We start from the raw sequence: 144,179 nt of genomic DNA, 5'->3' as shown, positions 1-144,179 counted from the left end.
CCGGCTCCTCCACGCGCTATGAAATTCGGCACTGGGCCGGGTTCACAACCGTGGCGCCCTTCGGCAGCCGCCGCTCCGCCGTCGGCCGCGGTCGGCGCAGCCAAAGAGGTAAGAGAGGTAAATAGTCCGGGCCGGCTCCGCTCGGATTTCGTTCCTCGTCCCCATTAACTTAACCATTGTTGTGGTACTGTTTCGATCTTCGGCCGGTGCCGTTCGCGGATTTTTTTTTCGCCCTGCAAAAACGCGTATGTTTTCGACATTATCATTTATTAAATTATTATTATCATTATTATTATTATTATTTTTATTTTTATTACCAATATTATTGTTATTCGTTTTTTATTTTTCGCCGTTCGCTATACGCTGTTCAATAGACCTTATATCCTCCAAGCTTTCACCGTTGTTTTCGTCTCGTACACTGTTGGTTTTTATTTTATTTTATTTTATTTTTTTTTTTGTTCGCCAACGCATCGGCATTTTTGGGAACACTCGCGTTCATGGATTTACGCCGGAACCTTCGCGCGAAAATGTGTCCAACTCGAAGTTATAATACGTCAATCGCTGTCGTCGCCCCAACACTTTGACTCTATCCGACGACACACTCGTGCCTTTGCTGCTCGACGAACTTCGACGTCCCTGTGCCATTCAAACGAGTTGATAATCGGTCTGAAGTAAAATTCGCCACATGAATCATCAGCAAACAACTAAGGTGTGTACATTAGTTATTTCTTAAATTTCCATGGTCATGTGATGTGGAAATGACACGTCTTGGTCGGTATTAGGTAGGTGCTATAGTACAATGCGTATGTTTCATTCGGCGTTAAGACACCAAAAATATTGTTTTCAGTAGGTATTTAAAAAAAATTTGCATTGAACAATAGATTTTTTAACGGACTTTTTACGATTGTGAAACAATTAAATCTTTAAATAAATCAAATTGATCTCAAACCTAAGTGTCACCAGATGACTTGTTTTTAAAAAAAAAAATACATACTATTGTAGGCACTTCTTTTAGTAGAGATAAAAAAATAAAAATAAAAAATTTGGCAAAATAAATATTTTTGGGCTTACATAGTTATTTAAAATAACGTCGTTTCAAATTTGAGTTCAATTTTAGAGGGTGTAAACGAATAAAAGTCTAAAACTTAATTATTCACTTATTGTGTACATATGGGTACTTTCTTTTTTAAAATTATAATTTTACCAACGTATCAATTAAATTTAATTTTGTATCATCGCCGCGTCTATATGGATCGAAAAATAATTTGAAAGTTTTAATACCGATAATATTGTATATTATTAAATTGGTAGTCAATGCCAAAACCGGAGTCAAAATAAACTGGTAATCGTGTTGATGAAATCGGTTGCGCAGAACGGCAGTAATACTCTCCAGTAAAGTCATTGATCCTATATTTGTCTGATTTTGTTCCGAACTATGTAAATAAATCTTTATTTTATCATTACTCAAATACTATTTAAATACATGAAATTTATCTTGACCTAAGTCAACAATAATTTTTTTTAGTAACGATATTGACGCTATGACCCTTCAACTCGATATTTTTACCAATATCTTTTCCGACGACTAATTGACGTGAAACAAATTGTAAAATGCTGTAAAAATATACAACGATAAAAACATTAAATAAGTATTATGCTATTTTATTCAATAGTAAATAATACGATTTGTTGCGGCAATACTTAAATTAATAGTTTTATTTTTAATTTAGTGTCGACAGTGTTGTATTATTTATCCTGGTAGTTTTTAGCAAACGAATTTCATACGTCATAAATGTATAAATTTTAGAACGGAAAAACAGAACGAGTGCAACGATGCATATAGTTATGTGACGTGGCGAAATAGTTATAGTAGTTTGGTGTAGAGTTGTAAAACAGTTATTTAATGAAATTAATTTAATATTATAAATTATTAGTAACTCATAAGTAGGGCTGGGAATTGTCTTGAATTTTGTTACGATATCGATTTTTTCTGATTTTTTTAAAACAGCTTCATAAGTGGAAATTGTGATTTAAGTAATAAATTATAACAATGATAATAAATAATTATTTTTGTAATACTAAATACTGATAATAAAAATATAATACAATTTTCGACAAATTTAACTTTTTAGACAGTCTAGACATGCATTTTGCACTTTATACGATATTTTAGGGCATTAAAATCTTAGCTCAACTTAAAAGTTACAATTACTTTTAAATATTAATTTTAAACAGCTATTTTGATACGTAATCTTATTTTGGACCAATATTTTTAATTGAGTTTGTGTATTTTTAAATCCAAGTATAAAATGTTGATTATTTATTGTTAAAAATTTAAATCATTTTAAAAATTGCAATCAATATAAATATGGTAAAAAATAAAATAATTTAAATACTAGTGTACCAAGTTGTGTGTGCTTATTAAATGTATACATCAGTAAATCATGACAATATCGGGACAGCGTTAGATTTAATTAGTTATTAAATTTACGAACATAATCTTATATTGCGTAGCAGTATTAGTTTCGTAGAAAATAATATATCAACAGTAATTTATTTAAGTCATGTCTGGACAGTGTATTGGTGCGACATTTCCTGATTTTATTTCTGAACTATTGGTAGGTTTAAAGGTTATCAAAAAACATTAAATTATTTTAATTTTAAATGATTTTATTTGTATAATAATTTATTGCCACACCGATAAATGACAAGAACACATTAAAAATTAGTCATTTCGAAATAATAATCATTTGATGTTAATTATATGAATTATACATTAGTGTAGATATACATATTATATACATAAAATATTAACAATATCAGAGATCAATAAAAATAATTATTGTTGATGATTTATGAGTTGTAAATAATTATATTAAATCATACTATTGAAGTAGTTCATGACTTTAGGCTTAAGACTGTCCATCCTGTCGTGATATATTTATTAACTTAAAACAGTTAAAACATAATTAATGTAAGTACTTAGAGAGTAGATTTTTTACTATTGTATATTAGTTTGTGAAAGTTGATTTCGATAATTCAATCGAAAATATTTTTATGATAAAAATAAACATACATATTATAGACATTAGGTATCACATATTAGCATACGTTACAAAATTACCATAAAACCAATATTTCGTGTACACCGCGCGCGCGTGCAGTCGTCCAAACGCAGAAGTCAATGGGAAACGATGAAAAATATAGCCCCTTGACTCGCGAATAAATTTGACATGATTTGCAATTTTGACATAGGTAACAAATATTGTATAAGTTCGCTACTACGAGATCTAACTTAAGCAAAACGTTTAAAATTATTAATACGCAAAATGGTCTGTATTACTAAATATGGAATCGTTTAAAATAGAAAAAAGGTTGGACATCCATAATATATATTATGTAGAGTATTAGGTTATTTTCTAATTAATAATATTGTTTTGTTACATCTACAGTAGCTCTACCGTAGTACGGCGACAGGTAGCCGGTCTGACGACGATAACGTTGAGCGCGTAATACGCGCGGTACCGATACCGATCGTAAACGGTTACAAATTACAATGAGCATTATTATTTATGGTCCGTGTTTGTTTATATAATAATATATTACACATTTACACACACACACACACACATATATATATATATATTTATAACGTTCTTCCGCTCAATATTATCTATATGCGTTTTCCCCGTTTACCGCTGAACTAGTATTGTCGTATTTACGTATCACGTCATACATTACAACCGTCCGTATTGTTATCACCTCGGTCCTTAAACTATATTATATGCGCGATTTTCTTAATTTTTTTTTTTTCTTTTCATTGTCGAAACCTATCGGTTGCAAATCGGGTTTTTCGGGCGGACATCTCGCGGATAATATCCATCAATCGCCGGCCGACTCGTGTACCGCACAATAATAACAATATAAACACGCACACACCCATATACCACCCTCTTCCCAATCCCTACACGTATTGCCTACCGGCCAGTCGACCCGACGCGCATTTGGGGTTGTTTTCGAGTGCAATGAACTCTCTTTCACCCAAACGGGGCGTCGTCGTCGAACCTACCGGGTTTTACGGTATATGTATTATTGTGAGCACACACACACACACGTACGTACGTACGTAAAATCAGGTACGTCGTATCGGGTAAGCGCGTATTACGACGCGACCGATTTCGCCATCGCCGCAGCATATACGACCGACTATATGGCACACACACACACACACATATTATGAGCAGGAGATAAAATTATTATAAAACGTCTACGAGCAAAAAAATATATAATACAAAACCGTGTACAAAATAATATATTATGCGTGTATAGGTGCTGGTTGGATTTTTTTTTTTCGAAACCTTCGATGCCGTCTGTGTTTGGCGTATAGAGAGACAAAAGCAGCGGCGGCGACTGACTGCACGACCATTATTGGCGGCGGGGGCAGCGTCTAAAAAAATATAAATGTATTATATATATATAAGAGAAGCGAATTTCCAGTGCGAATAATAAATGTATTATTGTGTAGTGCGTGTCGGCTTCGTAGACGGGTGGGTGGGAAGGGCGGCGGGTTGGACTTGCGAGCGGGGTTTACATTATAATATTATATGTACGCGTTCCACACTCTCCGCCGCGTTGTCGAGGTCGGTGTTCGGGCGGCGGCGGCGGCCTCGCGTGGCCGGGGCGCCGGTCGCGGGGGCCCACGTGTAGGCGTCGGACCGGCGTTTCGACCGACGGCGGAGGACCGGCGAAACGACCGTCCGGCTCCTCCACAACCGCCGGCCCGCGCCGCCGCCACGCCGATGCGTTGGGAAAGGTTACACTTAGTCGCCGCCGCCGCCGCCGCACGCATGTTCTGCGCCGCGACGCCCGCACTCTCGGCCGCCCGTAGCGCGCCTAATGAAAATATTTCGTGTTACGATTTGCGCGTTGCATAACTATACACACTCCAACTCTGTCCCCACCACTGCCTCTGCACAACTGAATCTCGCTGCCGTCGCCGTACGCACAAAACGATATTATTGTTATCTCGTTTTTAAGCCGATTTTCTCATAACGAACGACATTGTATGCGCGCGATACGACCGACTGCAGCAGATAATGGTTTAAGCGTCCGCGTGTGACGTGTGTGCAATGTGCACACTACTTGAAGCCACGCGACGATTGTAATAATTGGCGATAATAATAATTATTACGAGCTTTTTTTTTTTTTTTTTTTATTATTATCCCGTGACCCATTTATTATTATTATTATTATTATTATTACTATTATTACTATTATTATTATTATTAGTAGTAATAATAGTTATAGTACTGTGACAATCACACGACAATATTATCAGCGAACGAACACTATGCGTTACGCCGTGACTCCCACGTACGTCCGTCGACGATGTGGCCTATTCCTTATTGTTTTTATATTAATATTATGTACAATTATGATTTTATACCAAATGTGATATTATTATAATACTATTACAATCGCTATTGTTGTTATACTAGGCAAGCGTGCGATCATGTGTAATTTGTTGTGTTCGTTTTTTATCACTGTTCGCTCACTCTCTCATTCTCGTCCCATCCCGGTCTTTCACTCTTTCTCTCCGTCGGCAATGAAACGTGCGTTGCCTTCCTGCGTGCATGCGTACTGCGTTTTCGACAAGAACAACAATAAAATAAAAATTCGGCAGATGCACACGCGCTCACTCCCGAACGGCCGTGTCAACGAACCCCGGGCCTACCAAATGCAGGCGCGCCCCTTTTTTCGGAGAATAAACGCCGCCGCGATCGTTTTCGTCGTCGTCGTCGTCGTCGTCGGTATCCCGACCCCAATGCCCGACTTATTGGCTCGCGTGTGCGTGCGCGGTGCGTGTGATTCACCGGGGTCAACGCACCGGTGTCCCGCGGTCGTTACCGCAGAATGCGTTGTAACGAAAAAATCAAAACCGTGTTTTTCCTTTCTTGAAAGAAAAAAAAAATCGTTCTATTAATACCGGTGACGATCATCGTCATTCGCCAAGCCAAGGTTGTATAATGTTATAATATATATATATATATATATATGCGTCCGGACTAAGACGAGACACCCGTGACGCCGGCGGCATGTGTCCTGTGTTCTTTCGCGGACGGCGGCCAGGGCTCTCGTTTCCCACACGAAAAACAACCCCATGCTCCACGTGTGCCCGGCAGGTGGGCCGATGCAGCAGCAGCTGAGGTCGGCGGCGATAAGTTTTTATTCTTACCGCTGCAATGTTCTCTTGTTATTATTATCGCTGCCGTTTTTCGCCCCAACAGCACCCACCAAAACCCTCTTTGCCCATTCTTCAGCAGCATAATGTGTGCATATAATCGCATGCAGGGGAACAAGGACGAACCGACGGCGCTGTCGCCCGTTCGATGACCTCCGTATTTTTGGGCTTGTTACGTTATTATTTTTCCCCTACGGTTCGCGAGCGCATATACGCGCGCGGTGCTCTATTCCTCTGGCTCCCCGCGCCAATCCCCTCGCGCTTCGGAGTTCGGCCGCGTTCGGTTCCAGTCGGCAGTACGCGGTTCTTCTTATCGCGGGTGCGTGAACACACACACACACTCACACATACACACACACATATTTATTTACGTACATATTGTACAGTACTATATACGCAGCGCACGCACAAACGCACTCGGGAACAGTCTAAATACGCACGCACGCAATGCTATCGCCGCCGCCAAAGCACGAATCGCTGCGCGCGTGGGGAGGCACCACAACACCACAATAATAATAATAATATTCGACGACATATAGACAGTGTAAACGCGCGCGCCGTTGACGCCGCCGCCGCCGCCGCCGCTGTTTGCTCGCTCGCTCGCTCGCTCGCTCACGCGCGCACACGCACACACACGCACACTTGCGAACGTCCGCGTATACACGTGCCGCCGGGAAACCGAGAGAGGAGACCGTTTCGGACGGAACGCTCGCGCCGCCTTCAGGGCTTCAGTAGGCTGTTGACTGTTGGCCGCGGTCCCGCGACCGCGCGATAATATCGTATATTATAAACTGCACGTCCGCATCATCGCGCAACACTCGTACCGCAAGCGTCCACCTGCATAGTTGCGTACTGCTTATCTCGAGTTTTCACGATTTCCTATTTTTTTTTTTATTTTTTTTTTCTCTATTAAATTTTTTTATCATCCGTCTATCTCTGCCGCGTTTGCCATCTCTGCTCTCTTTTCGTTTTCGTTCCCTCTCCTAGGACGGCCGTAGGCAGCTGCGCCGCTCTCATATCATATACATAAATATAGTGTGTATGAATGCGAGAGAGAGAGAAAGAGAGAGTGAGAGAGAGTAACTGCATAGTTGCAGTATAGTCGCTACATTATACTATTAGTCTCGTCTAGTCTCCGGTACCGCGCGCTCGTCTCCCTGCTGACAGTATCCGCGGAGGAATGCCCAAGTGAAAAATGGCTCAGCTTTGGGACAAGTCGCAAAAACAGTGGATAAAAAATTTCTGGCTCAACCTCAAAAACAACAATAAAAACGCCGGTGGTAAGAACTATAAAAAAAAAAAAAAACGCACGTTTTAATTTCAGTTTCGTTTTTTATTTCGTATATTATTGCTGTCGTCGTCCGGTGTCATCGACACACACTGCAGACTATTTACGGTTCTAATACCGAAAACGGACGACAGACAATTTTTTTATTATTATTTTATTTTTCAAATTTTAACGCACACCTCGCCAATATGTCGGTGTGTGAATGCAGTTGCTTTGTCTGAAGGCGTAGGATTTTGTTTACGTTTTCGGTTTTTGTTGAGAATAATAATAATTTTTTTTATTCATTTGAATTCTGATGTAGTGACATGTAAAACTGTCTACGTTTGATATATATAATACTATTATAGATCCATAGCCCGTATATAGTTGACGTAGCAAAATGTGACAATATTATTATTCGCGCGTTGTACACGTGTGATATTCGGTTTTGAATAATTATTGTTTTATGAATATTATCTAGCTGATTAATTAACTAGAATAAAATAACTATTATATATTCCTTATTCATTTTTAGATCATAGGTGCCAGAGATATTGAATTTATATTCCATAAATAATTAATAAAAATTATAATACCAAAAATATATAAGTAAATTTGCTTTAATATAATTTAGTACTGCTATTAGTTATTTAAGTTTTTTATTAATTCCGATAGGTATTGAAAAATACGTGGTATATTGTCAACGTTGAAGTAGGGTTATTTTTGCTATTTTCAAATTTGTGCTGGAAAGTTTTAATTAAGTAGCTATAATTTTTTTTTATGTTTATTGTAATAATATATCAATTTCATAGTTCTTTTTTTTTTTTTTTGATAAGATAAAAGAGTAAAGACAATCTAAGGTATATTATATAGTTATCAAATTATTAATAATACCCAGTTAAAAACAATATTTTATTTGAGTTATACGTACTTGTATCGTAATTATAATATTATTTGTATATTGTAATATATTATTACGTATGTCATGCAATTATAATAATTTTTCTGCTGTGTATTTATAAGTTGATTAATTATGTACATTACATGCATTTACTTTAAAAAAAAAATTAAATTATATACTTTTTATGTTAATTTTGTTTATTTATTATCTAAATGTTTATTTTTCAAAAATCTAATGTATTTTATTATTATTGTTTTTTAAACTTACATTTTATACCAATTGTGGTAAGTAATTTCATCCATGAAATGTATCGAATTAATCAAATTTACAAAATTATTAGATTAAATCACGGAAAATATATTTAAAAGTTAAAGCCAATTCATTTTTTTCTTATGTTACATTTTATTTGGTGTTTAATGTTTCTTTAATGTAAGACCTTTGCCTTGTTTTTACCTTTTAAATTATTTAATTAGATATATAGTCTGAAATAGTATTCGGTAATAGTATAATACCTGTTATAATAACAATAAACACTCGTAAGACACGATTAAGTTATTCTTATTGCCCGTGTTAAAGTGTTTTGATTGTAATTAATTTACACGCATGAACCTATAATAGTTGATACTTTTTAAACACTTGTATTAATAAAAAATATTTATTTTCGTAACACGTTTGGTATTATATTATGTTTAAGTACATAATCTTAAAATATATTTACTTTATAATACTATTATTGTGGGGTGGTCCGTAATAAAATTTATATTATTATAGGTATATAATGAGACGTATAAGATTTATTACACAGACCTGCGATGCCTGTGTGTATTTAATAATTTTATTGGTGCACCTATATTTATTTCATACAACGTGTAATTATAAATTAGAAAAATAACATACCCTTTATCTTTAACAAACATTTTGATTTCCTTTGAAATATTCTCGTTTTTTACTCTTTACAAAAATTAGTGTAGAATTTATAACTAATAACTTATAAACAATTCTGCAAGTAGATATTTCCTCGTAATAATGTACATATAGAGATATAGGATTTATTCATATTTTTTCTGCTGATATTTTATTCTTGTCAATTAGTTTTGAAAATCTATCAATGCTCATTTTAGAATACCACTGAACTTTCGTAACTTTGTTGTAACAAACATTTGGAAATTTGCGGGTTTCGCGTGTCGCGGCGTTACGAATAGGCAATTCACGGGCGTCTGCGTCTTGTTTGCAAAAAAAAGTATTTCGCTAATCTCCTCCTACACTTGTGATTCTCTTTTATGGTGCCGAACGTCGATGTCTATTATGTTGTTACGCGTGCACATTACAATCATCATCACATTATGGCAGGAATAAAAGAAATAAATCGATATTAAACAAATCATTTTTGTTTTATTTGAATACACAACTATCATATTACGGGAAATAATTTTAAAATTTTCTCTGATAATACGACGTCGGCCCTTAGTATAAAGTAGAAAAATAGAATTTTTTTGTTAATAATACAACATAATATACACATTTTATAATATCGTTTGTTTCTTATAGTGAATATTAATATAATATAATACTTTATTATTGAATTGATTGAATGATTCAATGAATCATTGAAACAATGATCATTGTTTATTTTTAGCTATTTATTTTTATTTTTTACGAAACAATTTTTTTGTAACATATGCAAGATAATCCATTGAATTAGCTGTATTTATTTCCCGTTAATTTGTATGTTTTTATTTATTTTGAATAACATTCATTAGTTTCTAACACTATATTTTTATATAAAAAAAAAACAAATTTTTATCATGATATGTATTATCTACTTATTATAAGATTTCTAAAAATGAACGAACAATTAAAACAATTAAGTAATATATTGTGACAATTTAATGATTTAATAAACATTTTTCAAAAAATAATTTATTTAAAAAAATTGAGTACTCAATGTATGGGTACTTAGTTTTAATGGCTATATAATATATATTCAATATGGAATGATATAATTATAATATTATCGTGTGATATTCGAACTGTTTTCGCTATTTACACCCAACTCATCGTCTGTACGAACGATTCGCTCATATATCATAATAATCTCCCTCACTGTTTTTAAAAACCAATACGAATTATTAAATCATTAATTTCATCAATGACAAGAGAGTTTACCGTGTGAAAAAAATATCGTACGTAAATGTGTCGAACAATTAACGCGCATTATAGTATATTGCCATGGAATCATTAATATCGCACGTATCACCACACTATGAGCTCGTGTACTTAACGACCCGTGCATAAAAACGACACAATAATGCGACGACGATTATATAAAGAGTGTATGACAACAATAATATTTTAAACATTATTTCATCGACAATAAAACGACGGTGCGTTGCTTTGTGTACTGATATAAGTCTGTCCGTTTATATATGACATACGTATTTTACGCATAAAGGCGCGAGCTTTTAAAATATAATATGCACACTCACAAATATTAAATTATGACTGGGAGTATAAATATGATATCTTTTATAATATATTACATAATGACACACTCGGGCAAAAAATATTGTACGGTTGTATGACATGTCGATATTAATACATTATTATATACAGTTTTATATAATTAACCTTGTCGTGTTACCATGTTTCTTTTATGTGTCGTACTCCGTGATGTTTTGAGTTTGGTTAGGTTAGGTATTCACAATCGATAATATCTATTAGTGAAATCTATATAATTGTTCAAAATTAAATGAGCATATTCTATACTACATTTTTTCCGCAAATATTATTCTATAAACTCTTGAACACACAAAATACGATACAAACTACAGAAGAGATGTTTTATACTTCGGAAACTTCTCGAACACACGGCGTGTACGTGGTGTATATTTTTAATTTCCCTAGTAAAAATTTATATTAATGACCACTGACCAGCTACTATATAATTAATGTAAGCATTATTACGTCTTCCGATCAATACAATACTTAAATATGATGCATAGTAGGCACAAAGATAATAAAACTAGCGTGATAAATACAATTTTTTATAATCTTTTATAAGTTATACAATGCAATAAATCACTATTATTGAAACAACGTAAAATAAAATTTACTTACGAATAAAAATATACAATTTTTTACATTTATTCTATTTTATAAATACGAGTTCCAGTTTTTAATTGTATGTTTACCTTGAACAAACTATATACCGCAGTATATTTATATATTAGTAAATAGTGATACTTAATTATACTTATTTTAAGTTTGGCGTAAATCTAACAATATAGGAATAGCATACCAATTTATTTCCATGACATTTATTTCATTTTATATCACATTTTGTTTTTTTTATATGTTTGCAGAAAATGTCTTGGGCCATGTATCCGACATGGTAGAACTAATTAATGGGGAGATGCCGATATTGAGCTCGTCTGGCGGAGGAGGATCGACAGATTTCGTTCGCGTCGGCATCGACTGCACTCTAAGTCCGTTGAAACCGGCAACTGCTACAACCGGCTCCCTACACAATCAACAACAACAACAACAACAACAGGTACACCAAAAAACGGCTATCGACGTCGCAGAAAACGCTTCCGAGGGATCGGCGGCGACGATCAAGCGCGTGGTGTGCAGCCCAGATCTTCCAGTATTCACCATAACGCCGGTGGTCGAAGAGGCCGCCGTGATCATCGACTCGGCTAAGACGGCGGCCGCGGCGGTTGCGGCCGTGCCTTCTGTACTACCGTCACCGCACACAACCACTGCGGTGTCTGACAAGTCTCTGCAGTGTAACGTGTGCCACAAGGTATTCATGCAGAAAAACGCTTTTCAAAATCACTTGCGATCTCACGTGAAGGACACGACGACAGACGGCCCGTTCCAGTGCAACTACTGCAGTAAGTCGTTTACGGTACCGGCCCGATTGACACGGCACTACCGAACGCACACTGGTGAAAAACCGTACAAATGCGAGTATTGCGATAAACCGTTCTCGGTCAAGGAGAACTTGAGCGTCCATCGGCGTATCCATACCAAAGAGCGGCCGTACAAATGTGACGTGTGCGAACGAGCATTCGAGCACAGCGGCAAGCTACACCGACACATGCGCATACACACTGGTGAACGTCCGCACAAGTGTTCGTTCTGCGACAAAACGTTCATCCAGAGCGGCCAACTGGTCATTCACATACGCACACACACGGGCGAAAAACCGTACGTGTGCAAAACGTGCGACAAAGGATTCACGTGCTCAAAGCAACTCAAGGTGCACACGCGCACTCATACAGGCGAGAAGCCGTACTCGTGCGACATTTGCGGCAAGTCGTTCGGCTACAATCACGTGCTCAAGCTCCACCAGGTGTCGCATTACGGTGAGAAAGTGTACAAGTGCACGATTTGTAACGGGACATTCACATCCAAGAAGACTATGGAGAGCCACATCAAGAGTCATTCGGACAACGGTGGTAGCGGAACTGCGTCGGCAGCCGCGGCTACCGCTAACGGCGTCCAGGTGACCGGCACTTCTACGGCGACTTCGACCGCGGGGGCACTAGTCATCACCGTGCAGTCGTCGTCTAACAAAAAAGACGCTGCTTCCGAGGGCGAGACTTCGTCGGGCTGCGGTAGTGACAAGGAAAACAGCAAGTCGACAGTGGCCGCGTCCGCCGCGGTATTGCTTCAGCTGTCTGACGAACCGAAGCGCACCAATCTTCTCCTGCAGCAGCCCACAGCAGCGACGGCTACTGTAATGGTTCAGGAAGACGACGGTGACGGCATTGGAAAATCCGACGATGACGAAGACGAAGAGGACGAAGAGGACGACGACGACGTGATGGTGATGGGTGCCGCTGACGTAGACACCGAACTTAACAAGCTGTGTCAGTACTTGTATCCCAGGTTACCCGGTAACAACCGCAAGCGTAGTGACTATGACGATGACGAGGATGATGACGAGTACAATTGCGACCAACCACCTAGTCCGGCCAGCAGCTCTTCGGGTTCATTAACTCTGACCATGGATGTGTCGCCACCACCAATGACTCGTCGACACCAATATCAACAACAACAACAGCAGCAGCAGCAACAACAACAGCAGCAGCAGCAGCAGCAGCAGCAGCAACAACAACAACAACAACAGCAGCAACAACAACAACAGCAGCAGCAACAACAGCAGCAGCAGCAGCAGCAGCAACAACAACACCTGCAGCAACAGCAGCAGCAACTCCACCAACAGCATCAAGAACAGCAGCAGCGACAACAACAGCAGCAACAGCAACACCAACAGCAGCAACAACAGTCGTTCCACACGATGCAGACGGCTGCACAACAACAGCGACAGCAGCACGTGGATTATGTCATGATGATGGCTGCTGAAGATCGTCCAGTTGTGTCTCCCGTCCGGTACGCTGCCCCTGCCGCCGACGAGACCACGGAGATGCCGCCCGTCGTGTCGTTGACCGCAGTGCCGTCACCGCCCCCGCAGTCACAACCTTCGCCGCCGCTGCCCACGCAACCCAACGACCGAGATCACTTGAGTTTGCCGCCGCGGAAACGATCGAAAATGATACTCAAGTCGATGGAGAGCACAGCCAAGAAAGAGGCACAGTGCAGCCGATATAGCTCGGTAATACAGTACGCCAATAAAGCCTCAATTTAAACGTAAACGATCGTAGTATTTATATTTAATAATATTATCATCACAATTTATTATTATTATTATTATACTTATTTATGATATAACTATTATTATTATTATTATTATTTCGTATTATAATGTGACTATCCCAAATCTTCTTTTCTTTTCTTTATTTTCGCAACGTACACATTATACTATAACGTGGAACTTTATTTGCCCAAATGATAAATAGTCAAGTTTAATATAATTATTTTACGTCATTAGTGTTATAGAAAAGAAACATTTATTATTTTAGTATCTGTGATATGATAATACATTATTTACCAAAATATTATTAGGTGAACCGTGCCACTGGGCGGGGGAACGACGTAAGGAGGGTTCCGATAGTTGTTATCAAAAAACAGGAGTATATATACATATGTATATATATATATAATTATTATTATTTTATACGTTTTAGAACTAATTGTATTATTATTATTATTATTTATTTTTTAACAAATATTTTGATTCTTCGTACGCGTTTCCTTCGGACGTTCCTTTCGTATATAGTTACGGTTTTTTTTTTTAGTCTGGGAAAAAATATGCTGTGTACGCATTATTTCTATTATTATTATTATTATTATTTTTTTTAATGCAATTTTAGTCTATATATTACTAATAATATAATATAATATAATATAATATAGAATAATGAAATCATACGGGTAGTAGTTAATTACATTCTCTCGCTAGAGAAACAAAAAGTCTGTCGAGCAGTTTTTGCTATAATAAAATAATTATTATTAATATTAAATTGCATATTTAAACACTATTAAAATGCAACAAGTTGTGTAGTTTCATTGTTTTTTTTTTTTTTTGTTTCTTTTACTAGGTGCATAGGACTAAGTATAGTAATTATTAACGTAATTGAAATAATACAAAACGGAAAATCATCTACCTCATTTGTATGCCTTATATATTAATTGCCTATAATTAGAAAAAACAGTACAAATCATATTATCCTAAAGTGACGAAACTCACTGAGGACCAATTTATATTTAATTAATTATTATATTTATTGTGTGTGAAAATATTATATACGCGCGCGCGTGTGTGTATGTGTGTGTATTTTGTGAGTATTTGTGCACATACACACACATACACACACACATACTTACAGTAGATGTTCGATATTAATTGAACTTCAACATCAAGAATTTTTCGACTCGTCGAACTAAATCGTATGTTTATTTCTTTTGTTGACTTTCGATATTCTATCGACTCTCCTGTACTTTAAAAATCTAATTTAATTGTAAACAATTATTTTAATGTATATCAGCGTCAATCAACAATATGCATATTGCTAGAAATTAATTTTTAATATGTAAATACATTGACTGTCTTCGTATTTATGTATAATATACAATATTATAATAAGTAAAATGTGTTATATAATAATATAGATACGAAGTGTATGTAAATGTACTGATTTTTGGATCTCTTAATATCTCTGTAAAATCTGTAGGAACGCGTTAATATTGTTCTACAAAGAAATATGTTGCATTTAATGTTCCTACGACAAAATCATTGTTAATTAGTCCATACCTTTACAATGTTGATTATTACACATAAATATAGATCAATTATTATGTTTACCGTTACGAGAATATTAAGTTCGACCTAGAAACATCTATGTTTTACGTATAAAAAGAGAGAGAAAAAAACGCTGTAATTTTGAACAACTATACATTATATATATATTATATTATGTATGTTGTAAACGTTATTATTAGAATATAATAAACATTTATAAATATATAGCTTATATTTGAAAGACACTAATAATATAATTGTCGTTTAAGTAGTTTTTTAAAATATCTATATGTTATAAATATTTATTTGTTTATGATTATTTTATTTTTTGCATTAATATAACTAATTATATTATAATACGGGTAAAACTTGTTCAACTGATGGTGCAAATACATATTATACTTATAGTGAACATTAATGTGACCTCGTAAGGAGTTTCAAGTGCTTTTTTCATTCTTATTAATTTAGTTTATGTTTGTTTGAAAAAACAAAAACAATTATTATTATTATTATATTATATTATTATTTTTTTTTATTATTATTGAATAGGTACATTATTATTATGAATATTATTATTTTTTAATTTTTAATGTAGTTAATATGAAATCGTTTATCATTGTTAACAACATCTAAGATCATATATTTGGGTGTGTCCAAAAGTCTGGAAACTTTTGTTTATGTTATTATTTCAATTGTCGGTGTTTCCTTAGTTTTTGACACACCTTTTATAAGGTTTTTAGTGTACAATGACAATGAAAATTTGTTTGTATCCCTACAAATGTACAATATTATGTAGCCATTACATTTATATATACTACCTATAGTTTAATGTTTAGTCTTTAGAAATACTCAATTTTAGTGTTGATAGAATAGTATAATATTCATTATTATCATTTTTTAATTTTTTTCCTTTTGTTTTTGAATGTTTGAAGTGAATTGTATTTTACATTGTGCAGACTTTATTCGAAAATAAATATCAAATACCTACCTCATTAATATAACAAAAAACTGTGTGTATTTATTGAATTGACTATGTTGATGCCTGGCATTGAAGTCGTCAATCTGAGTACTATTATGGGAGACTTGCATGCACAAATCGGCGCTTTTTAATAAGACTGAGAGTTTCTATAACTGAAAGTGTATTATTAGTTTTTCCCAAAATTTTTGTTTTTTTTTTTTTCAAAAAATTCTCGATTCTTGCTCAAATGTTAGGTATTATTATAACAAATATTAATTTTAACGTTCACAATGATTGCCACTACATTGTGTTTTTTATACAAAAGTTGTTGTCGTCCGAATATGAACAATTGTGGCTTGGACAACTATTATCTTTGCACTGACATCAATATCGGTCACGACAATAACCAGTATGGCCACTTCCTTTTCGTTTACTTTGAATAAAACCAGCAAAGTTACCATGTTATTGAAATTTTAATCTATGATGTCATGGTATGGAGTATGGATAGTATTTACGTAATAGTTTTTTAGTATTATGAATACTTTGAGCTAAGTTGGTAAGTTTAACTATAGTAGCTAATGTCAATAGTAATTTGACAGCTGGTATAATTTATACTACATTACATATAACTGTATAAGTAACATAATCACATTATAATAGTAATCATAAAATTAAAAACCATTCACGAATTGGCAGTTCAGTTATTTAAATATTTTTTCTTCTATTAAATGCTCTTTTATAATAATTCAATAAACAAAATTTCTGTTTTTCAAATGATGAACCGTAAAATTTGTATCTGTTATACACTTATACAGTAGCATACATTAGATTTCAAGTGCACATCGTTATTGAGATCACTAAAATAATGTATAATTTTTTTGAACAGGTATTCAATAATGATACACGTCATTGTATATAACAAACGATTAGCAGCGAAAGAGACAGAATGATTTATGTTATATTGTATATTCAATTTGCTATAATTACGTGCAGTATTATATTAATACTGGTATAAGACGATATACCTGCGTGTGTAGTCTTGTGTCTTACTAACGTACATCATAACCAATTTTCGTTTAGTAGAACACATTTTGTGATGTTAGCTTTAATATTAGAGTAAATTTACCTATAGTCAAATTTAAATATAAGTATATCATCTAGAAATTGGCATATGCTTTTATTAATAATATCATTTTAAAGTCGTAGTATTTTACATAACTTACTATAACTCACTTTAAAATGATAATATCAATAAAATCATGTCATTTTCTAGATAATATTCTTACGTTTAAATTTGATAATAGGTAAATTTACTCTTATATTAAAGCTAACATCACAAAATATGTTTTATTGAACGCAGATTTGTTATCATGTACCATGTACGTTAGTAAGACAGAGACAACACATACGGGTATGGCGTCTTCTTAATTCAGTTAGTTGAGCTATTGTTTTAAAATACATCACTATAACTTTTGAGCCAATACTATACTGTTAAATAATGTTAATAGGTTAATGATATAAAAATCTTGTTGTAAAATATTTAAAAAATAAGTTGTATTTAAATAAAAATATATAATAGATATAGGTAGTGAACATTTCGAAAAGTTTCACAAAATTATGATCAATATTTTTTGAATAAAAATAACTAAACAATTATTAAAACCGTTTGAAAAATTATTTTCAATTTCGCAAAAAATTGAATCGACAACATTTATAAAAATAAATTTTTACTATTTATTTTTTGATATATTTTGACTGCTAATGAAGAACTCTGTATTCTATTTTCAATAAGCTCTAATACTGATGGTTAAAAATTCACATATTAACTGAAAAAAACTAAACAACATTACAAAGAACCTTGACACATTGTATTGAATTGACAAGCTTTTTAACGGAGAATGTTGTTGATTACAACAACCAATACAAAATCGATGTGTTGAAAATTTGTGTTGCGTAAACATCATTGTTTTCCCATTTATTTAGAAAATTACCGAATAGATAAAACTGTCTACAAAAAACTTCCCTCGAAGGTTAAAAATGAAGCTTATTATCTTGGTCTGAAAGTGTTGACAGACACAATAATAAAAACCATACATATAATATATGTATCGTTATTAAATCAATAATTTATTCTTATTAAAAATTGTAACGTTTGAATGGTTAAAAAATCCTTTTAAAAAATCATAATAAGAATGCAGGGTATAAAAAAATATGTACTGTGGATAATGTTCATGGACAAATTAGAGTAATTTGAAAAATATTTTACTTAATCTAGCTGTATACTATAAATGTATATATTGTGTACAGAATTATATTGCTATTATGTGGTTAACTTGTAACTTCTAAGCCTTGGCTTATATATGTAAATTAACGTACCACTAGAAAATATATCCACGAAAAGTTCTAAATTAGTATAACAATCTTCCATATTGATATGTTTATATTTATTGACTTGTATTTTTACCTGAAAAAGAAAATGCGGAGAAAAGTGAGTGTTTTAACCACCCCTACTTAAAAGTTGGACCCCTGACTTTGTACTGTTTACGCATGCGCAAACGTTTGCCTTTCATTAATATTTTCCTTTCCTTTATATTATTTCTGAAGGGAGGAAGGTTTTCACGGCACTTGTACACCGTATTAAGCAGCACACGTTCTCTCACAAACTCCACTATAACTTTATTGTAAGCGAAGCCAAAGAAGGAAATTATGTAATATAAGTACAGTATACACAATATTTAGAATCCTTTAATTGGTTTTATGAGACTATTTCCTTTTCTTCCTTTTTTCGTAGTTTATTAAAAAGGCAAACGATGGTCAAAAAGTCTCATACTTGGCATATTTTAATCCTCTACAGGTACTTCAATTTCAAATTGGACACGCTGGTGTTGGTTTTGGATATGTTGGGATTTTCTAGTAATTTAAATAATAAATTATTAATAGTAACTATTAATTTATATTTTGTAAAATATATTACATATAAATATAACTTCCAAAGCGTGGTAATTATTTATTGGAATTTATTCAAGCATTTTATTTTGTATTAGTACAATTTCGTTTCATCATTGATCTAGTTTTTGTTTTTCGGTCGTCTATATATTATGTGAAGACTCTAGGTAAGTCAGGTAAAAAATATCAATCTACAAATTTATCGTTTATAAAATATTATGTACAATTGTATTATAACCGTATTAGAAAATACATTTTATTTTATTTTAGTTTTTCATTCAAATCTATGTATAATATCTTTATAACATTATAATACAAAAAATAAACATGTGATTACAAATTACAATAGGTAATAGAAATGTATGTAACATAATTTATGGCAAACTGTCAAATTAAAATAACGATTGAACGAAAATAAATTAAGTTAAAAATTAAAATTTGCCAAAATAATTAGATAAATATATACGACACAGCATTATTCCACGAAACGTTTGTCGATTATGCAGTTACTATTATAATACTGTTTAATGTTTATATAATACATGGCTTCATAATTTATCAATGCATACTCATCTCCTTTTTCTATCAGATGAATTCATTGGAAACTGATTTTTATAATTTTTAAATATTACCCAAAGACCAAATTTTCAATTATTTAGATTTTTCTGTCATTTAAGGAATGTCCTATTTCATTATAGGACACGTCTTTTTTTCAAACGTGATACAAACAACCTTTATAATTATGTAACTAATCTTCTTATAATTTTTGTTTATTTTGGCAAATAAATTTATATTATCTTATCTTCTATAAATTATATTATTAAACAAATGATTTTTTATTTCTGTTAACGTTGATATAACTAAATCAAAGCGCAAACAAGTAGTTTTTTCTATCTTTACTGCATATTATACACGAGTAAACTAAGAATAATATCACTTTAAAAATGGTTTTACAATAATATAAAACAGAAGTATTTACCTAATATTGTACCTATTTAGTTAAATGCGATAAAAAGTTAATATACGTTAGTATTAAGAAGTCAAGTTTTAAATTTGCATAGCAATTTACATCATTTTTCTATATCTTTTTTTATTATGACATTATCATTATCAAATACTCGCTCAATTTCGGTCTAGATTCACAAACATTTTTAGAAAGTCAACGGATTAATAATTAACATGACGGTTCTTATTCGAAAATATAAAAGGATTATATCGAAACTGGTATACTTTAGATCAGTAGTCGGCAACCTTTTTAGATTCTCAAGCCAAATTAACAAATTAAAAAGAGTTCACAGGTCAGATAAAAATAAAAATTGTATATTCTTAAATTATTTATTATGAAAAAAATACTGTTTAAAATTTTAAAATTTAAAATGTATGAAAAAAAAAATTTGTTGTTCTAGAATTTAAAACTGGCCGTATACAATGGCCGTGCGGGATGCCGGTTGTCGACCACTGCTTTAGATGATATAAAAAATATAAATAATTAAAAATATGGTATTAAAAGTTTATTATTAATGGGAAAAAATCGAGGAACTTGCTCTGCTATATATAGTACATGTGTCGAGTATACCTCGTCATTGAATAGGCCATTGTAATGGATGTGTTAAGTTACTTAAATTTGAATTCAGTGATAAATCATTGCATGTACACGAAAAACGATTCTGAGTGGAGACGGTATGATAGACGACAGCCTATAGTATTACGAAGTATATGTCATTATATTATGTTTCAGTCTCTATAAGTAATACGGGCATACGATAGATTGAAATAATTTTTGCCGAATACCTACGTCGTATTTGTTTTATTATTAGTTACAATAATTTTGTGTATAAATCTTGATCATATATATTATTGTTGTAAACTATTTTAAATCCGCGCCGTCATACCATAGAACAGCTTGAATAATATTTTTTAATAGATAAATAGACAATAATTTAATATTAATCTAAATATTTTGAAAATAAATAAATTTAAACGTAAATAAAATATACAATAATATTGTGTACAATTCTCAAGTCCTTCACGAATACTATTTTTGAATAACAATAAAATAAATAATAACTATCGTTTATGAACCAATGTCGTTAATATTTTAACTTAAGATGATGTCTATATAAAAACTTGTGCTTTTGTATAAAAGCAAAATATTTTCGTTTCTTCAAAAAAAAAACACCCTACACGCATATCAGTGTATAACCAAGAAATGTATCGAGCCACTCAGAAATTGAAATGGGTGTGAGCACTGAACATGCTCAATAGTATACTTGCTGGATATAATATATATTGTGTACAATATCGCTGTATCATATATTTTTACAATTTTAAATCGTCCACGGGGAATATAATATAGTTTCCTGAACCTTATCGTGGTCGTTACTCGTAATCCGTCCACGATTGGTGGTGATCATTCTCAAAACGAAAAAAAAATGTATATCCTTGTCGCGAATACTATATTATGGATTATATTATCAGTCACAGTCGCGGCCTCGCGGGATATCCAGTACTTTGAATATAACCACGTCAGTAACGATGTGAGGTAGGTAGTTGCGAGTGCTTATTGCGATTATCATGCAGTCCCGCCCATCGCTCAGCTGCAGTGACTTATTATTCGTTAAGTAATCCCATCGATAACACGTCGTTTCTGTTTGCTCCCGCGATTTTGACGGTACAACTTCGATCACTCATCCAGAATAACGACACGAAAAAAAAACATCAAATCGTAATGTAGTCATGAAAACCATATGGTTCCCTGGTAACAGTCAAGCAGTCAACTAAAATATTACCTGGTTTAGGCCTTGGTGCGCAAAACCGCTTTTAAAATTCGATCATGTTGTACGGCCGCGTTCAGATTATAATAATATATGCGTTTAGGTATAATGAAGTGAGTTGAACTCCAATATTTCGTTTCGAACCAAACAATAAGTGTTAGTGTCGAACTCAAACAGCAACATTTCATTCAACATTAAACAAAAACCGTTACGGACGTCGATTTTATAAACGATGCAAAGTTAAAACAATTATGTTAGTCAGTCTATAAATAATTTAAAAAAAAACACAAGAAATAATCGCTGTCCAGCCAATAATATGAATTTAATTTAATTTTTTTTAAATCAAAATTAAAAAGGTTTCCCACCATAGGTAGTGACTACCGTTCTGCTGTTTACAGTAGTTTCCGAGTGGGTCACTGTAATGAATGTGTTAAATTTAAATTCAATAATTTATCAATTTATCGCTGATCACTGTATACGAAAAACGATAAAAATCATTTATTTAACTGTTATTAATATTAGATTTTTATCAAAAAAATTGCATTTAAAATTAGTTATTAATTCTAAGCATTTAATTATTTTTAAAATATATATTTAGTTATACCATATAAAATTTATTTTTTCTAACCTTGAGGTCTATAACACTTAACCGTAAAACGGTATAAATAGATTTATTATTTATTAATATTTAAAATTAGTCTACGTATTTTGAAAATGTCATTGTGTATACCAATACAGTATAAGTTTGAACTACAAATATTAATGAAAAAAAATTGTGTTTGCAAACCTCTAGAGTTTTTTTAGGTCTAGTATGAAACACCTTTGTGTAACATTGCATTCAATTTTAAAATCTTGTATATTGTAAATTTTCGAGATTTTGACGGATTTAAAAATTCCAACTTAAAATGCACGTATATGTGAACAGAAAAAAATGTAAAAAAAACTTTTAAAAAAATCCGTTTTTTTAATACTTGTTTGTCCTTTATCACTTACAATAAATATTATAAAATAGAAATATTTTCAACATTTTTTTTAAAATAATTAATGGTTCGTCATAAATAATAATTTGGTATAAATACAATGAAAAAGAAGTTATTCAATCATATTATTTTATAAATATTTTAATAGATTGACCTTGAAAATATTTGAAAATTATATTAAACATTTTTTCCATGTTTTCTGATGACTTATTAAAGGATATATTCATAATCGTTATATTATTATTAGTTCTATGGCTATAACTCTTTATAAAAGTACATTATTAACTATGAATATATTTATGATTTGTATTAGTACAGCATACACTTGCCACGCATGGTTGTATATATATATATATATATATGGTTATTATTATTAATATTATTTAAATTATTTTGTGACGATACATAATATTATGTAACTCCTCTCCATATCAATTATTATTATCATTGTTTCTAATAAGGTCGATGACCGACATGAGGTCGTCGTTCGGCATATTTGTATATTTATTCTTTCCCAAATTGTTATCGCTGTATTCTCGCTGTCACATTACTACATTAGTCTATTCTGTTCGAGACGACGATACTACCTATTTTGCAACGCACTCTTTATACAACGCTTTACTTTTTATGTGAAAAAAAAAATCAAAAACTTTTTTGTTGTCCTGCTGAATTTAAAATTCTAATTTATTTTACTAATTAGTATGTAGTGTTAGGCCCAACACACTAAACTCCCTTCAATTAGTAACCTTGATGTCATTGCATTTCGTTACATCATAACGTATAGAATTTAAGTTGTAAATTAAACATTTTCAATCATGATTGTAGAAGTGTTGATCTCCAAGAGGTTGGGATGTAATTTAAAATCAATCATGAACGACTTATAAGAGTATACAATTTCGCGAATGACAATCGGAACCAAACATTTTGGGTCTAAGTATGCAACCGTCCAGCGAGTAACGGAGTAAATAGTAATACTAAAAAGTGTATGAAAAAAAAAGAATTTTAAAGTTAGCCGGACAGCACTAAAAGTCTTGGTTTTTCTCACGAGAATGAAATACGTAAATCGTTGAATATATAAGGAGCGTAACAAAGGAGATAGTGTTATCGTGACAAACAAACTAAATCGTTGTGACAAAACATATATATAATACATACAACGATAACAGTTTAGGAAAAAATAAGTATGTCAGACGACGACCTTAGAAACAAAAATAATAATAAATAATAACTAGCATGAGAAAAGTTATATAATATTATCTAGATTCTAAAGTAACAAAATTATTTAAACAATAATTATCAGTTCTATGTTGAATCATAAGCGCCACTAGTCTTACATCATATTAGGGACTTCTAACATTGTTGACAGCCAACAAATAACTGACGGCAATACTTATTCAATTAATCCTCATGCCAGAATCCTTTAAAAAATGTATGAATTAGATATGACATTTAATGACTATTATTTATTTTTGTATTGCTGAAATACAGTTATCCCAAATTTTAAGGATATTTTGAAATTCATTTTTATTATTAGTAGTAATTCAATTTTCTATAAGCAATATGTTATTGAACTGTTTTTAACAAAATCATAGCGTAATACTCATATATTACATTATTAATAATATATAAAACTAGCTGTCTTATCTAGCCGACTTCGCCCAGATTAAAATTAATCTAACTTTCAATAGTTTTTCATTTTGCTTTAATTTAAATTTAAATATATAATATAAATATATTAGTAACGATGGTTAATCATATGATTTTTCATTTCTCAATTCAAGACATATTTTTGATGTAAACACTGGAGATATATTCAATAAATACTTATAATCCGACGTAAATATAATATTATTAATATTGGTATTCATCTATAATCTATATATTGTGCTCTAATCAAAAATTTGTCCAGAATTAAGAAAGCAAATAGTGATTTAAAATCATAAAAATAATTATTGTGATTGTGGTCTTGAGTACCAATTTGATTTTAGATTCATTTATATTTTTTGATACATTTTTACTAATTAAAATCTATAATCAATTTTTGTTAGCCAAATCAAATCTTATACTTATTATAGCTTTTAATTCTATAAAAAAAAACGAAATAATTATTCATTTGTATATTATATATCCACTATGCAGTGTATTAATACTATTATAAACTAAATAAACGAAAATGTATGAATTTTTAAATGAGTAATACAAATCTACAAAAACTTTATTGTTCTAATGTTCTATATCTATAATGTACTATGTAGTACAATGTCAAACGTATAACTAAAATCATAATCAATTAATTAATTTTGTTTTTTCGTCACAATAACTTTCCTTACTTCGACTATCTATAACATTAAATACACGATAAGATTTTAACCTAAAAATTTAAAAAAACATGTCTTTCTGAATTCACTGAAATTGCATTGCATATTATCTATTCAAATTATTAAAAAAAATATATATATCACAATATATAAAAGAGTAAGACTAAGACATGTTATACCGTGACTTAACGCATTTTTATATATTTTTCCATAGATTATACAAATAGCTAGTAACCAGTAGGTGCATCTTCTATAGGAATAAACCATGCATATCGAGACCCAGCGGAATCCACTATAAGATATAGTGCAACATATTTATAACTCAAATTATATACTAGGTGATTTAATTAGAGCTCAAAATCTCAAAAGTTGTTTATTTAATCCCTCAGAAATAAAATTTATCGATGAATTTTTGGACTATTTCTGCCCATTGGCTGAAACACTTTATATTTTTCAAGGGGAAAGACATATATTTTATTTATATATTTATTTATTTTGTATTAATTTTATTGGACAAGCCCTTTAATATAATATACTATAGAATAGTAATCTGATCAAATATAAAACATACAGTACTTCGTTTAAATCAATAGGTGCTGATTATAACAATATGAGCGTATATAAATAATGAGATATTACTTTGAAAATATATATAAAAAGATTTCATTCTAAAACATTCGCGGAACATAAAAAAACGACATCATTACAAATTGAATTACATAACAAAAGCGCTGTTGAGAAAAAAGAATCGGTACATATCTTTTGATATGAAACATTTAATGGTGCGGTACGGTAGTGAGACCGACTGTGGCGTGGCGACGCCCCACTCATGGCACGTCGGCTCAATTCACCGAAGCTCGGCAAAAAATTAATAATAATAATAATAATAATTTTTAACATTATTACAAAAAGAAAATTATTGATGTTTCACATCTGCCAGGCGTCCCGCGATGGCTCAGTTTTTTTTTTATAAAAAAGGTACTAAAATAAATTTGGATTTTTAATAGTATAATTGAGATTACATTTACCGATTTTACTTGAGAAATTAAAGCATTTGATATAATTGTAATTAAATAGAACATCGGATAACTTACGTCTTACCAGTTACCTCACACGACTGAATAAAAATAATGTTTACTACTAAAGAAAAAAAGAGTCTCTTAAAACTAGAGGTAGATATATTTTTAATAAAAGAAATAATCGAATTTATCAATATTAACTGGTAAACCATTTTGATTACACTATAAACTAAATTTATCTAAATTTGCTTAAATATTAATTGCATCATCTTGATTTTTAGTAATCGATTATAATTATTGGCATCATCGGTGAATATTAACACATCTATTGAGAGATTAAAAACGGATAGTAAATCATGTATTTACAAATTAAACAGTAAAGGCCGTTTATCTGAACTCTGTGGACTTTGAACATTACTAGAGCTTTCAGAAATAACATTTGATAGGGAAGATGACAACTTAACTATTCGGCATCTATCAATTAAATAGGATGCTAACCAAAACTAACAAAGAAAAATCCATGAATTTTTGATATTTATTTATAAATAATTCATAGTTCACCCTGACAAAAGCTTTGAAAAAAAAAATCAGTACAAACTATATTATATCTATTTGTAAGCCATTATCAATAGAGTTAATCATACTGGTGTGATAAGATGATAAATTCGTGAACACAGTTTTTTTTAAGCTGAAAACCACATGGGTGCTTATTGGTTAGGATAAATATAATTTTACAATAATATGGATAGTTTTTTAGTAATAATAGACTAAAATAGTTTTGTGATAATAGATAATTTAGAAATTGGTTTATAATAAATCACATAATATGCTTTTATAAATAAGAACCACATATGAATTTTCCAAATGGTCGGAAAGGTACTAGTTGACAAGATAATTTGAATAATTTATGTAGAGGTTTAGTAATAACATCTTTGCACTCAAAAGAGTATAAAAAGAGAGAACAAATATGATTAGTTAGCAAACCTCCGTTAGGAGCTGTATTGCTATAAACATTGAGTGAATTCAAAAAAGCATAACAATTTTTATTTTTTTTAATATACCATAAAGATTAAAAATTTAAATTAGAAATTAAATTTCCAACATCATAATAAGTTCTAATTGTTCTAAGATTAATATGTGAAAGTATAATACGGATTATGGTGTTATTTATACTACCTTTATTTCTGATAGCTACCTATAAATCTATTTTAGATTTGAGAAATTTCAATTAAATATGTATAATAGGTTTCATAATAATGAACTCTAAAAAGTGTTGATGTAGACATATTATACTACATTTTATAATCTGAGCAAAGTGACGGTGTGACAAATGTTTTGAATTTACTATGGTTTTTGTTATATATGTTTAAATGATAATAGTTTAATAACTGCTTCAATTTTCAGCTTTAAGAGTGGTACTTAATAAAATATTTAATCTTATTTGTATTGTCAATATGTCAAAATTAAAAAATACTTTTTCATTGTATTCGAAATTGTTTGGAAAAACATATAAAAAAAATTAAGAAAAAATCGACATCTTTAATAAAAAAAAATTTATTTTGTTTTTATGGTGTAACTTAAAAATAAATAACCATGCATACTTAAAATTTTAATCAAATGTATATTTAAGAATTTTCTATACATTATATAATCAAAATAACTTTTGATATTTTCCAAAATATCAACTTTTTTAAATATTATTAATAGACATTTGAAATTTTTATTTTTTAGTTTTAGTTTTATTTTGATAAATGACAATTAAAAATGTTTACTCGATCAAAAAGCTTTAAAATGTAATGCATGATTTTTGATAAATTGTAAAGTTATTCATTTACCAATATCAATAATACAATCAAAATATATTTCATATAGGTAAGCGTTTAAATTTAGAATTTTGATAAAATTTATAAATTCTTGAAGTTCTTCAAATTATTTTGCTGTTGAAAATCTATAAAATTTAAATTTATATAAGCAAGATTTAAAAGTCGAATGCCAAGTGGCTCATGATTAACTAATAATAGTCATACTATAATGCAATTTATATTTATAGACATTTTAAATTCAAATTTGGACATATTTAAGCGATGAATAACGATGTTAATTATTTATATTGTTAAAATTAAAAAACATTTTTTGTGACGATTTGAAACAATTACCTACCTATATCATCAATTGTCTATACTATTATTCAATGGTATTTTCAAAATATATAAATTAATTTTAAGATATTACTCATATTTTACCATGAAGCTTACGGAATAACCATTGATACTTAAAATTTTTAAAACATTTCTATTTTTGCACTATTTATAGGCATAAGACATTTAAAATTTTTTTTTTTATTAATTTATCGATTAAAAATTATTTACTGGATCGAATGCTTGAAAATTTATTGCCTCATAGATTGTTTAAAAATCATTTGGTAAGTTGATGTAGGTATAATAGTATAAATATATTATATTATAGTAATTAAATACTTATAATTTAATTAACGCAATATTTTTATAAAACATTATAACAACCTACTATTATATTAAAAGTAAAATAAATTACTTTAATAGTGATATGAAAAAAAAAATATTAGTTGGTGATAAGGCTGATAGATTATTTTCGTTCAGAGTTGTTTTTTGTATACAACAATTTATCATTGAATTCAAATTTAACACACCTATAATAGTGACCCATTCAACGACTCAACACATAATTTATACCACTTACCTACTTTTTTTATATAATACCTATGTTATTAGTATATTGATTCGAAAGTTAATTAGAATAATAAAATATTTTATTATTTATAAATGTATGTATATTATCACTAGTCATATATTATTATTTAATGAGAGATACTTTATAATGGCATTGCTATAATACTCTTTCTTAGTAAGAAAGTTATTAAATTATGTCATTAATGCTATTACCCTCGACCTTTCAGTTGTATCGTTAAAAACTTAACCTTTTTTTTTAAATTTCACTCAATAGGTAGGTATTTAATATTACACCCTTGTAAAAACAGGCCTTTGATTTTAAGCTTTTTTTAATTCAAAACCGTTTATACATTTTATTTTTAATTATTTAGTTTAAGATAATCATTTTAAATATTGTTTTCAAAAATGTTATTACATACCTATAAAAAATAATCTAATATATTATATTAATATAATAGAGTCTTCTGTGTTTTTGGGGTATGTGATATTCGTTTTTATAATTCTGGATTTCTGAAACATGAAACGTAAATATTAAAAAGTAAAATATTTTGTTTGTATTAATTGTATTGTTCGTATGGAAAAATGTACTGTATATACTCGTATTACAGATTTTATGACTACTTTAATTTTAATTTACAATCTTATTTGATTTTTTTTTTTAAATACTAGCATTATATTATCATGCCACAACTTCGCTATTACAGTATACCTACTAACCACGATCTCACGTTCAATAGCTTAGTAAATTAGTTAATTATTTTAATTAAAACAACTATGAACTTTATCGACTTGCCAGAAACTGATTTATTTACATGACGTTGGTGTAAATAATTAATATTTAATGTCGTCAGATTGCCAAATTCAATGTCACTGTGATGCAATGTGTTTGTTGACAGTTTGAGTGACCATTATATCGTACTAACGTGTTTTTAAATTAGGAAAGTCGGTGGCTGAAAGATACTTTGCCGTTCAGCCATTAATTATTCGGCAGGCTTAATTGAAAACCTTTTAAACAGTGAATACCGTATAGAAATGGATGGGAGGAAAAAAGATAATATATTCCAACAAGATGCCATGTAGAGCTCTGACGTATTCAGTCAGCTGCTAGTCGAGAATTAGATACCTATATCATGTGGGAGCTTGTGATGGATAGAAGATCATGCATTTCCCACATTCCAAGCAGGTGATGCGTTTTAGTTTTAATAAAAAAAAAATATAAAATACAAAACTTTTTTTATAGAGTCGTTAATTTACATCAGTGACTACTAGTACTATTACAAAATATCCATCTAAGGCGTAGACTCGTAAAAACTACGAAACATTGCCTACACTAAGTTATTATTATAATCTATGCGCTATGATATGATGATAATATATATTATGTTTGTTTGAATTGAACATTTTAATATCGTTATTTTCAGCGCAATAATGTACCTCTATTGCCTATATAACACGCCGTGCAACACGTTTTATTAAACCTAGTTAGTCAGCACTTATGATGTAACATATAATATATTATATCAACTCCTTTCACCTTATTGTATACTGTAATATGCAAGGTGCGTATTTTTATTGTAAATGGTTTGTAAATTCTTGTTAATTGTAAATTAACGTCAAGGACGACTCCGTATATATATATATATATATATATAATTTATTCCGCATTTTAAATGTGACATTTTATTAGGACCACGGACTAAAATATGCAGGAATTACCATTAAACGCAAAGCTTATCATGTATTAAAAATTTACTAATGCTACTCATTTGAGTGTATTCCAGCCACTTCAACCTTCCTTTTTTCTATTCACCGATATCTATATTTTATTTATTTTAATTCTTATAAGTTGTTAATTTTTTTCTAATGAAAGATGTTTATTTAATCAATATTGGCCTTTGAATGCGTACATAAAAATTAAAATCTAATCGTTGACGTTGCTTTCTGTAAAAAAATATTTAAATTTTAAACAAAACAAATAATCTAATTAAATGTAATGTAACAGTATTTGACCACTGTCCACTTGCGAGCATACTGACGTACATAAACATATTATGTAATGTATCTATTTAATATACGTTTAATAAATATAAATTACTTAGTATAGACAAAATTCATAAAAAGTTAATAAAAATAAGTAACATGGTAAAAATGTATATTAGGATAGTTAAATAAATATTTAAACAGTTTTGAACAACTACTGCTGTATTATAATAAAATATTTGTAAACCTATTAATAAAACATTTTAAAGTATACAACTTACACCTTTATACTGTCTTTTTTACGAAAATGATGAGAATAATTAAGCAACTAAAAAATGTTTGTTAAATTAAAACATTCATTTATTTTTAAGTTGAAGTAATTTAATTTAATAATAATATATATTTTGTCATAAAACATTATAGAAATAATGAATAAAATATAAAATAAACAATATTATATATGACTACTTAATTAAGCTTAAATTTTGAATGCCAATGCATGGACAACTATTGTCTACATTTAAACGTCAAAATATATGTATAATTAGTGGTTTTGTAAAATTAAATGCATTTACAAACGAAAATACATATTATTAGATTTATTTAAGTTGATTTATAACATATTAATGTCCAACCGAGTTTCAACTACTTTTAGACATGAGGTAGACAATTCATATAGTTCATTTTCATTTTTTGTTTAACCAAAATTACTATATCATCAGCATACAAAATAATAGATAGAAGTAGTCTCCTTTCATAGCTCGCTCCGCGAATTTCTATTTGGTCATCGGTAAAATAAAATACACTATATAAACATTTTATTTCAATATACGTCAAGTTGTACTTTGTATAACTAAGTGTATTGTCTAATATTATTTACATCTAAGTCCCATTTATTACCCCGTTAGGTATTAACCTGTCACTACTACATCGTATCAGAGATAGACAACGTGTTTTAATTAATACCTACCGGCTACCACGTAACAGTATCAAGAAATAATTGGTAATATGTTTTTTTTAATTTTTAATTACTTATTTTGATGTAATTTTATATTCTCTCCGAGATATTGTATACCTGTTAATTATTTTACAATACATAACAAATTATAAATATTTTAATTTATCATAGCCATTTTGATTAATAATTATTTATTATCAATTGGTATAAAATAAGTGTTATAAATATATAAAATAAAAATTATATATTTTGATATTTATGAAAATAAAGAATTAATAATTTAATATAATCATAATTAACACATAATTTTCTATGCTGAAATATATATATATATATATATATATATATATATATATATATATATGGGTTATAAAAAATCTTATACTTAATCCTTGAGTCCTTAATCACTAAAAACAGTTTATACTTTATATTATTTCATTATACTCGAATTCACTTCCCCTTATTTATGCAGCCGGATGTTACTAATATATTTTACAATGTTATCTTGTGTATATAGAACACACCAGTCTACGAATCGTAGTACCACGGTATATACCGTAAGGTACCAAAATTAAAATAACCCACATATTATATTTATTTTATGTACGTTGTTTCCAGTATAATGTACAATGTCGATCGTATTTAACTTGATCAATATCTTATCATTTTGTCGTAGTCAATATAATTATAATATTATAACAATGTAATCGAGGATTATTGGATGAAAAATGATGTGCAATTTTTATATACTTGTGAAAATATACAAAAATCGGACTTTTAAACACGTTTTATATTATACATAAATCCAAAACATTTTTACGGATTGGTTTAAATCATTGTTATATAGCTACTTATATTATAGTTATCTATACGTCAAAACATAAACAGCGACGACTATAGTAAAACTTATGGCATTCGGAATCATTAATTATTATGTTCTTACAAGAAACAAAGTATTCAATCATGTTTTTGTATTAAATCTAGAATTAACCATTTTACGCCTACATTAAAATAATCATAACATTTTAGTGCTGTCTTGCCGATTAAATGTTGAACCTTTTCAAACTTTATAATGATTGTCATAACTACTGACAAGTTGAAATAACATAATATATTTTAAGTTCTTGCTACTAATTTTTTTTAATTTTAACATTGGTATAACTATCTAAGATATTTGTTTGACTAGGTAAGAAACTCAAAAGTGTAAATTACGTGGAAGTAGATTCATTTGTGTTTTTTAAGTGTTTAAATAATTAGATGATGATAAATGCTCTAAGGATTAAGAATTTTTTTATCAATTTTGGTCTTTTGATTGATAACTATTCATCTGACACAGTGTTGTGCGTTTTTAGAACAATTATCAACATCATTATACCTGTATACATTTTGTTTAGATAACAATTTTTATTTATAAAAAATACATAAAGAAAAACCCACATATTATTGTGTGCAACTACAAAAGTTACAGTCCATGTGACTAGAGATAAATTAAACATATCAAATAACAACGTCAACTAATATTGTAAAACACGAGTAGGTACCTAATCCCTTATTTTATTTCTGGTTTATTCAAATCACGTTTTTCGTATCAAAACAATAGTAGGATCAGGATGTAAAGGTAGGATTTGAAGTGTTCCGGGTATATATGACTGAATTAGTATACCCTGAACTGTCAAAATATTTTTAAATTAAGGAAAAATGTTTGTTATTATATTTAATTAAATTAATGCCTAAACAAAATAGTAAAATACATTTAAAAAATAAAATATGTATAAGAAATTTTAATATTATTTTATTTCTATAAGAGCAAATTATAAGGGACCTAATACTATATTTTCAAGCCTCTTTATTTACAAAAAATGTTATTATACATTAATAAAAACTGGATACCACTCTGCTGTGCAAAAGCTATCGAATAGGTTACTAAAATAAATGTATTAAATTTGAATTCAATGGCGAATTGTATAAAGTCATTGAATCGTGCCTATGTATATTTGATATTTTCTAATAACTATAGCTAAAAACAAAAAGGGTCAAAATATTATTTAAATTACATATGCTACGTGTAAAAAATGCTAATATAAACAATTTTTAGCAAATTTCAAATATCTATGGTTATTATTTATTTTAGTTGCAAAAAAAACGAAATTGATTTTATTTAATACTAGTTTTGCTTAAAAATTCCGGTTTTTTGGTAATTTTATTATTGGAAATTTTTTTATTTTGACCCAGTACCATCTAGATCCAATTCGCTACTAGAATCTATCCTCAATGTTAAAGTTTTTTTGCTCTTAAAGATGATACGTACAAAAAAAATTATAGATTATTATAATAAGACTAATACATTTATCGCTCTGTTGAGAACCTAAAATCATTATATTTTTTTAATAGGAGCCAAAACTCCCTAGCCTTCTGTGATTTGTGGCTATATGCACCTACCTTGAAGTATAAAAATTAAAATTTATTACATAAATATTATATTATATTTTTGTATAATAAACATATTATTAGGTTTAATAAAAACGTTTATTCTACACATGTAGGCATAGGTATGTCATATGTAGGTACAATATTTATTGCAGCCAATGCAGCCATTTGTGTCAATATATACACATAATATGTTGGGAACGGCTGTACGTCCGCTGTGGACAAATGTGATCGGGTTCTATTATATTATGGAATCGCTATTAGTGTTTAAACACAACAATTTTGAAATATATATTATTTGTATTTCTTCGCATTCGGAAGAAATTCACAATAGTATATATTTGTCAACTTTAAATTATAACAGTCGTATTTGATAAATAATTGTATACGAAATTCGCGGTGTCGTATTATTCGTGAAATACGTGTAATATGTATTCCATACGCAATGATCTAACATGAACGGAGAAAGCTTAGAATTTATGAAATAAAAAGAGGTCGTATTTTATTGTGAAGAATATAATAAAAATAGAAGCAAAACAAATGAGAAAATACATCAATAAAAAAATATAACCAATAATAAGTTAGTAGTGATACGAACATGGTTAACATGAATAGTAATTTATTTAATAAACAACAGAGCTACTACTCTATACTGGTATATACAAATACTATAATAATTAAGATTCTGAGTGAAACTAGGCATGTATTGATGCTCAGTGGCGTAAATACCTACCGGGTAGGCAAGGCAGGCAATCGCCACAGGCCCAAAACTGACGAGGGGCCCTAATTTAAACAATATCTATATCTTATATTATATTTTAAATTTCACAATAGAATAAAAAATATAAACATAATATTATTTTGATATATATATTTTTTAAATGTGTATATAAATATCAGATTTCTATATAAACATTTTTTATTTTTAATAAAAAGATTTATTCATTTAATTAAATAAGTTTGTTATTACTAATTTTAATAAATAACAAATAGTTGTGTAAAAAGAATAACTTTTATTTAGTTTAATTATTGTAACATAGATAGGTAATGCGATTCTATGAGTAAGAACTAGCTTGATATTTTTAACTTTGTTAGTTAACATTATTATGTGTTAAAAAGTCAATAAGTATGTAGTATTTTTTTAATTTGAATTTAAATTATTAAAAAACAATTATAGGGAAGGATATTTCAGTCTTAGTCTATGTTTGGACTTAATTTTAATATTTTCCCCGGGCGTAAAAAATCTAAGTTCCGTCTTTGGATAGTAGAGTGAAAATGGTACACATTATCTGATTGGACGTTGAAAAGCTTTGAAATGTATTAATGACAGGATGGTAGGTGAATCGATTTTACTAAAAAGAGATTATTTAAAATCTCAAGATTTAACAAACGTCTACGTTTAATCGAAGATTCCAAATCAAATTGTGTAGCTACTGGGTCTATGCGAATACCTAGTAAAGATCCTGAAAATCTTAAAATTCTTCACTTATCATTTAAATGTGGTCGTGGATTAAGACTACTAGTTAGAGATTAAGACCATGATCTAATATAAAAATCATTTGTCCCCTCTTTAATATTGCCTATTTTTGGTACAGTATTTTGTATAATTTTTAAATAGTATACTCTTATAAAAGCTATATTTCACTATTTACTTAAATTGAATAACGTATCTGACGACTTAAACCATTCAAAAAATTATCAAGAACGTTCTGTAATTAAATACAAGAGAAACTCTGCTCTTGTGAATAGTCTCATTTCATCGGTAAAACAGAGAAAACAACTATAATACATTAATTAAATGTTAATAATTCGCATTAAAAAAATATTGTTATATACACATTTGATTGGTTGTGGCTTTGTAATGAGTCAGTTATCAAATATCAATGAAATATTTTTAATATTGTTTATAAATTGATATTTATTTATTGATGTTTATTATTTCTTTATAGTTATAAAATTATATCACAAATAATTAGAATTTTTACGCCACATGCAAAAGTTGCAACGTTAAAAAATATAAATATTAGTCGAAAAATAGAAGCGCTGATTACGGTCATCGTCCGGCCGATTTACAAATACTAACACACCAACAGCTTTTCGCTATAATTATATATTTTATTTTTGTATTGTAATTACTAATGATTACGTCGTTTGGAATTATATAACAATATAATAGGTAGATTTAGTATCGACGAGTTATCGGCCACCACCGGATTGCCGGCCGTGCAGAATAACACAGCCGCCGTCCCATTACGCGTTTGTGCATATTATTGTATTAGTTTTTCTGTCTTATTAAAAATTCCGTTTCGCCCATTGTCAGGATTGACATATTTTGTATTTTCATAATTTGTGTTTTATTTCAATATTAAAAACGTTTGTTAAAGACGCAAATCGCCGCTATATTTTTCATATAATTATATATTGTGTGGGCGCGAATCGTCATATTTTTATTCTTATAATGTAAACGCTAACGCCACTGTTTTTCATTATTGTATATTGTGTGGGCGCGAATCGCCACATTTTTGTATTTATTATTATTTAGGCTAGGACCAGGCCAGTCTGTGCTCCAAAAATTGTGAGTTATTTTTGATGTATTTTTGTACTTGTTGGACAAACAGGGCTGTAATTTATTAATATTATTATTTGTATTACTTATTAGTTATTAGTTTTTATATGGAATACTATTGTACCAAACTAGCAATTCAAAAATTATTCAAAATACGACAACATTAAATACCAAAAAGCCTTGTTACCATTTTATATTATAAGTCACCTGGGGTCCTATTATTTTAATGTTTACATACATACAATTATTCACACCTACATACCTACCACGCACCAGCTCTCCACTGGTCTTGCTCTGCGATTCGGACCACTTTCTTTGAGTTGTTATACACATTACTTATATACACACAGACACAATACACAAAGGTCTGTCGAAAGGTACGTGCAAAGTATTTTTGGTGACCGGACTCACAGCCTACTATTATTCGTACCCGAACCCGACACACAACATACCTAAATAATTCATGAACACGAGTATAATGTTATAAAAATCGAAAAGAAAATATACATATAAATATAAACACAGATGAAAAGAAAATAACTATCTATAAACATTTAAATCAGCAATGGTAACGTTAAACATAAATGTATATAAATAGAAAAAATCTAAAAAATCATTATTTTTCAGTAGATACACAAATGCACAATTTTACAGTACTTATACATATAATATATGTATATGAAAAAAAAATATATATTTGTCATTTTATTTGTAAGGTAAATATACTACTAATAAATGCGTAATACTATAATAATTCGTTTATACAATAAAATGTAACATACAATTAAATGAACTGTTTTATATTGACATAAGAAATATGTTAGAAAAAATACTTTATTATATTATTATAGTATATACTTGTATAAGTAAAATAATTATTTATTAGAATTTTTTTATTAATATGTATTTAAATTAAAGTACTGAGTTTACGTCTATCCATCTCTCTATTTTTTTCATTATTAGTTAATCTCTTTATTCTGTTTGTTTTTTTATATACTTAAGAGATTTATATATTTATTATATTTATACTACAGAAACAAGTAATTATTTTTCACTGTTAAAAATATTAAATTTAAATAATAAATGCGTTATAAAAAATGTACAACAGAGAAATATAAACATTTGTAAACTCTTCTCCTGCAACTTAGTCCCTGAGGATGATCAGATTTTTAATATTTAATGTATTTAATGGAAGAGATTCTTAATCAAAATATTGTATAGAGTATCACGACATGAAATATGTTAAACTATTTAGCAATCATTTAAAATAAAAAAAAAGTGGACAAGTGGGTATCGCTCTGCTGTATAATAGAGATGGAGAGTAGGTCACTATAATGGATGTGTTAAATTTGAATGCAATGACGGGTATCATTGTATACGAAAAACGATTCTAGATGGGGATGATTTGTCAGTCAATGATAATTAGTTGGATATATTATATTATTACCTTATATATTTAAATTGTAATATATGGTTATTTTACGCGATTTCGTAAAAAATTAAATTTCATACGCTCATAAAATGTTTTTCATATTGACGCTGGAATTTTTCTTACAGTTACTTGAAGGAAAACTTATGGATAACCTTGTATTGGATTTTTGAACCTTAAGGATAAATCAAAAAAATTTTATGAATTTTCAACTACAAAATTCCTTGCAAATTTTTGTGATTTTGATATATTTCGTAAACATTTGAACTTTAAATGCTTATAAACAAAAATTGTGACTAACGATTTTTGATTTTTTATTACTATGATAAGTAAGACTTATAATAAACCTTGTATTAAATTTAAAAGATTTTTTGGATAGCCAAATTTTTTTTATCGACAATTCAAGAAAAAAAACTTAGAAAAGCAGAAAATTTCAATTGTCTATAAGTACCTTAAAAAAGGTCAAAATATTTTGAAATTTAGTCGTAAATAGATAACATTAATATAAATATTTGGTGAAAATTTCAAGTATTTACAATGATTCGTTTATGAGTTACAGCAAAATCAAAAAATCAATTTTGACGAAAAATGGTTATGCATAAAAATTCCCGTTTTTCCGTTAATTTTTCAGGGTTTTTCCCGACGATTTTTAAAACTATTGGAAATTTTTTACTTTTGACCCCCTAATGTACCAACTAGATGAATTTTCCTTTCCAAAGAGGGGCTGAAGTCAAAAATCGAAGCATAAACAGATAGAATATTATTCAGGACAAAATGTACTCGTAAAAAATTAATTCTAAAAACAAAGACACAAAAATATATGTATTAAAAATAAATTTATATTTCATATTATTTATACTTAATTTATATTTTTAATGTAAAAGCCTGTATAAAATTATAAAAAAATTGCCTATATTAATTATAAAATAGCATTAGTATTAAAGTTAGGAAAACTAATAACTGACACTATACATGTCGACAAAATAAAATCGTACTATAAAAAACTAAACTAAAATAAATATAATAATTAATCCAGGGTTAAATATAACTCATACCTAATTCATACCTATATAATATAATCATTATAGTACACCTGTACTTATTAAAAATAAAATAGTATATATATATATGTGTGTGTGTGTTACTGTGAATGTCCGCAATTGGTGAATGCTGACAATTACCTTACTATAGACAATAATATAAAATAGAAATGATATGTTTAGTTATAAATATTAACAATTACTTTTATTAATTATGACTCTATTTATTGCAACATGACAAACTATCATGACATTTTGAATTGCATAAAATGTCAAAATTTCTACAACCACACTTTTTTGTGGTGCACTTTGTTTTGCAATTATATCGTGTATACCCTTGCCCACCGGTTGATGAATTTAATGCAGAAACTTGCCTTAAGGAAATTTTTTGATCCATTTGTACATCAGTGATTGATATTAAGTTTTCTTTACATACTGAAAACTGATTTATGGCGTATAATTGATTTATAACACCATTTTTGGTAGCTAATTTATAATATTTATTATCTACTATATCTAATACTACAGCTAAAATATTTTGGGGATCCATTTTACTACGACCAACATCTGGAACTCGAATACGGACAGTTTTCCCTACATTAGTCGGAAGAAACTTTTGTTTTGAAGTTCTCAACATTTTTACAGCTTATATATTGAGACTTGTGATTGCTACTTCTCTATTTAAAATTATTTTTTCTTTTCTTCTGTCAGTTGGTTTATCTACAAATTAATTGAATTGAATAAATTAAGTTTCGCTTATTAATTTATTTATTAATAGTTCATACGTACTTAATATATTTTTCCTGTTGTTCGTCATCACTCGAATTTTCACTTTCTCGATCAACTCTTTCACAATCTGTTAATCATTTTCAAATATTTATTATTATTGATTTCATTAACTTTATATTAACTTTTTATTATAATTACTATAAGTACGTACTCATATTTTTGATTACGTTTTCCAAATACTCTTCTGATTCAAGGTGACGTAGTTTATCTCGAGAAAGAGAATACGAAAACAGGCCCCTTTTGGATTTTGGGCCTAACATACCTTAATATGGACTTTGCTTTATACCTTCGTGGTATGCTGTATTTTTTGTAAATTTAACAAAATATAGACCATCCACACATTTATTAGTATTATTATCGGACATCTATGCTCTTAGCAGGTTCTGAATATTTTGATTCGCTCTTTCTATGTTTGTTCTGTGTTTGGCTATAACGTGGTTTGTCATGTACTATTTTTACACCATACCACATTAAACACAATTCTGTGATTATTTTATTCATAAATTCCCTACCGTTATCAGAATTCAAAATATTTGATGCTTTAAAAGTTAAGAATATATGTAACAAATTATGGGCAACTTCTTCCGCGGTTTTAGATTTTATTGGCCGTAGTTGTATAAATGTTGTCAAATGATCTTGATAGTTAAGTAAATAAATTTGTATTTTCCATCTTTACATGTTTGCATATTAACAAGATCTATTTGACATCGGGAATTTAACTCTGAACTTATTAAAGGCTTCACAACAATGCCTTTTCTAGGTGCTTTTTGTTTTGTTTGACATTGATGCATAAACTCAAATATAGCATAACGATTTCATATGTAATATTTTTGTACTTACATCGCAATTCTTTAATCATCCGAGTACGTCCTCCGTGTCCAGCTTGAATGTGTGTTTGTTGAATAATATCAAACAGTCTTCATTTTTTACATAATATATTATATTTGTTACTCCTGGTTTTAAAGGAACTATAAGTTTAGTACTTCCCATTATATTCAAAACATCATACCACTTTAATCGTCGATAGTCATTACGTTGTTTATTAGATTTATCTTTCGAAATGTTCACTTCACTAATTAGAAGTTTATATTTTTCAGCCGATAGAAAAAAAGAATTATCATGTCTCTTTTTAGATACTAAATGATTAAAATTATTATAAAATACTTCATGTATGTTTTCCATTTAAAAAAAAATGTTTTGGTTATTACTTGGTAAATCACTATACTACGATAACACTATAACTACGTTGAATGACAATAACATACTAAATGTTAAAGAGGCATCATATAGCATGACGGTTATCCAGATTTAATAACTCGAAGGGTAAGATTATAAAACATTTTATCGAAATTATCAACTTGTACAATACCTACCTTGTATATTAGTTAATAGGTAGGTATTATAATATTAATATAAGATCAGATTAAATAATATTGGCATTACCAACATTCATCAATAGCATTATATAAATGTCGACATTCGCTAGTAAATGTTTACAAACAGTACAAATTTAATCAATATGCCAACATACACCAACGACTTTGGTGTATGACGACATTAACCGGTGACTGTCAGCACTCACCAACTGTGGACATTCACAAATATATATATATATTATATACTCGTTAAATATAGATCCAAATTACACAATTCAGTATTATCAACCTTGTATAAACTAAAATTATAAAAATTAAATAAGAAAGATAATAATTCAATTTATTATGGTACTAAATTATAGCACAATACTAACACGATAACTATTCATAACAAACCGAACCTCGCTAGCTACAAAATATATCCTGTTATTATCAAATTAAACTTAACTTTAATCACTAAGAAGGGACGTATACCATAAGTAAGAATCTCATCTTAGCAATACACCAAGGAAAATAATGCGTTCACAAAAAAACCAGAACACAATATACATTTTTAAAATGTATATTATCATATATAATATTTTATAAACTAACCAAATAACACTTATATAAATTATTCACCCATTATTATTTCGACAATTTTTATGTATACATACTTATATAAATGCGAAACAATTCAAACATTTCCTATATACAAGAGTAAAAAATAATAACATTATAACCAAACTAAAATAAACAAGCTAATAAAAACAAGGACAAAAAGAAGGCAAACAGAATAATACTCAAAAAGTTACTGAAAACAATAAAAAGAAGGAATCAGAAATAAATGGAAAACGAAATCAAACCAACACGTTACACATTATCACTGAGAAGAATCAAAAAATAAAAAATACAACACCGAAGAAAGAAGAAAAAGAAATCCGTCAACGGTTTGAAAACCTTGTACATTTCGTTGAGTCCCTAAAATAAGAATGAACGCATATTTATTTTGATTTCCTCCTCCTTAATACAACAATAATTCACAATCCAAATATTATAAAATATAAATAATAAACAATTTTACTAGGAAATATTTTCCTAGTTTAAAAATAATAAATATATGTTATATGTTACAACAACCACAATAAATACAAAATTAAGATTAACAATATATTTGTTCTGTTCTAAATAGTTCAAAAATAAGATGTATAATTATCTACCTGTAATCATTCATAAAATTGTAACATTTCTAAATAATTTTTTTGTTCTAATAATCAAAAAAAAAAAAGAAGAGATGATACATATATTTACGATCATATATAATTAATTGTAAATCTAATATTATAACATATTTTATGTGTAAAAAATACTAAAAGCTTTTTGAACATAATATAGCAAAATAAAAAACAAAATGTACCTATGATTGTTATTAAAATGAGGGCATATTTTTTAAAAAGTTTTTAACGGGAGCTTTCATATACTATAGACGACTATAAACATAATATATGTATAATATGTAGTGTTGGAACACAATATTATAACACAGATATAAGATATAATATACAATTTATGTTTTTGCGTGTAAATTACTAACATAGGTAGGGCCCGAGAAGCAAGTTGTTCTGAGACAACGTAAAATAATTATGTTATTTAATATCGCCGCTGCCGTGCGTGCGAGAAAAGTGCCGCTGTTGTCATAGAGTTCTTCGGCAGCAGCGTTGTAGGTGGTGTGACATGCAGCGAGGCGAACGGGCATCACATGGACCTCAACGCCTTTAGGTTTATGTAATAAACGTGTTTTCGACCATTACAGCTGTGTTGTACTTTATCCCTTCAATCGTTTTGAGTTCAGCCGCTGATGACTGAGGCATACAAACCATTGATTTGTTGAGGTCTGAAAAAGAACGTACGTAAAAACAATAAACCTATGCCATCGTACCTCCATATCATTTGAAAGTTTCGGCCAAATTCATTTTTGGATAAGGTTGGAAAGTCCTAAAGGTAAAACGTAATAGGTTTTAGTCCGTACTACTCATAACAAGTGATATGACATGTATTTAAAAACTTTAATCTATTAAATACAATTATTTAAATTATATACTCAACAATTAAAAATATTATAACATTACTTAAAATATATTTAAAAATACAATAACACAAAATACTGCATAAATAATATATTGATATAAATTGTAAGTCATTTAATTTTAAAATATAATAATATTACATTGACCATCATAAAATATTATAAATTATACTTATATTGTATAATATTTAGTATATTATATATGTATAAGTATATTCATATAGTCAGATTTCAATAATACAATAGCATAATATTCAATTGTTTACACAGAAATATATTGTAAATGATTAGTTCTTGTATGTGAAGTCTGCGTCGGTGTAATCAATGATTGATTTAGGTAAAGGCCAACTATAAAACTTTACGATTAGAAAAGGCAATCGACCCTTCAACCCTTGAAAGTTTACGAATTCTTTTAACCATATATGGTATTTGTACATTTTTCTAGACTCACTTCTGGATACCTAGTATACCTACTAGTTGATTAATGGTTAGTGCAAAATGTATATTATAGTAATATAGTGGAAGAAAACTGCAAAGTCCACCTTTATACATTTATATGGAAATTACTACATACTATACATAGATAGACGCCGTGTGTATCATATAGCAAAAGTAATATAAATTTATTTACAGGATCTATATTGTGTAAGAGTACTAAATATTACAGTGTAATACACCGTGCAGTTTATTCACAGTGTATACAACAAACGTGTGAAGCCATTTGATAAAACAATATGAACCACGCAACATGCATAATACAATACTACACAACACCTAGATATTCGTCGTTGTGGTGGTGAGAGGGATAAGTAGAAAACGGTTTTTATTTAATTTAATTTGTTTCATTAATTGTATTTCAAACGGGTCTTAGTGTTTGTCTTTGATCGATCTGTTTTTTCAAATAAACACCACGCGTATTTCAAAACTATTAACGCTTTTGTTATTATTTTACATAATGTTGTAACAATGTTTATTTCAACAATATCGCGCGAGAATTGTTAACGTTATAATTTAATTTTAATATCGTCCGACGCAGAACGATTATGCGTATATCTATATTTATTTAAGATGTGAAAATAACAAACTGACTTGTAGCCAGTGATTATTTTTCACGAGCCGATGTCAATAATATAATAAATTTGATTGGAAAATGATTGAATCAAATCGAATTAGTTTAGAAAAATAACATATTATACAGTATGTTCCAAAAAAAAAAAAAATTAAAAAAAATTAAAACAGTCTAAATAATAATTAAAAAATAATTATTATTTAAATGGTTTATTAAATTAAATTTATAACTCAAATAAAATTTGGACTACTCGTGGTTCATTATAAATAAATCTCATAAATATTCAAAAATATTTAATATTATACACAATATAATTTTAACTTTATTATGTGATATATAATGAATAATGACATTTGGGACGTATTGTATACAATATAGCGTGTCTTGAAGAAATATTTTATTTTTTTTTCATTATTTGAAGCCAATAACAAACACACAGACAATAATTCATCAAAATCGAATTGTCGGAAATGTTTTTACGTTATAAACTTGTAAACAACCATAACATATATTGAATGTACGCATTTATTTATTTTTACTACTGTTTTTACATAATATTATAAAAATATAATAACAACTGACGGTTCAACATGAAAAATGTCTTATGATAAACTGTATTTATTTGTTTAATCATTTTTAACTAAAAACTATATAGTAAACAATACAGTCGATAACCTAAAGATTAATGTCGTTCAAATCAATGGCATTCCAGATTAATTTTACATGAAAGGCTTGGAAAAAGGGGTCTCATAGTTGGACTACCTGAACATTAATTATCAAGTTGTGATAATATATATTTTTTAATAGTTTAATTCTGAGCAAGACTCAATACCAGGAGTGGCGAACCTTTTTAGGGCCAAGTACTAAATTTTCCCAACAAAGGTTTTGAAAATTTTTCACGAGCTCAAAGGAAATTATATTTTATAAGGATAAAAATAAAGTTACAGATTTATTATATATTATTTTATAGTAGGCGCACCTTTGTTTATAATTATAATTTTTAAAATTTATATTTTGTTTCTTTGAATTTCTTATAACAGTTAGAATCAAAACTTTATAAATAGCATAATTTTTAAAAATTTCAATTTTTTCACGTGCCATTGAAATTTTATCAACGCGGCACCTTCGGCACGCGTTTTGTAGGTTCATCATCCCATGCTCTAGACCATATACGGTTTAATCGCCATCTTGCTGTAACGTTATTTTTTTTTTTAACGGTATTTAGTGTTTGCAATATTATTTATTGGTAATTCCATCATGGGCATTCCCTACAAGTATGATTAAAGATTTTAATTTGTTAGCATACATGTTTTAGGATTATTTTTCCTATAACCGTGGTAAGCAGTGATATTAAAAAATGTATTGATGATTTTAAATCATTATTGAATGTTTAAATATAGCAAGCTGGTTTTTTTTTTTAAATCATTCAAAAGCTATACTGAACAATTGGAATAAACTTCTAAACTTCATTTCGTTTTAATATTACACAGTATCTAAGTATGGAGAAACATTTTAATTTTCTCAATAATAAATTGTATAATATATAAATATTTTATCATGTTGACAAAAATAAAGTACAATAGCTTTTTTGGAATATCGTATAAACTATGCGGGAAAAACAACTGAACATATTTTTAAAGTTAGCTCAAGTACATTTAAATTTTAAAATTATAATACCCCGGAAAGTATCAGACTATAATGAGCCTATAAAACAACTATGTAGGGAAATTTCCCAATCCAAACTATACAATCAATCAACAATAATTAATTAATGATATCATAGCTTATTTATATAAAAAAAAAAGGTATAGTGTAATAACACAATTTATATCATACCGAAAGGTTTTTATTATACCTATTATATATATATAAGTATATTATACTTATTATACCTCTACACAATATGATAATGATTTGTTAAGTTTAACATTGATTTTAAGTTATGACTTCATCCGATTTTCGTTATACAAGATCGTGAATGATAGAGATGTATAACTTGATTTAAGTATTTTGGGTATCCATATTCCAAATAATAATATAATCAAACGCATCAATGCGTCATCATAAATCATAAGTCATTACCAACACTTACAGTATGCATATAGCATATTATATTGTGTACACAGTCAATTCCGGTACGTACACCATAATATTATTATATGATGTACATTTATTATAATTTATAATTTACTAACCGTCGGTATGCAGCAGTGTCTATCGCATTTTTTACCTATGTATTATGGAAATTAATAATATTATATGATACATCATCTGCATGCAGTGATAGGCAAATAATAGATGTATTATAATAGTCAACAATGTTTCCCACTCTTTGAGTTTTGACTTCAGATAGTTGGGTCAGTTCAAACGTCTTGTAATTTTTAACTCAGAGTTGAGCACAACTACACTTTTATTTTATTTTTAAAGCGAGAGCTAAAGACTCAAATAAACTTTAAAAGCTATACTCCGAGTTATACAAAGCATAATAGTCAATAAAATATAAATATAATATAGTGAATAGAAAGTAGATATTGATGTTTTGTAAACAACGTTGTTTTGCTACATTATTCATTGATCTACCATATAAAGCAAAAATTAAATTATTTAAACTTTTTTTACCATTTTTTCCTACCTACTAAATTCAGTAATAAATGTATTCAAAATAAATTTAAAATTGTTTTCGTTGAATTTATATTTGATATTATAACTCGCATTAATAAATAGTGTGTATAATTTAATATATTTAAGTGTAAATTAGTGCCTAGAATTTAAATGACTGGTCCCCTTAAATAATATTGTATGTATATTAAATATAGTTGGACTAAATTATATAGGTTAATTCAAGCGGAAATATACGAACTATTATTGTTATTATACAGCTATTACTACTAAACGTTTACATACTATTGTAACACGTAATCATAATCCATAATCATACATATTTATTTCATTTATTACATTAAATAAACCAATTAAAAAAATTAGAAAAATAAAATCTATATTCATACATTTATTGCACTTGCTTTCTAGAAATTTTTATTAAATAAAGTATTAAGTACGTATACCTACTTAAAAATAAGAAAACATTTAAAATTTAGTGATACTTTTATAAATACGTTTTTTTATTATTATTAATATTAGGTATTATAATATTTAATTATATAATAATTTATAAATAGCACATCATAACTAATTGATTTGATATTTATAACTTATATAATATTCAAAAATATACAAGATAATACAAAATATTGTATTATAATTAACTTATAAATGTATAGATGTTTATCATATAAAGTAAATAGTAGGCCAACAACTTACATTTCACCAGACCGAAATCCTTGTGTATCTTTTCAATTGGTGATAATAATAGATTAAATTGTTTTCAAATATTCAGTTTAACTGATCTTTGAGATTTAAACCGTAGAAGAATTTTGTCAATAACTATTACCTATAGAAATATATGTATATATTTATTTATTATATTTGCCGTGTCATTTCAACTGCAGTTTGCAATGCAACCCGTAAGTACATGTACTTGTATTAATTGTAAATTACGATTTATAAAAATATAATCTGTTCAAATAGGTTTAAAACAAAAAACAAAAACCCCATAAGCACAGTATCAGTAAAATATAAAATATTTTAAACAGTACTTACTACAAGTAAACATCGTAGTAAAATGTACACAAATCTTCATGTAAGCATACAACTAACAGCTGCAGCCTGCAGGTGCAGTATGCTATCTTAAATCTTATGTTTAAGTATCCCCTCAGTGTATCTTTAGTATTTACCGACAATTGTGCTTCAGTAATACTATACCTATACTATAATATCTGATAAAATATGTCAAGCTGTAAAGTTGAAAATGTGAGATATAATATAATATATTATTAAGTGTATCACTAATCGGATGCAGTATTCAAATTTAAAAACAATGATAAAAAATCGAATCCAAAAACTTACAGATGATTACAAATTACTATGTACTCGTAAATTGTAACTATTTTTATAAGTCTAGGACGATTTTATACATTTAAATAGTCATAAAAACGCTAAAGATTTTCAAAATTAATTAACTATAAATTATAACAGAATTTAATTTTATAAGACAGTGTGATTTAAGGACCATATATATTAGTACAGAGCAAATCCAAATTTGGACGTTGTTATTAGAAATTTTAATGGAAATAGATCCATTAGAGTATCAAAAACACAAACACACAAGTGGTCATAGAATTAAATAAATTACATAAATATTGAAAAAGGTTTTTTCAAAAAATGTTTTCTTTTAAAACTATTATGTTATTCACTGAAATTTATGAAAAATTACTACTTATGACTTGTGAGAGACATATATCACATCGTTCTTCTCCCTCTTCCTATTCGACCTATTCCTCTTCGCCAATATCATAAACCTTAGTTTATACAAATTATTTTTAGTGCAGAATTCAAGAAAAAAAATTCGTTTTAAATAATTTGTTATTCATGATGAATGGTTTGTGCGTCTACAGTATGACTGCGCAGTAAATACGTGTAAGCATTTCATCCTCTTTTAATGAGAAATCATAAATACGCAACTACTCAAGTAATTATATACATGGCTAAAGATGGTTTATAATATAAACTATATAATATTAGATTTCAAAGGAATTATAAATTAATATTATTTTATCGCGTCTAAAAGAGCATTTGAGAAAATATCTCAGTTTTCTTGTTCAGTTTATTTGATTTATTCATACCTTATGTTTAGTAGTTGTTAAATCTCATATTAAACGTATAACCTATTACCTAGTAACTAAAAAATATTTTGAAAATATTAATATTTATGTCGTTTAGTTGTTAGAATACGGTATTATCTTTAAAAAATCCATAATTCAAATTTTTATGTTTTCCATAAATAACGACATTCTAGTGATTCACATTAATGTGGCAATACAATCAAATTATAATTTACTTATACACATAATATTCGTAAGCGTAAATATAAGTATACTACTTAATTTTTCGTACATAGTTTTATATAATATTAAAAACAAAATCGAGATGATTGACCATCATATTTAAAAATACCATTATGTGATTGTTCAGATGTTCATATTAAACGTAATCTAAACTGATAAATAATGAAATAATATACAAACATAATGATGAAGCATTAAAAGAAGACTATTAATCCAGTCAATAGGGCTCCAAAAAAGGCGTTGCCTTACAAAAAATACTAGAGTTTTGAAACTTGGCAAAAAGTTTCATCTTGGGGCCCTGATTAACCAAAAAAAATGTGCCATCTCTCCGAGGTTCACAACCGTCCGTCATCTTGGATTTTAAGTGAAATTTTTCACTTTTTTACGGTTTTTTTACAATATCTCTAAAATGATTAACTTTACGATAAAAATACGAGTAGCTTATATAAAAATTGAAGATCATAAAATTTTTGATAAGAAAAGTTCTATACATTTTTAGCTTAAGAGTAATATATAAGCGATAAAGGCCATCCGACTGTCATAGAACGTGACGCCGCGTGCTATAATGAGGTATGTAATATATACTAGAGTGGTCCATTTTTTTTAACTTTGAAATTGTTGATGTAGGACCCCCTCACTTTTTTCATTGTGATAAGAAAATAATTTTGGTTAATTTTGGTCGTGACTACTCACTCCCTTCCAGTGCCCCTGGGGGATTGAAAAATAGCCAACAAGGGTAGTTTTGTTATTTTTTCGACTTAACTTAATAAATATGATACTAAGCGAAAAAATGTAGAGTTTAAATTGTAGAACGTAAAATTTTCAATAAAAAATGTGAGTATATTATTTATTGTAAATCTATTATTTTCAATGAAAAATAATAAAGAACATTTTTAATTTCTTTGGCCAAATTGATAATTTTTAGTTATTCAAATATATTTGTTGGACAAATAGATTTATAAAAAAAATGCTAGAATAAAAATTATATTAGATTTACAATAAATAATATACTCACATTTTTTATTGAAACTTTTACGTTCTACAATTTAAACTCCAAGATGGCGGACGGTTGCGGACCTCGGAGGGATGGCGCATTTTTTTTTGTTCAATCAGGGCCCCAAGACGAAATTTTAGTATTTTTTGCAAGGCAAAACCCCCTATTGACTGGACTATGTAGCAACTTATAATAATTACTTACAAACAATTTCAGCATGCAAGTGATTTAGCGAATAATATTAAATATTTTAAATTCAAGATATTTCGTTAACTTTTTGAACCCAAGCCTCAAAATTTGTACCTGAGACATTGCGACAGGCAATTCATATATAGCATGTGACATGTACATATACGTACCTAAAATCATAAATTATTATTAGATACCTACATATATACGGCTAGCCTCATATCTACAATCTACGTACCTATTATTTAAATTATTTTTATAGTTAACATAATGTAATGTTTTATTTATTATATTTACACGTATATTTCTATTTCTATTCTTTTGAGAATGATCTGTAGATAATTGATATTTTTTCTGATCACAAAAATCAGACGATAGAACTTAACACTTGCACATAATAAGACAGACTACGTGGAAGCATAATACTAATAAGTGCAGCCATCTATTGGTTGAAAATTGAAGTAAGTATATAAGAACCATAATCGATTATACATTATATTAATACAATTATTAATATAAAATTATAGTTATATCATGATTGTTTTTACATTTCCATACATTTTAACATTAATATTTACAAACTCTAAAAGCATTAACATTATGAAAATAATAATGAATAGGTATCATTATTAATAGTTTAAATATGTAATTTCGTTCAAATTTGAACTTATTTTAAATTTATTTAGGATCTTATATTAAATTGTCATATCTTTCAATCAAGTGAAAAATATTGTATCGATATTTATAGAAGTAAAATAAAAAAAATTACAGTTACAATTTTATATAAATAACTAACTCTAAAAAATTGAAATATTTTGAGAATTTTATCATGTATAAAAATGATAATTTAAACATTTGGTGATAATTTCGAGTATATATATGGTTGTTCATTTTTTAGTTACAAAAAATAATCAAAAACCGTTGAGGAAAAATAGTTATATTACGGGAAAATATATAATATAGTAAAAATTTAAACTTCAAAAACTCAAAAAAATTAATTTGACTTCCAATAGAAATTTGATTTGTCAAAATATTAGTCTACTACTCCTCTAATCTAAAATTATCATGTTTCACTTATCTTTAACAATTATCATGTTTTCATTCAAAAAAGTAGAAAAACTTAAAGAATGTAACACACACACACGCCCGACTGTATGACGAACGTTGTGAAAAGTGGATGTGTATACTGTATTGTACTACTGTGTATATATTATAGTAATAGGTATATAGTATTGTTATGACGTCTAATTTGTAAAATGCCGACCAATACAGTTGATTATTTTGTTCCTTTTTTCGACTCGAGTCGATTCATCTATCACGTTGGTGAAATTTTAACTTCTAACGTTTGTTTACAGGCTACAACAGTACAACGAACCCTTTCGGCATCCTATTGTACATTTTTAATTTTCAGCTGTATCACTTTACTGATGGATTAATTTAAAAATTCATCTTCCGGTGCATTATCCTCTCGGACAACGCCACCCATAACTAAGCTACTGTCAGTAAATGTATGTAGGTCGGTATCTATATTTTATAATGTAATCCTTGAATTCCCCCTATTGTTTTGTAGATACTTGTTATCTTTCGTGGCTTATTTAACTGTTTCTTTTCTATTTACTTTTTTAACGTAATAGTTTATGACACTGTATATCAATCTGTGTGTAAACACTCAACATTGTTTTAATTTTCTAGGTTGGCATAACGGCTACCTCGCATTGAAAAAAGGATAAGCCCAGAAAACACCGAAAATGTTAGATAGGTAAATCTACAACACATGATACAGTATACATAACTATACTAGTGATTATAGCCTTATTGTACCAGATTTTTCCTAGAGGGAAATTAACAAATAAAATATTATACTATTTATACTGCACTTGGTGTATTTCGGTTTAAGTGTTCTAACCTTAGTTTACGGTCAGGTCTACATTAATATACCTAGGTTTGTAAAAAAAAATCCGACCGATAAGATGAATAATGTGCCTACGATTTTAACATGAAAAAATTGGTTTTGGTCCATCTCTAATTGAAAAAATAAGAAATAAATATCGGCAATATAGTTTTTATTTTACGATTGTCATTGGTTTTGTAGAACAAATTAAAAATAATACACTGTAAAACCCAAACATTAGTGTGTTTTCAGAGCTAACTCTTAGCAAGATATTTACGACCTTGACATCTCTTTTCAACCCTTTTATGGTTTGAATTTTTTAAAAATGTCTGATTTTGAATTTTTAGTACCGTAGTTTGGAGTAAATATAGGAACGAATTTAACAGTTTTTAGATTCTGAACGGAGTGATGAATGTATTAAATTTACAATGATGTGTTTTTTTTTTTTGTATCTGTCATCACGTTTTGGAGTAGGAATAATGCTTCGATTTTTGACTTCAGCCCCACTTTAAAAAGAAAAATTCATCTAGTTGGTTCTTTGGAGGGTCAAAAGTAAAAAATTTCTAGTAATTTTCAAAAGCGTCAGAAAAAAACCCTAAAAAAGTAACGAAAAAACGGTAATTTTTACGCATTATCAGTTTTTGATAAAATTAACTTTTTTATTTTACTGTAAGTCTGTAACTCGAAAACGAATCATTGTCAATACTTGAAATGTTCACCATATAACATGTTTATATTATGGTTATCTATGTACGATTAAATTTTCAAAATATTTCAACTATTTTTAAACTATTTATAGACAATTGAAATTTTAGATTTTTCTAATTTTTTTTTTTTTGAAATGATTATCTATAAAAAAATTTGATAATTCAAAAAATTTTTAAAGTTTCATACAAGGTTTATTATAAGTTGTACTTATCGTAATGAAAAAAATCAAAAATCGTTATTTGCAATTTTTGTTTATAAGCATTTAAAGTTGAAATGTTTACGAAATATATCAAAATCTCGAAAATTTGCAAGGAATTCGTTAAATTGTTGTGATCGATACCTTAAGTTAAAAAACCCAATACAAGGTTATTCATAAGTTATCATTTAAGTAACAGAAAAAAAAATTCTAGCTTCAGTATAGAAAAAATTTTATGAACGTATAAATTTTATGAAATTGCGTAAAATAACGATGTATTACAATTTAAATATAGATTATAATATAATATATATTTTACTAGTTATCATACACTGACAATTCAAATTTAACACATCCATTATAGTGACCTACTCTCTATCTCTACTTTACAATAGAGCGATACACACTTGCCCACCCTTTTAAAGATTACAGTTAAAAAAATTAGTGTTAAAAATACAATCCAATATTAACTACATATTAGATTACTAAATAAGTAGATAAAGCAATATTACAAAACCCAATTTATGAAAAAATATTAAACCTGGACGATGTATAAATGATACCCAAATATTATTTAAACAGCATATTTCTTATAAGTCCAAAATATTAGTACAATATAAATGACACATACACAATTTGAAAGTTATCAACAATGACTAAAATATCATCTACCACATTTTTATGAGCATCGATTTAATTGGCAACGATAATAAATGTAATAAAAAGCCCAACATTTAAAATAACCCTAAATAATAAATAGCTATACTAAATTGTTTATTTTGCTCAGATTTTAATTTAATTTTATACATCAAACAAATTTTAAAAATTTCAAAGGAGTAATAATTTATTTTACAATTTAATAACAACAACATTTTTAATTACCGTAATAAAACATTTTATCTGATGACATTAGAAATACAAAATAATTAAGTTAGTGTCAGAGTAGGTACAATAAATATTGTACTTAGTATTAGTATAATATTATACTAATTACTACAAAATATTACGTATTACTAGCTATACACTTAAGGCAAAACTCATAAAAGAGCTGTGATTATGTGAAAAGGCTTGACTTAGTATAATTCATTATATTTTACAAAAATAGCATATTAAAAAAATTTGAGCATTTTTAACAATTATTATTATTTATTTATATCATATAATTTTAAAAGCATAGGCTCTTCTAGACCTTCATGCGGCTTCTGTAGTGGATAATATATTTTTAAATACGAAACTCTTCTCGTGAATTCGTGATATGTCAATATTAGTACCTATGTACAAGATGATCAGTGATCACCCTTCGAAATAATTATACCGGATAGGCGTATCTAAATTCTAGACCTTAGTAGCGAATAGGTATATAATAAAACATGATTGTTAATATTTATAAATTTAATATCATGTTTATAATTTATTTTAATTTAAATAAATATATATTAAATTTATTTACTACAAATTGAATAGTCTTAAAATTTTCGATAACACCATTAATATTGACATTATAAGTTGATTCTTGTTTGTCATCTAAGGGATCTTGATTCATTATGTTTCGAAGTTTTGTTTTAATACTTACTCTAATAATTAAAGTTAAAATAAGATTTCTTATTTGAATGAAAAATAAATTAAAATTATTTAATTTGGTTTATTATACTAAATCCTTTCATTCTTACATCAGATAATTTTGTAGATCCACAGATTTCATTAATATCAATTATCAATGCATTATAATTTACGAGTTTTCTTTAATTCACTCCCCAAATGGATATCATAAACTCCCATGAATTATATGACATCCAACATCTTTTAATCATTAATGCATGTATTGTTTTAATTTTTAAATTTTGTATTCGGAAAAGCGAACCGAATATCGTGTATGCTTAATTATCTATACACGACGCCGTGAAATTATTATATTACGAATTACGATAGTACAATAGAAAAAAATTAATTTTTTAAATAATATAATTCTACATATTTATTAAAGCATGTATTCTTTATTATCTATGCATGATAGTCATATTTTTTTTTGTTATCTCAAAAACATTTTTTTTAACATTTATAAAAAGAAAACTATAGGACAAATTTAAAATTTAAAATGTCTACGAATAGCTAGTGTAAAAATATTTAGTAAATTCAACCATGTGTAGTAAATGCTAATATAAAATATATTTGAATACTTTTCTTTCTAGCTTCTTTAGATAGTTCTATATTTGTTTCATTTATATTTATAGTATTTTTTATTTATTCCAAATAAAAGAAAATTTACAACTGTGAACTTGAAATACAATGCCAGTTATTGTTTTTTAATACGTGAATTTCTTAATTACCAAAATACCAACCATATATTAACTAAGATAAAATTACTGAAAATATTATCTTCATAAAATTGTATTCTAATGACGGCCTACTCTGTCTACAACCTACTTTATTGTATATCGAACAATAATTGAGAAATATGCTATATTTTAAAATTTTTTAAATAATTTAATCAATAATAACAGTTGTTAATGAAATATAAAATAAATAGATTATAGATGCTTGAATTTTGAAAAATATTTATAATCAAAATATAAATACGTCCAAAAATAATATTTGAAAATACATTTTCCAAGTATTTAATTTTTAAATACCTATTAAATACAAGTTTTAATACATATACTCAAATAGGCGCTTTACAAGTATGTTAGATTATGTTAGGCCCTTGTGGCTAAATTGAATTGTTCTATTTAAACTAATATACTTATATTTATAGTACTGTGATTATATGTTAACTTTAAACCGGATTCTCATTGATGGAGTAGTCATCACTTCACCAAGATCACCATGTAATATAAAGTTAAATGTATATACAAGGTGATTTTTTAAGCATGCTTACCCCATTTTTACACAGTTTCAAGTTGTTAAAAAACAACATTTTTATTAAAAAATTATATTTTTAAATATTTTTTATCCTTAAATTTTTTTAAGTTTCTAATATTTTTGAATGACAACATAGTTTTAATTTCATATTCCAAAGCAGAATATTTGTTTGAGTAGTTTAATACATAAAAATCGAATTAAGTGCGAGTAATTTATGAGTTATAACTTATAAGTACATATTTAAAGTTTTGATACGCGGAGTGGAAGGGTTACCCCGCAAAATGTTTGTCTACTTCTCCACTTGTCTAAACTTAAAATATGTAAATATAAAGCCCGTTTCACATGTGTGCGTATCATACGCGCCATACCGGCGAGGGAAACGCACAATTGTCGGAGTGACGTGTATGTATTTAACCAATGTAACCGAAAACGCGCGCGTACGATATGTCGCGTATGGTACGCGCCCACGTGAAACGGGCCTAAGGATAAAAAATATTTAAAAATATAATTTTTTTAATAAAAACGCTGTTTTTTAACAACTTGAAACTATGTAAAAATCAGAATTTGAATATATGCATAATTTAAGCATAATAATGGGGTGAACATGCTTAAAAAATCACCTTGTATATAATATAATACGTATATATTTATATTCAACTAATTATTGTTAAGTACATGTTTGTTACTTGACTACGTGTTAAATTAACGAAACTTGACACAACTAAGCAACGTATGCTCGGTTAAAAACAAAATCAAAAATTATATTATGTACACAGTGCACTTGCATATTTTTCGTAGACTTTCATATTATAATCTGTGACTGTTCAGCGCACATCACCACTATACCACAGAATAGATTACATTTATCTATTAATCTATCATGTTACTATACCGTGAATGGCGTGAATCAGTGGTGGATTTAGCGTCAAGCAAAGTAGGCAGTTATCTAGGGTGGCAAATTTTTAGGGACGGCAATTTTAGGCCAATATTTTATTGAGAATACTAGGTTTTTTTTTGATTTTCTAATGTAGGGTGATTACTCTTAAGAATGGCAAATAAAAATGTTTAATATTTAAATATAACATATTATTCTTGTTAATATAGTTAACATTCCTTCTTTAATTTATACTATATAACAATAAACTATAAACATCCAAGTAAATTATCGAACGACTGCCAAAAAGTACCTAATTCGTAAAAATTATTAATAATCGGTCGTGGATCGTTTGATCGCATGGCGTACTCACTACACGCACAATATATACATAATAAATGATATATTTTATACGAATTACGAATACGGGTGACAATTGGTTCGTATTGGAACGATAATCTAATTATAAGCCAGTCACTGTGAATATTTTTATATAATATATTCGTACGTACTAAAAGCAAGACGCAAACAAATTAAATAGTTTATTTTTTTTACATTATTTTTCTCATTATTTGCATCTTGTATAATAAAAAGTATGAATTTTTAAGTTTGATTATTTGCTATTGTTTTTTATAATAATATAATTTAAATTTGATTGAACACGTTAGTTTGTTGAAGGAACTTAACTATATATTTATATCTATATAATAATTATATTTAATTGGTGGAGCAAATTTATTCAAAAACATGGTGGGTATATTATATTTTAATAAAAATATTGTATTAGTACTATTTACTTTATTAGAACAGTTTATTAACATAACCAATAGTTATTGTTTAGTATTAGTATTTATGATCAGATTGGTCAGCCGCTGGATTTGATTGTTCCTAAATACAGCAGATGGCCAATCCGTTGGATGGTAGGTAATCAAGCTGATTGACTTATCAGCAATCTGTGATTTTACGGCTGGGCGAATTTATAACCAGATGGAATTGATAATAACTGTTCACGCAAAAAGTCACTAATATGAATTGTAAATAGTAAATATCTATAATTATATTCCGTTGAATATTGATCAAGTATTCGAAACGAAAATAACCATTCTTATATTATAACTATAATATTATATCGTCATTCGTCATATCAAGTTAATGAGACCGTACCTATTACTTATCTATGACTATTGACTGTAGTTGAGAATAAACGTTATTCGTATATCAAATTACAATGTGAAATTTAAAAACTTAATGGTAACATTTAGAGACAATATCCAAAGAGTCATCACATCAGGAGAAGGTGACATTAGCTGGAAATATTATCCCTTAATGAAAAAATATTTTGGGAAAAAAGATTCTATTGCACCCCAAAAAAATACTCTGTTAGAAAGTTTTTTGCCCAATTCAAAACCTAACTTAGATGATAGCAGACAAATAGCAAGCACATCGGCCATTCATGATGAAGAATTAAAAGATACTCCGCCAACAAAGAAGAAGAAAACTTTTCATGAAGTTTTATTAGAAGAGATGAAAGAAGACCGTAAGTCCAGAGACAAATTTCAAAAAAAATTAGAACATTTTATGAACATGATGATAAAGATAGAAAATGCCAAACTAGATAAAATGACCTGATTCATGTTTTTTTTTGTGATTGTTTATTTTAAAAAATATAGTTTTTTTTTAAATTTCATTTATCTATAAAAAGTTATGTTTTTTTTTTGTTAAGTTATGTTTAAATGGTTATACATTTGTATGATTTTGTTTTCAAATTATTAAAATACAGTATAAACTAAATAATTTATTCTTATTATTGTTTTTAAAACAATTGGGTCACACAATAATACAATTATATATAAATATCAGGGTCTTAAATTTAGATTTAAGCAGTAGGTATTTTAGTATTTAATCCATTTAATAATAATAAATAACATAATAATATTAAATAAATATAAATAATTAGGTATTACATTAAATAATATTAAATTGAAATGTCATGATTTGCTTATGTTAATAAAACCTAAAACAAAAAAGAAGAAATATTTGTGTTAGTTAAAAGTAAACTATTGATAAATAATTAATTTCCAATGTTTTAATAAATTACCTAAGAGATAATTCATTTCTTTTGTCTATACCATTTCTTTGTGTGACTGCTATTGAAACACCAACATCTTGATGAATTTCATTAGTTGAAATGTCCAAGTCTTGATCATTATCTTCAATTCCAAATAAGTCATTGTTCTTAAGAGCAAAATTATGTAAAATACAAGCACTAGTCACTGTAAGACTCATTAACTCAACTGATTTTGATTCTAGTGACCTAAAAATTAAGTAATATTTTTAGTATTCTTTTCACATCCGAATTAAATTTGTATCATAATGAACTACAGTAAATTAAGTTAAATTAAAAACCATTACTTGAGTCTTCAAAAACGCCCTAGTAACAATCTAAAAGCTTGTTCTATAACCACTCGAGTTGAACTTAATCTTCAATTGAATAATTTTTCTCTATCTGACAATATGTGGATAACCTTATATGGGACTAAAAGGTTTTCAAGTAATGGAAAAGCAGAATCGCCAAGAATATGAAGATCTTTAAAAATCATTTCTTGTGGATTATTTATTAAAGTATTTCCTAATGAAGAATTTTTTAAATTCTTGCAACTCCCAGACCAACCAGAAAATATGTAAGTAAACTCTAAATGAACATTACAAACAGCCTTAAAATAAAAAGTAAAAATAGTAAAAATAAAATATTTTATAGTAGTATAAAAAATATTATATAAACCTAATTTAATTACCTCGACTGAACTTCTTGTGAGTCTGAAATGATTTTTAAAATCTATGTCATTATATAAACTTGTTATTGACAAGAAGTTTGTAATACGTGCTTTCAGATTTTTTGAAAGCAATTGAATTAAAAGCTTTTTTTTTTTATCCAAAGACTTATTTATATCTTGTAGGTGATTTAAATTAAATAATAATACTACATTATTATTCATTATTTAAGAATTTGATCACCTACAAAAATTATAAAAATATGTAAATTTAATAGAATTAAATAGGTACTTTATTCAAATTTTAAATCAAATATCAATAAATCGCACAATTGATAAGACAATGATAATAATTGTGGTATATTGTGGTTATGTATTAACCGACATGGTCCAGCGTATCACGGTCTAATTAACAAAAAAGCGTTCCTAAATTATTACCAATCCACTGAACAATCCACTAGATTAGTTGATGAATTTAGGAACACACAATATGTTAAATAAGTACTTAAAAATATGTTTTCTCGTTAATAAGTTTAATGTGGCGGCAAAATAAAATTTGCCTATGGGTGGCAATTGTGTAAATCCGTCTCTGTCGTGAATATTATTTTATATTATATAGGTACTTTGAATTATTTTATATTTGTGTTCGTTTATATTATTGTGATGTATTTATACGATTGCTTTGATATTTGTACATGTTCCTTGATGTACCACCAACGAGCTCATTTTACTCCGCCTCATCAAGGATACGGCTCGCTCACCTAAGGCATGACAACGCACTGCGCAGTCGTCCGGCTGCCTCCATCATTCGTTTTCTGCGTTCGATCGCACAGTTACAACTCGCAACGTTGCACACACTGACGCGCTCCGTCAGTCCAACACTTTCGACGCGACGCCGAAACGCCGAAACGCCTCTTTCTGTTACCTCCGTCCTCCATAACAAAAATCACGTTCGCTGCTTTGTATTTTAATTGTGTAATTTTGTTGTTAGAATTAATAAACATAGTTTTTTCTTCGCGACCATCCCGGTTGTGAATACGTTTTTATTTACTTTTCTATATTCTTTTGAGTTTTATTCAATTTATCGTGTACTTTTGTTAAGTTGAATATAATTCAATACTCTTGTACTAAGTAAAGAGTTTCTAGTTTATTACTTTTTAGTATATACGATGTATATAGAATAAATAATATTTAGATAACAATATATGTACAGTAGAACATCGATTATCCGCGCTAATTGAGACCGACGGCGGTGCGGATAATCAAATAACTGTTAAAAATTAAGTTAAAAACCAATTTACATTGTGAATGACGTTCCTATAACATGATACATTAGGGTGAGTCGTAGTAGATAATAAAATAGTCTTACATTTCATAAAATGTACACAATAAAGGATAAAATGAACTAAACGAATGATAAAACTGATTTATATTCAACGCTAAAACTGAAGTTGTACAAAAATATTTCGACACTGCTGTATAAAATGTCATCAGAGGATTTAATACCTAAAAGTGTGTTGTGTTGTGCTGTTTCAAGTTGCAAACAACATTCCGGCAATGCAATAGAAGAAGGATATAACATATCATTTCACAAGTAAATATTTTTTTCTTACCTGTATGGTTATATATGTTGATACCAACTATAACATCTTAAGTAAAATTGCTAACGAAAAATTATTATTTACATTGTTTGTATCTAGGTTTCCCATAGATTTACAACTACAACAAATTTGGGCTCAGAAATGTAAAATAGTAGGTAAATGGAATCCCCAATCATATGTTTGTTCTATGCATTTTTCTCCGGATAGTTTTGTCCAAGATTTAAAAGCAGAACTTTCTGGTGATTATTTTTTTTTCTTAACTTCTATGTAGATTATAATATTGGTAATAATTACTTAACAAAATAACAATGAAAATGTTTTAGGATATGTTCCTAGTTATCGACATTTAAGACAGGACGTTATTCCAACATTAAATTTACAAATTGACTCGGAAAAAACGTCCACCAAATGTAGCGGTAGTATAGATCCTAAGACAGCTCAACGTGTAAGTAATAATTGACAAATGATTTTAAAGTTTAGTAAAAATAAAAATATTATAGAATTGTGTACTCTTATTACCTTTTATTAGAAGTTAATGTACATATTGTACGTGCATTAAAAATTACTCAAATGAGTATAATTAGATTCATTGAAAAATTTAAATATGAATAAAAACAATGTGTATATAATTTTAAATAAATAACATGAATATTATGTATTTATAAATTAATTTTTTTATACTATTTAACTTAAAATACATCGACAACTTGGCCATTAGTTTATGTACATTTTATTATTTACATTTCCTTTTTTAATTAACTTATACAATTAGTTTTTTTTAAGGAATTAAATTAAATTCTTAGTGTCTCAAGGGTTCTAAAGCTTGTTAGATTTGATCTGGTAAAAATTTGTTCTTATTTTTATATATTATCACATTAATCATAATATACTATTTACTAAATATTATTATCTATAAACTTATTTTTTTTTTCAAAATGCTTAAAAATGATGCAAATGAATACACATTTTGGCTTTATTCACATATGTGTCAATTCCACTTTAAAATTATAATTATTTATTCTTTTGAAAATAATAAATACATTATTTTTTTTTAGGTTCGTGATATCTTGACTAAAGCATTTCCACCTAGGTTTTCTTCGAACGAACTTTTAACAAAAAAAGAAAAAAAGAAGCAAAAATACTGGAATAGAGATGAAGTAGCCAGTGCCTTTACACTAATATACCATAGTAAGAAAGCATATGCATATTTGAAAAATGAGCTGCATTATTCTCTTCCTGGTAAAAATCATTTTTTTAAATTTTAGTTTATTTCTTCATTATTATTAAAAAAAATTTCAGGAATTGTACATATTCAACGGTGGGCCAAATCAATAAACATGAGAAAGGGTCTTATTGAAGACGTACTGAAAATAATGAAATTGAATAGTGATAATATTGAAGACCATGAAAAACTCACAGTGCTCATGTTTGATGAAATGCAAATCTGTAATAAAATTGAGTATGATATATTAAATGATGAAATAGTTGGTCCTCATAGCCAGATGCTGGTAGTCATGGCCCAAGGCATTTCATCAAAATGGAAGCAACCAATTTTTGTTGATTTTGATGTAAATATGACTAAAACTATCTTATATAATATTATTGATAAACTGGACGATATAGGTTATAAAGTCATTTGTTGTGTTACCAACTGTAATAGCAAAAATATTGAACTGTGGAATCAATTAGAAGTAACTTTTGAAAACCCTACCTTTTTTATTCCTAATGGACGAAGAATTGTATTTATTCCTGATTCATCTCATTTACTGAAGCTTACACGGAACTGGTTTTTAGACGCGGGTTTTTGTTTAAATGGAGCAGAAATAAATAAAAAACCAATAGAAGCATTATTAACCAAAGTTTCATCTGAAATAGGTGTATATAGTAAATTGAAAAAAGAACATTTAACATGTAAAGGGCCTCAACGGGAAAATTTTAAACTAGCTAAACAACTTCTATCACATTCTACAGCTCAAGCGCTCCAACATTATAGACCTACTGATGATTTTCAATTATTAGATGATACAGCTGAATTTATCAAACTAATTAGTAATTTTTTTCAATTAACTAATGTTTCTCAATTAAAAAAAAAAGATCAATACAAATCCCCATTTGGGATGTTTTTATATGAACAAAACAAGCTTTTGAATGAAGCGTACAGCGTTATAAAGTTAATGAAATGTAAAGGAACAAATAATTCAAATCTACAAATGTTTCAAAAATGCATAATGATGTATATAAACAGTATCAAAATACTATATCAAATGATTAAAGAAAATGGCCTGGATTATTTGTTAACAAGCAAAGTTAATAAAAATGCTTTAGACTATCTATTCCATCAGTTATGTCTTACAGAAGACTGCCCATCAGCATTAAATGCTATAAACAGATTAAGAATGATTATTTTAGGAAAATATTCAATCAATAAAACAAATATAAAAGATTATAACCTTGATGAATTTATAGTTGCTCAGGTATTTAAACTGACTGACATAAGTTTAAGTGATGAAAATAATGATCAAGAAGACAGTGAAGAAAGTGACACTGATACAATAGATGAAAATAAATTTATTGTCACACATATAGATGAAAATAAAAAAGAAATGGAACTCAATGCTATTGAATATTTAGCAGGCTGGGTTGCTCTAAAATATAAGTCCAAAATTCCTGAAATTGGGTATACGGCAGCATGTAATAAGTCAAACAATTCATCTGGTCAAGATATTATAATGCCTTCATGGATGAATCACTTATCATATGATAAATTAATAATTCCAAGTAATGATTTTATGAAAATGATATTAAGAGTTGAATGGTTATTCAATAAATTTACTAAGCGCAAAAATCCTGAAGGTTCAGATGTGGTTGCTAAATTAACAAGCAAAATGTTCTCAAGAATGTCAGTTGAAAAAAAATTTAAAGGTGCAATTCAAACTTATATTAAACAAAGAATTATCATACGAATGAAATATTTTAATTACCGCGTTCAGTTGCTAAAAACAAAAAAGAAGATCAAAAAATCAAAAAATTTAACTAGTCGAGAAAAATAATAACCTGTTATGTCATACTAAATTAATTTAATTATCATTTTTCTATTTTAAATATTGTAGATTTTTTTTTTATAATTGCTCCATCACTTGAATGTTTTAATTAATAATATAATTGCAACCTGCTTATTACCATTTTATATTTTTTTTTTCCATTTGTTAATTTAATTCATTTTAATTATTATTGTTTGCTTACTTAAATTACTATGTTATATTATTCAAATTGATTTGTAATTATAAGTTCTATTGTTCTATTGAGCTCCAACCCTGTTAATTAATTAATAAATCACTGGTAAGCAACAGTAAGCTTTTTTAAGAAAGCCATGTACATATATGTTGTTTCTGTCTTCTTATGTACATTTTACACTTAATAATTATTTGGATAAATTTTAAATATTTAAAATATAATTCTATAATTTTTTTCTCTGTATATACATTAGGTTACATATTCATGGTTTTATTTTTTTGAAATTTGTGGTATTTAAACCATTTTAATATAAAAAAAACTAAATAAATTTCATTCAGTAAAATATTTGACTCAAACTTTAGGTACAATTAAAGTAATTAACAAATTGCAATTATGAGCAACTAATGATGATTTTCCAATCAATCAATTGTGGTTGTAGTATTATCTAATTATCTTATGAAAAAATATAAATTCCATTTTTTTTTCTTTTTGAAAGGGTACAAAAATATGATTAATGATGTCTTCTGTCATGATTTCTCGGATTTCTAGATTATAAGGTTACAAAAAAAATATTTAAAGATTTTTAATGACAATCCAATAATTTAGTCCGATACACTTGATACAACAAAGCATAATTTCAGGGTAAATATGACATGTGTACAAGATTGTTTGCCAAAACTACTATGTCCCTTCTATTTTTTTAATTTGAATATTTTAACATAAAAAAATTAATTTTGACCAACATTTTTATCATTTTTGAATTATTGTTCATCAGATCATATAAAAAAAAAAAAAAAAACGTATTCTTGGGTAATGGGTAATTGCTCTTATACTATATTCTTTAATTAAACAGATTGTATAACTTTCTAAATAAAAATCCATAAAAAAAATTATATTTATTACCATTATTATAATTTAATATAATTAAGAAACTATATATGTAGTTAGAATATGAAAGAACAGCAAGAACGAGTAAAAATGAATGTGCCACATCATGAGGAGAAACAAAGCTGTACGTTAGGTATGAATGTAGTCCTAGAAGAGGAAAAGGGAAGTGAATATAAAAAGTAAGTGGATGTAATGAAAAATTATAAGAAGACAATTTGTGTCAATTTACATGATATTACAGATTATAGTATCCTCAAAAGGTTAATGTGATTACCTATAAATTTGATTGTCCAGCAAAAATAAACACTAAAGCGCTGGTAACTTATACAAGATCACTTGAATTTTATCAGAAGAATAATTTTTAAAGAAATGATTATAAACTGTTATAGAATTAAAAAAAAAAAATTGTGATAAACAAGTATGTCATGTTTAAACGATACCAAATACCTTAAAATTATATTTAAATTTTTAAATTTTATATAACACTCGCTTTTCAATATAAATAGATTAATTAATTTTTACACTTTGCAATACCTATAAAACAAATACTAAATGAACATTTTCAATTATGCAAGGACTTAAGAATAACGCTTATATAGCAACACAGCATTATCATGAAACATGAATGACTAATGATGAAACTATCAATGTTCAGTGGTATAATGTCAACGTATAACTGAGGCGGCAATCAATGTATTTTTGATAAACCTTCATTAAGTATATCTTAAGCCGTTGTGTAATTATATTATTTTTTAGTTTATTACGTACAATATCCTTTAAGTTCCAAAAATATGAGAAATAATTATATTATAATTTTATGATATAACAAGTGGATACTAAATAATTTCCAACTGTTCATAGGTATTCTTTAACATTAAAATATTATTTAAAATTTGTGAATTAACCCATATATTATTATAAATTTACAAAAAATGACTAAATAACTGAGTTAATTAATTTTCCTCAACTGAAAATTAATTACCTACTTGAAATTCTATAATATATAGTTATATTATACTCTAAATCTAAAATGACAGATACCATTTATAGATTTTAATATGTATATTTTATTTTTAGGTATTGTAAATAATGTTAAAATAAAAATGGACAAAATACAGCATAAAGGTATTCTGTATAAGAAGTCTTTCACAATATTGAAAATGATATTATGAATTTATAAACCATAGTACATTTTTTTAGTCTTAATACTCTCCATTAACAATGTCTTGTTTATGACAAAATATTACAACTTTGAAATATTCTCTTGTTAATACACAGAAGACATAATTAATTAGAAAAGAAGTATTCTTTAATTTATATAATTCATACATGTACATTTTTTTAGATTGATTAAAAATATCAATATATTACATTACAATAATTCAAATTACATAATTGGTTGAAAAAATTGATTACTTTTTTTTTTTAAATATTATTATAAACATTATCTAATGTATTGAATAATAATGACTAATTTACAAACATTAAAAAATTTTTTAACTATAATTTACATAAAATATACTACATATAAATCAAAATCAAAGATTATCTTATGTTTACCAGTCTTTGGGTAATGTTATAATCTTAAAATTTTTTTGCTTAGGGTTTTTATCAATAGTTTAATTAAAATATTTAAACTAAATGTGAAAAGTTAAAAAGTTTGGAATTTTAATATATTCATAATATTTATGTTCAGTAAACATAAAATGTTAAATGGAATATTCATTGAACACTTGTTTAATAGAGCTGAAAAAATTTTCCTCCTGAAACGAAAAATATTAAAATATAGTCATATTTCTTTTAATTTATAATAAATTGATACAAATATTTTTTTTTAAGCTGATGAAAACATAAAAAAACGTGAGTAAAAATTTGATTATAAATATTATTATCGTGGAGGGTAAAATTTTTAATAAAATTAATTCTCTGCCCAAAACATACAGCATGAAAATATCTTTCTCCTCAACATTTAATACTCATCATAGTAAATAACACTAATTAGCCATTTTGTACTCTATACGTTAATGAAATTACATTTATTAAATAATTTCAACAAAGAAAAATCTTATTTTCAATTAATTGCCTCAATTTTTCGAAATTTAATTTGAATAACTTATAATTTATTATTTGTTAGATTTTAATTATTTTATCACATGAATTAAATTAAAATTTGTAACTTGGTCATGGGGAATGAATTAAAATATTACAAATACTTCCTTACAAAATACAAACAATAATGAATAGTTATTATTTTATTAATTTTCTTTCTAAAATTAATTCTGATCAGAGTTTACTGAAACATTAATGTAATTTTGCAATCAAAACTTTATATCTAAGTATTTTTAGAAACAATATATTTATATGCATATCACTTATGTTATTGATTAAAAGATTTATTTAATTTAGGCGAATTCTTTATTTGGACAATAACCTGGTTATTATATAAGTACTATAACACTATTTTATTTTGTAAATATGTGATTGTTAAATATAAATGGCATACCGATTATGTTATTTATGCTCGTTTACTCTTTTTTGTTTTTTTTTTAGTTTTAACGGGTGACCCTGATTTATAGCAATAAAACTGAGTAACAATTATAAAATTGGCAAAAGATGCCAGAGCAAAACTCCAAATTAAAAGATTATCTCCAGTTTCTTGTACAGACGTGAATACTCGCACAGATGATCCTAAAAATAAAAGAATAGACGTAGCCATTGACAATTGTCCTGTGCTTTTATTTTGAAAATTCACATAGCCTTGAGTCATCTATAAGTAAAAAACATATTACAATATTGAAATATTAATTATTTTTAAGTATGTTTTATATTTACCTTGCCGTAAAACATTAAAGGTATGCTGATAAACTGTGCATTCCAAAGGAAAGAATTTGGAACAATATCAGACACGAGAAGAAACAATAATGAACAATAAATAAATGCAAAAGCACTAGCCGCCCTCTTAGATATGTTATAATAAAAAACTAATATTACAATTAGTAGTGTTTGGAAAAGTATGAATAATGAATCACCCCATGAGCTGTAAAATAAAATAAAATTATCAATATACACTGCATAAATAGGCACAATAAACAAAATTGAATTAATTTATCACCTGAATGGAAATTGACTAGAATAGCTATACACAACATTTGCTGTGACAGCAAATAGATCCATGCAAACATTTACCAAACTAATTCCAACGGCGCTTTTACTTTGCCATACTTTAATAACTTGTGGAAGTTTGACTGAAAAATAATTAATATTTATTAATAATTTATTGCAAAGTTGTAATGATAATATTTTGCTTATTATAGCTATGTAGGGCTATGTATACAAATATATCATATCAAATACCTACATTATTTTTGAACTCAACACATAAACTTTTAGGTTAAATTAAGTAATATTAATTTATAACAAATAATTACATAATAATTTAGAATGTATGAATATAAATTATTACCTAGAAGAGATCCACCAACTATTCCAAATCCAAGACCTTTACTGAGAGCAGATCTTATACAAGTACCTGGAAAAAAGTTTAAGATATTAATGGCATTAATGCATAGTTTAGAAGTAATAGCATAGCATTTTATAATTAAACTGTTAATTAGTTAGATTTTTAAAACATATCCTTACAAGGTCGTACAAACATTAAATACAATATTGTTATTATTGTAACATAATTGATATAGGTATAAAAGTAGATTATTAAATTATTCTGTGGATTACATTTTAATTATATGTACTACAGCCGTCAGTAGTACAATATTTACACAATAAATCAATGATTATTGTTCATCAATAAAACAACTCAAAAATAGTAAAAAAAAAAATCATAATTCAATAATTTTGAATTTATTTAATTTTTGTAGCATTAAATATAATGTAATAAGTTTTTTATTATAATATTGGTACCTAATTTATATATTATATTTACAGCGTTATAATAAAAAATATATATTTTTACATGGAGGTAATAAAAAAAGTTAAGCCTTACATATGCTGACGCAGAATACAAAAAATTGTTTCAAATTAATTAACAAAATATTGATAATTTTTTTTTATTATTATTAAGGTATAAAATATAAATTTTAACTATCTACCTAAGTATTTGGTATAGTAAATAATAATTATTTAGATACATACTATTTTATTACATACTATCAAATTGTATGCGGTTCCAGTTATTTTAGCATAGTTTATTTCTTCTATCAGTAGAAAGGTTATATTAAATAGTTAATTATTAAACTTATCTCAATAAACCCATTACTAAATAATTAGGCATGTCAGATAACATTGTATGAAAAATGAAAAGTTCTCTAGACTTGGATTAAGCACCAAAATACTGAAAATTATAATTATAATATAAAATCATCTAGTTAATATATTTTTTTTTGTGTTTATGGAACATGTGTCGTTGACAAAAATTAAACTTTAGCTGATATGCACGTTTCTTTTTTTTCAATGCCTATCTAGAATAAACCTAGGAGTGTAGAGAAAGATAATTTTATAAAAATTATAGCTGACATTTGTCATACTTATTAAATAATAGGTATGTACTTAAAAAGACCAAAACAATTTTCAAATTTATAATTTATACATTTTTAGTAGAAACAAAAAATAATGATTAGGCATGATAGAAGTTGTTAATTGTTATTTATAGTACTGTGTACCTATGTAGTTGGATAGTTGGGACTTCAGTAATTACGTAAATGTGTGATTACAATAATCGCAATTATTATTATTTTTATTACTACATTCTTATAATTTATGTGTACTGTGAATTATAATGCTCATCACAAACTAGACTAAATTATACATTTAATAAGAAGTATTCTGTAAAACACAAGACAAAAAAAACTGTAATATAATCAGAAGGTTTACAATCGTCTAAGTAATGGTGATTGTTAAATAAATAGGTATAAATTTAAATTTAACAAAATACATTAAAAATGTACAAACATGTATTGTACAATGCAGACAGTTACTAGTCGTTGACGTGAACAATTTCTGAATGCAAAACCGAAAGCGCTCAAGGCGTTATCACTACGACACATTGTCCGGCAGGGCACAAAACTCAATTTTGGACTATTCGATTAGGATATTTGTTTGGAGCGTCTAAAGAAATGACGTCCGAAACGGTCGCCGTACGGATGACAATAATATTGTAGTACACGCTTACCGTTGAAGAAATCCAAATCGTAGAAGAACACTTGGTAGCATTTCGGGGTGAGGACGAGCAGAGCGACCCGGTGGAACAGCTCGGTGAACGGGTTCATGTCGACGCGCCGTCGGCTGTACTCCACTGAAGCGGCGAGACTGGAGACGACAACGAACGGACGGAGTGAACGCGAGAGAAATGGACGTGGGTCGTCGACGGCGGAGAACCCGATGAATGTGGGCCGGCGACAGACGCGGGCGCAACTAACGACGCGCGGCCTTTGAACGATATGGTGATAGGGGGAGGGAGGGGCGCCAAAAACGGAAAAACTGCAAGCGCGTAGGGACGACGACAAGAAGTACAGCGAGCGCCGCCTACTGAATAATGCAAGACGAATTGTTTAGATGACGCGCGACCGGCAACGACATCAGCACCACCGCTTCCCGTAGCGCGCTATCACACTCCGCCACATCACGCTCGCCGCCTTATCGACGACGATACAAAATAACAATTGAGCGACCGTTGCGCGACGGGTGGAAACCCCTCGCACGCGCGAAACGACAAACCGCCGCCGTGTTGGAGGCGACGTGGCGTGGAGTGTGGACAAACGACTCGGCGACACACGGCCCACGGCCGTACAAAAATGACGAGCGCGCTACTACGCCGACACGCCGTAAACGCGAATGTTACTCATATGTATTTTATCATAAAGTCTATGACGTTACTGCGGCAAGGCCGATGGGGACGCGTCGAGTGTCCCGCGCATTAACAAGGCCTAAATATACAGTCACGGCGAGCGCCGTACAGAACGGATTGCGGTGCGCGACCCGCTGATGTCGGTTAATGCGGGTAATCACGCCGACGACCGATCACAGTGATTATTTTTATTCGTGATCCAAGTCGATAAATTAAAAATAATAACCGTAAACACTTGAAATTTGTATAGTATACATTTTTATACGTGGTAAAATTTCAAAATATTTCGACTCTTTTTGAGTTACAGGAATAAGTGATTTTTTTGTAAATGGCGGTACAAAATTATTCGCTATATCGACATTATTGAAAATGTTATACACAATTCTTACGTGTTATTATGTTTTTCTTATGTCTGTTAAAAACATTAAAAATACAATTGCTCAATTTTTTTTTTTTTTATATGCATTTTAAGTTCAAAATGATTAAATATTTTCAAATTCGTTAAAATCACGAACATATTTTGTAGTAAAAAATGTATAAACTTCAATTTTATAGCTAAGGTTTGAAATTGAATATAATAATCCTCATAAGTTGTTCATATTGCTATAAGAAATTTAAAAATTTGATCTTTTGCATATACTTGATATATACATTATACATATGTTATATAAATTTATAATGCCAGGTACTATAGGTAGGTATTATTAAAAGAATATATCATATAGCGATGGACCAAAAAAAACTTTATAAGACCTTTATACTTTATATGACATGTACAGTAGAACCTCGATTAACCGTCAGGCCACATTTGCACGGACTACTTATGCGTTGCAGTAAATAATAATATATATAATCCGAAACTTTCCGGCAATATCTACTAGATACTATTTAATTGTGATAGTGATCGCATTTTGTTTTTGAGAAGTCAGTTATATATTACACGTGTGTTCGTTCACTTGACCGTTCGCTTTTTTAGTCTCTTTGTGTGCAAATATTTTAAATATATCATAATTATTAAAAAATAATAATAAATAATATGTATGTGTGTTTAAAAAAGATGTAATTGCTCGCTTAACCGTCTTTTCGATTATCCGTCAAAGCTCTGGTCCCGTGACTGACGGTTAATCGAGGTTCTACTGTAGGTAGGTACGTAATAGGTTTATGGTAATTTATTTATATCTATGATTTAAAACTCTTCTTTCACTGAATTTGCTAATAACTAATAATTAACTATATTCTATACCAATTTGTTTTATAATTAATAGGTATACATCTAAAGCGACTAAAGCTAAACAACAATAACCATGTACAATGATTGCTGCATTTTGTATCGTACAATGTATTTCACTAATCGTATCGAAAAATTCAACGGATACACATAATTTATGTATTTATTATAATGAAATATTCAAATATAGCAATTACTTCTAAATTATAAATAATATTTTTTTAAAAGGATGCATGTAATAGCAAATTGACCATTATCAAACTTAAAGACACCGAACTTAAGAATAAACTTATTAGAATAAACTATCAAAAACATTATGGAACATCTGTTATTTTTTTCCCGGTTTTTTACGAAATATTAATTTATATGCAATTTATGAGCATTTTTTTACTTTAATACTACACATAGTCATAACTTACTTAAAAATCAAAATATCGTAAAAACCCAAGATGAGAGATAACAGATAACGTTCTTTCGTTTGTAAGACGGAGAAAACACATATGGATATAGCTAAAACGTTTTCCTAAGGGTATTGCCGATTGGAAACTGTGATTTTCTGTCTTATTAATTAACACGCGTGTAATATAGGAATTTATACGTATTTTCATTTCGGCATACCGATTGATTTGGTGCAACAATAATAATTCTAAAAGAAGATTTGAATTTTTTTTAAGTCTACTTATTGATATCGACTCCCGAATTTTTGATTTTTTTAATTTTAACATAAAAAAATTTAAATATTCCATTTTTTAATTAGTCCTTTTTTTAATATGACTTTTATTGGATTTAAGGGGATAAAATCAATTTTATAATATTCTACATAAAGCTATACATCTGTTTATCCCGAAAAAACGAATTAACGTCAACTCAAATAATCATATCCTACGTGGTATTATAGAAATTGAAAATCGTTATTGAACCAGATAAATATTAAGAAAGCCAGGATTTTAAAATGAGAGGGGGAAACCTAAAATACCAAAAAAAACATAGGTAATCAACAATTACCATTAACAGCTCATTTTTATATTAAGTTGATACATCCGATGAAGGGGGCATGGTTAGCTGCCCCCTCCATGGCTACGCCAATGTAAGAAAGTATAACAATATCTCTGATTATATACACTTTGCTCATTTAAGAGCAATTTTTAAAAGGACTGTTGAAATAGATTACAAAAATGATATATATATAAGGTTCAATCCTCAGTTAAAAATAACCCAAAATACTTTTTTTTAAATTTATTAATGATCAAAAACACAATAATGCTATACCTAGATTGATATCTTATAGTCCAATCTCGGTTGATAATGATCAAGACAATATCAATCTCTTCGCTGATTTCGTTATTAATTCTTACTGTAACACTTGCATAATACATAGTTATATCGAGTACCGAGCACTCTTCCTTTAATTCATGTCAATAATAACTTGTTGCTTCACTCCTTAATCTTAAATAATTTATATGATTTGTAACAAACTATCTCTCTCTCTTCTATCGTCAAACCCGATCAAATTCCTGTAATGTTTATCTTTAATTTTAGATTTATTTTAAGCCCTGTTCTATCTGAAATCTTTAATTTATCACTCAGATTAGGCGTTTGAGTTCAGTTACTCGTATTTATAAATTATAATTTATAACCTATGGTAACACTAGGATATTATCGTAAAATTGTAGATAAACATATTATTATTTGAGTCTTATAAGAGTTAAGATTAATTTAAACCAAAAAACTACGAAATATTGAAACCAATAAGAAATGATATTTTGTGCTGTATATGTAATTTTTTTAATTATCTTGAAATAAAAACAAAAATAGGAATAACAGGAATATTTAGTCAATAATTCTTAATTATATTTTTGTCACGCAATTCAAATGTTTTTAATGACTAAATAATAAATCACATATACGCGGCGTATTAGATAGGCATTTTAGTTACATCCACAACACGTGTGACGGGTTCTGATTATACATGGGTCGTCAATGACTTGAGTTAAATATGTAAGGATTTTTCTAATTGAGCCTGCGTCGTAGGGAGTTCTCCGTTAAACCAGAAAAAGTTGATGGTCCTAGTTGGTTTTCTGAGTTTCTCTTTGAGTTTAAATATAACCTTTTTCCGCACTCTGTAATTTTGTATCTTCTCTTTTTACAATAACTACAAGTGATCTTGTGAACTTTCTGCTTTCTAATTTTGATCTCCTGTTGGTTTGATGGGTTTTGTGTTTTTAACGTAATTTTCTTTCTGACCAATTTTGGTGACAATTTCCTGATGTGTACAGGAATTTTTAATTTTCTTTTGATGATTTGTTAGTATCTTTTAGATATTGTCTTACTCCTTTACTTGCTTTCTTGATACGTTCTTCTTCCATAGTTTTCTTGTTTTTATTAAATGTTCTAGTTCTCCCAAACCTTTCACAAACGCATGTATTACTTATATTATATTATACTTATATTTATATATTACTTAAATATTATTCAATGATGAGATCTAGTAAATGCTTGACTCTCGTCGAGTACAAGAAAACATTTCCTGACTGATGTTGTTTCATCACACATAGTTCTAGGTATAGAGTGTCGTTTTCTATGGATCCAAATTTCACAAACGATGACGTAGATTTTCCCATTTCTAAAATGTTTTCTATTTAATTACTTGACGAGCTTTGCCGATTAAATGTGTTTGATTTCTCGTAATAGTTTTAGTATTGTTTCTTTTACAACGTAACCTACAAGATACCGCAAAATCACACTTTTCTAAGAAGAACTCAAGTATTACTAAATCTTTTTCATCGAAGGATTCTGGTAGAAGTCTGACGGTATCTTGAAAACTGACTTAGAATATGTCTCTCTTAAACAAAGCAACAGGTTCCGTGTTTAAACTAACTGTGAAGCCTCACTGATTTTCTAAATATCTTGACTGATTTCTTTTTCTTGATTGCTTTGATTTCCGTTTCCGTTCATATCGTTTCGATGATAATTCATAGTTAACGGTAATAACCTTCTTCTTAAAGGACTGTTATAATGTTTTATGTCATTCTAATCAAATTTCTTGTTAGGAGTTTCTGGATTGTCTGTTTGTTCCAGATTTTCTTGAGATTCATTGTGGTTATTTGGGTAACCTGATGATGAAACAATTGAGAGTTTGCATTATTTAAAATAATCTCGCACTTGTCCAATAAATTCGACATAGCGTCGTGAATGTTTTCAATACTACCGATTCACCTAGCAGTCCTAGCTAATTATTTTAATAAATTATCTTCATTTATGCCTACGGAGTTAGTTTTTTTTGAAATTTTACTACGTCTGTGATATTTTGCCTGATTCCTAGTTTGTTTGACAGTAAGTAGTGTTAAATTATTTGGAATAACTATATTAGGTCGAAAATCTGGATTGCTCGAATAGTTTGAATTTGTCTCGTCACTCATTTAATTCTTATCCAAATGTTAATCAGAATTAGGTCATTCAGTAGAATTTGTATAGTTATCGCACACCACAACAATAATAAATTAAGAAATTTTCCATATCTACTACGATTATATTAAATTTGAGATATTCTAATTAATTATACTGAACACCTGACTAATGGCACCTCCATGTGTGACGTACTTGTTGATTGTATGCTAAATAAAACCACTACGACGCGAATGTTATGATATCGTGACGGCGTTGTTGGCACAACCTTGTTAACGACAATGAAGTGTTGATAATTACTAGGGCTGGGATTTGTATGTAAATACATATTGAAATATTTTTACTAAAACATGATGAATTACTGCAAATGAAATAATGATAAATTCATTTCACGTGATTTGCAATAAAATAAAACATATTTTATTTTACATTTTTTTCACATATTTTGTAATAACTACATATTTTAATATTATTTGTAAAATGTCTGCATTTATTTTTTTACATATTTCGAAAATTTTGAGAATTTCAGTGGTTTAGTAGTATTATACATTAATCCTTTGATAATAGTACTTGTAAAAATTGTAAGTATACAATAGCATAATATAGGAAATGAATATATGAAAGTATTAGTTAAATATTAATAACTTGATTATAGTTTATCTTATTTGTTTCTGTTCGATAACTATAAATTTATTACATTAATGATCTTAGATTATACTTTATATTCAACAATCATTAGACAAAATATATTTTCAACAGTGTTAGTACTTATGTTCACGTGGTCGTGAAAATATCTTTATATTTAATATTTTTTAAATTAAAATGATTAGAAATTAAAAATAATCAAAGGCACAAAAACCTTTTTTTTACATTTTTTATATAACTAACTTTTTTTAATACTTAAAATTTCAAAAAAAAAAACAATGAGGTTTCCTCCTAAATATTGTTCTTTATAATTTTCATAATTGGTACTTTTACTCAAAAACCACTTTTTGATGACATTTTGTTTGTTTTCCGTAGACAATTTTTTACCGCTAAAAATAACTAATGTAGCGTCCTCTTGATTGTATATTATTCAAAAATTATTTAGATAGTATTTAATTTTAATTTTACACGTTAACACAATTTAAAAATTTTCTTATTACATATTTTTTATTTTATACTACAGATTTTGGAAATTTTGACTACGTTTATATGTACATATTATTGGTTTTTTATTATATATAAATCCCATATTATGTTACATATAAATTAATGAAGTAATGATTTCTGATTAGGGACAATTAAGGACACGGCGGCGGCACAGTCGTATGGTTTGAAGATCAGCAGTACTAGGTATATAGACTGAATATCGTCGAATTCACTAAGATTTACTTTACTACGCTACTAGAAATCATTACGTTCACGACAAATTTACTCATAAATTACTTAAATTGTAATTGGCAGCTAAGTTTTATAAATTCAATTTTTTTTCGTGATTATATAATCTAACATGTTATACAAAAAGCATTTTTTTTTTTTTACATTTTATAGATTTAGTTTTATTGTTACATAACAGTTGAAGTAGCATATATTATACAATACAAATAAAACAAAAAGATGTTTTAAAGTTTTTATAGAATTAAATATATTTTTGATCGATTTACAATATTATATTATAATGGATAGGTATAAAATGTGTTCATTGAATCAGGTTCGTATACAAAAAAAAATTCCGGGGGGGATTACAAAATTTAGCAATACAAATTATGCCGCAATATAATAAAACAATTTTTTCCTCGTTACTCGAAATTATTTCGGTGGGAGGGGGGTGGTAGTGAACCCCAAACCCCCCTGTATACGTGTCTGCATTGAATAGACCCATACATAGAAAACCAAATGTATTGGACAATATCGACTACTTATTATTTCTATAAATTGAGTTTTCTGCAAGGTTTATTTTTAGTTTTTCATAAAAAAAATTAAATCTTTATCAATAATATAAATCCAGAATAGGGATTTACACTTTTCTAAAAGCAATATAAATGTTATTATGTTACATAGTACATCTTGCAGAATAATTAATAATTAATAACATTAAACATCATGTTGTTTATTTTGAATCTTAAACTTAAAACATGTTTAACCACCCATCAATTATGATTTTGTACCTACCTATTGTTATACGTACTCAAAACTGTTGTATAGATACAATGGCAAATGAAATTTCAATTGATTCTATAAAAAAATTAATTAGAGCAATATAACAGTACCTATCAGATTTTGGAACTGATGAACAGTTAATAAATAATATATCAGGAGTACCATAACTAAAAATATCAAAGTATAAAATATTATTTTGTCATAGTTTCACTAGTTATTTATATCTTACTATACACTTAATATATTTTTTTTTATAGTAATAATCCTCAGAAACTCTAAAAGTTCTAAAAAATTTAAATTTACATCATAAATGAAACAAACTATTAGTTAAAATACATTTTTTTTTTATGAAAACTAAGACATTCGAGACATTATTATTTTATTTTTAAAATCCATTTAAATTATAATTTAAACTTATAATTATTAGTAGGGATATTGTGCTAAATTTAATTGGTATCTATATCTAAAATATATTTTGTTAAGTAGACATGACTTCAAGTAATACGGTTTATAGTACCTACCCATTAGTTAATTAAATAATTAAACAATAAAAAAGTAAATAAAAATTGTTAATTTACCATGAAATATTGGATGGTTGAAATACAATATCAAAAATCGAAGTCTTACTTCAATAAACTGTGTTACTTAAAATATGAAACCATGGTTTTTTGTAAAAGTATAGTTAGTTAGTAGTTACATCTGACAAGTGCTGCACTCATAAATGGAAGTACCTAACCATCGATATTTGGTGTCCATTCTATTTACCCGGCGTACAACAACAGTAGGTTTACTGCACCATCTGCTATATCAGCTATGCATAATAGTTCATAATCATAAATAACCCAATATGGAAATAATTATATCAATTATACATTTATTATTATTATAATAAATATTATTTAATTTTATTCGATTTTATATTCATATTCGTGATGTTGTTTTCACACAAATAAAAACTATATATCGTTAAGTTGTTATATATATACTGGAAAACGTATGATTTAAATAATTAACTATATTTTAACTAATATTAACATTATTATTGTTTATTTTTTGAAAAATATAATGGGCCTCGTTGAACAGTTTTGGTCGTGGGCTCATAACTTAACAATTTACAAAAATAAACCTAATATAAACATTCTCACCGTGTGAGATTTTCATTTAATTTATTTTATTAAATCTAAATATAAAAATATAGAACATCTTTAATGAACCATATTGAATATATCATAATCACAATACAATTTTTTTTTTTTTTTTTAATAAGGCTTCAACTTCTGAAGTCATTAACCTGTAATAATTACATGATAATAATAGTTAAATAAAGGTCTTACAACTATGGGAATACATAATGTTTAACAATAGCTATAACTATTATAATAGCATTTTATACATTTTAAAAACAACCACCAGTCTGCTATTGGAACACTTCAATGGTATCACCTTCTTCAAGATTTAATGAAGCTGCCGTGTCAATCTCGTTAAGCGATTGTCCATTGAATCTAAATCTTACTGAGTTATAAGCAAGACCCTGAAATGTTCAATTTTGAATAAATTAAAAATATATTAAAATTATTAATGTAAACAAACCAGCACATAAACTTAGTTAATAGTAGCCATATAAATATTAACATTTAAAATCAAAATTACACAAACATGTAGAGGTGGGGTCCTTACTTCTCTTACTACCAACAAATTATTATTCTGAACAGAGCAATTAAATAATATAATATAATATTAAATAACTTTAATCATTTTGGGTTATATAAAGGCTTTTAATTAAACAGAAAATAAATAAGTGTTCAAATTAATGTTTAATAATTTAATTTTAGTTATAAATAAAAAAATATAATGGTTATTAAAAAACAATCTGATATAATTATAATTAATATTTAAATATACAGTAAATACAAAAAGGTATTAAAAATACTTTCAAAATAATTTAATAGACCTACTTAAACACAAATTAATTTAATAAGAGCCTACTTTTTTCACTATTTATTGGACATTTTAATCTGTGGCAAGTGAAATTGTTTTGTGTATTTAACATGGCTAAAAAAATTTCCAGTGTGCTAACAACTAACAGTTCGGTGATATTATAATCAGACTACAAGATGCATACTTATGACCAGAGTTGGGAAAAATATTAACTAGATCAGAGGTCTAGTGGGATAAGTGGTCGGCAACCGGCCGATTCATTTCATTATTTCAAATAAAAAATTATTTGAATGCATTTTTTTAAATTATTCAAATAAATTGAAAATATAATTATTTGAATAAAAAAATATTCAAATGATTTTTTTTTTAAATTATTTCAACAAAAATGTATTTAAATAATTTTTAAACATAATGAAATTATAAAATATAAATATATATTATAATTATTTACTTTATAGTTTCTTCTTTAGATAGTTCTATATTTGTTTCATTTATAGTATTTTTCTATTTATTCTAAATAAAAGAAGATTTACAATCGTGAATACAATATACAATGCCAGCTATTGCTTTTTAATACATAAATGTATTACTTACCAAAATACCAACCATATGTTAACTAAGTTAAAATAACTGAAAATTATTTGAATAACTATGTTTAAAAATTAGTCAAATATTTCTTTTATTTGAATAATCATAGTTGAAAATGTTTCAAATAAAATATTATCTAAATAAAACTTTATTTGAATAACAAGCCCTACGCTACTTATGACTTTGTTTGCTGACAATCAGTGAATAAATTTGCACATTGTAATCAATTCCTAAGTGAATTCTCAATGAAATATATCCCATACACAAATAGTTTTTAAATTAAAATATTTTAAGGTAATTTAATCTTAAATTTAGTCAGTGGAACTATAAGTATTACAATTGGAATAAAATACTTTTTAATAATATTCATACTTACAATTTGTTTACAGTATGCATTCATTAACTTTCTTAATTGGGTAATTTTTCTGATTTTAAATTGTGTTATTGAGTTATCTAGTCCGAGAACTTTCAAGTTAATACGTTCAAAAAATACCTAAGTACAATAAACATTTTTAATTATTAATTGGGGTTTAAAAATTAACAAAATTACATTTTGTATCAAAATAATAATTCATAACCAAATAATTTAATTTTGCATATAGATTTTATGAATGCTAAACGATATAAACATAATGTCAAGACACTGTATTGCGCACAACATATAATTGATTTATATGAATCAGATGATTATGAACTAATAAAATCTACATGTCATCAAAAGCTAGTTGACTTGTGCTAAATATAATCAATGTAAATGATAATAATTTTCAACTGTATACAGGTAGGTCGATGATGGTTGTAAATTTCAGGTCTATAGATGACTATCACCACTTTTAGGGCTATAAACATAATGACTTTCAATAAAATAAGACGCCATGGTACTAGCTAATCATAATTTTTTTATTCTATTAAACATATATGAAATAAACAAACGTTCACAAGAATCAAATAGAACATGTTGACAAGCCGGGTAGAATCCAACGCCATGAAATATTAAATTTAAGACGGAAATACGGAGAGAATAACGATTGATGAAGCAGAAGGTAACAAAAAATCCGCAGTTGACATGTGAAGGGCACGAACACATGTCGTATACGGTAAGCAACAAACACGACCGGTCGTCTGGTCTTGTTATCCAACAGCATTTTGAATAACGGCATAACACATGCTGTTTTTCCGCGAATATTTGTAATTACTTACTGATGAATTCATGGTTATTTTTGGCTATTTTTCAATTAAACAAAACGGTGACGGCAACAATGAAATGTCGGTAGTAAATTTGCCGATAAAAAAGCAGACAGCACCATAAACAAAAACGTTAAACACTGACGCCAAATGACAGAGAGGAGCAACAATGTGAATATAAGGGAAGTATCAAACTAATCAAGTTCAGATAAACAACCTAACGGAAATATTGGATAGTAGTCTGGTCCATAATTCAATGATAGTGTATATGCATGCATTAAAACCTTGCTAGTGCGTCGTTTGCTAGGTTGGTACCACCACTGACACAAAAAAAAGCCATCGCGGGAAGCGAGAAAGGGAACAAATAATAGCACAAACCAATAATAATAATAATAATAATAATAACCGCATTGGCGTAATTCCATTAAATTTCAGCAGGTGCAAACAGGCGCGGCTCCAGCCCCTCTCCCCCTAAAAACATATTATATTTTTTGTTATAAGTGTTTTTTGCTTAGTCCCAGCAAACAAATCTAGGAGTCCCCCTGGGTGAAAAGCATAAACATAACATAACATAATAATAACAATTCAATCAGAAACTTTATCAAACAATTCATTAAAACAATAAAATGGAATTATATTTAAATATTTTTATAGAATGTTGATTCTATACATTGCCAGGGATGCTAGTGCGCCGTCGCAATCTAAGCTATACAGCTTCTTATCAGTATTCATTAATTTATAGGTAGTTCAAAAAATTATAATTTAAATCATATTAATTACTTAATTAGGTACTTAATTTTTTGTATAGATTCGCACAGCCACACAGGATAGAATTAAATTATGTTTGAATGGTTTCATTAATAGTAACTAGTAAGATACTAATATGACATTATTGATAATATTACTATATGACATATTTATAGTGCACTATAAATACTTAAAATAAATAATAATTTATGTATAACAAAAATATTGAATATTTATTAAAGCCCGTGGGTTAATAGCAAATAACAATCAAGAGGGCGTCACACCCGTATGTGTTGTCTCTGTCTTACAAGTGCGTAACATAGCAAATTTACGCTTAGCAGATCACGTATAGCTCCGTCAGTTTAAAAATTTGAGTGAATCGATCTATTATGAAACTCGATGGTAAGAAAATTATCTGTGTTTGTATGTTGGTTTTTTACGATAGTTAAATTTTTTAGCAAGTTATGCGTATATAACATAGCGTAAATTAAAATGCTCATAACTCACTTAAAAACTTAATAATCGTAAAAACCAACGTAGAAATACAGATTATCTTCTTACCATCAAGTTTCATAATAGGTCAATTCACTCTAATTTTTAAACTAACGGACCTAAACGTGATCTGCTGAGCATAAATTTGCCATGTTACGTATTTGTAAGACGGAGACAACACATGCAAGTGTTGCGGCCTCTTAATAAATATTATAAGAAACTAATACATTTAATAAAAGAATTTAAAACATACAATTAGAAACTATAACATTGTAATTTAACATTATATTTTACAATTTTACAATGAATATGATAGATAATAATATTATAGTAAATAATAATTAATAAAATGATTTTTATATTATGTACAGTTTTTATTTTTTAATGCATCTACGTTATTTGATTTCCTAATATCTGACAACATCAAGCAATATTTATATATATTTTATAAGCTGAACATAAAATTTCTGGAAGCAAACAGTCCAAATAAAATCTAGATAAAACAATGTAAATGTTATGTAGTACATAATTAAAAAATTAATTAGCTTAAATATTTAATATTTTCTCATTTTTTAAATTTATCTACCATTTTCGTAATCCAAAAATAATTTTCATATTTTATTTTTTCAACTGAAATCCACTAATTACTAAGGAGAATATATAATAAAGTAACAAAAAATGTATCTTTTTGAAATTTGAAATTGACCTTGCCCTTGATAAAATTAATCATGATTATGTTTCAATTTTAATTGGCCGTTTTCTATTTTTACAGTAAAGTAACTAAACAAAATTATAGTTACATTTATAGTTTATAAATGATATATGATATTTATGTAGTATCTGCAGACGTACTTTATCACTCTCAATCGTCTCAATTGCATTTTGGCTGTTTTTCGCTGAATATGGGCTTTAATTTCGACGAGAATTTTTTTCGTCAATAATTCCATCTATAGTCTATTCAAAATGAGATCAATACACGGCGGCGACCAGTTTTCGTCAGCGGCGCGCAGGTAACTTGTTGATTTAATTTGTCGTGTTCTCTTGAGACACTTCGGTCGCCCGTGCTTTCAGTCTGCTAAGTAGTGCATGCGTGCGTTGTGCTCACTGTACATTTTAAATTATTTGAACATATCGGCAGTCGTTACTTCAATAATGTTACGCTATTGTCGGTGGCGGTGCATCCGTGGAACAAAGTCACGCCCATGCGCATAATAGACAATTATTATACGTTAAAATTTTACAAACACTACCAAAAAAAATAATTAACGTTTTCGTAATGTGTACAATGTTTCGAACAGATTTGTATGTCATTCAACGATGTCACAGCCACCGAATAATCGGATCAGAATTGAATCGCACGCGTTGTCAGATCATTATAGCGGCACACGAGACGGGCAGCTCAAATGAGAGCGATACACCCGTAACGCGGAACTTTGACGAGTCACTGGAACTGTGCCATATGCTCGCTAGATCCGACGTACGTGCGACTTGTGATTTCTGCGAAACGTAACCCACCGTAGCTTTGCGCATATGTCGACAATAACGATAACGCACATAGGATCGCGGACGCTGATCGATGTACCTACGTGTTATTCATTCTATTATTATTGCTTAAATTTACACGTATATAATATACCTTTGATTCGAAGCCCATTTATCGATGCACAACACTGTTTTTTTTTTTTAATCAATAAATTGCATTATATATATATATGTTATTTTTGTTGTTCTCAGTAGCTAAACTTTTACGTCATACTTATATCTTCAACCACGGGTTGTGCTGTATACCATAAAAACGTTTGTCGACGACGTTTGTATCGCACAATACTGTACATGGGTGTATTGGTGTACATATGTAATAATACATGATAAGTTGTTAGTAGGTGTATTGATGAGTTATTATAATAACATGTTATATATCTTTATAAATCGTAATTTAAATTATAATATCATTGGATGATGTGTAATAAATAAATAAGTGTTTCTTTATTTTAAAATATTTTTATATAATAAATTTAATGATTTTTGAGGATTATGGGTGGCTGAAGGTGATGTGGAGGACTTTGCTCAGCAGTTCCGCACAGTAATATGATATTAAATTTTGTGTGGAACGCTTGTTCATCCAACATCCACTGAGTTCCCCTTCTAGTTTTTTTTTAAATCAAGCACTGAATATATCATAACCTATTTTTGTCTTTATATAATATATCTACTGACAATGTATTAATAACCATTTATACATGACAAATTTATATTTACTCTTATTTTTTAATAAGTCGGCGAATTGGGAACATGTAAATAAATAGTCGGCGAACTGGGATGTCGGCGAATTGGGATTCGGTAAATTGGGTTTCGGCGACGTGGGAAGTCGTGCATTAATCACTAACGCTCAGTTATTCTTAATGTCCAAATTGATTACTTGTTATTTTGACTTTAGACTTTTGACGTAACGACTGACGAGTCACGAGACACACATACAGTGAAAACTATCTAATGCGAAATAGCATGGGCCACGGGACCAACCAAAATTCCGTTTTAAGCAGTTTTCCACATTATTGAATGAAACAGAAAAATTCTGGATTATAAATTCGTATCAATTTTCCTTATAAATAAGTTGATAAGTATTTTTCATTTAATGATTGACGCATATACTTTGGCATTTTTATATGTATTTGAATGGACGTCAGTTTGTATGTACAACTATACAAGGAAATTGATCAGTGTAAGACTATTGGTGCATAACTGTTTCACAGCTACAGGATAAGTTTGTATCGCGGATACGATAACCAAAAATACAAATGACCTAACTGATATATGTAGAATGTAAAGCAGTTTTATGTTAATTATCGTTATACGATGTACCTACATACTCATATCAACGTAACGTGACGCGTGTGGCGTCGGCGTGTCATATTTTCGGCTTATGTAAGGTTCCGTTTTATTCAGGATCCGCATTAAACAATTTTCACTGTGTACTAAATTTAAATTCCAAGACTAAGTTAAATATCGATTGCGTAGAAATAGTATTACTAATAAGTTACAAATAGAGGTCGCGATTACACGCATACTTAATAAACTATGAAATACACGGGTACCCGTGTTTTTACCTATGACGGGGTTAAAGCCTATGTAATAAAAATACCCGTGTTTCTAAATTTCACCTAATGTATCAAGCTTGAACTTGAATACTCATATATTTAAATAATGAAAAGTAAGTATAATAAATAATACAGAATATAATAATCTTATTTTTTAATTTAATCGCTTGTGTACTTTTTCAGACAAATTGTCTGGATCATTAAGAACACTTTTTATATAAGTAATTGATACAGCAATTGTTTCTGAAAACTGTAATTATTAACATTATTTTTAGTTTTTGTATATTGTACCTATGATTAAAGTAATATGTTAAATATTAATATTTTTTAGAATTCATTTTCAACATTATTTTACTGTACAGTTTCCTGTTTTTTCAGGTTTCACCAAATAGTATATTGACAGCATTTAATAAAGTTGAAGGAATGTGGGTGCTGTTGGGTGGTCGTTGGGCCCAAAAACCTGTCTCATTCCAATTCCAAAAAACATCTAAAATTAATAAAAATATACAAGTAATAGTATGACAAAAATCAAGTTTTTAAATTTTAAGTTAAAACAAGTATATTTTTAAAAACTTGGCTATTGATACATAAAAAAAATCCATGATTACCTAAGTTAAAACTCAATTATTTCTTGTAGACTGGGCTAATCATGTTCCGGAAACAAAGAAATGTGAAAAAACACAAAATTATCAAGTAAAACAGCAACGACTGTTCAACGACTAATCGTTGTTCGCAGTACCAGGGGCCTAGAAAGGCGATATCGACGTCGGACGGTATACATAGCTGCAGGCGATACAATAATATACCTTCGTACTATAACGCGAACAAGGTTTTACTTGATGCAGTTAATATTGTACAGCAATCGACGAACGACGCATTTTCCTTATTGGTTCCTAGTACTGAGTTAACGATTTTAGGTCCCACCGACTGCAGTAAAATCAGGTATTTTATTTATTCATTTTTTTTTTTTTTTTTTTGAGGATTTTGTTGACCGAGTTGACCTGACGATTCCCACGATCCCGGGTTTTAGTTATTCCATCATTTATGAAGAGTCATCCATCTACGTCATATACAAAAACAACACACGTGAATACATGTTATATCATAACTAAATGTGCTTTCTGTGATGGCGTTCACTTGGGGTTTAGTAAGTCCCACACGAAACATAGCAGGTAAGCTGGTACATATGTAAGTTCCTTCACGAAAAAAAATACACCCGTACGTAAGTTCCCACATGGAAAAAATTACACCAAACACAAACTTTATTGAGACTTAGGAATGACAACTTAAACGAAATTGATGTGGTTAAAATTTGTTTTGTTTTTGTATTGCATAAAAAAATCCAATTCAATTTTTTTAGGTATAAAATAATAATAGAAAAAATCAAATTATAATTGATTTATTGCGAAAGCTCAAACACTTCACATAATCATAATGTCATACTGTGTATAATTGTTCTTAAGTTATAATCTGATATTTTATTATTGATATAATTTTGTTTTTCTTCTTCCACACATTATTTGTATAGGTATAAAATAAATAACAATAATAGAAAAAAATCACATTTTGTTTGATCTAATAACACTTTACAATATAGTCATACTGTATTAACAAAAATATACCAATATATATTTTCCCACGTGGCGATAAAATTTAATGCATTACATTCCATCTTCAATTATCTTTATTATCTGTTGGCTATGATAATATGAAATAGTATGGACAGTCCATTTTATTGATTTCAGTGCTCGTTCGTTATTAACAGAGTTAACATTTAAACCGTTTTTATTACAATTTATAAGAATGGACCTAATTATTGATTATATGTTGAGTGAAAAGGGAAAAATTCTTTTAGTCCATAATAATTATAAATTGTATAAAAAACATAGCGCTAAAACAAATATATATATACATGGATGTTTGTAAATAATAAGTGCTGTGCTAAATGTTACACCGATAGTGAAAAATTAGTTGAAAATAAAAATACGTATTTTGTACATACCCATGAGGAAGAAACTACTTTAAATCGGCAAAAAATAAATAATTCTTGTAAAAGAAAAACAGTAGATAGAGTTGTTGAAAAACCTTCAAAAATTATCAGATGAAAACTTACACAACATGAAAATGAAGGTAATTTGTTAATGTTAAACTTATTTCCAGAAATGTACAAAATACTAAAGCCAGTTGTTATCCTAAAATACCAAAGTCAAGAAAATAAATTCATAATACTTTGAGTTCAATTAATGTAGAAACAAATATAGGTGAAAATTTTATTTTTGATAATGACAGTTTAAATGAGATAATAATATTTTCATGTGATACTAATATTTAATTTTTGAAAAAACTAGAAATAGTTTACATGGATGGCACTTTTAATTATTGTGATAAACATTTTACTCAACTATGTACAGTTCATGATTTAAAAAATAGTATTTATATTCCATTAATGTTTTGCTTTTTACCGGATAAAACATTGAAAACATATATTGAATTATTAAAAAAAATGAATGCAGTTGAAATAAACCCAAATAAATTTGTCTTAGACTTTGAGATATCAATGTACCAAGCAATAAATATTATATATCCTACAGCACAAATATGGGGATGCCGTTCCCATTTGGGCCAAGCCTGGTACTGAAAAATTCAAAGCTTAAGGTTTGCACAAGACTTTAATTTTGCAAATGATGAATTAGGAAAGTGGCTGGTACATTTATTTGGTTTACCATTTCTTAATCCAATAGAAGTTAGAAATTGTTTTGTAGATAGTTTCATGGTTAAAAAACCAGAAAATAATAAAATTAACGAATTTTGCGATTATTTAGTAACTCATTACATCGAAGATACCACCCCCTAGTATCTGGGCTAGTGCTAGTTCAGATACAAACCTTACTACAAACGCTTGCGAAAGTTTCCATTCTGAATTCAATTCAAATCTTTATCATCATCATCCTAATATATTAAAAATAATAGAAGTTTTAAAAATGTTTTAAACAAATACATATATAAAGATAAGAACATCAGATTTAAATAGACCTCAAAAAATAAATAAAAAAACGGAAGAAAAACAAAACTATATAAATAATAAAATATCAGATTATAACTTAAAAAAATTACACAGTATGACTATGTGAAGTGTTTGAGCTTTCGCAATAAACCAAATATAATTTGATTTTTTCTATTATTATTTTTATTTTATACATACAAATATTATACACATTATATTATTAATTTGTATTATATATTATACGGACTAGATTCAATTAAAAATTGAATTGGACTTTTTTTTATGCAATACAAAAACAAAACAAATTTTAACCACACCAACTACGTTTAAGTTGTCAGTCCTGAGTCTGAATAAAGTGGGAAGGAAGTTTGTGTTTAACAAGGCTGAGCATTAACGAATTAAAAGTTAAAATTATAAACAATTTATATAAACATTATTATGTGTCTGAAATTTTTTATTTTGAAAATTTTGAAAAAATTTGACCGTAAAAAATGCATCTGTGTTAAATTTGATTACCTAATGATAACAATTGGCGTGAGAATAAATAATACTTTTGGATTCCTGATTGACCAAATCACACACATTGATCATAACTTTATCAAAATTGGTTGAGTAATTTTGGAGTGCATTGAGGACATACCTATCGTACGCGATATTTTTATAAATAAAAATATATTCATTAATATAGGACATAGGCTGAGATCAGTTCCTCTAAGAATCATTTTTTATCATTTTATTATTGAATTCAAATTCAATATATTCATTACAAATTTACAAATTACAATGACCTACACCAGGGATAGGCAACTGAAAGTTATCAGAGGGCCAATTTTTAGAAAATTAAAATTTAGCGGGCCAGAGTATAGAAAGCAAAAACATAGATCATTCAAAATATGCATTTTAATTTAGCATAGATGTAGCATACAGTATAGACGATTGACTTTGAAATTGTATATGATGTAATTTGAAAATGTAGCGCGGGCCAGATACTATGGTATAGTAAACTCAGAGCTCGAATTGGCGTAGGTGTGGAAGGTGGTTCAGCGAGACGCAGTTCCTATACTATTTATTTTGTTTGCGTATCTACTTCAAATATTCTTTTTTACTGCAACGCAGGGGTTAGGAGATGTCACTAATGTGTCTAAAGCCTTCCTCATTTTTTATCAAATTAAAATTAAAATTTTTGTCGATGATACAGTTGATAAATTAAATGAAAACTAAAATAATTTTTCTTATTTTAGATTTAGAGCAGAGCGATGAATGTATTGATTTTACAATAATGAATAATGTGTGTTTTTAGCTTACAAAATTAAAATGTAAATAATATTTATCAAGGTTACGAAAATTGCAAATTATTTTTGTAGTTAGAAATTCATAAAAATCTTTACTTTTGTATTTAAGATTTGAAAATTTAATATAAGATTCCTCAATCCTTATTAGTTTTTTTACCTATGAAAGGTATACTTATACCGCAAAGTCACATTATTTCTTTATTACCATTTAAAATTTAAAATTAGATAAAATTCGTTAAATTCACGAAAATTTGCTAATTATAATACGACCTTAGATATTTACTTGTATAACTATTTTTTCTCGAACGATTTTTTATTTTAATTCAAAACCAAATAACTGTAGATACTAAATAACTTGGAATTTTTGCCAAATGTTTATATTAGCATTCTCTGCACGGCTACACATAGTATAAACTATATTTTCCTAATATTTACTCTTTTGAGCTAATAACAGGCATGAGAATTTTTAAATTTTTTTATAATGATTGAAAAAAAACTCGCGAAAGTTTCATAATACAAGATCCAATATACATTGTTTTTATACATGTAAAAAAAATGCTAAAAATATATCATCGCAATTTATTTGTAGTGTATTTGAAGTTCAAATTTGAACGTAATTACATAATATAAACAATAATGTTCATTATTTTCATATTTAAAATACAATCATTAAATAAGTATTATTACTGTAATATTATATTATTTATTAGTATAATAAATCATAATTTATTTATTATTTTAAACTGTTCTTTACATTTACTTTGTTTACAATAAATTAAATTTGAATTAGCTAACTAAAATAGTAATAGTAATCGATTATCATATAATATTGGACATTTGTAATTAACTCGGATTAAAGATCAAAGTTATAGGTATAACTTACTATATTATTAGTATTGATTATTAATATAAAATATAAATTATAAATTAAATTAGTGGTTTGTTTTAAATAATGATAATTTTATGCTGAAATCCTGCTATAGCTGTAATATTTACACACAATATCAATATTGTTTGGTAACTAATTTTTTCTACACCTTTGAATTTTGATGAGTTAATTATCGATTTCCAATATTATTTTAATAATAATCGTATTATTTACTTATTAGCTAGGTACCTAATTATGAAACTGAAAAATGAATATACCAATAATGTAAGAAAAATAACGGTGAAAAAAAGTAGGTACCTAATAAGTAATAATATACAATATTAATAAGTAGTAATATTATACAATAGGTATATAACTATTAATAGTATACTTATTTTATGATTATATAAGTATTAAGTTAAAATGAATATACCGTGTTTCCCAACTATTGAGTAAGTATTTATTCTAAAAATGAACAATTTTTTCGTTTATATGTAAGATATAAGAATTATAAGATGACATTAAAATAGAGGTAGTTAAAAACAAAATTATATAATCTAGCTCTAGTAAATTTAATTTATTCCAATTATTTCAATAAAAATTTAAAATGATTATAATAATTTTCCATAACTTTAGAGGAACTTAAAATAAACTAGTATACCAAAAATAATAATTTAACCATCGATATTTTAAGAAAAAAAGCTTTACCAGAATCGATTAAAAAAAATTAAAATTGATATTTTGTATTACAAGCTTGTGCTACTACGTAGATACTCAATAATTTAGAATTTGTGAAAAAATATAATTAAAAAAAAAACACATTTATTCTGTTTTTAATGTTTTTGTCGAAATTTCATATTATTGACTCAAAATCATTATAGTTGTATGTATTACCAGAATGGTTTAAACTGAGTTTAAACTAGATTTATCTTAAACTCGGTCTAATTAAAATCACGCATACAACATAATAGTATTATACTATCTATTATTATGGGTCGTTTGCGACTATTCAGGAATTAATCGTAACTAATATTAAATACAGAATAGGCACAAATGTTGAACTGTTGAAGAGTGTCGTCTATATACTATACAAAATAATGTATAGCGAAAACTCTGAATAGCGGAAACTCTGGGTCATCAAAATTTTGTCCTTTATTCAGAGGGGATACATTTTTTAAATTTATTTGTATAATAATGTACTATATATATATATAAGTATAATGTTATTACTTATTAATTGTAAATTATTACATTTTTATATTTTTACAAATTATTATTAATTATTCTTATTTAAAGTATATTTTTACAATCAAAATCAAAATTATGTACATGTATTTTTAAATTATTTTTGTTTGAAAAAATCGGTGAGCTTTATCTGTTTATAATTACACCGTGTCTGTGCAATCTTAATAGTAATACGAGAATACGTATGAATGTGAATGCGTTATACGTATTATTTTTAAATAAAGATTAGAGACTTACCATTAAACTCCCTATTAAAATAATGCCTCTTATTCGGAGAGTCTGCTATTCGGAGGTTTTCCTATTGAAAAGAAATGAAAATGTCTGTTCCCCAAAAAAGTCCGTTATTGGAGGTTTCCAGTGGCGTAGCGTGGGTTTCAGCTTAGTGTATGCATTGAAATAGTAAGTACATAAAATCGTGGGGGCTACGCCCCCCACACCCTCCTATGCTCTTTTTAAAATTTAACTTGAAACATATAATGATACGTAATGTTTTACGTGTTTTTTAATATATATTACGTAAATACATAACACAATATTATATTTAATAAACAAAAAATAAATGGCTGACGATAGCGTATGCAAAACTGATCCTGCATATACGAATGACAAAAACACGACTGTGAGCATTCTATGTTTTGTTATTAATATTATCGATAAGAAATATAAATAGTTATCGTTTAAATGTCTGTACCCGTACGCAATCACCTACGTGCATACTGCGTACATAATGAACATGATAGGTACTATAGCCATTAGATATAGCGGACTATACACAGCATACGCAAACGCTACGCCACTAGAGGTTTCACTGTATTGATTATTGATATAATACTGTCAGTGACGTGTGTCGTGTATCTATTTCCACATAGGCAAATAAGGCAGCTGTATCCTGACTATGGACTCTCGCAGTGTCTTGCCTAGTAAATAGTAATCTCCGACTTCTCTGTAAAGTATAGACAAACGAAAAAAAATAATGTACATAAATAGTTAACTTTTATTGATCTATCATAAAAAAATATCAGTCTTAATATCTTATAATTATAATCTTGGTGAAAACATGGCTTAAATGTTTAAATTAATTATTTTTATCTTGCAGTTGCAGACTATTATAGTCGCCGGGTAATATAAAAATTTAAAAATAACTATAGAGGCCAACCATAGCACCGATAATCGCCCGACTCGTTATCTTTTCTACTTTCTTAGTAGTGTTTAAAATAAATAATAATTATTCAACAATCGATAGCTAATAATGATGTATAATATTATGTTATAAATTCCGCGATAAGGCCCTTACACACCAGGCCATTAGGCGAATAGTTTGCGTGCGGTTAGATACAATTAAATGGGTATTTACTACTTAAATTTAAATACCTAGTCGCGGACGATGGCGGATTTTATCCGCTCACTTTACATAGTTTGAATGGTCTAATCTAATGCAAGCTGTTTGTAAACGTTCACGGCGAATTTTAACCACGTCCGTCAGCGAAACTGCGAACTATTCGCAATATTTTAGTGTGCAAGGGCCTTTAGATAAGACATTCACACTATGTAGTATGACTAGTATGTAAAGCGAACGGAATGAACGGATATAATCCGCCATCGTCTGCCACTGATCGGCGATCGCGTAATCTTAATTTTAGACGAACACTCGTCTAAGAAGGCTAAAATTAAACACGTTTTTTTGACTGGGTCTATTCACTCTGGGTGAGTGTTTGCGCGCATTTTGCACAAAAATGATGATTTGGCGCGAATTTTAACCGCGTAAAATATGTGCTTTGTGTTCTAGCGAATACAATTCTTGGCAATTTCAAATTGTGCAGATACGCGCACGAAGTATTCCTTATTCACCTAGTGTTTAAGGGCCTTAATAGTTAATACTGTCTACGAGACTATTGAAATTATTAGTCGCACTTCAGCCGTTTGTGGTTTGAACGCTTATAGGCTATAAGAACTTACATAATATGCAAAACTCATTTTTATTAAATATTATATAGATTTTTATTATTTAGTGTTCTGGACTTTTGTTTCTGTTGTTGTTTCCTTAGGCCTTCAGATGGCGGCGGCACTACGGTAGAATTCGGAACTATTAGCTATTACTAGCAAGACGCCAAGACTTACATAATAATTTAGTATTAATTACTCTTTAGATAATTTTAAACGTGCCGCCGTGCCGGTCCCGAATAACAACCGCTTGCCGACGGAAAACTTGTCACAGGTCGCAGCACTGCAATAGTCGACGCGCGTCACTCCGACAGCCGTCCGACACCGACGACCGCCGTAGCAGTGTCATTGTCTTCCGAGTTCTGTCGCAAACCGCCAGCGGCGCTATTAAATTACCGCCACTCGTCAGTGTTCCGTTTTCCCGCGTTTCATCCTCGTGTTCTTGTTCTATTTGGCGCATCTCTTCTCTTTTGGATTTGCGATTTGCTTTTTTAGTTTTTAAAGTTGATAACTGTGACACCAACTTAAGCCTTTGTCACAAGATGTCCGGGTCAATCAACGAAGGAGCATCCACTTCTGCTGGTTTGACGGGGGCAATCAACGAAGGAGCATCCACTTCTGCTGGTTTGACGGGAGCAATCAACGAAGGGGCATCCACTTCTGCTTGTCTGTCGGGGGTATCTACTTCTGCCAATCTGTCGGAGTACGAACTTTTGCGGCAAGAAAACATGAATAAACTGCAGCAAGAGGTAAGTATTCGATTATTATTTTACAGATAGTAAGTATCTCATTTTCCTGACGACCCATCAGTAATATTTCACACTTGCAGTTTGCTAAACTACCTACATTAATATAGTGTATGGTTTACTGGTTGGTATATTATTATTGACTTGTTATTCTTATTTTCCCACACCCACTATACACTATTTTATTATAAAATATTATGTTCTGTGAATCTGATAAATACTTTTTGTACCTAAAATAATAAAAAGTATTTAACCTAAAAAACAATATACTGGTTAAAACATGTGTAGCAATTGGTTAATAATTTTAGACAAATTTTTAGACACACCTTTGTGTTAGATTAAACCATAATTAGATAACTAATTTAAATTTAAAATCTAACCAAAAACTATATTCTTTTTTTTTAAAAAAATTGTTATTAAGGCTAACATAATCATTTTAATTTACATATATCACTTATTATGATTTAAGATAACTAATGTGTGACTGATAATACATTTTTTTTTTCTTTTATATTGGTTTGACATTATTCAGTAAGAATTTAAAATTTTATGACTAATTTTCCTGTCTTCTGAAGTTTTAAATTTTAAATTATGTTTAGTTTGTAAAATTATTTTATAAATTAATTTACTCAATTACCACTTGTCCATTTAAAACAATTTAAATTTTTTTGATATGGTAGAATTAGTGAAAAGCACTATGAAAGAAGTTTAATTTTAATAGCAAATTTATTTATTTATTTATTTATTTATTATGATTAAATAGGCAAGAGTTTATTATACAAAATAAGATGTTTTGATAGATACAATATAATGCAATATATTATTCTTTTGAAGAAGAACCATGCATATTTATTCTAAATAAAAAATGAAAGTAAAATAATTTATTAGTACTTGGTAAATATAACAAGCAATCTAGTCTAAACAATTATTAATCTGAATTAAATATTAATATTAATTAATTTAATATGCTTAGACATTTCTGTATTTTTATTGCTTGTTCTTTTAATTATAATGTTTGATTGTGCTATTCAATGTAATTCCATACAAATATAATAATATTTTAATCTATTTATTTAATGAGAAATGTATGTAATGTACTATTTTTACTATAGAAAATTTATAAAATATCATACCATGTATATGTGCTTGAAAAAGGCATAAAATAGGACAAGAAAGATTTACCAAACTTGATTTATTTTGTACCCTTACTGCCTGAGTTTAATTCTCTAAAAACCATTGAAAAATACTGGCACCTTATTACAGACCAGACATCATGTTTAATAGAACTTTCTACTTGGCCACCAAATAAAAAAAAAATGAATTGTATGCATATTATTTTAGTACTTGATTAATTGTTTTAATAGGTATATATCTATGCTCAAGTCCACAATTTGTTACTATATCAATATAATATTTTAAATTATTAATTTTTTATATTTAAAATTAAACGTAATATCAATTAAAATAATAGTTTTAATAAAATGACTTACATTTAACACCTATTGTAGAGCAAAGTGATTAGTAATTACCAACTTTCCTCCCTTTTTGTCCTCAAATGTAAATAATTTGTTACTTTTATGAATAAATTGAGTTTATTAGGATTTTTAATTTTACATCTTATATTCTTATTGTGATATGTTACAGTTATTGCATTTTATTTGAGAATGTATTTCCTTCTAACTAATTTTTTTATTACCCAATAGTATTAATAATGTTTTGAATCAAGTTCTATTTAAATATTTTGGTATAGGTAGGTGATGTATTTAATAATGCTCTGCAATGTGCGCAGAAGCTTAACAAAAAATTTCAATTTCGGAGTGGTAGAAGGCCAGCTCATCGACCAGGCAGACGAGTTAAATTATTCTCTAAATTGGAAAAATCATCAAATGTGAAGAAGGAGACTCAAGGTGAAGATATCCGTCGTTCTTTACGTGATAAAAGGTATAAATAAAAATGAACAATTTATAAAAAGTGTAGTCAGGTAAGAAATATAAGTAATTTTATATGGGTGATTTGTTTAATGTAAAACCATTCATTATTTCAGAAAATATATTTTTAGAAAAAGTTATATTTTTTTATGTTTTTACTTTTTTAATTGACAGCATACACTTTAGATTTTTAGCAGATTTTTCTAATGTGTGTTTTAATTTATTTATTTATTGTGTGTGCACGATAAGTAGTCAATAAAATACTTTAATTTTCAACATTGAGGGTTGTTTTGGATACCAAATTGGATCTAGTTTGTACTTCGAAGAGGTCAAAATTATCCCTAGTATTTATCAAAATAATTGAGGGAAAACAAAAAATTTTATGCAAACTTGATTTTTGACGTAATCGCTTTTGTATTTTTTTATGTAACTCAAAAATGAATAACTATAAATATTTGAAATATTGTCAAAATGCAAGACAAACTGTCTCCATTTAGAATCGTTTTTTGTTTAAAATGATACATTATTGAATTCAAATTTAACATACCCATCATTACAGTTACTAACTCGACGCTTAATATATAGCTGAGCTTTACACACTTGCCTACCTTTTTTGACATCATAATATTATCTACTGATTGGTTTAATTTACTTAACAAAGATTGCAATAAATATATATATATATATATATATGTTTAAAAAAAGTACATTTAGTATTAGTAGATGATTTTGTACTTTGATATCCAATCAATAATGGCATAGCCATGGAAGCGATGTGAAAGCGCAATTTCTGCGGCATCGTTGGTTCAAACAGAAAAATAAAGATAATTTTTACTTGTGAAAAAAAATCATTTAATTTTCTTTTTAGTTAACAATTATTATACATTTGGTAGTTGTCTAATCAATAAATTATTTATACTAAGATATGTTTGTTTGATATTTTATATTTTTATGTATAGAAAGTTAGAAGTTTTTAAATAAATTATTATAATATTTAAAAAAATATAACTTGGTTTAATGCTCATATCTTATAGGTATGGTTGACGGTTGTTATTTGTTTAGATTTTTTTATATGCAAGTTTTTGCATTAACATTACATTAATGTTGAGAGTAAAATTGTATTCTATTTCTATTATTATTTTATTTAAATTATTTGATCAATTGACAGTTTAATATAATATAAAGATATAATAAAACAAGTATTCACTTCTAGCATATGTTATATAATATCACATATAACTTATTTATTTTTTCATTGTTCAGAAAACAAATCTATTATAATTCTAAAGAAGAAGATGACAAAGGAAAAAACAAAAAACGTCGACAAAGAAATAACTATCAGAAAAAGTTTCCTTTGAGTAAATCTGAAGTAATTCAAGATTGTTGCTATTAAATAAAACTAATAAATATTAGTGTAAAATACATTTTTAATTGTGTTTTGTTGGATAATCAGGGTTCAAAGAGAAAATTTAGCAGAAAAGTATCTCGATTGGATGTATCTCTTGTAACAAAAGAAATGTTAGACAACATAATTTACCGCTCTGTAGGAAAAAAATATAGTACTAACGAAGGAACAACTTGTCATCAATGCAGGTAATATTTATATTAAAAATAACAAGTTTTAATTTATAATTTGCTGAAAAATATTTCACACATATTACATTTAGTTTGATTTTTTTATTAAACAATTATTGTCTAATTCAATAATAATTTTTATATTTTATATAAATTGTATTGATAATAAATTATTGTTTGAGAAATGTTATCTTATAATTGAGTATAAAGAAGATTTATTACGCAGTATGGCAAGTGTTATGTTGATTAATTTATATTAAGAACAAATAGAAAATAACAATTCTTTATTATTGTTATCATTAATTACAAGAATTTTTATTTTCTCTGGTTCGATATTAGTGAAAATAATTTTCCATTTGTTTTGTTTAGCTAGATTTTGGATTGTTTCTTTTAAATTTTCTGTAATATAATGTTAAGTTTTTATAAATGATGATTTTTTTATGATAAAAATATTACATTACCAGATTGTGTTAATTTACTTTAAAATACCAGTCTGTCTACTAAATTAATTTAATCAACTTCTAGCTTTTACTTTAAATTTTACTCTTTGAATACTATATGAAAATATTATAAATTTTAAATTTTAACATTCATTCTTTAAAATAAGATTTTTTTGTTGAATTATAAATTTAATATGAAAATAAACAGTTATTTATTTTTGATTTTGAGTTGAGATTAATAAAATAAAATAAAATTAACAACTAATGAACTGTGGTTCTCAAAACATATGATTCAAAAATATAAATTAAAAAAAAAAATTATTAATGTAATCAATTATAATAAATCTCTGTTTAAACCACCGAACACAATATTATATTACTTTATATTACTTATTGACGACAACAGAATATTCTATGATTTGGTTGAATTTACTTTGATTAGTAATGTATGAAAAAAAATTTTTTTTAGACAGAAGACATTAGACCAAAAATCATACTGTCGGCATGAGAGCTGTAAAGGAATGAGAGGTATGTTTTGTGGTTTTTGTTTGGGCACTCGGTATGGTGAAGATGTAGCTGAAGCTTTATTAAATCCGGTAATTCATTTTTATTAATATATTTTTAAGGCAATCATTCATTTATTTATTTTTGCATATTATATAAAGTTATGGGCTTGTCCGCCATGTCGTGGACGTTGTAACTGCAGCATTTGCAGACGTGATCAGGGCAAAGATCCAACCGGACAGTTGGCGCAAGTAGCTAAAGCTAAAGGATACAAATCTGTTTGCCATCTATTAAGGACAATAGAAGAGGAACAAGATAGCACTAATAAAAATTCTATTGATAAATGTGAACTGAAAAATCCAGTTGAAAACAACATTGAAACAGGTAATCAGTCAAAGATTGATAATTTGAATGAAAAGGTTGTATTTAATGAATATAATGCTAAAAACAAGTTCGGGCAAATTAAATCAAAGAAAAACGATAATTGCTGTATAAAGGATGAAGAAATATGTAGTTCTAAAAATAATATAAAAGAGCCTAAAGAAAGTTCAGAAATGATTATTGACCAAATTTATGAGCAATTTATGTCATCTAAATTATTGAAAGAAGAGAATTAAATAAAAAAGCAAATCAATTTTCTAAACATAAACAGCAAGTAGCCATTAGTATTAGTATTACAATAATATTTTATATTTTTATAAGTATTCATATGTATATAATTTTTTTAAACTTAGAACTTGGTTTATTTTTTCACCATAAGTTATAAGTAAAAGAGTAACGATATAAAGTTATAAATTTGAGTTCAATTGAAAAAAAAATAGTTGATATAGATTTTATTTTATTGTAAAATTACTTTTTTTGGAATGATTATTTGTAAGTTATTGACTAGTGCTTATGATTAATATTGTTTAATTATTTATACAAGTATGTATCTTTCTTTTTTTTCTTATTTATCTTTTTAAGTTAATGAACATAAAAGTAAAAAATGTATTTAAGTTATATAAACTTTTAAAAGAGGTATGCCATAAATACATAACATTTTTATTTTTCGTAAGTTATAAAATAAGTTAATTTTTTTTTATATATTATACATAATATAATATTAAGTACTTATACTTAGAGTCTTTATACATTGTTTTTCTATTATATTTGAATTTTGACAGTTATAATTTGTGTTCATTATAATATGCATTATTATGAAGATAATGTTGCACTTATAATTAATTAGGTATCTAAAGCAAACATTTTTAATATAAGCATACATTTATGTAGGTTAAATAAAAATGTTAACAACGATTAATGATTATGATATGTAGCAATACATATATAATATAAAATATAAAAAAAAGGAATTAGAATTATTGATTTTTGTACTTAAATCAACTAGTTTTAAATGATAATTAAAATATCCCAGTAGGTATGCACACTTAAAAAAATAACAAGATCAATGTATCATTACTAGTTTTACTATTATTGTTATTAGTAAGGACATCCAGTTTATGTCTATATTTAATAATGTTTTAATATAAAAGTGAAAGACTTCGCGAGTTGCAAAATAACAATGTCTGTCCAATCGTGTTGGAGATTCTGAAGAAAGAAATTATTATAGAAGTAGAAAAGTGTTTAATCTTCAATAATTTTTCAAACATCTTTTTAAAACTTACTTCAGTGGCACTGAACACAAACTTCAGTTCATTTTAATTGCTTTAGAAATTAGGCAGGTGTATAAAATGATAGAGTACTGCAGAGTGGTAAGTCTGATTTTATTAAATATAAGAATGTCATAGTTATATAATATTAAAATATAGTAAGTATTTATTTATAGCTATAAAAAAATTGTTTAGCTTTGTAATATCACTAATATCTATTCTTTTTTCATTTTTTGCACAGTTAGTTAATGTGTAGTAGTTTCTAATTATATTGTATAGCTTATCTGTAAATAAAAATATTTGTAAAATATCTTAATTGTAGTAAATTAGTAAATGCTAATAACCTCAGTTTTATCCAATATATAAATTTGTCCTACTTCTGTACATAATTAAGTACTGATCAAGACAAATAATTTTGTATTATATATTTGTTTATTTATTAATTTTAAACTCTTAAACTTTTTAATCCTTCAAAATGTATCCTTGTGTTCTAGAAAAATGTGATTTAAACAAATATTATCTCAATGTCCAAGTTCAATATATAATAGCAAATATAATACTATAAATATCATATTATTTTAGTTATTTAATTATTAATACTTAATTAACTTACTTTTGTGTTTTTAATCCCTTAAGTTTAGGATTGTTAAGGCAATCATTAATCTTAAATATATAGTAGGCACAACATACAAATCTACAAGAAAATGTATTTAAAGTTAAAATTACATAAAAAAAATACCAACCTAATCTTTAAAGTCCAAATACTTGATAATAATAACCATCAGCAATAGGTACATAAAGGAAGTTTCAGTTTATTACATTTTAAAGGGGTATATAAACTGGGTCCGCGATAATTTTTGTTCGTTTTTTAAGTGTTAAATTGGGGATGTGTACCAATTGCCATCAAAAGTATCTTTTTTATACATACCCCCTACCCTTCCCGAAAAACTTCAGGACTCATCATGCATTCATGCCTACTATCGTTTTTTTCTAGGACCCAATTTACCAATCTAGAATTTTAATTTATTATCAATTATAAGATCCTTACTAAGTATAAATAGTATAATACATAATATCATTGGTTATAATTAGTATTTATAATTAATGGTAATGTGCTAATTTATTTACATATTATATAACAATTATCAGTTGTTGGTAAATAGCATTTTATGGTAAAGATAACAATTTCAAATTTCTACTAACTATTATTTGTTTTTGAATCATAAAAAAATAACTTTGATTTATGAATATAAGTAAAGATACTTATGAACCAAATGTAGACAAAACTAGAGAGTTATCTAAATGCAATTTGCTAATAGAAAGTTGAATATCTAAGCAATTTTTTTTCTATTATAAAAAATTAAAAGTTAAATAAGATAGTGGTCTTTAATGAAAATGTTTGTGTGAGAGCTCATGAGTTCACATTACAAATTCAATAAGTAGATACCTAACAACATAACCTAGTACAATTAACAATTAGTAATTATATTACATTTTTCTCATATAACTAATACATTAATGTAATTAAGTATATATTTATTATTAATACAATATATAATGTAAAATTATACATAGAATCACGCAATAAAGGAATACAATTTAAAGCTATACAAGATACAACTTTATATCAATAATAATTATGTACTAGATTCATCATTTGTTACAAACTTACAAGTAATTTAGGAATGCTGTATATTTGATGTAACTGAATCTACACGCGTAAAATATTTTTATTACTGGTTATATATTTATATTATTGTATAAATCTTTTGTGTGATATTTTAAGTCTTTTTAAAATAATTGTTAGTTGGTACTATTGGTAGGTATGTTATTTTGTATTTTTTTAAATGTGTCTATTTAATCTATAGTCTATAGTTTAGTATATACTTCCTTTTATTGTCCTTTATTTGTTATCCTTGTATTTGACGAAATATAGTCCTTAATGGCTTTATCTATTTGTTATTCGAAGAAATTTCTAAGGACACCGATAATCTTAGCTATATGCTTATAGCTTATAATACTTATATAATAAATTAACATACTCGCTGCAACGATAACGGAACGAAAACGACATATACGTGTGTTCATGCTGAAGCTAAATTTTATTACGGCTGAACTGAACATAAAATATTATTAGCATTTAGCATTTAGCATATAAACATTATACATGCATATATATATCTTGTCTTTAATTAAGTAGAATTTTATATAAAGTAATAAAGTATAAGTAATAAGTAATATAAGTATAATAAATATATAAGTATTATCTAAATAATATAGATATATATAACTTTATATTTTATAACAATGATATAATGATATCAGTTTGAGAAAATGAGAACCATTTGAAATTGAAAACAACTTTTTTACTTTTTCGTACAAACTGTATTTTTTTTTTTTTTTGTTGAACGTTGAGCAATAATGGGCCCCCTGAGCCGAGGGCCCGTGGCATTGCACTCATTGAACACGTGTATGACACGCCACTGCTCCTTTCTTCTTCGGTTTAATTATAAAAGAATAAAACTAGGTGTATGCTTTATCTCCTTAATAGTGTATTTTTTAGCCTTTTTTATAATTTTATATGCGTAAATATAATTAAAATATTATATAATTTTTCCCTATTTATAAATGTATAGGTAATATGTTATCGTTGATACAAATGTAAATCAAATGTTACTCGAATAATAATAAAATAAGATATTATTGATTATTTTTTATAAATTTTCAACATAAATATTTTGGTTAATGATAAAAAATATAGTATTCTGGAAAGGCAGAAAGGCCACCTAAACTTAGGGACCCTAATGCAGCCGCATTCCTTGCATTTCCTTATTTACGCCACTGCTCATAGGTGATAGACTGATAGATAGTATTATTAGTATTTTAAGGCGGATAGGCAAAATGAAAATAAAGTATATTGTACATATACAGATATACAGTGGCGCAAATAGAAAAAATGGTCGGGGGATTATACCTACATATTACTTGCTTTACTATGCTTATAACATATTTTATGTGAAATATGTATAAATATTGTAACATACTTTTTAATGAATATTTTCTTAATAAATTAATGCATTTATTTTATTGTAAGAAAATCAAAACAAAATAATTTGTTGTAAAATGTAGCGACATAATTGTCATAATTTAACATTATACATTTATTATAATCATTTAATTTATTTAATATATACTAATGTCATTTTCTCTATTTAAAATACTTTAATTATTGCTGAATCTATACCTTGATTCATAAGTGTAGGTACGCACTGCGCAGCTATATTTTTAATCGTCGCGTTGAATGACGATGTTGCGTGTATCGTGGAAAATTATCTCTTGCAGGTTGCTGTACTTATTGGAAGAGTAATAGCTACTAGTATAGAAACATCTTGCGAAAATTAGGAAATACTGTATCATCTAATAATGACAAATCATGTTTAATTTTCTCTAAACTCGAATTTACCTATACCCAAAATGTTTTTTTAAAACGGACATGTCAAATTTTCGAGATCGAGTACTTCCAAATAAATCTTTAACAAACATTAGGTAAGTAAATACTATTAAATTATTTAAATGCTTAAATAATAATAATGCAATATACAATTACCTTATACTTTGTAGTGATAACTAAAAATAAATAACCAGCAAAATTCAATTTATTTTTTGAGAAGGCTTAGGGAGTCTAAGCTCCCCCTCTGTGCGCTGTATATTATGTATATACATTTATGTATAACTATATAAGTTATTTAAACATAAAAAAAAATAAAATATATACTATTATTTATGCAATTAATACGTATTGGTATATTTTATAGTTAATTAAAATACATTTTAATATGTACAGGAAAAATATTTACTTGAAAAATTCCACTAAAATGCAAATTATAATTTTCTGCACTAAATAAAAATTTTATATATTCTAAGCTATTTATAGACATTTAAAGAATTTTGAATTCCAATAAATGTTGATAAAAACATATTTTATGCTCGATCAAATTGTTTAGTATACCTACAGTACATGTCATGGAACTTAAGTTTCTAGCTATATCGTATATTGAAATGTTGTATTTAAAAATATTGGATTATATTTAAAACATTAATTAGGTACCTATCTGATTCATACCACTAGGTTTGGATTCTGAGAGCATATTTATTTTGGAAGATGTGTGAAAATCGAAAGAAAAAATAATTTAAGGCTAGAATTTATAATGATTTATAATTCATTCGTTTCTTTTGGTTCGTTTGTATCAATAGTATTATTTGCAAAATTTAATGAAATCACGAAAATAAAATATCATATATTCGGCGCTAAACAATTCATTCGTGATAATAACAACGGATAATACAACAACGAGTTGATTTTAGAAGATAAAATAAACGTGAATAAGACTTAATAATAAGTTTCAATTGTAATTTGTAAGTATTCATTTTTTGTATGCTAAATAAATTATTAAACTTTATATTACACTAATAATTATCATGGCGTGATGTATTTTTTTGTTATGATTAAATATTAATACGTTTAACATAGGCGTGCGCAGACTTAAATTTCGTGGGGACGCCTACAATTTTTCGGACCTTTTTCTTAATTTGGGTCCTCTTTTAACAAGACGTGTACATATTTTAGTAAATTATAATGCACAAATAAATATTACTTACATTATATCACATATTAACCAGTGGTATTACTATAGTACCAAGTAATACAATATTTTATTAGATAGTAGGATCTAAAATCTGTTTTCAAGATAATTGCAATATATATTTATTATTTTTACTTTTGTAGTCAATAATATCTAGCAGTTATTATCATAATAAGTTTTATCACGCAAATTTAAAATATTTTACGTTGTGTTATTTTTTTTATCCCGAAACATATTTTTTTTGTTACGTCATATTTTAGAAAAAATACCATTTTTATTCTAGTAACATTAGTTAAAATACGGATACATACATTATATGCTATAAGACTTCAATTTTAGGGCCCCAATTACATGTCGGGGGTGCCCAGGCACACCCGGAACCCTCCGTGCGCACGACTATGGTTTAAGTATATAATATTATAGTATCTTCGGCATGTAAATCAAACATTATTATTCCGATTTGGTTTTATCGTTTGTTTACCAATGCAAAACATCGGGTACCGACAGTACCGCCACTACTACAACAACTACAACTGTCTACAACGACTACCGTCTACTACTGCTACTACTACTACTACTACTACTACTACTACTACTACTACTACACTGTACAAACACACAAAGTTTGCTGCTGGTATCGAGCGAGACCGCGACCGACCGCCTACCGTTCGACACCCTACCGCGTGCTCAACCCGTTAACCGCTGTTATCTCTCCTTTGTTTGTCCCGAAAACCATGAAAATGTTCGTGTACTCGTTGCGCGGAAAGTAGTGGGGATGCGCAATGCCGAGCAATATACGAATTTCGCCGACATACCTTTCGCCGCAGTAGTTCGTGAACCCCTTCCCGCCCCGTGCTCTCGCGCTCATCATAGGTCGTACCACTACCCGTGTCCCAAACACACGACCAGCAGTCACCGTTGATTTTGGGTTTTTTTTTTTTTGTTATTGTTTTCCAAAAGTTTTCTCTCGCGTCTGGCGTCGTCTGCCGCTGGGCCATTCGTTTCCTGGCCGCCAACGTCCGAAGAGGCCTGAGCGCTGTCTCGTCGACATCGCACCGTACACGTTCCACCGCCGTCGACTCTTGTGTGTGCGCGCCACCAACGTGGTGGTGATCCGCTAGACAGCCAGCCGCCCGCCGTCCAGCCCGTCAGTCGCGCCAGCTCCGCCGTGCCCCGACGATAGTTGTGTACCGTCGTTGTTCTACACTGTGTCACTGTCCGCTTGATCACGATCGCCACAGTAAGTAGAATCGCGTTCGTACAGTTTACACTTATAGCGAGTTTTTAAACGTTCGTTGTATAAATTATTAGAAACAAACATGGTTTACAAAATAAAGAAACACTCGACGATGCCCGTTCACGTAGTCGATGACCATAACGACGCGTTGCGATATATCTACCGGGAAATAGGTTCCAAACACTTGCCCTTGTACGGCAATGTTTTGTTACATTTCGATTCGCATCCGGACTTGTCCATTCCAAAAGATATGCCGGCCGATTATGTATACGAAAAAGAACAGTTGTTTGATTCGCTGAGCATCGAGAACTGGATACTGCCAGCTGCGTACGCCGGCCATTTTGATAAAATTATCTGGGTAAAGCCCCCTTGGGCACGGCAATTCAACGAAGGCGAAATTGTGTTCAGTATTGGCAAGCATAAGATGTCCGGCGCCATACGATTGACTAATTCTAGTGATTTTTATCTGAGCGAAGGTCTTTATTGTTTAGAAAGTGATCTCATTAACATAAAAACGATCAAGTTGTTTGTGTTTACCATGTGTAGTTCAGTTTTCAATGATGGCGAGGAAAAATTTGAGTTATTGCGAAATAAGTTTATCGAGTATACTAGAGATAATCCTCATTACATCTTAGATTTTGATTGTGACTTTTTCTCCACAAACAATCCATTTTTATCCATGTATGATAAAGCGAATCTTTATACTAATCTACATAAAATTTACACGTTTAATTCGCCGACTAATAAAGAAGACGTTAACAGCTTACTTCAATGTTCTCGTTCTAGAGAAATATTGTTGCAAGAATTAGAATCTGTGTTCATGCATCTTGATGATGGAAAATCATTAGATGAGTATCCGACTGAAAATTTAACTGCTGTAAATTCTGAAGATTTATCATTTATTGTAAATGAGCTGTTGAAACATTACGATACTATTGACTGGTTGATAGTGCATAATGCTGGTTGCACAATTGACAATATTGAATTACCTAACCATCATACAGACATAGCTGATATTGCGAAATCTATGGATATTGTATTCAACTTTTTACCTATAATACATGAACCAGCTGCCATTACAATTGCCTTGTCCACAGGAGACGATTACTGTCCATTGGAAAGTGCACGTTTTATTAACGAATCATTGCTCGCAAAGCTAGAATGCTTGTATAATAAACTGAATGTTCAAAAATGTACTGAAGGTTCCTAATTTACTGAAACATTATCTAAAGTATAAGTTTATTTTATCATAACTGCTAGTAAGTTTTTTCATTCTGTGTGCAACATAATATTTTTTACAACTAGCGTTATCTTAAATTTAAAATTTCTCTGCTGCGAGTTTTAAATTCATTATTATTAGTATGATATGTTTTAATTTTTATGTTTAGAACCTACTACCTACATTAGTATGTATACATTTTAAATGTCAATAAAATAATATTTTGTATTAAGTATTATATTATATATAGATTTTATTTAATGAGAAATTCTCACTAAATATATCTACCATTTGTTTTATTAATATTATGTCTCATGTCTGTTTTAAATACTTAATGTATCAGTCAAAAATAATAATTCTCTTACTAATGACAGCACTGCTTAGTTTTTAAAATATTTTTTATAAGTTATTTTAATTAGGTGTATAAATACAATTTTTGCATGTTTATCAATTGTCAATTTTTAAAATAGAACAACCAATCTAATTAAATCCATGATATATTTTATTAAACTGACAAAAATGTAAAACTAAAATATTACTTGAATGATTTTAGGGTGTATATTTTCAAACAATTTAATATTAACCATTTCACCGAAGGCTGTAAATTATATTTTTTTATTTTTTTACTAACTTATTTTCAAATATATAGTTGGTGTTAAATTGTTAGTCATTATTATTGATGATTCAAATTGTTGATTGAATGTCCTAAGTATATTTAAGTTATTGTTAAACCATACATCACGTATTCACTGTTCAGTTTAATTTCCATGTAACTGTGATTGCTTGATTAAATACCTCTGTAAAATTGTGATGAATAATAGATATTTTTCTATGTTAAATACTAGGGGAAGTATGTATTTTATTCATATGAAACAAATTATGGTTTTGATGGCTCAGAATTTAATTGTTTGTTTATAGACTACCTTCTAAACAAAATTGGTTTTTACATATATATTTTTTTATGTGTGCACTTAAATGTTAAGTTTAATATTATTAATTTATTACTCAAAACCAATTAAAACTTCAAAACATTTTATTATTATTTTTTTTTTTTTTTTTGTTAAAATTAAAAATGTAAAAAAATATTATTGTAGAATTAAATTAATTTGTATTTTAACTCAAATCAATAATGTTTTAGGATACCGTTATAAGTATTTTTAAGATCTTGATCTTAATAATTTATTCATGTTTAAAAATACAATTTTTATGTAAACATTTGTATCAGATTCACTGTTTTTGAACTAAGAATATTTACTTGCTGTAAATCTATAAATTCAATTTTATTCTATTAATACTATATTTTTTTTATAAATTTAAATACATGAGATTTTACAAACAAATTATGGTGTATTGAGTTTTAAACTATAATATTATAAAACTATATTAAATTATCAAAACTATCGTATTATATTATTTATCAAATATCGTATTCCTCAATTGATTAGTGTAACACGATTTTTTGATTTACACAACATAAATGAATAATTGGTAAACATTTAAAAAAAATGCAAAATGATTATACATCTATAATAGTTTGATCAGCAGTAAAAGTAATTTCCAGTTTTTAGTTTGTATGACTCATATTAAGTTTTATAAGTATTATAAATTCAAACACTTAATTTATTACTCTTATTGGTTCTTAAACATTGGTGTCTTCAATTATTGAAAGTTGTAGCAGTGTTCATTATTTATTCAAAAATCATGACTGTCAATACACATTTACATGGGCAATCTTTAATAATGGTATATTTTATAATACTTAATATTATTATGTAACAACAAACAGCTATTTTTTTTTTAACAATTAATTATTTGTCTTTTAAGAATTTAATTAAAAATAATAAGTTACTAATATTCCATTTTAATATTACACAAATAATTACAACTTTTGTGATTGGTTTATCTTTAAAAATATTAAAACATAAGCAACATTATAGTTTAATGTTATTTTACTTTTCAGATCCTTTGAATCATTATAGATGGAAAGTACTGCTATGCGGATTCATTTATCATTTGAAGAAGATGAAGACTACGATGAAGAAGAAAGTACTCATATTTTAGAATTAAGAGCTATAAAAGAATCTACTTTAAGTCATTTTACACCCGAGACTAGGAAAACAATAACTTTAATAATTGATGAGCTGCTGTGTGAAATTATATTTAATATTCATAAGGAATTAAAATTAAGAGTTCTCGATCCAAGACGGTTTGATTCTAATTATAATAGACGCTGTCATACTCCAACCTTAGTACATATGGCTGAACATTTGAATATCACTAAACCAACTCAGGAAGTTGATTGTCCCAAATGCTTTGTACCTGTGAAGTGTCTTTTATTATCAAAACATTTAGCATTATGTATGAATCCACACCAAAGTACTTATTCTTATAGTAGTAGAAATAGTTCTCGAATAGCTCGACAGCGTATACAAGAAGGTTTTAAGACTGCTTATGATGAATCTAAAAATGATAGTGATGATGAACGAATTAAACCAAAAAGACGTAGCAATAAAGGAAAAAAATCCACAATCAAAAGCATAAGGTAAAATTACCTAAGTCCTTGTTGTTCTTAAACTTATTAGTTTAAATGGGTTCAGAAATTAGTAATTTTATTGGTATATTTTTTAGACTTTTTTAAATTGTTAATTTCATGTTGGCACGATAATCATAAATATGTTTTAAACAACATCTAATATGTTTTTCCCGTGATTTATGACAGCCGTTGTGTGATAATGGTACATTTTGGTGGTATGACAACATTTTAAATATTTATTTAGCTATTGAATAATTAATAACAATACAATATTTTTTAGTATAAATTAATACTAATATCTCAAATCAAAAGTTCAGTGATTAAAATACAAATCATTTGTAATTTTATAACTAGAAATATATTTTTATATTATTTTTATATTAATAACATACTAAAATATTTTTTGAATTTCTTGTAATTGAAAACAGGTATCACATAAAAATCTTTGTTTTTATTTTGTAATCATAAGATGAACTTTAATAATTTTATTTTATCAGTTTACACATAAAATGACTCATTATAAATTATTACATTAACATACTACTTGTATTCATGTATTGATTTTATTAATCATACATTTTTTAGTTACCTAAATAAAATATTGTACTATGTACATTTATTTTTACGTCAAAGAATTTTACAATTATTATGACTGTTAAAAAAACATCTAACAAATGTATCATATTTATATATAGTACATTTTGTTTCAATTATTGTTAAATTTTATCTACATATAAATCTAATGTATATTTATTAAATGTAATTTTAAAATTGATATAAGTTATCTTTGTTGTTTTTAATTTTAATGAAAAAATCAAAATGAAAACTAGTACAAAGTTTCTACCTAGGTAGTTATAAAAAAGATGTATATCTATGTATAATTTCTAAAAAAAATAAAAAACAAAAATATAACTAAGATTTTAATGACATGTAGATACGTTCTATAATTTTATATATAATAGGTAGTAGAATTAAAAGTAAAATGGATTACTACTAGCAGTAATATTTTATAATATTTAAATAAGATTAATTGAGCAATTTTAATTTTAATTTTATTTATAATTGTTAAATTATTTTTCATAAGTTTACAATATCCTTTAAGAAGTGTAATATAGAGTTTAAAGTATTTAAATGAATGAACCCCATTCAAATATAATATAACGTCTTCATGACTACATAATACAAATTTAAAAGGAGGTAGTATTATAAAATATTAATATTCCAATACAATACCTGTTTTCTCTAATAAAAAATCAATATACTGTATCTGTATAAATGTCTGAATGCGAGTACCTTTGTTATTTTGTCCAATATTTTTTAATATTATTATTTAGTATTTACCTCAATATAGATTTGATTATAGTAACTAACATTTTTTATTTAAAGTAGGTTTAATTTAATATTTTAAAGTTAAAATAAGATTAAGTTTTGCAGTAAAACTTAGTATAAAAAAAAAAAATCTCAGTTAAAGTTACTGACAGAGTGACACCATTAAGCAAAACTATTGTTCTTGGTTACTACATAGCGGGGGTCACTCGTCATTGTTCATTGTTTTCAGAGAATAATTTTTATACATACAACATTTAGTTGATTTGATTTATTATCATTTTTATTTGGTTCATTCAATAAAACCCTTGAATTTTCTTAATATAGGTACTACCTTAAAAAGTTATTGTTACCTTGATACCTAATACTTATGTTTATTATACCATATTTAATAATTATTTTTACATATTACTACAAAATATCTGCTTAGGTAGTGTGTTCAAAAACAAAATGCTTATTTATATTTGGGTAGGGATTAATTTATTATTAGTTAATTTAGAAGTGTAAATAATTCTGTGAGTCTATGATGAATCATCACATAAGGTATCTACTTAGTAAAACCGAAGAAAAAATGGTAAAACTAATTGCTTATATAGGGTGATTCAAGTTAAAACATAAAAATCAGTGCTTGAATTGGGAAAAAAATTAGAAGGGGAATGTAAAAATGGTGAAAAAATGTATGAATTATATTTAGATGCCTCATTGATTATAATTTAGAATATAATAAAAGATATGCATAAATATAAGTTTATATTTTGAGTATTATGAAAATCTACAGGTTTTGTTTATTTAATAATTCATAATTGTAATTTAATATTTATACGAAAAACTAGATACCTAATAATAATATTAATCCAATGAAATTAATATATTCAGCTATATAATTTATCTACGTTTAATCTATGTTCGTATAACTTAAATTTGCTCCGAATTTTTAAAAGTAAAAACGTGTATGTTTTTCGTTTCATTAAGCCGATTTCAACATTATATTGCAGTAGTCGGTGTTTATTTCAATAGCAACACAGACATGCATTGGTATCTGCCTATATACCAGGGATGGGCAACTGAAAGTTATTAGAGGGCCAATTTTTAGAAAATTAAAATTTAGCGTGCCAGAGTATAGAGAGCAAAATAAAAGGTCATTCAAAATATTCATTTTAATTTAGCATAGACGTAGCATAGAGTATTGACGACTGACTTTAAAATTGTATGATGTAATTTGAAAATGTAGTGAGGGCCACCAGTTGCCCACCCCTGTTATATATCATCAAATTTATTCTATGTCTATAGAATAAAACTTGTGTTAGGTGAGATAGGTTATTTCTTCAAATAAAAGTAAAAAGTTATGAATTTTACATTCGGTTAAAAATAAAATATGTAGGGTAGATAGGTACATATTTTTTATTGTTTTTTTAGAACTATATAATATTTATTAATAATGATGTTTTGAATTTCGTGTACACTGAACAAAGAATTAAATGACTAAAACTTTATTTTTATTAATAAAAATAAACAGGTATTACATTTAAAAAGAAATAAAATGAAATATGAATGCTTAAACTTTTTTTTCACTGCATTAAAAATGAAAATAAACAAAGCTAATACTTAGGAAAAAAATATATATGAAGGTAATCTATAAATGCTTATTAGTTATTTTTATCTCAGTTTAAATAATGATTAATGAGTAATATATTATATATACGTAATACAGTTTTATTATGCATACTTGCTAAAATATTAAGATTTAACAATATTTGGAGTATAACATATAGAAATATTAAAAGATAAGTACGTATTTACTATGACTAATATAGGTACCTACGCGCAAAAAAAAAATTAAGCTAAATTGTTTTCATACAAATGACTTAAATTTACGGTTTACCCATCACAAACAATCGAATATATTATCATTTGTATACAGTTCATAGGAGTGTATTGAGTATAAATTTATATTTTATAACACATTAACACTTTATACCATTAATATTCGACAACCTTAATTTTTAACCAGCAAATTCGTATGCAGCACTGTATATGGTGATTCTCCTTCATTGACGAGGAATGACTATAATAAGTTACTAAATTAAGAGTGAATTTATCTGGCAATTATGAGTTATTAAAATATTCAGTATGATAGAACTGATAGAAGGATTATTACTTATTAGTAATTAGTTATTAAATATAAATCATACACATGGACATTGGACATGGTTCTACAAATGAAATTTTTAATTAGATACCCACCTTACCTATAAGAATAATATAAAAAGTAAAAACACTATACCTAGCAGGTTAACAAATAGGTAACAATATACAATAATTATATTATGAATTGAATTTAGTCAGAAATTGTTTGGTAATAGTTTTCGTTGTTTCCGATCGATATGAAATATTTATGGATTTTCATAGTAGTATCATAATAGCGATTATAATATGTATATTGTATAAATTATGTAGGTATGTAGTAATTTATATTGTGATACGATTATAATAAATATGTATTTTAAATTGCATCATCATTTAAATAGGTATTTATATAATAATAAGCTACAAAGCTAAGCATGTTTATAATTTTTTTTTTAATTCAGTTAAGTTTATGTGCATTATTATGAAAAAGATAATTTCATTTTCGGTTAACTTAGTTAAAATGTAATGTCCAGTTTTATTTTTACTTTTATTACCTTAGTTAAAAACAAGTTGATTTTTGTTTTATTTACATCACCATAGTCTAATTTTTTATCAATTTAAAACTATATGTCTATAATATAGTGTTTACACATTATTTTTATACTTATAAAGTACTTCTTTGAAGTTTTTCGTTACCAGTTCTCACTAAAAATTACCCGAAGAATATTTTTTCAAATGTAAACAAAATCGATTGAAATGTTAAAATAAAATAAATTAGTTTAACTTTTCTTAAAATGAAAATTTAATTACTCAATTTCACATTAATTAAAAACCAATTAGGTCAAGTTAGTAGTTAAACTAATGGAAACCCCATACTCGCAACTAGTGAGAAGTTACAAAGTTAGTAAGAAGATAAAATAAAATTAACATTTTAACTCGTTAATGCCCAGTCTTGTTTGTATTTAATATACATATATGTGCGTGTATATATTATATTGTTGTATAAATTACTCGTATAGTCATTAGTCAATAATTGTATGTTAATTATTATATCATTAAAAAGTTCTTTTATAAGTGTTATTACTAATTTTATATTTTACACGGCTTACAGAGTATGTAATACCTCGTCAGTCCTCATAGTTTCAGATCATCACGCTTACGATTTACACAAAATAGGTAAATCGCTTAATCTCAAAAAAACGTATTGTATCAGTATCAATATAGGTGGCAAATCCCGATGTTTTCACCAGTTATCGTGTCCATAAAACGCACTTGGTATACCTAATTACCTATACATATTATTGAAAACATAAGTATTGTAAATTTGTAACGTTTAAAGTCTGCAAATATATTAACATATACACATATTATGATTTGTACCTAACTAATATAATATTATAGGTGGACAAAAATGTTCAAAATATTTTATATTATTATAAATTATACTATTTCACTAGGTATGCATTATTTTTAACACAAGTAGCCAAGTAGGTATCTAACATACATTATATGGATATGATATTGTACCTCCAATTTATTACAATATATACAATATCATTATCCTATATAATGGCTATGTATTAAAATAAAAAATTTCGTATAATATGACAATAAATTATGCTGTATGATCCAAATCCAACAATAAAACGTCTGTATACTGTATTAGATCTGGTGATTGTGGTCGACGGCAACGGGCGCTTCGATGGGTTGATCGATTATTTTGACTTTCTGATATTTCTCTGTGAACAATAACAGATGTGTTTAGTTTTAATGCCTGTCATGTATATCGCATAATAACACATTACTTATTATCATTTTATACATTATAATTTTATACGCTTCTGCTGGCGTACACGGAACCCGTATCGCAGCCAGTCGATGATGATTTATTACATTTACGAGTTTACGACTTATTATTGAAACAGATATTTTATACTTATAGTTGTACAGTTGTGAGTTGTACTCATAGTTATATTATGATATTATACATTAATACCATTACTGATACCGAATGATTAATTTAAAACGATAAGATGTTTGTATCTACAATTCTACATTGAATATTGCATAGGTAGCTTAAAATATTTTATTTTTAAAATCTCCTCTACCTTTCAATTATTATACGATGCTGTAGAATTGTAAATACGCACTTTTGAATAATTTATGAACGTTTATAAATAGATATGTTAAATTTATTTGAAATTATATTATAGAATAATTTTAGGAAAATAACGATATTGATGTTGAATAAATAGTACTTGCTACTTATTTGTATACAATATCTTAAAATCAACTATTTTAATTTATAGCTATCTAAGTTTTTAAGGTATGACTAACTATATTATTAAGGCACTTTATAGGTTCAATGTTTTTGCGATGATTAATACCTATATTGAATACATTGGTTATTTAAAAAATGTATATTATTCTCTTTTAATCATATAAAAAAAAAGAGGCATACATCAGTTATTAATGTGTTATTATCTAAGTTCTAATTAAAATTGTGGTGTATGATAAATAATAGATAACTAATAGTGTATATTAAAGCTACCGTATACATTTCGACCAAAGACATTTTTTCTCGTATTTTTATGAATAATTTTTGCCAGTTATAAACAAACTAATAGTTACACTTTTAAATTAGATGTTCCTAAACTTTAATTTTTGCACACTACAACAATGACTATACAATTAGAACTTTACAAAATGTTAAAAATGTTTACTTATTTTATATCAAAATAATAAGGCAGTAAAAATGACCCAAATTATTATAAGGTTTTAAATTAAAAATTTACTATTTCCATGCAGGGGCGTGTCAACGATTACGACGAATATTGACATGTTTCCGCAATAATAATTAATAAGAATAAATAACTAAAAAAAAATAATAGTAATTTACACAAAATATAAAATAAAAAAGGTCCATTCCAGACATTAATAAATAAAAAAACCAAATTTAATTTTCACACTACCATTGTGGTCTTTGACATACCATGATGTGGGCTTTTGAGGACCTCTGCATTAAACGAATCAAGCATAGGTATATTATATTAACAACATAATAATAAATGTTTACGTATGTACCTAGTTAATACGTAAAAATATGCGTATATCCAATACAATAATAATTTGTAAAATATGAATTCAAAAAAATGAGTGAACAAATCCAAAAAGTGAGAACAAACTAGGTTAAATCTACACTTTATATATAATACAAATAATTAATAACTCTAATCAGCTAATTAAGTATATTAATTTTTTTTATACAGTTGTACGTGTGGCAAACTTGACTTACTGGCCATCTTGAGCATTATCACACCCCACCATATGCTCCATCCCCAGCCGACTAAACAGAAAAGCACCGTGAACATCTGAGCAGCGGCCACGACGAAGTTCACACAGAATGCGCCTACTCGGGACTGGAAGGTATCGTTGACCGTGAATCTTGGCTTACCAACGCACAGGCACAGCAAACCACTGGAGAATGTGCCTATATGACAACAAAAACAATGATAATATTTTAAATTATTGTTTTATTCGATAATTTTCATGTAGTACACTAGTACATACAATTCGAAAATTATAATCAAGAGTAAAATGTAAATACATTCGAAATGTAAAGGGTTCGGGAACTGTAGGAGTTACATATTATTATAATTCTACATGCTTTCGATTTATAGCAGACCAAGCTAAAAATGCTAACTATACAATCGAAAATTTAAAATATATACAGTAAGTTCCCGTTACAACAAAAAATCCCGTTATAACGAAATTTATAGATGTCCCATACCGAAAAGCTATTTTTACAAGTTTAAATATATTTTTCCTTCTTTAATCTAAATATAACAAGCACACAATTTAATAAAATTATAAAGTCATTAAATTGTCATTATGTGTGACTGTGTTATTCTGCGTCAATCTATAACGTAATACAATCAGTCGAGTGTATATCTTCATATAGCTCACTCGTTAGTCATTTAAGTATTTTACGCTCTTTCTTTATTGTACACATGCAAGTGATGGGTCCTACAGCGAAAAGAAAGCAATTTTCGTTGAAAGAGAAGAAAATCATAATTTCTGAAGTAGACAAAGGATTGAAGAAAGGTGAGGTGGCAAAAAAGTACGGCATATCTCCATCAACATTGTCAACCATTTTGAAGGACCGAGAAAGCATCTTGAAACAACTGCAGACTTCTGTTTTCGTCCCGAGCAGAAAAAGGATGCGTATGGCGCAATATGAAGACGTTGATAAGGCGGTTTACAAATGGTTTCAAGATGTTCGTTTCAGAAACGTCCCTCTGACCGGTCCTTTAATTCGAGGAAAAGCCTTAGAATTTGCTAAAATGTTCAAAGTTGAGAATTTCCAAGCAAGTGTCGGATGGTTAAATCGTTTCCGAGAGCGGTATGGCATTGTGACCAAATTCATTTCTGGAGAGGCGAGTGACGTGCCAAATTCTGTTTACGAATGGCGAAATGGAGAAGTTGCAGCACTCATTAATAAATACAGCCCGAACGATGTCTTTAATGCGGATGAAACTGGAGTGTTTTTTCAACTTGAACCAAAAAGGACATTAGCCCAGAAAGGAGACAAGTGTGTAGGGGGTAAAACTTCCAAACAACGCATCACCGCTCTGTTCTGTTGTAACAAATCGGGAACGGAGAAACGAAAAATTCTCATCATCGGTAAATCAGCAAAACCTCGTTGTTTTAAAAACTGTAAATCATTGCCATGCATCTATAAATTTAATAACAAAGCACGGATGACTCAAATAATTTTTAACGATTGGTTAATAGATTTTGATAAAGAAATGAAAAAGAAAAACAGGAAAATTCTTCTTCTTATCGACAACTGTACTCCACATAATGAACCACCAAAATTGGATAACATTCGTGTAGAATATTACCCATCTAACTGCACAGCTGTACTTCAACCTCTTGACCAAGGTATCATCAGAGCTGTAAAATCACGCTACAGAACTTTTTTGTTACGTCAAATTGTGTGTGATTTAGAGAAAAATATCCAAAGAAAATGCAATGTGAAGGAAGCTATCGAATGGATATGCGGAGCTTGGGATGATATCAGCCAATCAACAATAACTAACTGTTGGAAACATGCAACCACAACCAAAGACGTCAATTCTGTTTCAGAAGTGGCCGAATATGATGAATTAAATACGCACGACACCCAGCAATCTGAGTTAGAGCAAATTTGGATCACTGCGAAAAATAAAACGTCACTTCCTGACGGTGTGAATTTAGAAGATTATGTCAGTGTAGATGACAACATTTCAACATGTTATGAACTAACCGAAGTAGACATTCAATCCATAAAAAACAGTAAAGACGAGGCCACCGACGAAAGTAGTGAAGATGAAGAAGCTGTGATGTTAGATGATGTGCGCAATATCACTTCATCAGAAGCCTTATCAAGTTTGGAAGTAATACGAAAATTCATTACATTACAAAGTGATGTACCAGACTTCATATTTACAAACATTCACCAACTACAAAATTATTTACTTTCTATTAAAACAGAAAACCTTGTCCAAAAAAGAATTGTCGATTATTTGTAATACATATTTTTCTCAACCTTGGAGTTCGTTGTAACGGGAATTTACTGTATATTGAATATTTTGTAAATTTTAAAGAAAAAGTTCATATTTCATTGAATTTCTTATGCATATTAAACATATATAATTTTTTTTTCTTAACCTATGAAATTTGAATAACATATAAAATTCAATATAATTCTGTGTAGGTATTTATTATCATCGTTGCAGTCGAATATTAATTTGACGACAACAGTCGCGATGTGCATTTAATAATCTATATATTGTAGCGTTAATAGCTACACCAAAATATTATGTTATAGTCAATAAGTTATCGATTTAACTTATTGTAAATCTATTACTGATTTATTTGTTAGTAAATTTGTTGTACACGAATGATGTTTTACAGTTTTTTAAGTTAGTACCTATCTTGGTAGATTAGCTTTTATTTGTATTGATATTTAATAATTAAAATATATAATTTTTGAGTTTTAGCTATTATCTGTAGTACAGTGAAATATTATTTATTATGCTGGATTAAAAATGAACTAATGCAATAATAAATATTATAAAAATAAGTAATAAACTAATAACTCGTATTTAGTGTTTAAGTTTTTTTATTATTTGTGTACATTTAATTATTAGAACTTATTGTTTAGAATGTCTACATATACTATATACATATATCTTCGCCTTGCAATATGTTTTGAAATAGCAACCAAACGCTTATTATTAAAAGCATAATAATAGCCGGATCGTTAATGACAATAATGACGATTGACGGAATTTTACGATTTACAATACGAATTGTTTTCAATCATATACGATAGGTGTGTTCAAAAAGTACCCGGAATTTTTAAAAAAATATTTATTTATTCGTCTACATCAATGTGGTCCCCCTTCAAAGTAGTCCCCCCAGATATAATACACTTATGCCAGCGTTTTTTCTAATCTTCGAAGCACTTTTGATATTCACTTTTTGGTATATCCTTGAGCACTCTCAGCGATTCGGCTTTTATTTCTTCAATCGAGGAAAAACGCCGTCCTTTCATGGGTCTCTTCAACTTTGGGAACAGGAAAAAGTCACACGGAGCCATATCTGGCGAGTATGGAGGTTGGGGCATGACTACGGTATTGTTTTTGGCCAAAAAATTATGAACAAGCAATAACGAGTGAGCAAGTGCGTTATCGTGGTGCAAAAGCCATGAATTGTTTTTTCATAAATCGGGGCGTTTTTTCGGATTGCTTCACGCAAACGTCGCATAACTTTAAGGTAATACTCCTTATTAACCGTACGACCTTGTGGTAAGAACTCTTGATGCACTATGCCATTATAATCGAAGATACAGTAAGCAAAACCTTGACATTTGATCGAACTTTACGTGCTTTTTTCGCTCTTGGTGACGTTGAATGTTTCCAGGTGGACGATTATGCTTTGGTTTCGACATCATAACCGTACACCCATGTTTCATCACCAGTTATGACCCTTTCAAGTAAACTTGGATCGTCGTTGACGTCATTTAGCAGCTCCTGAGCGATGTTCATGCGATTGTTTTTTTGGTCAAAATTCAGCAGTTTTGGAATGCATTTTGCTGCCACTCGTTTCATGCCCAAAACATTTGAAAAAATTTTATGACATGAACCAATTGATATGCCAACTTCATCAGCAATTTCTCTAATTCTGATTCGGCGATCATTCATAACCATTTCTCCACTTTTTTCACATTTTCATCGATTATTGAAGTGCTGGGTTGACCGGAGCGTTCGTCATCTTCAACGTCTTCGCGACCATCTTGGAAACGCTTTTACCACTCATAAACACTTATTTTTTTCATAGCAGACTCGCCATAGGCTTTTTGTAACAGTTTACACACTTTGTTACACTTTATTTCATTTTTTACGCAAAATTCAATACAAATTCTTTAAACTCTTCCATTGTTTAAACAAGCAAAAATCGCCGAGCTCATAAAAACACTTCGAACCTTAGCAACTACCACAGACAAAGTAAACAGTAAATATAGCTGAAAATGTTATCATACTTTAGGAGCATGTATACCAACACAATAAAAAAAAAATTTGACAATCGGACTCTCCAGACCCATTAAAATAAAAAATTCCGGGTACATTTTGAACACACCTCGTACATATTTAGTACATTAGCAGTAAGTCGTGTATTGACTACGGCCATCAAGTATTAACCATAATATTTCCAAATTCTTAAAATTTCAATATTATAATAAAATGTACCGTCTTCAATAATTTTATTCTGTATTTCTGTAATATATGTACGATATTATTAAACCTATCAAGTAAAAAAAAAGACTAATGGGGGATTTATCCCCCAAATCTCCCCCCCGTAAATACGCCACTGATCTGTACTTACTTTTTATTCGATTTAATTGTTACTCATCAGATAATTAAAATATCAATTACACTGAAACGTTAAATTTTGTACTACAAAACATTTGAACCAAAAAAATGTATTATTATGACCTCTTATTCGCAAGGCTGGGCATTTTATATACTATAATATACCGTGGTTAAAAGTTAAGTTAATTTTAACTTATTAGCTTAACTATTAACTTACTAAATTAATTTTTTAATTAACGTGAAATTAACAAATTTATTTTTTATTTTAAGAAATAAGTTAAGTTAATTAATTAATTTTTCATTCATTATTTCAGTCGTTTTCATGTTAAAAAATATTTTTATTGTAAATTTATTAGTTAAAAATGTTATTTTTCCAATCACTCTGTACTCTAAAGGATTACCCTGTATATATTAGAAAATATTTTATAATAAAAGTCAAATGGTTTTGTTAAAATTATTTAATTAATTATAAGAACTATCAAGTAATAATAATAATAATATAATATAGACATAATATAAATAGTACCTAAACAATCAATTGTAAATATAATATTGTTATTTGTTATGTTAAAGTAAAATTTTAATTTGATTTGACTAAAAAGAAAAATAGTTTTTACTGCAATATTTATTTTAGTATAATGATTAATGATTAATGCTATTTAAGTTTAAATTTAGACTTTATTAATTTTATATAATATGTTAAAATACTATTCAACTTATATATTATTATCTTATTGTTTAAATTAAATTTTCATTAATAATATAATTTTAAATTAATTTTATATGATTGATATAATGATATAAACAACTAAACTGTTTTTAATATAACCTTGTTATCAATTTAATAAAATATTTTTTGATTCTTTGTTAAAAAATACACTAATACTCTATTACAAACACACAAATAATATCTGTATGAAAGATTTTATTTAATAATGTAAATTAATTATTTTCAGCTTTTAGGCACCTTAACTATTATTTAGATGACTATTGTTTTTTTTCGTTAAAAACGAAAAGAAATTAAATAAAACACATACTATATAGAAATACTGTATGTTGTATGAAGTATAAGCATTATAGTCTATAATTTAGTTGTGTGTTGATAAAAAATAAAATACACTAACGAATGAAAAAAAATAACTTTTTTAACTTCATAAAAAGTTTAAAAAAATGTGTATTAGTTTTTAAATTAACTGAGTTAACCAAACATTTTATTAACTTTTAACTTTTCACTTTTTCTTATTGATGTATATTAACTTAACTTAACTAAGTTAAAAAAAAATCATTAAATTGCCCAGCCATTATATATAAACTATAAGTCAAGTATCAGGAAACTGAATTGCAGCCCAATGTGACAATGTCTATCGTGGATTATTATATTTTCAGTAAAGTTATACTTAATAATTGAAAGTACTTACTTACTATAGAATAAATAAGCTATTGTAATAATAAAATAAATATATTGCCACACTGCAGGTACCGTCAATGCGGGGGAGGTGGAGGTCAAACGGTCAAAGGCCTCTTGTTCTCCCAATCCCCTATAAATACGCTAAACACTATTTACGTTTATTGTATTTAAATATATAAGCGAATAAATACAATTAAGTGTACACTTTCAATAAAAAATATATATATATCAGGAGGTGAAAATGCACTTGCACAGTTTTATTAAATAACAACACTCTGTAGCCTATCTGTAGGTACATCTTACGCATAGGCACTCAAATGATTTTTATCTTCTGCAATTATTTTTGCATCATTGTATTTATAATAATCTTAAATAGTTAATTAAATTGACCAGAAACTACTCTATAACAATTAAATAAATATTACCTGCTCCCGGAATAATCACGTTGAACACTAAACACAACCATGCCAGTGTTACTGGTAATACTGGTATAGCACCTTTCATAACTGACGAATGATCGACGAAAACTGCATCCAATTTAGGTATATTCTAGTGTAAAAAACAAATAATATTATACATCATGTATTAAGTACATGTTCAATGATTAGGTACATTAAATTTAAGGAAAGTAAAAAAAAAAGCGAAGTCTGTACAACACACGCAAAGTGTACATTTACCTAATAAGAATATAAAATAAATAAAAGGAACTAGGTTAAACGTTTTTATTAAAAAGTAGTAAGTGTGTTGATATTCATTAAACTTTACAGAAATTTTAGAAATAAGTCGTTACTTCTCTTACCAAGTTCAGAAAGGTTATAAGATAACCTATCTATCACTTAAGTCTAAAATAAATACCTATAATAGGCAATTTTATTGAATTAAACAATAATTTCAATCATATTTTATTTGGAATCTATACATGATTGACAAGGAAAATCATGCCAAGCTATAAATTTATATTATAACAATTAAAAAATTAAAAAAATGTAAATCACGCAAAAATGCTGAATGTGCTAACTGTCAACGTATACATAAATCAGTTATAAATTATAGTTTGTTGTAAGCAAATTACAATTTATACACAATTTATAGGTAATATAATTATATAGATCAATGTGTTACTCCATAAGTATAATATTATTATAATTATTATAGCTATCCATGTACAACTATAGGTTTGAGCTCTGCTAATCGTTATTCATGCCCTCAATAGTAATATTAGAATTAAAATTAATTTAATAAAAATAAATAGTAATTTAATTATATTATAGTTATAGTAGCTATGGGCTATTATTATAAAATAACGTGTATCATCGTGCATCGTATTTGGTATTCTAGTATTCTAAATATAGCGCAAGTGTACTTATTGATTTGATGTATTTTGAATACAGCGTGTCAATGATTTTTTTTAATGCCCTATAGGTAGTAGATGTATATACAGCATACGCTGTTGTGGTTTTATACATCCAAGTCCTAAACGGGCCAAACAGTATGATATTATGTCAGTTTTAATGATTGGTGTTGTCTAATGAGTAATAGTATTAGTATTTAGTAGTGTACCCATATACAGTATGTGGGTGTTACTATATAGTGTTGGGTTTTTATAAACAACAGGTCGACGTCCTTTCGACACTTATTTTAACGCGTGTCTAAAAAGGTCGAGTTTCCTAATAACCGCAGTTGTGGGGGTTAGTTCAATAAATTAATCATATTTAAAAAATATATACATACACACACAAACACATTTTTATACTTTAAGATATTTATTATTTATACATATTCTACATTAACAACAATTTGAAAGGCTATAAATCAACGTTGTTTCAAAATATGCATCATTATACATTAACCTTTATGGCTTTATAATATTAATCATACAATCGTTTATAGAGTTTGTATATTATTATGTTAAACAATATTATTACCATTTAGGTATAAAGTAGGTATGTATAATATATACGTGAATACGAGATTATTTTGTTAAAAATACCTATACTGTTATAACGTTGGCATATAATATTATCTTGTATAGACATCAATTTATAAATTATATGTGACCGTTAAATGGGAATCATTTAAGTTTAATCCATTTTAGCGTATGTGTGCCGCCAGTACTCGATTCTTTGAAAACTTGCTTCTCCCAAACATTTTTGTGGATACAATTGTAAGGGTAATGGTAGGTAGGTGGGTTTATCATAATTTCGTTCCGAGTTACACACTAATAAATAAATGGTCTACTGAAAGGTACGATTTTAAAATCTGTTTGTCCGATAGAAGTCAATTTAATGGATCGACGTACATTTAGAAGTTATAGCTAGGGTACACGTGTAGTGTAAGAAAACTTAATTGTATTACATTATACATCACTATTGGTCTCTCATAATGGACGATTGTTATACATTATTAAATTATTATATTCGTTATAACATTCAAGTATATTATATATCAATATGTATATATGTAGGTACGTATATAGATTGCAATTTGATTCAAATGCATTTTATCAAAATCATATATACAAATGTATTTTCGTCATATCATAATAAATAATAACTATAACAATTATAACGTGGTATTTGAGTTTGTAAGTAGGTACTACGCTTTGCTGACATTTCATATTTTAAAATTACACATTTTAAAATTTTAATATGAATAATACATAAAGTATAATAGCCTATAAAGAGTTTTTAGTTTTATAAAATTAGTTCTCATCTAGATATCGTGAACATCTGGTAATGCTATACTGTAAAGTGTAAATACTACTTCTGTAACTTTGTTCCACGCAAAACTATTTTAATTGACAAATGACGAGTGGTTGTTGCTGCATTCACTCAAAAGTAATTTATTTTAATTAATATAAAAATTAGCATAAGGAAAATGGTTAGGTTAAGAAAAAAAAATCAAGAGTATAGGTATACAATAAATGCATCGATTGTATGCACCTAATTATTGAATAGTTGGCATTAATTTTTAATGGTAGATTTAGAATTATAAATAGGTACTTGTTTGGATCGATAGATCGTACTCTTAAAATCTTAATCTTAATTTTTATTCACATTTAGAATGATTGATTTACCTGTCGATTACCTCATGTATACCAAATTAGATTAACTAATAATATTTAATGATTAGGTTGCAACTGGTATAGAGTTAAAAAAATAGCTAAAAATGATTAACAATAAAAAAAGGTGATTAGTTTATTGTGACTAGTGGGTCGTCGTTAACATTTAAACATTTTTCAAAATGGGTCGTACCGTGAAAAGTTTAGGAACCTTTGGTATAGAAAATACTTATTATAAAACATAGATAAATACAGGTACCTATGTATAATGGAATCGAATTTTAATATTGATCCATGTCATTTTTAAATGATTATCATTAAATGTTGTTCAAAGTACTATTGGTATTATTTCAACACATATTTTAAGATCATAGAATTCGTATAAAATTTGTTGAATGCATATTGAAAAAAAATTAATTTTTATTCCCCTGAAAATTGGGAGATTGCGGGACCATCTGAACACAGACCTGATGAAAATATAAATTACAGTTACTTATTAATGATATAGCCTAGGTATTTAGTGTTTGAGAATTTCATAAAATGTAAAATTGTAAAATATTTCATTTGTTAAAAATTTAATAGATAAGTATGACGAAATGTGCTTAAGCCTAAAATGAAAACAAAAATGAAAGTAAATCTTTACATTTTTTTTTTAAAACATAATTTTTTTTATATTGGAAACAAAACAAGACCCTCGGCAACATAGACCATTGGGTTGATAGATAATTTAATTAATTACTTAATAATATATAATTATCTACTTATTCTAATTATTTTAAATCTTGGTTTGAAGTTTTGCGGCTAAGATAACATTGATAGTGTTGAATATCGACTGAGGATGATTGTGAAGAATTCAACTAATGTTTCAGGAAGGTTGTAACTTGTTCTGATGTTACACTGAGTATTAAATGAAGAATCGAACAAAGAATAAATCATACATGAGGTGTCTTTTAACAAACAAAAAAGTCCACGGGAACAGCTGGTATATACGTATAAATGTATAATACATTTAAATATGTGGACATAGAGCCAAGTTTTTAATAAGAATTAGTTAAGTTTATTATATTTATCTACAGCTTATAAGAAATTAATATATCAAATTAATAATAATTTAAAAATTCAATGTTTCATAAATTCATAATTTTGTGAAATATTTCAGATTTTAAATGTTGACTTTATTTTATATACTATAGGATACGGATAATATTATAAATTATTGGTAACTAACGTTCTGTGAAATTTAAGAAATATACATGCATGCAATTATATGTTATAATTATATTTCATAATAACAATAAGAAACCACAAATAATATTAATTTCTAAAAATATCCACTTTTGTTAGGACGAAATCATATAGTTGTTTGTTTTAATTTAAATTATCATTTATATTTATAATTAAAGTCTATTTACCTTGCTTAATTTGCAGACAATAATTGTACCATTGGTTTTAAACGCATTTGCACGAAATTTTGACACCATACGTCTTTTTTGACGTGACATTGTATGTTTACTTTTCGGCATATTGAAAAAAGTAGCAAATAATTAAGAGATAATTTTTAAACACGTATTTATCAATGTCTTTTATATGGTATGTTGCGGTGTGTATTGATGAGTGTATTAGTCGAAACTACCAAAAACCAGTAACTCTGCGGGATTGAAGTAACGTGAAACTCATGTGACAAAATACAGACAATATAGAAATATAACATCCGACCACATTCTATCAGTATAGAATCACTTTGATTCTATGCTCTATTAACCATAATTAACGGTATTTAACTATATCGAATGTTTTAACCACTTTCGTTAAATTACATGTTAAATGAATAAATGCTTTAGCCATATTACATTACATCAATAAAACAAACTCTTGGCGCCACTAACAATAACATTTATGAGTGCATAGACGCAAACTAATGAAATTAGTTTATGAAAATCTATATTAACACAAACATATTACATATTATGAAGTATGTAATAATTTAACACAAATATATTTTAGATTTTGAGTGGGACGATGAATATGTGTTTCATTTTTATGTGTCAACACCTTTTTGAGTATTAAAAATGTTTATACATGTGTATTTTGAACTCTGAGGTAGTTTCTAGTTGCAGTAGTAGGAAATTAAATTTAGTTTTTTTTTTTAATACATTTTATATTTATGTTGGACACGATCAAATAAATAAAGAAAATATCAAATTAATATTTTATTATTATTATGTCATTGACAATTTAGAAAAAAAAAAGGTTCTTAACATAAAGAAATGTCATTTAATAAAAAAAATAGTATAATTATTATGTTTTAAAAATACTTGTTATTTGAATAATATGATATGATATGATATGAGAACGCAACAATATAACTTTCATGCACGCATTGTGCATAGTTCCACGCCGGTCCCGTACATTATTAATGTAAATATACAAATATCAAAAGTGAATAATGTTCTAGTAGAGTGATTGTCTAAACTTTAAATGAAAACATTAACTTTAAACTATAAAATTAAAAGTTTCCATTTGAAAATAAAAACTCCGTGATGAATAATGGGTTCACTAACAAACTCTTAATTAGGTATGGAAAAATAAGGGTAGGTACTGGATAATATAAAATTAAAATTGTCTTTAATTTTGTTAAAAAAAATATTGCAAAAAGTTAATGTAGGTAGTCTAAATGTCTACTTTATCATATACTTTATGGTCGAAGGATCAGGATCCTTATTGGTTGGTTGGGTGGAGGGGAATGGCAAAAAATTAAAGGTTGAAACTCAGTACATACTCTTTACATATTTTAGTTTTAAATTGCTTCTTATAATTTATACAAAAATAATAAACCGGTTCAGTTATAAAAAAATTAGCATTATAAGACTAAGAACGTTTTAAAACGCTACAAGTTTTCCCTCTTTGCCATTCCTTGAATATTCCTCTGGTTGTGAGTTAGGCTAGACATGCAATGTACACCAGTACATGTTTATATTATAATTAATTATACATTTAATGCCGCACCGGCGACGCTTTTACGTTAGGTCCTTGCTAGTTTTATACTTAATGACGGTGACAAATGTAGGCGTCATAAGTCGTAATACTATTCTTGTCCAATATGTTAATATCCATATTATTTCAATGTCGTTCTATAATGACTTAAATGGCTTTTATTACTGTATATTTCTAAAATTTAAGATTACCAAAAGGGGGACTCACACCATAAATGACAGACATTTAAATACTTAATTATTATGATGAATATAATTTTAGGAATGTATTTTATATTTTATGAAAACCACCTAAATTATTTTTTTTAAATATATGTTGCTTATATTTCACAGAGCTTAAGACAGAAAAAATGTATTTGCATTATTTAATTTACCACGTGCAACATCGTGCAAGATCAACTATAATTAATAAATGTATCTATAATATCCACCTATAAATAGCAAAATGAAATGCTGTTCGTTGGTAAGCATATAATAACTTGAAAACAGATGAACATATATAAATATATATGTTATAATATATATATATATATATATTATTATTATAATCGGTCTGATTGGTCTCATTTTTTTTCAATGTTCGTTATAATCTGAATAAGGTTTTTACAGAAAGATAAACTGTCCGAAAAATAGAAAAATTCTGGAAAAACTGAAAGTATTTTTTTCGATGGGATTTTTGTACGAACTCAAGACCATATAATATGTGTACAACGTTTGGCGGGTCAGTTAGTACTATACATACAATTGAAAGCCTAAAGCGAATGGCTCTTATATGTAAATCCACAGTTTTCCATAATTATTTTGATTGAATATAATCTTAGGTTTGGTATTTTGTATTTGGTAAAAACCACCTAAATACCTAACTTTGTTATAAATCTGTAGTTTACATAAGGGTAAATCCGCGTGAAACGTCGTGCCGGATTGGCTTGTATATTATTATATTTTATAAGTAGCATTATTAGTTGTTTTAAATATTTGTCTACATATTATGATGTTTTTTTATAAGACTCTTCTTGTGGGGGGGGGGGGGGCACTAAGGCACTGACCCGTTGCTCTACGACTTTACGGTAAAATTGGATGTGACGCACGAGGTCAGCGTTGAATGTCTTAACAATATATTTACACGTGCGACGGTACCAACTGCGCGTAGTATACGACGTGCTTACCGTGCAGCAACCGGTACACTTGAACGAAGACCTCTTCTGTGAGTCGGCCGATTTCCTCTTCGGGGCCGTCGACTTACCACGGCAGCCGGCGCAACAGCAGCAGATCCGCTTGACGAACTTCGGTACGGCGCACCAGCCACAACACCAACTGCAGCAACAACAGCAGCGACGCAACTGCCTCTTCAACTTGCCGCAAAATGTGTCGGTGGCCATTACGGTCGGTGGAGCGATGCCGAGCGCGCCGACCGAGTGGTCAGACGACGACGACGACGTGGCCGCCGCGAGTTTCTTTTTGTTCGTCCGCTTGCCGTAGCAACAGCAAAACTTGTCGCTGCACCGCCGCCACCACTGCGGATGTCGTCGGCCTTCGGACGCGGTCTCTGCAGAGGAGGCCGTTTCGGCAGTCGACCGTTTTCGGCTACAACACCGGCCACACGGCCGCGGCCGCCGTTTCCATACAGCCGCCCAGCACTTTGACGCACGTCCATCCGCGGCGGCAGTGACTGACGGCGATACGTGGCCGACGGTCGGTCGACGTCCACTCCGGCCACCGCCGCTGCTACTTCCGCCGCCACCACCACCGCATAGCTTCCGCGCATATCTTTTGTAGGCCGGATCTTTGGTGGTCACCGCCTCGGCCGACCGCGGAACTTCAGCTGGAACGATGATTTTTTCAGATGGCCTGTAGAACGAGGCAAAGTTGTTATAACATGATATAAACGTATACCGTAACAGCAATGAGTTATTACAAAAAACATATATATATGTGTATATATTCACTACGATTAAATTCAATTTAATTTATTACTTATATATCTCATGTTTTTACTTTTTAAATGTTTTTTTTGTGCATATGAATTTAGGTTGGTAGGTACTTATTGGCTGCATCATAAGTCATAAACTCATAACACATCACGAGCTCTTTTTTAAATCGGTTTTTTTTTTAATCCACAGCGATTGGGTAAACAACGCCCGTCATATAATGGCCTACCCATCTAATATATTAGCTATATAGCGTATAGGTATATATATTATATAGTGTTACGAGCGGCTTTTCGGCTATTAACAACCCTCCAACATCACGCAAAGTTTTACTCACTTTCATTTGGAAACGGGTGATGTGAACTATAAATATAGTTAATATACATTGCATGGATACACAAAGTTAACGTCAATTTGCTAATGGACCGCAAATAAAATCGGCCACCTCCCTTAAATATCGTTAAAATATTATGTGTACAGATAGGGTCATTAGAATTGGATGGAATAGGATTTAATGGTTGTATTCATTATATGCCCTACTCAAAGAGTCAATAACAGCTAGCTAGGTCGCCAGTTTAGGAAAGTTCTGTAGGAAGTGAAATACATTTTTAAACTTGTCTTGGAGATGAGAGCTTTGTCATTTATTGTACAAACATTTATAATACATTATACCAATAAATAATAATTATATTTTAAGTGATAAATATAAATTAAAAATGCAATATGTGCTTACATAAGAATCACAAACTCATAAGATGGTGGTCTGGCGTTTAAAATAAATATAAAGTAATATTAGTATTATAATGTGTGTACATTATTTTTTTCAAAACCATTGAAACTACTAAGTATTCGAAGTTAAATCATCTCGAAATTTTATTTTTACGATTTTAACGATTTTGTGAAAATTATTTTTATATTTTATAGAATACATCAATTGGGTACACGAATCACGAATTTAGAACTAGCATATATATGCAGAAATGTATTATGTATATTTAACGGGGTTGTATGTTTCTAAACCGCGTTAAGCTTAAAAAATGTTTTTTTTAAAAAGCGTGATCAGATTTTATCTATTACAGGTATATAACGAATTATAGAAAAATAACTAAACTGGAACATATTTCGGTATCCAATACGTTATTATAATTTAATAAAATACCTACAAGTTTTTGGTATATTTTTATAATAAAAATACCAATAAGAAAACGTTGTTTTGAATAACAGTTTTTAAGTATTATGTAAATGTTATGTTACCACGTTGGCTAAACAGTAAATTAATTTAACTACGTATAAGGTCAATATTCTGAAGTACCATGGCTAAAATATTAATTATTATATTGGTATTGTGATATCGTTAATATTTAATATTGTTTAAAAACGTAATACGATTTGACTAACATTACATAAATATGTATAATTCGTGCTTAGTTGTAAAACGTTTATGAAGAGTGTTTTAAATTCTGAAGTATACGTGAAAACATAGGTAAGTCCCGTCAGCTCTCATCAGTCTCACCTACATTTGTGAAATACCTATATAATTTATATGTTTATAATATTTTAACGAAATTACACAATAAACACACATACTTGTATTACATACAGGTGAATTAATCAATTAAGCTCACCCCTATTTTTCCTTTGATAATTAATTTATTCAAATTCTGATTTTTTTGGAACTTTCAAGTGTAAGTACGCGCATTAATAATGTTTTTGAATTCGAAATTTTCAACAAAATTATATGCTTAACAATTTACAGTAAAAAGATTGTTTCTATTTAAATAAAATAAGTTCGTGCAAGACACAGTTTAAGTGGTATACAAATAAAAATAATTTAAAATATGGTTTTAACTATATCTACCTACTTAAAATGGTAAAAGGACAATACTGTACTATTTTTTCAATCGTATCAGTCTACATAGAGTGAAAAATACAATAACTAGTCTAGGATTATTCAAAATGTATAAAATTATATAATTATATCCAAAATATGTATTCAACGTTTTCTTAATTTCTACTTATTTTGATTCTACATACTTTATATTCAATTAATTAATAATAATATACAATATAACTTTACTATTATTAATTTATTTGTATTCGAAAACTACAATCAAACTGTATGAGTGTATATACTCATACTGTAGTATAACTACTACAATTATTTATTTAAATTCATAATAATTATATATATTATCATGTAAAATATATACATTTTTTTCTACTTGAAATAGTACAAACTGTTAGCCATATTTAATGTTTTTACTAGGTACCTAAAGTCCTATAATATAGTTAAACTGTCTGCAGTTTTCATTTTTTCTGTGTGACCGCGAAGTGTTCAATAACTATTTAAATTAAATCAGAATTTAAATTAACTCATGATTAAAGTAAAAATGGAGGAAGGTGATAGTAATCACCTTCAGTAGCTTGCTTGGTGATGTATGAATCATTCGGTTATACACTGTATGCAATATATATTACTATATTAGTCATCGTTATTTTATATACGCCCTCTAGTTAGAGTTCTATTTCTATAAAGAGTGTTTCGACTTTTGATAACACATAATTATACCTAAATAATAGTACCCATTAACACGTTACGAGTTATTATTATAACCGACCGCCTTCCGTAACAACTGTCCACTGTATAATAGGCACCTAATAATTTGTTAACTTACATTATATATGTAAAAAATAAACAATAAAGGAAAAAATCGTATTTCACATTTGATTTGTTTTTAATTTTCATCAAAAATTCATTTTTCATAAAAATGAGCATGTATGTAAGTAAATCAATATTGTGTATAGTATATAGTAAATGCCTACGTATAACGTATATCACACTTTTGTGATATTATTATCATATTGAGCTATATGAATAATTTGTTTTCCTCAACTATGCGATTGTAAAACAACAGTTTTTTAGGATATTTGCACTTAAAGTCCTGATTCAAGGAGGGTTATTATATTATGTTTGTGATGGGCCAGTGCCGATTAAATGCATTGATATAACAGATTAATGTGCGATAATATTCACGTCGCGTGCTTAGAATTCAATTGTATCGCGTGAATGTGAGAACGGGTAAAATTGCTTGATTCATACACATAGACACAAGTATAAAACATGTACCTAAATACATTATAAATTACATGTAACATCAAAGTTGTTAATGTTTGTAAAGAAAATTGTTCACATTTCATATCAATTTTCACTTCACGGCTGATGTTTATAAAATGGTAAACATCATACAATTTTATGAACAAATTAATCGTTGGAAAATGTTGATACTAAATTTATTATTCAAGCCAAGTTGTTAAAAAACATGATTTCATTATTTAAAATTATTTTGTTAAATTAGAAGTTAGTCAGGTACCTCCTACCTATTTATGCCAGTGATATATCTTAAAGATGAAATTAAAGTATGATGTCTATACTTATAAAAATATTATAGTAAATTAATGATGTAATTTATACAATATACATACATATTATTATTTGTATAGTATATTGATATATCTGATATATCTGATATATCATACATATTAATTATTAATCATATTATGTAATAATTTTTAAAATAAATATAACCTATATTACATTAATAATAAAAGAAGTTTCATATAGTTGAAGTTATTGTTTCCATTAATTACTATAAGACTTCTATGAAATAATAGTCAGATTGATTTATTGAATTAGATTTAAGATGTATGAGGAAGTGCAGTGAAATAGAATCATACTAAATATTGTGTTTCTATTATTATTTCTACTGTAATCTATACTGGCATACCTATATTATACATAGCACCTAATACTTATTTAGTATTTTGAGGAACAATATCCTTTTTATAGTGGGCTTGGTAGAAATTAAGTAGATAAATAATAAATATATAAAATTAGAAAATCTATTTACCATTAGGACACAATTTAGAAATGTACCATTTTAAAAACGTTTCATTTCCAATTTATATCACTACAATTAGTCAACATTTGAAATACTAAAGATTGAATTTGGAAATTACTAAAATAAAACTAAAAATTGTTCATGAAAGGAATATAATGTTTAAATAAATATATGATAGATATAATATATTATAATACTAATATTATCTCAAAATATGTTCATCCTTGAATAAATAAGAAGCTAGAAATAAATACTATAAATGTATAATACTATACCACTATTACTCTAAATAAAAAAACAAAAAGTACTTAATACTTATTATAAGTTATTAGTAATATCGAAATTATAATAAGAACAAAATAGTTGTTTGATTTATGCTCAATTGTATAAATTTGTTTTGACATTTTTCAAAAATAATAATTTATGATTTATTTTTTTTAAATTGTAACCATCATATCTATAAGTTCATAGATATGAATATACAATAATATATAAATAATAAGAATATACAGTTATTTATTAACATTACTGTAATTGATATCGAAATGATTTGTCAGGGGCCAGGGCTCAAGCCTCAAATAGATAATATATTTAGCCATCGTAGCAGTTACGCGTAGACTATAGTGATGTACCGATTAAGTTTATAGACTTACAGTAGATAATTAATCTGGTGAGAAAATTGTGATCTCCGCAACATATTCTAAAACCAAGACGTTTTTGGATAAATATTTAAAAAAAACGAAAAAATGTTGTGGTGATTTCGTATATACATTATACAAATATATATTCCCATTACAACGAATACCAATACAACAAAAAATCCCGTTATAACGAAAGTCATAGAAGTCTCCTGCCGAAAAGCAGAGCTTATAAAGAGCTTATTTTTTAATTTTTGTTACAACGAAAAAAAAAATCGGTACCCTGGAGTTTGTTGTAACGGGATTTTACTGTATATGTTTCTGACCATTCCAGAAAAGGTAAAGAACATTTGCTACAGCCAGGCCCTGATTTATGTATGTACACACTACAGACATGTGATGCACGATCACAGGGCCTTCAAATTTGTAGAACTTCATCCTTAGTACTAAATAATAAAAAAAAATTATCAATACCATGCGTAAAATGCAATAGGTAATGAAAGTTCATTTTTTTCACTTATACATTAGCTAAAGCTTTTCTAAGAAAAACTGGACTCTATGTCATTACTGAAAATTGACCATAATGTTACAAATCAATCAATAAGTGGTTGAAATTTTGAAAACATTATTGAAGAATTAGCAAAGAAAAAGACAAGAAAAAAATACTTAGTATAATCATTAACTGAAACATCAATGCGATTTGTGGACTTAACTTATATTTGGTAATATGTAGTCTGTATAGTTATTTTAAATATATTCTTTTTATATTAATTTACCAATTTTTCGTTAAATAGGATTCCAAAATAAATAGAGTGTAGGATGCCAGGATCTCTTTAAATTAGGCCACAGATTTAGTTTTAGAATTAAAAAACAAAAATAGAAGGGAGTGCAAAAGTGTAAAAAAATTGAAGATTTAAATTTCTTATTTATTATGATATAATTATAGAAGGGGTACGTTAAAATATTTTCAAAAAATAAGAGGTTTTCTGTTTCTGAGGTTTTCCAATTCAAAAGCTGTATATACTATAATAATATTAAGTATAATGTTAATCATCCTTGTCCGTTCTTAGGCGTGACACACGGAGCCAAGTCACACCTGAAGCCGATGGAGTAGACATCGAATCTCGGGGCGTCCGGACCCGGACGTCCGCTGCCCATCATCGCGTACCGCACGAGACGGACGTATTTCCGCTGCGCATCCACAGCTATAAAGATATGTTATATGTATATATATATATATATATATATTATGTAGTACACACACGCACACACGCGAAACGGAGTACGACCGTTTAGCCTTCACATGCACGCCCACGCAAAAGCGGATACATGACTTGACCCGAAAAAAAGTTCACCGCCCGACTACCAAGCGCGTGTATAATGGCCGGTATTGTTTTATTACTGCCGTTGGTTTTTTTCGTGGTGGTCAACTTCGGCGATTATTTATGATTTTATTTTTTTTTCGTTCAAGACTACGAGTGGGGGGTCGAAGCGGTTGCTGCTGACGGTGGCGCTGGAAGTTTAGATATGGGAAGGGTGCATATAATAAGGAGGACGGAAAACTATATATATGTACTTATATTGTATATACGAGGTCGGGGTGCGGTGCACAGGAAGAAAGACTTTCGGGGTGTATATTGTACTTAAAGTCGTCGGTAGTGACGTGCAAGGGGTTGAGAACACACCACACACACGCGCGTGCGTACACACACACACACACACCACGCACAGGGGGAAGGGGGCACTTGTGACTTGCGGTCACGCCAGCACGGAATGAAACTGCATCGCATGTTCACGCGGCCTTAAGCACAAGATACCCGCCAGCCGCCGCCTAAGTATACACACATACTGTTTCCTCGGCTGTGGTGGAGTGACCCAATTACTTACGTCGTGTATGATGTGTACCTATATAATATACACTTGGCGGTGGCGTGACTCGGTACAATGTAAGACGGGCGCGCGGACACTACTACACCATTATATCGAACGAGCAAGCGAACTTTTTCTTTCTTTTTCGACACCACCCCTCCCTCCCCCGAGTCCTGTCTGCCCGGCGCCGCCACCACCAAAAATCGTATAGAGACATTACGACTATACGTGTATTCGAACACAATATTATTTATACGACAAGCGGAATTACTACTACAGGCTTCGTTTGTGGAAATAACAAATTTAATACAAATCGTGATATTAGGTATACTAACAGATGCCTCGTCGAAAAACTGGTACATTGGAATATACGTGTGCCATGCCCTGGCCAAACACGGGAAAAAAGCACCACGGGTATATGCGGAGCAGCTTTGCGAAAAACAAACTATTATAAAAAATTGTAATAGCCATCCGAAACTAGTACTGTACACGCCCGTTCTCTTATGACTTATAATATATATATAATGTTATAAAAATTATAAAGATTTTAATCACGGTACATATACGACATTGCATAATCGTTAAGGTTTATTAAACAGTATTTGTTTTGCATACATACATGTGTTTCTATATAAAATATAGGTGTCACCGTATAAAATGTATAAAAATTAGACTTCATAGTTCATTTATTAGATAGCTATGCGGTTGACTCATTCGCCAATAAATTGACTCTAACAACATACTGATTATGATCTATACGTATATATTATATATCATAATATTACACGTATATTATGTATTTGTATTATGTACTAATACAACGAAAAAATCACCTATTGAATTTGCTATACACAACGGTTAACGAGGTCAGTGCGCATTTTTAATTATATGGTATTTTCATAGTTCTTGTACTTTTACCAACTTTATTGCACATATTTACACTATTAATATACAATATCATTGACAAAACGTATCGACATAATTTATGAAAATATTTTTTAAATAATTTAAAGTTTTTACAAAACAACACTTTTGAAAAGAAAAAAATATTTCTACTATTATTAGTCGTAATCCATTATTATGATTTATTACCTTCATAAACGACATAAAATTATGAAATGTATAAATAACTTAGTAATTAATATTTAAAAGTACTTATTATAGCTAAATTCAAATTGTTTTATTACAATGCAATTTATAATATACATATTACCTAGCTACCTAATGACTTTTTTCTCGGACCTTCGGTTTTATTTATTAATTTGGTTAATATTTACATTTCTAAGCTTTTCTCAAAATAAGTACAATAAACGGCAGTTAGCCAGTATAGTGTTTGATATATTAAATAGAGGTCTCCCAAAAAATACATACGATGTTTCGTATGTATTGAATCTAAAGATTAGAGTTAATCTATAAAGTATAAATACACTTCTGGCTTCGCGCAAAGATTTCTACTGGCTGTTTCGAAACATATACAGAGTGTAACAGATAGAACTGACTTTTGGAATAACTTTTGTTCTAATTGATATTTAATTTATTTTTTTTTTTTATTTTTCATTCAGAGACTAGCGTTACACGTATAATTACATTTTTTTAAGTTTATTTTTTAGTACTGAACACAAACATTTAAATTTTTTTGGATAAATTTAAAATAGCCAATTTTTGAACCTGATTATAAGAACAATTTTGATGGCAAAAAGATTTATCTAAGTCAAGCGGTTTATTTTTTAGAATTTTTTAAAAATATCAATATTTTTTGATTAAATTCATTTGGAACGTAATAACTTTTTTAAAAACAAAATTTTTGAGAATTTACAGATATTCAAGTAGCATAATTTTTTTTTTTTTTTGTTCAAGTCTATCTGTTACACCCTGTATACATACTTATTAGAACTTAAATATTAAAAAACCTTCAAGACACTAAATATAATAACTGTGCAGTACAGTCAAACAGAGATGCTATTAAGGTTCGGGAAAAACTACAAACTCACATTAGATTTCGAAACGGTTTAATTGCAATGTACTTCGAACGTCGTTAGAAAAAATTGTATCCGTTGAAAGGTGAATAAATAGTTATGGATACAGTGCAAATACTCGCACTAAGCGTCTAGGCAGTTGTGAACGTATGATAAACCAAATCGGAATGTAAAACGGACTGACGCGGAACTCTACAGCTGGCGTATTTTTATATTAATATTTGATGAAAACTTCGCGATCACGGTGGATGCGATTCGTCGGTAAGAGTTTGAATATATATAGATTTATTGTTTACCTCGCCCATGCGACAGTTTTGTGACCGTTGCTGCTACTGGCCGTGGACGACGTTTTGTTGCGGTCAGCGTCCACGGACAACCGGACGGCCGTTCGTCCGCTCTGATTTTCGATTTCCGGTTCCACTACGATCTCTTGTAACTCGTATGACAGCGGTGGCGTGGTCGTCATCGTGACGGCAACGGACTTTCGTTTGGTCGCAGCTTCCGGCAGTGGATTGCCGTCCATCACGACTACGGTAGCGGCTGGCTTCGGCGGATCGGCGGCCGGTGGATCACGAGGCCGCACCGCGCTCTGGGGCGGTCTCGATGTCGCGGCCGGCGGGTCTACGACAGACAATGTGGCCAGGGTGTTTGCGGCAATGGCTGCCGGAGGAGGCACGGCCGTGACGATCGGTCCACCGTCGACCACGGCCGAAGCGACTGCGTTGGTCGCGTGCGTGGTCGCTATGGCTGTGGCCGAGGTAGACGCCGTGATGGGAAAGACTGACGATACCGCCGTCGTCGCCGTCGTCGCCGTCGTGGACACGGCCAATGTCGGTGCCGTGGTGGTCGGCGAAGAACCGAACGCTGTTGCCAATGTCGACGGTGCCGTCGACGCGGCCGTCGCTGTCGCCGTGGCGGTAGCCGCGACAGTCTTTACTGCGCCACTGTCAGTTGGCGGGCGGGCGACGTCTTTCGACTGAACTTGAGGTTTTGTGGACGCCGTGGCCGTAGCCATCGGCTGTTTCTTGGACAAGCGTGGCGATAATTTGACCGGTGGACGGCTAACGGTCGGTTTCGCTGCGGCGGCGTGTGGTCTGTTGCCGGCCACCGCGCCGGCCACCGGCTGCTGCCGTCTCGGCGTTTTAGGCGACCTGAGCGGCAGCGGCGATTTCGGCGGCACTGGTTTGCGTGGCGTCGCCGGCAACTTTTTACGCGGCGATGACTTGACGGCCACCGGGTTGCTGGCCGTCGGGACGGACGGCGGCTTGCCCGCCACGGCCGGCGTTTTCCGACCACCCACAGCACCGCTCGTGGCCGCCGCCGGTTGTTTAGTAGACGAACCGGACGTCCTCTTTCCGGTCGCCGACAGGTCCTTGGTGGACGCCGACAGCTGTTTGCCACCAGCCGCGTTGGCGGGCGGCCGACGACCGTTGGCCACGATCCGCGGTTCGGACGACTGGCGTCTCAGCGGCCGTCCGGACGACGACGACGGGCTGGACGCACGCGACCGTCCGTTTTCGGGCGTTTTGAAACCATAGCCACGGAACGGGCTGACGCGGCCGCTGGCGCTTGCGCCTCCGTTCACTGGCGCCTGTGCGTCGTCGTCGGCGGTGGACGACGTGGCCGCGGACGGTGCCATAGGCGGTTCGGGCAGCACGACGAAGGCGCCGCGGTCTTTGCGACGCGGCCTCGACTTGTACGCTTCGGCGGTGGCCATCGAAAGACCGGTCGGCGGCGGCGGCGGCGTCGGTGGCCTGCCGAGCGGGCACCGCGGGGACGTGCTCCGCGGCTCCGCGTGCCGGCGGCGACGGCGTCCCCGGTGACTGCGGCGGCCGTAGTCGTCGTCGTCGTCGTCGTCGCCGTCCGACGAGATCACGACGAACGCTTCGCCGCCGTCGCCCAGGGCCGTCAAGCATCCGGTGGCGTTCATCTGACTACGCTTGCGGTAGTGGTCACGACGTTCGTCATCCCGCGAATCCGTTACGGCATTGTAATGGGTTTACGGTTGAACGTTAATAATAGTAATAATAGTAATAATAATAATAATAATAATAATATTAGGTATATGTGACGCGTTCACACGGCTCGCGCGCTCACTAGCGCACACACGTAATGCATTGCACACACAAACCTATGTTGTCCACGGGGGTGTACTCACGCACACTGAACTCTTGTCGGCGTTGACCAACGGCTGCGACGGCGGCGGAAAGTCGTAAACCTGACGACGCCGCCGCCCGTGTGGGCGGAGGGAACGATCGCACCGACACGCACAGACATTGCGTCCTGTCGCGCCGCCGTCGGATATCTCCCGCGCACAATTCGCCGTCTCGACCGCTCGGGTTGTACCTATAACACTATGCTGCCGCTGCATACGAATTATTGTAAGGAAGAGGTACGTATTGTTTTATGCATAAAATATGTACGCAACAACAATAATTATGATTATGTTTCTAAAGGCTTTCGGTCGAACCACAATACTTATATATATATATATATATATATATATGTATATCAATATCGTGTTGAATTCTCGCACTCGCGTATATTTTAGATATGTGATGCACAGTTCCTAGTTACTAATTCACATTCCTCAAAAATAAATAGTGTATATTTAATTATATGTTTTTAGGAAAAAATCAAACTGAAAAACACTACTATTTTTTTTTTTTTATTTTAGACTCAGCACGTGCCTGACTTATCGTTTTTAAAACTGTTCGTGTTGTACTTTATTCGTTCTCATTCCTGTACCTACTTGTATGCTTATGAACATTCATGCAACCATTCTCCACAATCGTGCTGTTTATTTTTAATAATTATTTTTTGATTCCTTGTGTAGGTACGTACTATAAGTACGATAAATTATGCGAACCGGGAAATTTAAGGGAATAAGGATGTAGGTATAACAAAGTAGTAATAAGTAAGTATAAATCGTTCTAATAATATTGTATTGTTAATTAAATATTTTATTATTTGTCAAACATCATTATTGGGTAGGTACCTACCTACTTATATCATTTATCAAGTTAGACATATTCATTAGTGTTATGTTTAGGGGTTTAAACACAGAAATAAGAGATGTAGGTAAATAAACGTATGTATACATACTATGTAAGCACTGAGCGCTAATCAGTAAGCAATCATAATCGTTATAAATTATTCGGGTTGTCTTTTGCAAACATAGGTACACCATAATTTCCTATAATATTGTAAAGCTTTTCACGCTGTATATAGTTTTGAGTGTTTTGACGACTACCTATAGGCTATAGAGAGTAACTTATACATTTTGTAATTGGTGAATCATATTTACATAGGTATTTTATAAAAGATCGCAAACAGGC

The 144,179-nt window shown here is 28.5% G+C and overlaps 7 protein-coding genes and 1 pseudogene across 9 annotated transcripts; 4 read left to right on the top strand and 4 right to left on the bottom strand.

Annotated features, from left to right (window-relative positions):
• Positions 1–98: 98 nt before the first annotated feature.
• LOC113559288 (Krueppel homolog 1-like) lies at positions 99–16,584 on the top strand. 2 transcript variants are annotated; one of them, XM_026964957.1, is made up of 2 exons: positions 99–709; positions 11,772–16,584. In XM_026964957.1, exon 2 carries the CDS (start codon positions 11,798–11,800, stop codon positions 14,063–14,065), a length of 2,268 nt encoding a protein of 755 aa, XP_026820758.1. In that variant the 5' UTR covers positions 99–709; positions 11,772–11,797; the 3' UTR covers positions 14,066–16,584. The 2 variants fall into 2 exon arrangements, with proteins under 2 accessions (XP_026820758.1, XP_026820757.1); XM_026964956.1 differs by lacking the exon at positions 99–709 and adding an exon at positions 6,882–7,521.
• Positions 16,585–59,700: 43,116 nt separating this feature from the next.
• LOC113558028 lies at positions 59,701–61,193 on the bottom strand (annotated as a pseudogene).
• Positions 61,194–67,740: 6,547 nt separating this feature from the next.
• Positions 67,741–71,815, bottom strand: LOC113556900 (mannose-P-dolichol utilization defect 1 protein homolog). Of its 2 annotated transcripts, XM_026962119.1 has the most exons (6): positions 71,376–71,815; positions 69,654–69,719; positions 69,303–69,435; positions 69,023–69,227; positions 68,694–68,957; positions 67,741–67,953 (listed from the first exon to the last, which is right to left on the bottom strand). In XM_026962119.1, the coding sequence occupies exons 1-5, from the start codon at positions 71,470–71,472 to the stop codon at positions 68,706–68,708; spliced, it is 753 nt and encodes a 250-aa protein (XP_026817920.1). In that variant the 5' UTR covers positions 71,473–71,815; the 3' UTR covers positions 67,741–67,953; positions 68,694–68,705. The 2 variants fall into 2 exon arrangements, with proteins under 2 accessions (XP_026817920.1, XP_026817918.1); XM_026962117.1 differs by lacking the exon at positions 67,741–67,953 and having other exon boundaries at positions 68,529–68,957.
• Positions 71,816–80,228: 8,413 nt separating this feature from the next.
• On the bottom strand, positions 80,229–82,671 carry LOC113558452 (small ubiquitin-related modifier 2-like). Its single transcript, XM_026963909.1, has 3 exons — positions 82,552–82,671; positions 81,728–81,844; positions 80,229–80,356 (listed from the first exon to the last, which is right to left on the bottom strand). The coding sequence occupies exons 1-3, from the start codon at positions 82,561–82,563 to the stop codon at positions 80,243–80,245; spliced, it is 243 nt and encodes an 80-aa protein (XP_026819710.1). The 5' UTR covers positions 82,564–82,671; the 3' UTR covers positions 80,229–80,242.
• Positions 82,672–95,560: 12,889 nt separating this feature from the next.
• On the top strand, positions 95,561–101,081 carry LOC113558417 (cell division cycle-associated protein 7-like). Its single transcript, XM_026963870.1, has 6 exons — positions 95,561–95,972; positions 97,720–97,910; positions 99,161–99,266; positions 99,351–99,490; positions 100,382–100,508; positions 100,578–101,081. The coding sequence occupies exons 1-6, from the start codon at positions 95,766–95,768 to the stop codon at positions 101,031–101,033; spliced, it is 1,227 nt and encodes a 408-aa protein (XP_026819671.1). The 5' UTR covers positions 95,561–95,765; the 3' UTR covers positions 101,034–101,081.
• A 6,313-nt stretch (positions 101,082–107,394) lies between these two features.
• Positions 107,395–109,347, top strand: LOC113559035 (UPF0489 protein C5orf22 homolog). The gene is made up of 2 exons (XM_026964633.1): positions 107,395–107,948; positions 108,020–109,347. Exon 2 carries the CDS (start codon positions 108,028–108,030, stop codon positions 109,153–109,155), a length of 1,128 nt encoding a protein of 375 aa, XP_026820434.1. The 5' UTR covers positions 107,395–107,948; positions 108,020–108,027; the 3' UTR covers positions 109,156–109,347.
• A 6,252-nt stretch (positions 109,348–115,599) lies between these two features.
• Positions 115,600–142,771, bottom strand: LOC113559033 (protein stum). Its single transcript, XM_026964631.1, has 5 exons — positions 141,138–142,771; positions 131,698–132,379; positions 124,903–125,026; positions 118,446–118,640; positions 115,600–116,889 (listed from the first exon to the last, which is right to left on the bottom strand). The coding sequence occupies exons 1-5, from the start codon at positions 142,769–142,771 to the stop codon at positions 116,813–116,815; spliced, it is 2,712 nt and encodes a 903-aa protein (XP_026820432.1). The 3' UTR covers positions 115,600–116,812.
• LOC113559034 (tigger transposable element-derived protein 6-like) lies at positions 118,636–121,150 on the top strand. Its single transcript, XM_026964632.1, has one exon. The coding sequence runs from the start codon at positions 119,161–119,163 to the stop codon at positions 120,721–120,723; it is 1,563 nt and encodes a 520-aa protein (XP_026820433.1). The 5' UTR covers positions 118,636–119,160; the 3' UTR covers positions 120,724–121,150.
• Positions 142,772–144,179: the final 1,408 nt, after the last annotated feature.

The sequence above is a fragment of the Rhopalosiphum maidis genome, chromosome 3 (assembly GCF_003676215.2).
Source record: "Rhopalosiphum maidis isolate BTI-1 chromosome 3, ASM367621v3, whole genome shotgun sequence".
Taxonomy (NCBI): Eukaryota; Metazoa; Arthropoda; class Insecta; order Hemiptera; family Aphididae; genus Rhopalosiphum; species Rhopalosiphum maidis.
Note: the sequence above shows the minus strand (reverse complement) of the source record. Positions and strands in the feature narration are given on the sequence as shown.

What these genes read in the sequence shown, in the direction of transcription:
- LOC113559288 (XM_026964956.1), top strand. Translation starts at nt 7,437, where the DNA reads ATGGCTCAGCTTTGGGACAAGTCGCAAAAACAGTGGATAAAAAATTTC. An exon ending in CAACAATAAAAACGCCGGTG is followed by an intron (nt 7,522 to 11,771) that starts GTAAGAACTATA and finishes ATATGTTTGCAG; the next exon opens with AAAATGTCTTGGGCCATGTA.
- LOC113556900 (XM_026962119.1), bottom strand. Translation starts at nt 71,472, where the DNA reads ATGAACCCGTTCACCGAGCTGTTCCACCGGGTCGCTCTGCTCGTCCTC. An exon ending in AGTTGGTGGATCTCTTCTAG is followed by an intron (nt 69,436 to 69,653) that starts GTAATAATTTAT and finishes ATTATTTTTCAG; the next exon opens with TCAAACTTCCACAAGTTATT. An exon ending in TCTAGTCAATTTCCATTCAG is followed by an intron (nt 69,228 to 69,302) that starts GTGATAAATTAA and finishes TTTATTTTACAG; the next exon opens with CTCATGGGGTGATTCATTAT.
- LOC113558452 (XM_026963909.1), bottom strand. An exon ending in ATGCATACTGTAAACAAATT is followed by an intron (nt 80,357 to 81,727) that starts GTAAGTATGAAT and finishes TGAACATTTCAG; the next exon opens with GGTCTTGCTTATAACTCAGT.
- LOC113558417 (XM_026963870.1), top strand. Translation starts at nt 95,766, where the DNA reads ATGTCCGGGTCAATCAACGAAGGAGCATCCACTTCTGCTGGTTTGACG. An exon ending in CGTTCTTTACGTGATAAAAG is followed by an intron (nt 97,911 to 99,160) that starts GTATAAATAAAA and finishes TTCATTGTTCAG; the next exon opens with AAAACAAATCTATTATAATT. An exon ending in CTGAAGCTTTATTAAATCCG is followed by an intron (nt 100,509 to 100,577) that starts GTAATTCATTTT and finishes TATTATATAAAG; the next exon opens with TTATGGGCTTGTCCGCCATG.
- LOC113559035 (XM_026964633.1), top strand. Translation starts at nt 108,028, where the DNA reads ATGGTTTACAAAATAAAGAAACACTCGACGATGCCCGTTCACGTAGTC.
- LOC113559034 (XM_026964632.1), top strand. Translation starts at nt 119,161, where the DNA reads ATGCAAGTGATGGGTCCTACAGCGAAAAGAAAGCAATTTTCGTTGAAA.
- LOC113559033 (XM_026964631.1), bottom strand. Translation starts at nt 142,771, where the DNA reads ATGAACGCCACCGGATGCTTGACGGCCCTGGGCGACGGCGGCGAAGCG. An exon ending in AAAACTGTCGCATGGGCGAG is followed by an intron (nt 132,380 to 141,137) that starts GTAAACAATAAA and finishes CTCGTTCTACAG; the next exon opens with GCCATCTGAAAAAATCATCG. An exon ending in AGTGTACCGGTTGCTGCACG is followed by an intron (nt 125,027 to 131,697) that starts GTAAGCACGTCG and finishes TTTTTACACTAG; the next exon opens with AATATACCTAAATTGGATGC.